This window comes from Xyrauchen texanus, chromosome 24 (assembly GCF_025860055.1).
Source record: "Xyrauchen texanus isolate HMW12.3.18 chromosome 24, RBS_HiC_50CHRs, whole genome shotgun sequence".
Lineage (NCBI taxonomy): Eukaryota > Metazoa > Chordata > Actinopteri > Cypriniformes > Catostomidae > Xyrauchen > Xyrauchen texanus.
The window spans coordinates 28,387,896-28,488,856 of record NC_068299.1 but is presented as its reverse complement, the minus strand read 5'-3'; the positions used below and the strand labels follow the sequence as shown (position 1 = coordinate 28,488,856).

At 39.7% G+C, this 100,961-nt stretch overlaps 4 protein-coding genes and 1 pseudogene across 6 annotated transcripts; 3 read left to right on the top strand and 2 right to left on the bottom strand.

Annotated features, from left to right (window-relative positions):
• Positions 1 to 2,494: 2,494 nt before the first annotated feature.
• zgc:154058 (Transmembrane protein 150A-like) lies at positions 2,495 to 60,568 on the top strand. Of its 2 annotated transcripts, none has more exons than XM_052090122.1 (9): positions 2,495 to 2,685; positions 2,979 to 3,010; positions 5,245 to 5,439; positions 17,747 to 17,794; positions 21,159 to 21,245; positions 24,108 to 24,175; positions 37,498 to 37,625; positions 55,639 to 55,816; positions 58,247 to 60,568. In XM_052090122.1, exons 3-9 carry the CDS (start codon positions 5,375 to 5,377, stop codon positions 58,489 to 58,491), a joined length of 819 nt encoding a protein of 272 aa, XP_051946082.1. In that variant the 5' UTR covers positions 2,495 to 2,685; positions 2,979 to 3,010; positions 5,245 to 5,374; the 3' UTR covers positions 58,492 to 60,568. The 2 variants fall into 2 exon arrangements, with proteins under 2 accessions (XP_051946082.1, XP_051946081.1); XM_052090121.1 differs by having other exon boundaries at positions 2,976 to 3,010.
• A 2,035-nt stretch (positions 60,569 to 62,603) lies between these two features.
• On the bottom strand, positions 62,604 to 70,717 carry mat1a (methionine adenosyltransferase I, alpha). The gene is made up of 9 exons (XM_052090118.1): positions 70,386 to 70,717; positions 68,991 to 69,068; positions 67,845 to 67,967; positions 67,625 to 67,737; positions 67,391 to 67,534; positions 65,863 to 66,081; positions 64,251 to 64,433; positions 63,922 to 64,055; positions 62,604 to 63,081 (listed from the first exon to the last, which is right to left on the bottom strand). The coding sequence occupies exons 1-9, from the start codon at positions 70,459 to 70,461 to the stop codon at positions 62,979 to 62,981; spliced, it is 1,173 nt and encodes a 390-aa protein (XP_051946078.1). The 5' UTR covers positions 70,462 to 70,717; the 3' UTR covers positions 62,604 to 62,978.
• Positions 70,718 to 79,856: 9,139 nt separating this feature from the next.
• Positions 79,857 to 82,673, top strand: LOC127617941 (peroxiredoxin-like 2A; annotated as a pseudogene).
• Positions 82,674 to 84,895: 2,222 nt separating this feature from the next.
• On the top strand, positions 84,896 to 90,232 carry LOC127617942 (peroxiredoxin-like 2A). The gene is made up of 6 exons (XM_052090123.1): positions 84,896 to 84,992; positions 86,865 to 87,044; positions 87,169 to 87,260; positions 87,383 to 87,523; positions 89,315 to 89,479; positions 89,630 to 90,232. The coding sequence occupies exons 2-6, from the start codon at positions 86,900 to 86,902 to the stop codon at positions 89,723 to 89,725; spliced, it is 639 nt and encodes a 212-aa protein (XP_051946083.1). The 5' UTR covers positions 84,896 to 84,992; positions 86,865 to 86,899; the 3' UTR covers positions 89,726 to 90,232.
• A 681-nt stretch (positions 90,233 to 90,913) lies between these two features.
• LOC127617939 (sideroflexin-1-like) lies at positions 90,914 to 99,669 on the bottom strand. 2 transcript variants are annotated; one of them, XM_052090120.1, is made up of 12 exons: positions 99,306 to 99,669; positions 97,652 to 97,827; positions 96,785 to 96,955; positions 96,112 to 96,210; positions 95,449 to 95,524; positions 94,814 to 94,899; positions 93,728 to 93,855; positions 93,497 to 93,546; positions 93,340 to 93,389; positions 93,204 to 93,251; positions 92,969 to 93,112; positions 90,914 to 92,861 (listed from the first exon to the last, which is right to left on the bottom strand). In XM_052090120.1, exons 2-11 carry the CDS (start codon positions 97,813 to 97,815, stop codon positions 93,016 to 93,018), a joined length of 969 nt encoding a protein of 322 aa, XP_051946080.1. In that variant the 5' UTR covers positions 97,816 to 97,827; positions 99,306 to 99,669; the 3' UTR covers positions 90,914 to 92,861; positions 92,969 to 93,015. The 2 variants fall into 2 exon arrangements, with proteins under 2 accessions (XP_051946080.1, XP_051946079.1); XM_052090119.1 differs by having other exon boundaries at positions 90,914 to 93,112.
• Between the last annotated feature and the right edge of the window lie 1,292 nt (positions 99,670 to 100,961).

Here is a 100,961-nt window from a genome sequence, read left to right as displayed (position 1 = left end):
CATGATTTTTTAACTGGGCCAAAAGTTACATATAGCTTTAATAACATCATAGCATCATAGTAAACAGCTGGGTCTAAAGTAGTCCATTGGTTTAATCTATTTAGAATTTTCTAATTTAATAAAATTGTTTTCATTAAAAAGTATATTATCAGCATAATATTTTGAGTGAAAATTTTAATTTAAAAATAGAATTTCTTTCCCACTGCTGTAAAGACAAATTTGTGTAAAATGTCATGATCCATGTTATCACAGCATGATTTGAAAATGTTCCAAATAGCATCGTGTGTGCTTCAGTGGAACAATGAAATCTGACTTTTTGCACAGAGTTAACACTATAAATATATATATATATGTGGAGCGGAGGAGGGTGGGGCCGGTCGGAATATCGCGCGCCCGGTCCCCAATCAGCCTGATGAGGCGCGCGAGGGATAAAGGCGGCCGGTGACGATGGTTCGAGAGAGAGAGAATTACGGACATGTCCGTCATGTGTGTTTGTTTATGTGTTTTTGAGTTTAAGTTTCTCATTAAAATATAATTTATGTTGACAAGCCGGTTCTCGCCTCCTCCTTGCCCATCCTTCAACTGTGTTACAATATATATATTACTTACAAATGATTAGTGACCTAGAAATAGAGCCAAATATTAAATATTTCTTCTTTATTGTAGATAATAAAACAAACCTTTATTTATGGACCTCACAATTAGGGGCCATTCACACCGAAATTGTCCATTCTGTATTTCAATTGATTTTGTATGTAAACAAGCTCGATGGATGTTTTTGACCATTGTGCCATGGCTTGCGTTTTATTTTTTCAGTGTCTCGCCAGACTGATCGCACAGTGAAACTGAAACAGTAGGTTGACTTTTCTTTAGCTATAAAATCAGTCTCCCCCAGTGGCCAAAGCAGTAAATGCTGTTGGGCGTATCGTCACATATGAAATAATTTTTTTTGGGTGTAATGTTCACGGAGTGGCGCCAAAAGCGAGTTTTTAGCTCTATAGGCAGCAATACAGTGAAAAGGAAAGCATATTTTAACCTATATGCATTCCTTACACTAAATGCAAAAATGCAACATCTGAATCACATTTGTCACAGATTATGCGAATGCGATTACTTCCTGGTTTCACTACGGCGTATGAACAACTGCTGACACAAAACTCTGTAAGTTGCACCACAGGAGAATGTAAACACACTGGAGCTGATGCAAAAATGTCTAAGAGATGGCACTTGTCAGTGACTTGGCATAATGTGGCCATACCTAGGGTACTGGAACTTTTGTAAACTACATGCCGAACCCACGTGTGATCATGTTGATCTTTCGCAGATGGGGCACCGCATTATTTAGACGTGTTGAGTTAAAAATAAGGCCTCTCAAGACACCCGTCTTGTTTTTTGTTTTGTTTTTTGCAGCAGGAATGTGTTTGGTCTGAGCAGCCCCTAACTATATATGTGTTCAATCTCAGATGATTACTAAAAACGAAACATTTTCTAGATCAACATTGATGTTGGCTTGACAAAATCATTTTAAAATCTTGAATTTAAAAGGTTTTTACTGGTCCAAAACAATAGGTTAGATTGACAGACAGACAAATACAGTAGATAAGTCAATTATGTACTACATCTATAGGATTTTTGGCCACTTTGAAAGTCAGATGCCAGACAACCAAAAGTCTGATCAGTTGAAAAGACAGCACACTATTCCAGACAAGTCAGAAGGTCTGTACCAATTTTGGTAGGTGAAGCTTGAAAGCTCTAGGAGGTGTTAGGTAGTAATGTTGGTCTTTGTTTAGGGAGTTTTGGAAAAAAACATAAAAAAGTCTGCAGAAACTGTAAGTTATAAAAACTGTATGTTTGGCCAACATAATTACAAACAGCCAAATGAATTATCAGCAACGTAAAGGTGCACACAGTCATTTTTCTTCATTAAACTAGTTTTATTCCTTCAGAAATTGAACAAAAGATGTAAGATGAAGATGAAGACTCCAGTCATATCAGTAACCGTATAAAAGCTGTTTAAACATGAAAAGGTCCCCTCCTGGGGGCTGCCATGTTAGGATCACATGACAAGACCCATACAATCTCAGTAACCACCCTGATATTGGACACCTTCAGTTATGAATTAAATGAATCATGGCTGACTGTGAATAGTACATTTCTACAGTGGTATTGGTAACTGAAAACTATTGATTTTGAATGATGTTGCATCCATGCCCCTAGGTGTTATTGTCCAAGACCACATGTTAAAACAATTACTGAGTGAACCTTTAATTCAAATAATTTTCAACAAGCACGTTTTGACATTACGTCAAACTACCTCTTCACGCTACCCCTTCTTACAAAATGTACAGTGCTATGTTATATAGTACACTTAAATGGGAGATTATGAGTATGTAGGTGTGTGTTAATGTGTTAAACTTAAACATGGAGGAAGGAGGCGGAGCAGTGCGAACAGCTGGACTGTTTTAAGTTCGCATTCAGTCCACACGGCGGGACACGAGACAGCGCTGATCTTCTGAACGGAGCGCTCGAGACCGGAGCAGAGGAAAACGACTCAGAGAAACATTCCGCTGGACGTTTGAGGAGAATGATAAACCTGTAGCGGTTACAAGATTGATGTAACCTGCCTCTGAACAGTCACAGTTGGAAGAGACGCGTCTGCTGCTGTCTCCTGTCCAAGGGAGTAAGGTGAGAGACACCGTGTCCACACGCTATTGTAAATATATGACTAGTTCACAAATCAGGGTACTCGCGGGACCTTAAAAAGTCTTTTTTATTTATTTATTCATTTTTATTTAAGGCCATACAAGTCTTAAATATCTTAAATAAATTACAAGTCTTAAATTTCACTTGCTGAGGTCTTACATTTTGGGGCGTGAATAGAGGAGACCCTTAAAACAGTTAAACTAATCTCTCTCTCTCTCTCTCTCTCTCTCTCTCTCTCTCTCTCTCTCTCTCTCTCTCATTCCATCATTTAGCAGCTGACATTTGAGTTTAGTTTGAGCGCGCACAGGTAAGCGCATTTTTACTGAATTTACGATGTTATACATGTATAAACCTTCATAAACATTCCTTATTTTACATTAGCTTTGACAATAATTGTAAAGCTAACAGAACTACTCAGCTGCAGAGTTACACCTGTTACATCTCACATCTCCATCTCTCTAGATCTGACATATGCAGTTATTTTCTCTGCCATCTGAATTCGTTTTTGTAGCTTACATTTTTGTAATAACATAAAACACAATAATCATATAATTATATTATATAAGTATTATAATATACATAATATGAAAATATATGATATATATATTTAATATTTAGTAGATAATCTGTTTTCAATATACATCATAATTAATTATGCAGCACTGTCTTGTCCATTTTAATTTAAAACCGCTGTGCCAGGTTACCGGGCTCTACGTCTGACTCACATGTTTAAATGATCAAAATATAAGGCTTGAGTCGCTTGTTTCCTTAGATTATTTATTTAAATCAAAACGAACAACAAAAAAGACTGTCAAACTAAACATGAGGTTGAAGACTGTGTCGGTCCTCTCTCATTACTGTCCGCCCGTAGGTTAAGACCCAAAGGACCTCTTCAGACACACCTCTTCCTCCTTCCACAGCTGACCGAAATCTAAATGAATCAGAACAGCTAAATACATAAACAATTAATAAATCCAAATGACTATTCTCAAAATAAATAAATCATCTAAATGATAAAATAATTAAACACAAAAAATTGGCTCCGACAAGCACAGTTCCCTTTCATAATTTAATCTGTTAACAATTTCAATATATATTGTCAACTTCAAACAGACATTTTTAAGGTAACTGATGAGTTTTGACTTTTACTTGAGATATTTCACACAAAAATTCAAATGTCATCACTTACCTTCATGGTGTTGCAAACCTGTATGACTTTCTTATTTCAGTGGATATCAAAAGGAGATATTAGGGAGTTTCAGTCACCATTCACTTTCATTGAATGAAAAAAAGATGCAGTGACAGTGAATGAGACTAAACATTTTGCTTAACGTCTCTATTTTTGTTCCATGCAGGGAAACATTTATACAGACTCAACGGTGAGCAGTGATGACAGAAATTTCATTTTTAAATGATCTACCCTTTAACTACCCGATAAAGTATTTGTTAAAGAAGAAATATAGAAATGTTATTCAGCAAATGCAGACTTTATTCAGCACCATTATTTATTTATAATGAGAATGACAACGATGCTGTGCAGGATAGACGTACAGTCTCTTCCATGAGCTGCACAGTGGTTTAAAGTGTTTTTGAAAAAAATATAACGGAGTTGTGGAAAATCATATGGGATCTTGGAGCTTTTTACAGTTTTATACCGTGCATGCCATTGAACAGATGGTAAGTCTATCCCTCACAGCCTTGTTTCCATTCCCATTAAATATCAAACATGGAGTTACTGTGAATAAAAATGTCAGCGCATGCACAGTAAGTGGTGGCAGAAAGCCTGCTGATTGTTGTGTTAGATTTGACAGATTAGATGATTAAACGAAAGTATGACACAAAACCATCATAAATACAAACATACGCTTAGCGATACAATTACTATAATGAAATTAGTTAATAACAAACATGTAATCATGTTTGCTATCATTTTTGCTGCAAAGATGTGAGTTGAAATGATCTCCGAAGTCCAGTCAGCTCTGTTTATGGCTTGATGCCACAGCAGTCAATGAGAGCCCTCAATATAATTTTTCAAAAACGTAATCCGATAAAAGTTTACTTTTTGCACACTAATTCCTTGTTTGATGTAAATGGTGACGTTGCTAAAGGATTGGTTTAGTGCATCACAGCTTGCTGGAAAGCAAGTGTCTAAAGAGAGGGGTCAGAATATAGGCTACATACTTTAAGCTACATAAAATTACAATACAATAACATTTAAAAAACATGTCCAGAGACATCCAAGTAGCCTCAGTGGTTTTGTATTTAACTGCTGATTAATTATTGAATGTTTTTTTTAATTGCGAAAGTGGATCTTAAATGTTTCTTTTATTTGGCCTTATAAAGTCTTACATTTCATTCCTTCGAAGCTGCAGATAGCCTGCAACTTCACTTCACTGGTTACTTGGTAACCATTCTGCCTGGTTACCAAAAAGATTCACTCTAGATGAATTTGAAATAGGATATCTTACAGTTTTAAGGAACAGTCCATACATTGGCATCAGTGTGTTTCTAATTGTAAAGCATATTCAATTTTCCTCACAGATATGTATAGGATGAGCCTGTTTGGGGTCGTGCAAAGAGTATAAATGCACATTGATGAGCAAAGAGAGACAGGCTGGCGAAGGCGAAAGAAGTGGATGTTTTGAGGGTCCCTGAGGATCTTGTGCTGGAGATGTCTCTGTGGATGTTCTTACCTGTCAGCCTCCCAGCTCTCACCATCACTGGAATATGGGTTGTGTGAGTCTATCTTTATTTCATATCAGATGGAATGATTATGATTGTAATAAGTGTGGATGAAGTGTCAAGGATGCTGTGATTTATGATTACATAACTCTGACTACTTAAGACTACTTACATTTTATAGATTCACAGCAATTTAACCATGTCCATTCAATGGACATCAGATGGACATATGCGACATGTCTTAGATTGAACATATAACATGTCAGTTTATATAATGTGTCAGTTTGGTGAATGTCAGCTAAATGGGTCTAGAAGTTGGTATTAAAAATGCCAAGACAGCCTTGTAGTTCTGTATGCCACAGATTATTTTAATGGTTTGATATAGCCAATATGTTGCAGTCAGTGCATTTTTATGCAGTTATCCCTATTTGTCACCAGCATATGATGCATTTTGAATAGTGGTCTACAACATACTCTATGCATGACTTCCAACAAGGCTTTTTGTCTAGCTCAACCAGCAAGATTTCCTTAAACCAGCATTACATGAAAATTCATACTGGTCGACCAGTTTCACCAGTTAAAACAATGATCAGTTAAATGTATACTTGGGCATTTATGACATAATATTGATTTCAACAAACAATAATTTCAACTTGTACTTCATTTATATAAAAAAGAAGCAAAAATCATGGACATGGTACAGTAAGGCACTTGCAATGGAAGTGAATGTTACTTGTCCATAAACTTTAAAATACACATTATGCGTGTTAACATGATTTAGTGTGATTAAATTGTGTACTAACGTTAGTAGTGGAAAGTTATGTTCAATTTTACAACTTTGTTGCCATGACGACACAACAAGTCAGATTAAAATCATGTGTAATAGATAATTTATCACACTAAAATCCTGTTTACATAATGTTTTTTTAATTCTTGTCGCTATACTTTTTAAATAGTGTGTGTTTTTATGTTTATGGATTGGCCACATTCACCCCCCATTTTATATAAACGAGGGATGAGTTTAAAATATTTTCTGTGGTAATCAACATTATGCTTCAAATGCTGTTGACTGAGCTTGTATTGAACTTGTATTGAACCAGAAACATTCATTTTCGTTTTGCTGGTGACAGCATGGCTCTGCTGGTCCACAGCTAAAACCAGAACAAAACAGTATAAACCATGGGAGTTGCACGCTGGTTAAGCTGGTCTTTTCAGCAGGGATATCGCTGTTCGGTTTAGACTGCATAAATGTTGCATAGTTTGAAATATTTATTATTGAATGCTTTGACCAAGATTTCCCTCTCCCTGGAGAAGGTTATTTTGTATCTATTTTGAGAAATCTCAAAGCTCTCTTGCAAACATTAATTTTTTTTCAATGTTACTTTTACATATTCCTATACCTAGTCTCTTGGGGGTGAGCTATTCATAAAACTGCCACAAACTTGCCCATAGCTGACTCATCTTAGCTTGCCTGAAAAATGCTGAGGACTTCGAGGTCATTATTAGCAACATTGTCATGGTACAGCAATGGAGAGAGAAGCTGTGATGTTCTGGAAGAACACCATGCATGATCAAGCATGTGAATGCTAAGAAAATTGTGATGAATGGTTCCGTGTAATAAATAAGGAAATCGGGATGAGGGACTTTGGCTCCAAGTATGTGATCAATGGTAAAAGACCCAGGGGATACAGAAAACCTTTTATTCTTTTTATTTGCTATAAGGTACAGTGCTGTGCACGCGTCTCTTTGCTTGTCCTCATTTCCTTCCCATGGAATGCTTGCAGGCTCCCTGTTTTGACAGGGAGTTCAAGGTCCCCTTCCTCTCCTGTAGAGCCTTGAGAGTGAACTGACTGAGGTGGTTACATAAACCCAATGCAGGGAGAGCAGCATCAGCGACTTCTAATTTACTATGCCAGAGAGAGAGGGAGAGAGGGAGGGAATGTTTTGTTTATTCTTTCCATGACTCCTGTAGTGACGGTCTGGAAGAAGTTCCCAGTACAACATGGACTAAACTTCTCCTGTTCCAGGAAGGTTATGAATAAGGATAACTCTGCTCACTCATCCCACAATGATGTACTGTTCTGTGCAGGGTTAAACATACTGTTTATGCAAACAACACTGTCCATTTATATTAACAACAAAAGCTTTAAAGGGATAGTTCACCCAAAAATTCTCTCATCATTTACGCACCCTCATGACATTTGTTTCATCTGCTGAACACAACAACATTTTTAGAAGAATATTTCTGTTGGTACATACAATGCAAGTGAAGGTCCAGAAATCACATATAGTAATCCAGACTCCAGTGGATAAATCAATGTGTTCAGAAGAGATATAATAGGCTGGGTGAGAAACAGATCAATATGTAAGTCAGTTTTCACTATAAATTCTCCTTCCTGCTCAGTAAATCTCCACTTTCACTTTCAGATTCTTCTTCTTGTGTTTGTGGAGATTCACATTTTTCATGCATATCGCACCCTACTGGGCAAGGAGTAAACAATTCTGTATAAAATGACTTAAATGTTGATCTGTTTCTCACCCACACCTATCATATTGCTTCTGAAGATATGGATTTAACCACTGGAGTCATATGGATTACTTTTATGATGCCTTTATGTGCTTTTTGGAGCTTGAAAATGTTGGCACCCATTCACTTGCATGGACCTACATAGCTCAAATAGTCTTTTAAAAATCATAATTTGTGTACTGCAGAAGAAACAAATTCATCCACATCTGGAATGAGGGTGAGTCAATTATGAGAGAATTTTCATTTCTGGGTGAACTGTTCCTTTAAGGTGTATATTTTTAAAGCTTTAGGCTGCTTGAGTGTGCAAGCTAAAAGCTGATAATACCAGGGTTACATTGTCCTCAGTTGTTGTGAAATAGATTTGGGAATAGTGCAGTCTGCGTCTCTGGCTGTTACCCATCAGATCACAGGTCTGGTTTGATCAGAGCTCCAGGTCATTAATTTCTCACACATACACAGGCTTGCTGTGAATGCACAGCACCAGGTCTTTGTGCGAGTCTTGTTGCAGGTCTTGTGACCCAAGTTTGTGATGCTGAAGGGAGGAGGTGTGGACATCGACAGAGTCAGCCATCCATCTCAGAGATTTAAAAAAAAGAACAAAAAAAAGCAATTAGTCTCCAGAAGGTTCATAAAGGTCATTAAAAATATGTGTTTTATCATCATTTTAGATCTATGAAGTATCACTCTCACTAGTTTCTCAAGTTTCATTTTCACAAAAAAAAAAAACACATTTATATTGTTCTCTTTAATAAAAAGCTGTATTTGAAAGAACAAAAAAATGTACATAAAAATAGTATCTTTATATACAGTATATACATTATACAGTATACAATAATACATATACAGCTGAAGTGAATAAAAAAGATCTGAAGCCATTTAGTCCAGATAGAAGTTGAAAAAATAATTGTAAAAGAGAAATATGCAATGTTGTGCCATGCTCAAAATAAAAAAGTTAAAGGGGATGACAAGTATCATAAACGTTTTACTATTTGCTCTGTTACAAGTTCCTCTATCTCTGTGATGTTGAGAGTGACCTGGTAACGGTCTGCATGGTTGTTCGTAACACTGGGCAGATGGTAGAATGTTTGTTTACCAAATTTAATTTCTCTCAGCATTGTGCTAAGTGTAGTATACAGCTCAGGTGGTCTGTCTCGCTGTGGGGACACGCACACACATTTATAAGAGATGAAAACAAAGGTAATTGCTGCTTAGCCCATTGCTGACCCTGCATGCTGTCAGTTGCAGTTACACTGGACAAATGCAAATGTGTTTGTGTGTGTTTGTCAACAGTTAGATTAGCATGAATGAAAGATGGGCTGAGATCGTATCCGATAGTAGGTGCTGTGGGTGTGTTTACCATCTGTTTAGTGCTCACCCTGCAGAAAAGACCAGCATTTTGTGTTTTCAATGCTGGTCTCCAGCATGGGATGTTGGGAGGCTTCTGAACTACTGTAGCTTAAAGGGATAGTTCACCCAAAAATTCTCTCATCATTTACTCACCCTCATGCCATCCCTGATACTGTATGTATGATATTCTTTCTTCTGCAGAACACAAATGAAGATTTTTAGAAGAATATCTCAGGCTCTCTGGGGAGGTTGTGGGGCAGTCCATCAGATTATTATTATTGTTTTATATATAATTTTTTTTTCTGTTGTTGCTGTGGTTGATTTCATTTTATACATATATATATATATATATATATTTCATACAGATATTTCATACAGATATTCTTATAACTGCACACACATACATGATCCTACACATGCACACATGCTCACACACGCACACATACACACCCTGAACCATCAACTACAGTAAGTTCCCACCTAATAAATACAGACAAACTACACATTAACACATTTTAACACCTATAATCATAACAAATTTCTTTCTTTTTGTCTCATCTTCTTGTCTCTTCTCTATTCCTCTATCTACTTCCTATCTCCCTCACTGTAACATGAGTACTTGGTATTTGTCGCATGTAAATGCTACAATCTTGCTTCCAATAAAAAAAAAAAAAAGAAGACTATCTCAGCTATCTAGGTCCATACAGTGCAAAGTGAAATGGTAGACAGAACTTTGAATCTTCAAAAATCATTTAAAAGCAGCATAAAAGTAATCATTACAACTCCAGTGGTTAAATCCATATCTTCGGAAGCTTTATGTTATGTATGGGTGAGAAACAGATCTATATTGAAGTCCTTTACTTTAAATCTCAACCTTTGACCAGCACCAGTTGGTGGCAATATGCATGAAGAATATGAATTGCCAAAAGAACAAAAGAAGAAGAATATGGAAGTGAAATTGAAAGTGGAGTTCCCCTTCTGTCGCTCTCTCCACGTTGTGTCAGAGAAGCGACACTAGGGGTCTCTCTTGAGCGCCGATATTCACCTCTGAACTATGAAAAAAGGCCAATGAGAGTTGGCAACCAGTATTTGCATGTCCCGCCCCCGGACATACGGGTATTTAAGCGGCGCAAATACGGGAATTCATTCAGAAAATTTCTTCGGAGCCGATGGTTGTGTCTGCAACTGCTGCATACTACACACCGAGTTCCTGTCATCCCTCTGCTGCATAACTGTTGGATTCCACGGCGCACAACAGCGGCTTTCTCCTGTTTGCACGGCTGTGCATTCCTGCCCCTGGGTGCATCGACAGTGCAGATTTAAAAACTCTCACGAGTTTTTTCCCTAAAAGAGTGATTTTATTTAAAAGAGTAATTTCCTCTAAAAGAGCAAAACACAGCGGCGTTGAACGTCCTTTTAAGGATGCGTCTTTATAAAGATGCCCTTCCGCCCCTGTGTTGTTTCTGGATGTGGTAGAGTGCTCTCCGCTTCCGACGGCCACAGGCGCTGTCTCGTGTGTCTGGGTAGCGATCACACCGAGGCTGCGTTTGTGGATGGTTCATGTTCTCACTGCGAGAACATGACCTTGACAACGTTGCGGTCGCGGCTTGCTTACAACCGTGAGCAAGCCACTCCAGCCGCCCCCCGTATTGCTCCTTCCTCCCACGGGATTGAGGACGATGCGGCTGGCGATGGAGGCGATTTGGGGATGGCTGCGGGTGCAGCTCCGCCGGTACGCCCCTCGGACCACCCGCGCCCCAGCACGCTCGTTGATTCCCGTCCGTGCTCGAGGCGGCGGCGACTCGCCTCACAGCCAGTCAGCCGACCCTCTTGCAATGGAAGCCGATGAGCTCGCCGCGACATCGGAGGGCACGGCATCTGATGCAGAGGAATCCCCTGGGCTGCCGCCTTCGGGCTTGCACACCCAGGCTGAGGCTGACGCACATATGTCCGACATGCTTTCCCGGGCAGCCAACAGCGTGGGCTTGGATTGGAACCCTCCATCCCCCCCACAGCCATCACGGCTGGATGACTGGTTCCTGGGGTCTGCGCGCCGCTCACAGCCTCGCCCCCCCCGGTTCCGTTTTTCCCGGAAGTGCATGACGAGCTGACGTCTTCGTGGAGAGCACCCCTCTCCACTCGTCACACCACCACAGGCTCGTCCGCCCTCACCACCCTCGACGGCGAAGCGCGCCACGGGTACGCGGCGATTTCCCCAGGTGGATAGGGCGGTTGCGATCCATCTATGCCCTGGTACCCCTACCACCTGGCGAGGTCGCCCCGTACTCCCTTCCCGGACCTGTAGAGCAACCTCCTCGCTGACAGCGAAGGCCTACAGCGCCACCGGACGCGCCGCTTCCGCCCTGCATGCCATGGCTCTCCTGCAGGTCCACCAAGCCAAGGCACTTCGCAACATGCACGGGGGTGGCCCTGATCCCGACATGCTGCAGGAACTGCGCTCAGCGACCGACCTCGCCCTGAGAGCGACGAAGGTCACAGCACAAGCGCTCGGGCAGGCGATGGCCACGCTAGTTGGTCCAGGAACGTCAACTGTGGCTGAACATGGTCGAGATGCGTGAAGCCGACAAGACTCGCTTCCTCAACGCCCCTGTCTCCCAGTCCGGCCTCTTCGGCGACACCGTCGAGGACTTTGCCCAGCAGTTCTCCACGGTAAAGAAGCAGACGGAGGCCATCTCTCACATCATGCCTCGCTGCAAGCCTGCCGCCACGGCCCATGCCCCGTCTGCTCGCCGAGGGCGTCCTCCCACGGCCAGAAGACAAGCTCCTGCTCCGCCTCAACCCGGGCCCAGCTCTCAGCCCCAGCGTCGAGCAAACTGCGGGAAGCGCACGCCCTCTGTCTCACGGACCCCCACGAGGACCCGGAAGGCTCCCAGGCGCTCCTGAGACAGCGCACCCAGAGTCCAAGAAGTTAGCTCCGGAGGTGGTAAGACCGCTCCGTCCCCCGGTGGAGGGCCGGGAGGAGAATCCTTTGTTTTTTCATTTGCCGCACCCCTTAACGGGGGCTGCGGTACCCAAATTCTCAATAAAAGAGCTATTTCCTTTGTCTCTGGGGCATATGGCCCGCAAATGCCGTTCTCACGGCACTCTGCTTTCAAGGCCTCAACAGCCCCGGCTCCATGGAGGCAGTGTCCCCGCCGTCAGCCCCACGACTGTTCCCCGGCCGGCCGGTTCAGACGAGTCCAGAGGACGCCAGCATCAGACCTCCTCCTCAGTCACGAACCCGCCCCCTGCCGGGTGCGCGGAGCAAGGTAAGTGCTTTGAGTTTATTCTCAGCACCAGAGCCTCGGGACGCCACGTTGCCTCCCGACGCCACGTTACCTGTTCCGCACCGCTGCGAAGCCCCGCCGGGTACGTCCAAAAAACCCGTCCCTTTGGTGCCCCTAGCACGGAGTTTAGAGGCTTGGCTTTCACTGCCCAACCCGTCACGCTGACTGCACCGGACCATTCGACTCGGTTACGCAATTCAGTTTGCCAGGTCTCCGCCCCCCTTCATGGGTGTACATTTTTCCGCAGTACACGGCCAACATGCCCATTCCCTGCGCGAAGAAATGGCCTCCCTTCTATTCTAACCGAAACGAAGAAGGGTTTCTACAGCCCTTTGTTGTACCCAAGAAAGGTGGCGGCTTACGACCGATCTTGGACCTGCGAGTTTTCAATCGGCCCTTGTCCATACTCCCGTTCAAAATGCTCACCCAGAAACAAATTCTATCTGGCGTCCGGCATCTAGATTGGTTCGCAGCGGTAGACCTGAAGGACGCGTACTTCCACGTCTCAATTTGCCCTCGACATCGACCCTTCCTACGGTTCGCATTCGACGGTCAGGCGTATCAGTACAAAGTCCTCCCCTTCGGCCTGTCTCTGTCCCCTGGCGTCTTCACGAAAGTCGCAGAGGCAGCTCTTGCCCCGCTCCGAGTAGCCGGCATACGCATACTCAATTACCTCGACGACTGGCTCATACTGGCTCACTCTCGAGAGTTACTATGCGCACACAGAGACCAGGTGCTCAGGCACCTCAGCCGTTTGGGGCTTCAGGTCAACTGGGAAAAGAGCAAGCTCTCCCCGGTCCAGAGCATCTCAATTCTTGGTCTGGAGTTAGACTCCGTCTCAATGACAGCACGTCTCTCCAACGAGCGTGCTCAGTCAGTGCTGAAATGCCTCGCTTCCTTCAAGCCAGGCGCCGTGGTCCCGCTAAAACGTTTCCAACAGCTCCTGGGGCATATGGCATCCTCCGCAGCGGCCGCGCCACTGGGGTTGATGCATATGAGACCACTTCAGCACTGGCTCCGGACTCGAGTCCCGAGATGAGCATGGCGCTGCGGCACGCACAACGTAAAAGTTACCTCTGCCTGCCGCCAGACCTTCAAACCCTGGACAGACCTTTGCTTTCTAAGGGCTGGAGTACCCTTGCAGCAGGTGTCCCGACGCGTTCTGGTCACGACCGACGCCTCCAAATTGGGTTGGGGCGCCGTGTGCAACGGGAGTGCAGCCGCAGGCTGGTGGAACCGAGGCCCGCTGAGCTGGCACATCAACTGCCTAGAGCTGCTGGCTGTTTTTCTGGCCCTGCAGAACTTTCTTCCGTTAATTCGGCACCAACACGTCTTAGTCAGGACAGACAGCACCACGGTCGTAGCCTACATAAAGCGCCAAGGCGGAGTACGCTCCCTCCACATGTCACAGCTCGCCCGTTGTCTCCTCCTATGGAGTCAGCAGCGACTGGAGTCACTGCCCGCCACTCACATCCCCGGCAACCTCAATGTGATGGCGGACGCGCTGTCAAGACAAAGCTTGCCCGGCGGCGGAGTGGAGACTCCACCCCCAGTCGGTCCAGCTGATTTGGGACCGGTTCGGCAAGGCCCAGGTAGACCTGTTTGCCTCCTAAGAAACCTCCCACTGCCCGCTCTGGTATGTCCGGACAGAGGCTCCCCTCGGGGCAGATGCGCTGGCACACAGCTGGCCCACAGGGCTGCGCAAGTACGCATTTCCCCCAGTGAGCCTTCTTGCACAGGTGCTATGCAAGGTCAGGGAGGACGAGGAGCAAGTCACTCTGGTAGCCCCTACTGGCCTACCCGGACTTGGTTTTCGGACCTCACGCTCCTCACGACAGCCCCTCCCTGGCGAATTCCCCTGAGGAAGGACCTTCTTTCTCAGGGACGGGGAATGCTCTGGCACCCGCACCCAGACCTCTGGAACCTCCACGTCTGGCCCCTGGACGGGATGCGGAAGATCTAGCCAGTCTACCATCTGCCGTTGTAGATATAATCAATCAAGCCAGAGCCTCCTCTACCAGGCATCTTTACGCCCTAAAGTGGCGTCTGTTCGCGGACTGGTGTTCTTCCCGAGCCGAAGACCCGCAGAAGTGCGCAGTTAGGTCAGTGCTCGTGTTTCTTCAGGAGAGGCTGGAGAGGAGGCTGTCCCCCTCCACCCTCAAGGTGTATGTCGCTGCTATCGCGGCCCACCACAACACGGTAAACGGAAAGTCTCTTGGTAAGCACGACTTAATCGTCAGGTTCCTAAAAGGTGCCCGGAGGATAGCTCCCTCCCGGCCTAACCTGTTCCCCTCCTGGGATCTCTCGGTCATCCTTACAGGACTCCAGAGACCCCCCTTCGAGCCGCTTGACTCAGTTGGACTCAGGGCCCTCTCTCTCAAGACCGCCTTGCTGATCGCGCTCGCTTCCATCAAGAGGGTCGGGGACCTGCATGCGTTCTCTGTTAGCGACACTTGCCTGGAGTTCGGTCCGGCAGACACGTTCGTGATCCTAAGACCGCGACCGGGCTATGTGCCCAAGGTTCCTACCACACCCTTCAGGGATCAGGTAGTGAACCTGCAAGCGCTGCCCCGGGAGGAGGCAGATCCAGCCCTTTCACTGCTGTGTCCAGTATGTGCCTTACGTATCTACCTGGACCGCACACAGAGCACTAGATGCTCTGAGCAGCTCTTCGTCTGCTTTGGGGGACAGCAGAAAGGGAACGCTGTCTCCAAGCAGAGACTCGCCCACTGGGTTGTCGACGCCATTTCCCTGGCTTATCACACCCAGGCCGTGCCCCCCCCCTTTGCGGGTCCGAGCCCACTCCACCAGGAGTGTTGCATCCTCATGGGCACTGGCTAGGCGCAATGCCCTAGCAGACATTTGTAGAGCAGCGGGCTGGGCGAGATTCTACAATCTCCGAGTTGAGTCAGTATCATCCCGTGTTCTCTCAGGTACCGAGCCCGTAGAACTCGGTGGCACGCCCACGATCTGACCGGGTGAATCGCTTGCATCTAGCACCCTTCCCCCTAACCAGGGGAAACAGTGCGCCTTCATTCCCAGGAGATCTCAGGTTTGGGACACTGGTTGATTCCTCCCTAGCCCTTGTGGGTCGCAGTTCAGCGGAGGAACTCGCCGACCCAAGCCACTGCGGGTACCGCAAGCTACCCTGCACTGGTATAGGTGCTCCACAGGTAAGGCCTCCTTTGGACTCCCCCTGTGTGTAATGCCACGGTTCTGTCCCCTCTGGCGAGTGGACTCCCGTGCTTCCCTTAGGCAGTCACGGCTGCCTCGGTTGCCGTGCTGTATGTTCCCCCCTCTATAGGCTGGATCCACCACCGCACCGACTTTTCCACATAGGCCCTAAGTCAGGCCTCTGATGGTTTTGCCACTTAAACTTGCCTCCCCTCTCGGGTAGGCGTGGCCTCCGCAGGGTCTTCTCCGTCCTGAATAAGGGCTAAGACCCCCTTCCCTCAATGCGTGTAAAGGTCCCGGCCTAAGTTGCTCTATGCAAGAAACATAGAGAGAAAAGAGGCCCGGCCAGGCTTGGCCCGTTCCCAGGTTGGCGGCCAGCACCTTGTTCCCCCCTCCAGGGTAACGATAAGGAATCCTGATGGCTTAAATTGGGCATTGGGGAAGGGTACGTGCAGCCTGATACAGTTGGTCGTCCTGCACATAAGAATACCTGCTCGCTCCTGTATCAGCAGTTCACGTACACGGCTCAGCGCGTGGCGCTTTTATAAGTGGACCCCTAGTGTCGCTTCTCTGACACAACGTGGAGAGAGCGACAGAAGGGGAACGTCTAGGTTACGTATGTAATTTAATTTATTTGACCAATTGTCACACATTATACATACATTTCTGCATATACATGGTGAAATTATTTATTTTTCACATATCCCAGCTAAGCTGGGGTCAGAGTGCAGGGTCAGCCATGATACGGCGCCCCTGGAGCAGATAGGTTCAAGGGCCTTGCTCAAGGGCCCAACAGTGGTGTCTTGGTGGTGTTGGGGCTTGAACCCACGACCTTCTGATCAGTAACCCAGAGCCTTAACCGCTGAGCCAAGTAACCTCCGTTCCCTGATGGAGGGAACGAGACGTTGTGTCTCCCCTGCCACGTCGCTGAGCCGAGCCACTGTTGTGGCCGGACCATTTCCGGCTCCTCAGAAAAATCCTGAATGAACTCCCGTATTTGCGCCGCTTAAATACCCGTATGTCCGGGGGCGGGACATGCAAATACTGGTTGCCAACTCTCATTGGCCTTTTTTCATAGTTCAGAGGTGAATATCGGCGCGCAAGAGAGACCCCTAGTGTCGCTTCTCTGACACAACGTCTCGTTCCCTCCATCAGGGAACGGAGGTTACATACGTAACCTAGACGATTTATAGTTAAATAAAAAAAAATATATATTGATCTGTTTCATATACACATCTAGAATGGCATGAGGGTGAATAAATTATAAGCAAATTTTTATTTTTGGGTGAACTATCCCAAATGTTTTTTGCGCCTCTGTCCCTGGGTTCGTTGACATCCTGAAGGTCAGTGCGACTGAATCAGGAGCTTGTTGCACTTGTTGCATCAGCGTGAGTAAAGAGTGACACTTAATACCAGCATGTATCTGATGAAGATGTTCTGGTCTTATCGACTACCATTCCAGAGCTGTCTGGTTGTTTGGTTTTATGTTACAAGCAGAAATCCACATCAAAGGAAATGCATCATTTCAGAGAAGACACCGTGTTGGAGGTTTCTACCGAATATTGCAGAAAGTTCTTTGTCTCTGTTCATAGGCCTCATCCCACAGTCATCCATAACAAAGAAATTGGAAGTATTCTATACATTTTAGTTCCTCTAACCTTTGAGCCCACACTGTATCTTTGAGTAATGTTAAATGGTTTACAATGTTCTTGTTGTTTTCTGACTTTTGTGATTTGAAACATTTCTTATTTTGAAAGATTCATGGCTGCATTCAGAGTTTTTTAGGATATTGAGTTTATTTTTGGCTTGTTCTTGTCTATTTTGTTTAAAAATGTGTTTAACATTAACATGTACAGATGCAACAATAAATGTTGTAGAATTACCGGTAGCATAATTTAAGGAAGACAAATATCTCCTTTTAAAATAGCAACTGCAATGAAATTCAAGTGCATTTTCCTCAATCCTTTCTTCAGGTTTGCATTGATGGCATTATGTGACTAATGTACTATCATTTCTGTCCATTCAGGTATGCTATGGCCTTGTACAACCAGCATGTCTGTCCTGTGGACAATTGGTAGGAATGTATACATACATTCACACACAGTATATATAATAATGTGTCAGTTTGTTTTTATTTTGTTATTATTTTGAAATGTAATTATTTTTATTGTTGAGATTTAATGAATTATTAATAATTTAATATTGTTTTTAATTATGTTAATAGAATTACATTTAAATATTAAATGTTTTAACATTATTAGTTTTTTAATCAGTAATATATAATAAATGTAAATATAAGGATAACAAATAACATCTTTAAAATAGTTACATTTAAATCATTCATATCTTTAAGTTTATTATTAATTTATTTAATTTTATGGTATCAAATATCAAAGTCCCTTTTAAAGCAAGTCAGGTCAGTCTATGGCCATGTTTGTAATGCCTACGGGACACTATTTTCAATGGAAAATTACAGTTTCAGAGCCGCCACATTTAGTATTATGATTTCTGCAATTTAAAGTATTCCAGTGAACCATCTCATTCTGTACAGTCCACTAATATTCAGATTCATATATATATGTGTACTTCTTTCAAGATGTAAATGTAGGTGAGTATAGCTTTCAATTTATTAATTTGTTCATAACTAAAATGTGAAAATTTGTTAAAAATGTGCTAATTTTTGGTACATGTGCACATAAGCTATTAAACATTAACTGATAGAACATAAGACTAACACCTTTGAAAATGCACACTATAGAGTGAGTGCCTCTGGTTTCCAACAATGTGTAATATATTATATGTGAGATGTTGAACGAGTGTCAGAATCCTTTCTCATTAACTTTATTTGGCTCAAGGATGCGTCAGCCAGTGAAGCTAGTCAAATATTAGTATATGAAGCGTAGCAGTGTCTAGGTAACTTAAATGTTAGCACTGCTGTTGGGCTTTGAGAGGTGGCACACAGTAACTTAATTATTTAAAACAGCAATAATGGCAGCTGTGTGGGGATCCATGAGCAATGGCAGTAGGATGGGATTGAAATGACTCGGCAATAAAATGACTGGTGAACAGTGTTATTAATGGAATATTCCAGGTTCAGTTCCAGTTAAGCTCAATCGACAGCATTTATGGCATAATATTGATTACCACAAAAATTTGTTTTGGCTTACACCTCCGTTTCTTTAGAAAAAGTCTAAATCTTGGTTCCAGTGAAGCACTTACAGTGGAAGTGAATGGGGGCCGAAATATTCCTTTAATTTGATACAACATTATTGTCCAGCCGTAAGCTTTGGCTGCCAGAGACGACGTACACTTAAAGGGCCTTCATGGGAGTCTTTTGCGATTCCGCCAGGTGGTGGCGTTTTTGGGCACAAGTGCACTGCAACCGCCTTATCCACCCGAAGAATCTCTTCATGCCCCGTGGGTGCCCCACTGTCAAGGGTAGTGAGAGTGGACGAACCCAGAAGTCGGGTCCGGGCAGTAAAGGGTAAAGGAAGAGTGGGACCAGGGCAGGGCGTGGCCGTGAGCTGCGTTCCGAACCCAGGAACCAAGCCGCGAAGGCTCAGGGCAGGTTGGAGGGTTCCACTCCAGCCCGACACTCACAGCAAGCATGGCGATCAGCTCCGCCTCAGACTGGGTGGCCACACATGAAGGTGGTCACCCTGAGGCGAGCTGCATGTCTCATCCCACAACTCGACCGGGGCAAACGAGCGTATTAGGGAATAGGAGGTACGTGGGGGATTACTTGGTGGAGCACTCCCATTGAAGTCCCCAAATCGCCCCCAGCGCTAACCGACTCGGCTTCTTACCCGTAGGTAGAAGGCCCGGGGCGGGGAGTGGCTGAAGTGGCTTTCCCTCGGAAGAAGGGAAAGCCACTTCTCGCAGTGAGAACACGAACCATTCACAAATGCTGCCTCAATGTGACTACGGCCCAGACACGTGAGACAGAGCTTGTAGCCGTCAGAGGCGGAGAGAAATTGACCGCAACCAGGAACTACACACAGACGGAAAGGCATCTTTAAAATTATGCTCCCCTTGAGTGCGCACTCTTTTAGAAGGACACTCTTTTACCCTTACTATTTTCTGCTAGAATATATGCTCTTTCAGCTGTTGAAGCGCCCATAGGCGTACTCTGCATCAATCGCGCAGAGGGGGAGAAAGCTGCTGAAATGCGCCGTATATACAACAGCATACGCTTCTTGTTGTGAGGTGGATGGAACGGCAGTGGAATTCGCTGCTCAACACCACTCGACTTTGAAGACAAAATCTGAATGAGTGGTTGCGAGCCAGCTCCTTTTATACACATATGTCTGGGGGAGTGGCATGCAAACTCCACTCTCCAATTCCCATTGGCCTTTTCTCAAAGATCAGAGGGGTTTGGGAATCAAAAGTATGACCCCTGGTGTCGACTACATCGACACAACATTGAGTGAGTGACAGATAGGGAACTAAACTAAAATATATTTTCATGACTCCAAAACTAGTTAATATAAAATACAAAACACAACAAATGTACTTTAGTTTACGTTTCTTGATACACAATATATTTTAATATTTAAAACCTTTACAACCTGCCTTAAATATTAATAAAACTAGACAGCCCTGAGAAATGTAACACTCTTAAACATATTTAAAAAATGTCAAGTAATGTTTAATGTTGGAAGAACTAAAATACTAAAACTTTAATTAAAAACTAAATATACTGAAGAATTAAAACTAAACAAACTAGAAAATGCAGACATTAAGTGAAAACTAACAAAAACTGAACTAAATTAAAAGGACATATTGAAAATACAAAGGAAATAAAAACTAAATATAAAACTACAATAACCCTGCTGGTGAATGAATCACACTGTCTCACAATATGGGTGAAAAATGCACTCTTTTTGTCTAGGTGCATGTGTAGACCAAAGAAAACATTTATTTTAAAGATATTAGCTAAGCAGTTCTGTTCAGTAAATGCTTTACACTGTAGATATATCTGTGGTCTTTCAGCATTTTTTTCTTCTTCTCACTTTTGGGGAGGAGCATTAGCCATATAGTGCAGGATGTGTTTGCTTTAGTAATAAAGTGTAGCTACATTATGTTTGTCTAAATATCAGTGTGGCAAAGTCTGAATAAAAAATTCTGACGCCTGTCAAAACATATTTATTTTAGAAATTAATTGAAACTGATCATATCATCCAGTGTTCAGTAGGAATGTGGCAGTGAATAACTTGACTGCTCTCCAAATTCACAGCCAGATGTGGCTTTCCTATTGAGTGCATTTAGACCTGTCTGGTATGATTGATTTATTATTTATGGCTAGCAAGCAAGATGTCGCGGGCCCTCAGGTTTGTGGGTTCTGAGCTTGATGATTTTATTTGGCTCTCTTACAACTCTATAATGCATGTGTTTGTATATATTCATGTGTGGGGCCTTGTGTATTTGTTTACTTTCAGGATGTATAACCAGTCATGTGAGATGGATCTGCCCTTGCAGAGGGGACCAACACTATGCTGTACTCTGGACAATGTTCCCCTCATAAGGTCTGTATGAAATTACAACAAGAGCTGTCATTTCATTTCATTGTATTCAATGTTAAAAAGTTACATATATGTATTGTATGTGACGATAAGTCAGTATTATATTAAAATAATATATTTTTTTAGAAGAGTGGGTTCCAAAAATTAACATTGTGAGTAAAACATGCACGATATCACAACTAAAGTGGACCAAAAAATAGGATGGGATCCACTTTCAAGTCCAGGTACGATGTGAACGCAAAGAGAAGTTGTTTTTCACTCGGTAGAATCTTGGGTTAACTGAAAGAGGTCCGAGTTTGGTCCTTTTTTTAAAGGAATAGTTCACTCAAAAATAAATGTTGTCATAATTTACTCGCCCTCATGTTGTTCCAAAACCAAAAAGAGAATTTTAAACCAATATCCAGTTTTATTTGTACCATATTCTAAGTGTTCTAAAGCCATAAGATAGGTACGTTGTAATGCTAAACAACACAAGTTCTCATGTGAACATGCAAGCCACTGTGAACAAGCTTTTCTCATAGCGCTCAGGAGCATGCAATGGACATCAATATTCTCACTGAAAATGACTTAATTTTGGGATGTTTCTCATCAAAACCTTTAGAAGACTTGGAATATTATGCCCAAGTCATACAGACTACTTTTAAGAAACATTTGCATCCTTGTTATTGCCATTTTATTGAAAAGACTGATCAAGATATTCATTCAAAAAATCTCCTTTTGTGTTCTGTAAAAGAAAGTCAATTAAAATGTTTGGGTGAACTATCCCTTTAAAAGGACTCAAGTGTGAACACCCTTAAAGAGAAGACTAACTATATTCCAAGTGTGGGCTAAACTTTATTTGGTGACAAACATATTGCTCGCTTGTTTGTAGTTTTTCTTATCCTGTGCCATATGATAAGCTATGGTTTTGAAAGGAGTTTTGTTTTTTCAGTTCAAATCGCAATATTTAACTAAATTATCACATTATGTCTTTTTGACCAAATCGTGCCGCCCTATTAGTTACCCTTCTCGACTTGCCTCCCCACCTTAGGCAGTGGTCTGTCAGCACATTCTTCATTTGACTGCCCCTTCCTTTCTTCTGCATGCCTCTCTTGTTTTTCTCCTGTGTGTCCTTTCTATCTTCCTCCATCTCAAAGCAGAGAGAGGGTCAGGGAGAAACAGGAATTTAGGAATATAGTTTGGTGTGACCTACCCTGTACCTTTGCAGAAAAGTTTAATTTGGAGATATTTTACTGCTAGGAGAAGAACTTGTTGCTCCCCTCTCTGGAACAGACTGGTCTACCAGACAAAAGAATTTATCAAATTACTGTAGAAGAAAAAAACAATAGGCGAAAAAGGACAAAAACTTTGTGGTTTTAGCAAAAACATTTTCTACATATGTTTGACATTCCTAGGCATTTTCATAATCGAAGAGAAATCCAACAATGCATATATTGTGGATTCTGGAATAACTTTTGGGATCTTTGGCCCAGAGTTGTTCAATAGATTTTCTGTCTTCTGTGCCTTCAATGCTGTGCTGTTTATGGAGTATGAGAACATGAGTTATATGTTGGGACTTATTTATGTGTGCCTTTGGGTGTGCCCACAATCTACAAGCAGTGTGTGTATGTTTGTGTGTGTTTGGGTTTATTTTGACTGCTACTCACCATAGTGTGCAGTTCTTAACCCAGAGGTGTACTGAAGTGGGTGAAAGGTCACACACACACACACACACACACACACACACACACACACACACACACACACACACACACACACACACACACACACACACACACACACACAAAGAGAGAGAGAGTTTGTAACTAGTAACATACATACTTATATCAAACTTATCTTGAACACTTTAGTGCAGTATGTATAGAAAGCATACTATGTGTAATATAGTATAGGTGTATTTGGCATGATTTAGGGCAGGTCACTTGGGTTCAGAACATTTTTAGAAATTAAGATTTCTTAAGATGTTTGAAGGAACATTTGTTCTTTGGTGCAAGTAATAATAATGATCATTGAAAGAAGTATTTTTGTGTTGTTTTCCAGTAAACATATCTTATATTCTTTGAAAAGAGATAAAGTAACTTGAGAGGCAAAATTGTGTACGATAATAAGACTTTTCAGGAAATATCTTTTGAATCTTTTATTTTCTTATCTCTTTGGCAAATTATTTTTTCTTGTTTTAAGAATAAACCTCACTAGATATTTTAGATATTGTTGATGCTTAAAACAAAAGTGGGGGAAATAAATATCTATTCTTTGAAAGTCTTGTTATCTTATACTTTTTTTGTAAATATATCTTGTTTTAAGGATGTTTAGATATTTTTACTGTAAATAAGACAAAACATAAAGATTTTGAGTATACAGCTGGGTTTACTGGTGTCATATAGGCAAGTGGGCACTTTTAGGTGAACTGCCCGTACATTTAGATATATTTACTCTATGTATTTACAACAGTATCTCCTTTAAAGGCTTCATGCCACAGTGACATGTAAGGCTGAATGATCTTCAGTAATCATTACCCGTGTGCTTACAAGGATGATTTCCTTTCATGGTTTGGTGCTTGCTTTGTATTTCTCTGTCTTTCATCACTGGTGGCCTTATCTTTTCTTATCTTTTGTCATTTCCAATACAGTGTGACAGCTGTGTGATAAATGCTAAGGGTCCTTGAGCCTTCTTCCAGCTCCGACCCCCTTTCTCTCAATAACAAACAGCTGTCAATGCACTCCCAAGGGCCAAACAGCCTATTTTAGTCATCTGTCAATGGGAGTTCATCCCTCAGGACCCATTGCTTTGAGATGTGTATGTACGCATATTCATGAGGAGAGAACCCTGGACATCTAACCTCTTCTCTGATGTTCTAATCTGCAGTAAATGTGGCACACTTCCTCCAGAGAGCTGCTTCTTCAGTCTCATCTGCAGCACCGGATCCTTCATTGGTGAGTTTATGATGTGTATCCCACAAATTACATATTTTAAAGCCTAATTTCCATTTATATTTGATTTACTTTTTATTTGTATGCATCTCTTATCTGTGAAAAATTCTCACAAGTGCAAAATGTCTAGGTTACTGTTGTAACCTCCGTTCCTTGATGGAGGGAACGAGACGTTTTGTCGAATGAAGCAACACTAGGGGACTTCTTTAAAGGCCTCGGTTACCTCTGAACTTGAGAAAAGGCCAATGAGAAATTGGCAGACAGAATTTGCATGTCCCTCCCCCAGACATACGGGTATAAAAGGAGGGAATCATGTGTCTGTCCATTCAGGTTTTGCACTGAGGAGCCGAGAGTAAGGTCCGGCCATAACAGTGACTCGGTTCAGCGTCGTGGCCGGGGGGGACACAAAGTCTCGTTACAACAGTAACCTAGACGTTCCCCGTCTGTCGCTCACTTCGACGTTGTGTCGAATGAAGCGATACTAGGGGTCCCTATTCAATCACGCCATGCACTGAACCATGTACGTGCGCTGCTGACGCAGGTGCAGCAGGCAGTTGCATGCCAAAGTGAGAGACTGCATCAGACTGCATGTACCCTTCCCCAACACCCATAAAAATTGTCATAAACTTTTTAGGTTCCCGGCACCCAGAAGGGGGGAACAATGCGACATGCCAAGCATGGGAGCAGGCCGGGCCTTTTCTCTTCTCTATGTTTCTCGCGTAGAGTAAAAGCCGCTGGGGCCATCTTATCGATATCACACGCATCGGGGAAGGCATTCTTTTCCAACTCCTATTCTTTCAGGGGGAAAAGAACCCGCGGCGTGCTAGGGACTAAGAACATCCAGGGAGCGCGAATCTAGTGGACTCTCCTGGGGGAAAGAGCGCACGTGATTACCTCAGTTGAGAAGAAAGGCGCTATGTGAAAGCCAAACACCCGGTCAGACGTTCCGCATTCTCGGAACTGAGAGACCACGGAACGAGACCGACTCAACCCTGAGATTGTAAAATCTTGTAAAAGTATTGGGTGTTGCCCAGCCCGCTGCTCTGCATATGTTTGCTAGGGAGGTCCCGTTGGCCAGTGCCCACGAGGATGCCACACTTCTTGTCGAGTGTGCTCTGCCGGGGGGCGGTGGTTCGTAGGGATCTACCTGGTGAAACCGAGCCCGCTGCCATCCCCAAATTGCCTCCATCGCCAGCCGGGTCGTCCTCAATCCCGTGGGAAGAAGGAGCGACGCAGGGGGCAGCTGGAGTGGCGTTCCTCCTTAAGCCGCGACCGCAACGTTGCCATGGTAAGGTTCTCGCAGTGAGAACACGAACCATCCACAAACGCCGCCTCTGTGTGATCGCTGCCCAGACACATGAGGCAGCGTCTGTGACCGCCAGGACCGGAGAGAAATCAACCGCATCCAGGAACTACACAGGGGCGGAAGGGCATCTTTATAAAGACGCGTTCTGAAAAGGACGTTCAACGCCTGCTGTGTATTGCTCTTTTAGAGAAAATAAACTCTTTTATAGAAAATATTCTCTTTTTAGAAGCGCTGTCGAAGCGCTCAGGGGCAAAGCTGCACTGCCGTGCAGAGAAGGAGAAAGCCACTGATATGTGCCGTAGATCCAACAGCATGCGCTCTACAGAGGTGAGTGGAACTGTAAGTGACTTCAGCTCGCTGATCGCACAACTGCTCGGCTCCGAAGAAGAAATCTGAATGGACAGACACATGATTCCCTCCTTTTATACCCATATGTCCAGGGGAGGGACATGCAAATTCTGTCTGTCAATTTCTCATTGGCCTTTTCTCAAGTTTAGAGTTAACCGAGGCCTTCAAAGATGTCCCCTAGTGTCGCTTGATTTGACACAACGTCGAAGTGAGTGACAGACGGGGAACCCGGTATACAAAGCGCAACTTTAAAAATGAAAATTCTGTCATTATTTACTCATCCTCTTGTTGTTGAAAACCTGTCTGTTGTTAGTATTTTAGAAGAATCATTAGGCAGTTCTTGACATACAACGATGGTTCATAGTGACCAGAGACTGTAAAGGTCCAAATATGATCAATCAACACATCAAAAACCATATTAAAGTTGTCCATTAAAGCTATTTTCCAAGTCTTCTGATGCCATCCAATAGTTTTGTGTGAGGAACAATCTGAAATACAAGTATACATTCACTGATAATCTTGCTTTCCTCCGAAGCTTGCAATTAGCCCTTGTCTGCATCCAGATAAAAAAAAAAAACGCATCTACGTTGTTGACGCCAAAGCAGCATTGGTTCTCGTGTGTGTAGTTACCGAATGCGGTGCACCATTTTTTTATTCTGGACATGAACATGGGCTAGACACAATGTTAGAGGAAGGGCAAGAAAATGTTGTACATTTTAATCTGTTCCTCACACAAACCTATCATAAGACTTGGAATATACAAGTTGTATGGATTGCTTTTATAATTCCTCTAAGGTACTTTAGTTGTGTGTTTTTTTTGTGCTTTTTAGAGACTGAAAGCCCCTGGTCATGAACTATCATTAAATGGTAATAGCTGTCTAAAGATTCTTAAAGAAATTCCTCCTAATGTGTTTCATGAAACTAAAATAACATCATAAGGGTTTAGAACGGGCAATGACAATATACATTTTTGGATTTACTATTCCTTTAAGACTTGCTCTCCAAACCTGACCTCATCCTGTCAGCAGTATTGAATAGTTAAATTTAGTTAAGCTTCAACTTACTTTTAACTCTAATTTAAAGGGTCCCTGAACTTATCTTGATTTTGGTATTTCAGATCAATCTGTAGTTGCCTCCCCAGTAAATGATTACCGTCTGTGCTCCAAAGTTTCACTGTCTGGGCAGTAATCAGCCCAGGGAACCATAGGCTTACTGTGTTTGTGTATGTGTATTATTCACTGCCACACCTTAATGAACTATACAAGGCCAACTATCTTCATTATAAATGTTTGGGCATGGGCACGTGTTATCATCTCAAAACTGATGATAAACACTGCTCATACCCAACATTTGTCCTAAAAAGTACTCTTTCAGCATTACTTTGATATTTCACTACTCGAAAAAGCTAGACATGTGCATTCAAGCTTTACAAAACTGAGTGGGTGATGAAGTCACTGTGTGTTACCAAACGTTTTCATCAGATAACAATTGAGTTGCTGTGCAAGAAGGATGAATCATCTTCAAATATTATCTGAATTTAATTTGAATTACATCACAGGAAAAATATAGACAAGAGAGTTATTTAAAAGTGGATAAACAAGAAGACATGTAAACAAACGTCCTTATGTTAACAATTAACATTTAGAAATTTGCACCATATCAAATATGAAACATATTTGTTTATGAAAAGAACAAATCAAGTGTGGTGAGTCATATTACAGAGCAGTGGTTTGCAACTGATTTTGCTTCAGCACCCACATTTTACTTTGGACATCAAGTGTTAACTCAATACAGTCTAAAAATTGTTTATTGTGTATATATATATATATATATATATATATATATATATATATATATATATATATATATAAAAATGGCCTTCAAAGAAAACATTGAATTGTGTTGATATTACTTTGCAATATGCAAAAATATTAACATAACTAAAGCCAAAACTATACCTCTGTCAGTGCAGGACGCGTGATGCAATTTTGACATCAGCAGAGTGCTCGAGATTTGAATGTGTGCAACCCAATTTTTCTAACCGCGTTATTGAACGTGCAGAATGCGCACGCGCCTGGAATTATTTGCACTAATTAGCATGTCCAAAAGGTAGCAACACTCACATCTGAGCCAATGTTGTCTTGAAGAAGTGCTAGAAGAAGATGTAAACACATTTGTAAGGAGGTCTGGAGATACCTGCAAGTGTTTACTGTAACTGGAGACTGAAGGAACATAAAGACACCTTTAAGGGTCTAAACTCGTTCAAATAAATAGTTTATTGTTTTATTGCAGTCATAGCCCACATGCACCAAACTCCTTTGTATGCACGCACAGTCAGATGGAGTATACTTTGACTGGCTTGCGTTCGACTGTACGCAGACTCTGAGCATTCACGTTAAAAATGGGAGTATTCTTTGGGGTTTAGTCTAAAAAGTGGGTTTCTTAATGTTTCTTCAATTAATTTATCCCAGCATGGGTCATATTATCTTTTTCCTTACATTTGTTTTGTTCATGGTTTATATTCGTAAAGGTCATGTCATACTGCATGTTGGCATCTGTCTTGTTTCGCTAATTTCTACCAATTAACAAATGAATTTACGCCAAGATGCTGTAGAGTGCGATTGTACGCACAGTCTTGGATGTCAAAAACAAAATATATGGTTATATGAGTAGTTATATTTTATTATTTGCATTTAGCATGGCCTTCCCCTGCTGTCTGTGACCCTTTCAGAAGTTCAGAACCACTGCAGGTCATCACAAAGTCTCACTCTCATGGCATTCGTGAGACTCATGAGAACAGTCAATCATAAATCCTACTGTATCCTGTATGCCCAACACCGCATCATGCTTAGATAATGTCAGTTACAGCCAAGTGCAAGGTATGCACTGCAGCAGGTCTGTGAGAAAAGAGACTTGTAAAGAATTATTGGTTCAGTGTGACCTTTGACCTGAGCATTTGGGCCCAGTGGCAGTGTCCATGCTGAGAGATGAAGGGCTGTCCAGCTCTTAAGTGAGAGTGTTAGCCTCCTGTGAGACTCGGTTTCTGCCTGTTTGCATTAGGAAATTACCGTTGTTCATCTAACAAAACAAATATGTTGCAGTTTTGAATACTGTTTGAAGAGGGTCTTATATGAAATACAAAAAAACTCTTCTTATGCTTCGTGATTTATTACATCGCCATTCCCGGACTGTGAAGTTGTTTATATTAAAATATTTTTTTTAAATGCATGGCAACTGTCCGATCAAGGGTAACCAGTGGTTCCCTAGGGTATGCATTGTTTTCTCACTGGCAGCTTATGTAATACTGTGTTCCTGAATCTGAGCTTTCAAGAGCCCTTTTTGAAATGAGCATGGTATTGGAGGAAACAGCTCACAACAGGGTAGCGCTTTAACAGAGGGGAAAAGGGTGGAGAAAGTGCACAGCAGGAACTGACCAAAGCTAGTTTAGGCTCCCAAAGACCTTGTGACAGGAAAATTGAGTACATTTTATCTGTTTTTCACATTTCACTCCTCACCAATTTGAACCTTCTTGGAGCAGAAATACACAGAAATTATATTGGAAAAAAATCAGAAGTATAATTTGATATTTAAAAATCCATTAACAAGAAAAGCAAAAAAAAAAAAAAAATAAGATATTATGATTTGTTTTCCAAGGATAGGCTATATATTCTTAATTTTCTTACCACAATGACAAATGCCTCTTTTTTTTTTTTTCTGTAAATCAAAATGAAATGTTCATGTAAATCTAACATAAAGGTTTTATTATGGGTTTTATGCTTAAAACAAGAACAAAAATATATTTTGCACTGGGGTAAGAAAAATAAACTAGATATTTTCTCTGAAAGCTTATTATCTTATACAATTTTACTTTTCTTGTATTAATAGATATTTGTTACTGGAAAAAATTACAAGAATGCTTAAAAATTCCAGAGATTGTGTGAGTGAGATATGACCACTGATTTGGAGTCTTTTGTGTCACGTTGATACAATATTTCTCACAAGTTATAGTAGTTCTTCACGCCTCACTGACCATCAGGGATTTTTATGGACTGTTGGTTGATGGGAAGATCTGTCCTGTCAGAGTCATTGCTATGTTATCTGCAATAGCCAAAGCGTATCTCATCAGTTTTAATAAGATTGTTCGCAAGCACCCTGTGTGACTGAAACTGGTCATTTCTGTCTGTGGTGTTCATAGGATTCTCACAGTGTGTACTAAACACTAAAAAGTGCTCTGATGGTCTAAAAACAAACATTATGATGCACTCAGTTGGAAGGCACTAGTTGTGACTGTACTACTAAACCTGCTGTTATATTGACATCAAACCAGTGACGTGCTCAAGGCCAATTTCTTGCCTTGGCCTTGTACAATCTTTAATATCTAGCAGAAGAGCAGAAATGTTTTTAATAAGTCAAACCATTGCCATTAATGTAGTGCATGTTTGGTTGGAGTGTAACGTAGTCTCTGAGGGGTGCTGTTAGTTAGTTACAAGGCAGAATAATAATGGACCTTGTCCAATAGACACCACGAGTCCCAGATTTTGTTTCCTGCATTCTGAGGTAGAGAGCTTATTTCCAGGAAACTGCACTTAAAGGCACACACACACACACACACACACACACACACACACACACACACACACACACACACACACACACACACACACACACACACACACACACACACAGACAGTTAGTTGGAAAAACTGACACTTCTGTTTGTGCTCAAGGAATGAGCGATACCTCTTATTTTCATTTCAATGCGATACCAAGGCCATTACAACCATTACTGATACTAATACTGCTACTCCTATTAAATAATTAAAATAAAAAAAAAAAAAAATGTGTGATTTTAAATATATTTCTAAATATATTTTCTATAATTAAGTTTTTTAAGCAAATTAATTACATAATTACAGTGCAGATTAATTAATAGAATGTATTTTTACTGAGAAAGATGCCCATATAAAGATTATTTCCTGTAGTTAATAATTAAAACAAACATAAATGTAATATATATAGTACATATTATAATTCTGATAATTCAAATATATTACATCATATACATACTGTATATTGTTGGACTGGGCAAAAGATTTTCTCGATATCGATTCATAAATCACTAGATATTTGTTTTCTTCTCAATGTGGCGGTTATCTACTGTGTGAGTAAATCACTTGCATATGCGACTAAAAATCTCTGTGATTAGCCACTGTCTGGTAAATTTTCAGATTTCACTCAATAGTGATTGTGTAGTATATTGGCAAAGTTGAACACCGGAATCCTGCATGATAAGAGTAAAAGTTTGGTTCCATGTAATGTATGTCCAAAGATGAGATCCACACAATCCATTTGTCATTGAATAATGTCTCTTTTAATTCCCTTTCTGTTGTTTATAGTCAATTGTTGATGGAAAACAAAAACAAAAATAATAAACATTTAATATACATTTTTATGATAAATATAATAAGTTATTAAGCTAAGACATTATTAAAGAAATACATTACTATTGAATAACAATAATAATAATAATTATTATTATACATTTCTTAAATTGCTGATGGCATTGCTATGCAGTCAGGTTAAACCTTCAAGTCTTAATTTTGACGGAAGCTTTTATTTTGGTAAAGAAGTGAAGATTCTATTTGTAACAGTTGATAACAGCCTTATTGACCCCATTTACACCAGGTATTAAGGGGTCACGTAAATCCACCTACTTAAGCCCCATTTTTTCACACCTCAGACTGAGAAACGACTCTCGAAATGTGCAGGAAATATGTTAATATGTGGGCTGGTATTGTGTGCGGGAAGAGGGAAAAATGGAAGGAGGTCAAGAAAATTTTAAAGAAAAGAGATTTTTTTTGTTTTTTATTTTTAATAAATTTGCAAAGATTTAAAACAAACTTCTTTCACATTGTCATTATGGGATATTGTTTGTAGAATTTTGAGGAAAATAATGAATTTAATCCATTATGGAATAAGGTTGTAACATAACAAAATGTGGAAAAAGTGAAGCGCTGTGAATACTTTCCGGATGCACTGTGCATAGCATTGGAAAAAATTAATAGACCACTGCAAAATTATCAGTTTCTCTTGATTTACAGGTAAGAGTTTGAGTAAAATAATTTTTTTTTTATTCTATAAAAGTACTGACAACATTTCTCCCAAATAAAAATATTGTCATTTAGAGCATTTACAACTAGTCAAAATAACAAAAAATATGCCGTGTTTTCAGATCTTGAATAATGCAGAGAAAACAAGTTCATATTCAAACCACACAATATTAATGTTTTAACTTAGGAAGACTTCAGAAATCAATATTTGTTGGAATAACCCTGATTTTCCATCACAGCTTTCATGTATCTTGGCATGCTCTCTACCAGTCTTTCACATTGCTGGTGGGTGACTTTATACCACTCCTGTCACAAAAATTCAAGCAGCATGTGGCCATCCATGTTCTTCTTGATCTCATTCCAGAGGTTTTCAATGGGGTTCAGGTCTGGAGATTGGGCTGGCCATGACAGGGTCTTCATCTGTTGGTCCTCCATCCACTCCTGGCTGTGTTGCTTGGAGCATTGTCCTGCTGGAAAAACTAATCCTCAGATTGGGGAACATTGTCAGAGCAGAAGGAAGTTTTCTTCTAGGATAACCTTGTACGTGGCTTGATTCATGCGTCCGAATCTGCCCGATTCTAGCCTTGCTGAAGCACCCTCAGGCGGAGCCATGGTAGGCGGAGCAGTCTCGGGCATGGGCGTGGAGTGGACTCGGGCGAGGCCGTGGCGTGGAGCCTCTCATGTGATTTATGGTCTCCAGTAATTCCCTCTACTGTCGAGCTGTGAGTCAAATACGGTATATGGATTTCAGGGTGGAATCATCATATCCTGTGTGGCTGGCAATGGTGGTGAAAAATTAGAGTATTCCTTTATAGAAAAATCAGCTTGGCTCAGTTGAACCAAGTATGCTGCTAGATCCATTTGTGCGGCGAGTTGTTCTGTAACGTATGAAGGAGGTCACAAGAGCAGAATCTAGGTGCAGCTTAATTTAATAGAAAAATAACCAAAGTACAAAACAGGGTGAAAACGGCGTGGGCGTGGGCGTGAAAACAAAATCACTGGGGCAAAACACAAGGCAAAACAACAGTGAATCATGACAGTATGATAGGCATACGGTGTCTTATTCGTTGTGAAACAAAGGCATGAATCACAATTAATTCCTAGACTTAAAATGCTGTGGCTGATTCCACCAAATTTTGATTTCTGAACCCTTCCTAAGTTAATACATTAATATTGTGTTAATATGAACTTTTCTTTGCATTATTCGAGGTCCTTTTATTGACATTTATGGACATTTTATTTAAACAAGAATTATATGAGTTCAGCAGGACACAGGCCTAATGGTTTAAGTAAGGTATAAAAATATCCATAGGTAAACGCTAGGTAGAACAGAAGTAGGATAGAACAGGAGGAACATTTTAAATTGTTTTTCACATAGATCATGGAAGATTCTAACCCTTCAAATTTCACTTGCCTATGAAAGTTTACCATTGTTCTGCCATTGTTTAACAATGGCATTTGTAATGACAAGGCCTTTAGGTAAGACCATGGGTGTCTTCACATTACTGTGGTTAGGCTAATGTTGATAATTTTTTCTAAAAAATAAACTGTAGCGTTTGTTTTACGAAAATCTAATAGCCTAAACACATTTAGAAACCTTTAACTACTTTCAAATTTTAAGCCTATTAAAAGTAAGTCTAATAGACTTGCCCTAATATATTTAATATGAATCATTCAAGTTACCAGTTAGTGTTACTGCATAAAAATTAAAAAAATAAAAATAAACAATTATTTTAAGAATATATCATCATATTATTTACAATACACATATTTTAATGATATTTTAGGGGGGGAGAACCCTCAGACAGGCAACCCTCCCACCACCCCCCAGCGATTTCCGCCTGTGGGCTCACATACGTTTTGTGTTTTCCACCGGCTGCCGCAATATCAAGTGAAGCGCGAATGATTCACGCAAGTTTCGCTCTGCGCTGTTCCAGAGGTCTAGCGATCCTATCTCTGGAGCGTGCTGGTGTGCGCTGCAGAGGTTCACGTGAAAGCTTGCATCATTCGCCCCGCACAGATGCGCGTGTAATTTATAAGAGGTATGAATACCATTAAATGTCCTTCGGCAACAGCAACAGGAAAAATAAAATTTACCTCAACAAGGCGGGATAATGAACGACTCTAGTCTCATTCGTGGAGGTGGAAAAACAAGTTCTTTGTGAAATGCAAGATTTATTGTATTAAAATTTAAATGCAAAAGAAAAGGTATGAGTCTGCTGTTTTTGTCAATTTTAAGTTTTAATTTAAAATGTTTGCGATTTTAATGTAAATACATGGTTAAATATTTTTCCACTTAATTGCTCGAGCAAATTAATTACATCTGTATAGAAGTAAAAAAAATAGTTTTCGTTTAGTTTCAAGGTTTGTAGTAAAACAATCATAACTGTTTAATTTTAATTATGCTACCTCATCTGTCAGCATGATGCCGGTGAATCACATTCAGTCTCTTTGTACATTACGTCATCATTTTGGCTGATGCTCCCTCGCTCAGGTCCCTATGGAGTGTGCGCACGAGCAGGAGCAACAGGCAGCTGGCTGCAGTTCACTTAACGGCCACATGTGTCATTAATAACAAGGGTTTCTGAACGTCACTCACGAGACACAACATGCTGTAAATGGATGAGGCTGAATCCAGCTTCCAAATCGCCAGTGCTATTTGCATTGTTATAGCAGCATCAGGAGTTTTCTAAGTGTAAATTAGTTTGCTTGAGCATATTGTTTTAAAGATTTTTAGATATTTTTACAGGAAAACATACAAATATTATTGTAAAGAATATGATTTTTGCCCTAATATCAAAGGCCCTAATTCCATGCCCGGAATGCCCTATTCCCAATGCACTTAAGTCCTCATGGTGGCGTAGTGACTCATCTCAATCCAGGTGGTTCTCGCCCCACAGAGAGTGAGAAAAACACATTATAGTGACCACGAGGAGGTTACCCCACATGACTGTAACCTCCCTAGTAACTGGGCCAAATTGATTGCGTAGAAGACCTGGCTGGAGTCACTCAGCATGCCCTGGATTCGAACTTGCGACTCCAGGAGTGGTAGTCAGCATAAATACTTGCTGAGCTACACAGGCCCCCCAAAATTTCCCACAATTAAAAGACTCTTAAAAGTAAATTTTCCCAAAAATTTACTCAAGTAACTTTAACAGAGTAAATTACTAGTGCATTACTACCCACCTCTGCATTTCAGTCAGTGATAAGCAGATACATTTAGATGTACACACAGATTGCTGTGTAAGCTGAATCCAAACTGTTTCCTTATTCATACAAGAAAAGTCAATGTGACCGTTCGAGATGCTTGGGGGAGAAGACTACAACTGACAGTTGTCTAAAGCAGTAAACAACCATTACATTCCACAATTTGTGTTGTTGTGGTGCCATTTCAAATGGATTTTATTTTCATGCCATTCATTTCCTTTGCCTTCAGACATGTTGTTTGTTTTTCAATGTTCTTACCTCTCCTAAACTGTGGATTTCAACAGAGCTTATTACTGTTTATGTAAAAATAGCTCCCTTTTACCATTTATCGTAGTTGGAGCTGTTAACTCCCCCCATTTAATGGCAGATAAGGTACAAAATTGTAGCCAGTTTAACACCAACCATAAGCCTCTGCTAACCAGTTGCATCTGCAGTGGACAACATGTTTACAAGCAGTAGGGGTAATCATACTATAGCTAGTGCTTAATAATGTCTGCCATTCAGCAAATCAGTTAAGACAACTGTGAAAATGACATGGCATGTTGATCAATACTGATAGGCAAAGCCCCCCTCCAAACACACACTTTTAAGATTGTTATCTTATAGTATAACAGGGAATGTTCTGCGAGGCAGATTGGGCCAGGATGACCCAAAGCCTTTGCCAATCTTCCAGGCTACATCTGCTCCAATCAGTTTTCATTAAGATTGAAGCAGAGAACAGTTGAATAGACTGGGACAACTTGGTTTCAGTCAGTTCAATCAGGACATATGGCACACACCTTTACTACCACAAATCCCTTCTCACATCCATTCTCTCCTCAGCTTACCTCTGCAGAGTTTCCAGCAAAACAATGGATATTTTCTGGTCCAGAAAATACTGGAATAGTGTTTTTTGTTCAACTAAGTTTGTACAGAGGCCAGCCTTTTTTGGAAATGAGAAAATGTGGACATATTGTTGCGTTCTGTTTGCGATATATTTTAGTTGTTAGTTTGTGTACACATGTCATTTGGATGTTTATAGCTGTTACTGCTAGAGGTCGAATTATTGTGGATTTTGCCGATACCAATAACTAATGTGGTTGAAAACGCAGGTAACCAATTAATCGGCCAATAATTTGTAAAATCGATTTATAGAATGTGCAACCAAAATCCTTTTAATAACCAGAAAAAATTAAGATTTGGAGAATATCACATGACAATGATCAAGCCCAAAATACACCTAATTATTTAATGAGTCTTATTTTGAAATGAAATAAACTTGTCGTTCTGTCACAATGTTCTCTTTTAAGTACCAAATTAGGCTTTATATTCACCAGATTAAGGATTTTGTACATACATTTTTTATTATATACAAGATATGAAGATACACAATGTATGTGCTGACAGTCAAAAAAAAAAAAATCTTCTAGATGGCAACTATAGTTATAGATTTGTGCCGATAACAATTTATTCCAAAAAGCAACTATTGGCACCGATTAATTAGTAAAACCGATATGTTGGCCTACCTCTAATTGCTGCCGATTTTAAAGACCATTTTTTAAAGTTAAAAATTGTTTTACTTTTAAAACTGTCTCAAGTCATGCTCCAGTCAATTGTGCTCTGTCTAACTGTTTCAGAATGGAAGAATCCAGATGCGATTCGAACGGCCCATAAGCCTTTCATGAGGTGGTACACACAGAGACTATCATGCTTTTGTCTGATTCTCATTTGTTGGCTTGTGTGTTGACTTCTAAGTGTAAAATAAAATTTTGACTTCCATGTGTACAAGCACATGATAACTGAAAAGTCCACCTTAAACCAGCATAACCAGGATGGTTAGTGCTGGTCTAGCTGTTGGTCCAGCATCTTTGATGGTCAAGCTGGTCAACCAGTATGGTCTCACTGTATTTGAGAAGCTTGTTGAACAAGGAAGTCTTGCTGGTTAAGCTAGTTAAGAAGCCTTGTGTAGACACCAGCATCCAAAACACAATATATGCTGGTTACCTGAAATGCTGTTTTTTTTTTTCAGCAGGGATGCAACTTCATGTTCTTGTACTTTTTAAGTCACTGAAAACAACTGCTGAATGCTATTAGCATTCCTGAGGGACATATTGCAGATGGAAAAATAACATTGTACAGATGAAAACTCACACATCACATTTCAGCGACATATGCATGCTGTCAGTGAAACGATTAGAAGACCTGTGATGCATGCCACAAACTGCTTAATATTTTTGGAATACATTATTTAAAAAAAAAATACCTTTCAATTATAATTTTTATTCCAATATTCAGTTTAATATTCAATACTTCACTTTTGTTTAAATGTGTGCTTGTCAATTGTTAGAGATTCTCCTGCTCTCTCTCTGTTTCAGTGATGGTGATTGTGTTCCTGCGTTATGCCCATGTGATAGAGAAACACCAAAACTGTGTGCTAAACACAGCAAGTCTCTCCACTGGCTGGATCTGTGCTGCTGGACTCATCATGGTGGGCAACTTCCAGGTACAACTTGCATAACCCTCATAGCACTGTCTTACTCATGTCCAAAAACAGCTTCAGATTTAGCAACTTCATGTTGAAGTGCCCTTCCATAGACCCCGGTTCTTTTTCACATACAGTGGCTTCCTGTTGAAATACTTTGGAACACCCTGGCTGACAGTACAATAGAAGATTGAGTATATCCTGATGAAATGTGTCCATTTTGTTCTGGGTATATTCAGGGGAAATGCACTCACCTAGGAGAAAAAAGTAATGGTCAATGATTGTTTCATTACTCATGGAACCTAAAGGTGGTTTTAGTTTTCTTTCATTTAAATATCAACTTTGTCCCTGATGTTCCTCTGATAATTTCTTAGGGGAGTTAAAATAGACTCAAATGAGCCAATTGTTGATATACAGCATAGATCATTTCAATTGGTATTGTAAGAATTTGATGAGAAATGCTAGAGTTCATGTTGAAATCTTTTGATGGAAGTCTTTGTTATCTTGGCAAAGCTGAGCACAGTTTTTGACATTATAGAGATCTCTTCTTAAACGTTAGAGGAGACACATGAACCAGCAAAATACATCATGAACCAGCCTTGACTGGGAAGTTTATGCTGGTCTAAGCTGGTGTTTTCTGTTAAATATTTCTTCAGAATACCTGTGTCATTCTGGTATGAGTTATATTCTACTCCTGTTCTACTACTGTTCTAATCCTCCTCCAGAGTGTTTAGAATGAGATGAATGTTGCTGTGGTAAGATTGGGAAGGAAGACTCTATAAACCCCCTCATGCGAAGCTGTACACTCCTCCGAGCCCTGTGAAACCTACATCCTTTACATTTATTTATAAATCAGCGTGAGCCCTTGGCGACAGCATTTTTGCAGGTTGAAATGTTTGGACGATTGGCTCAGTGCCCAGACTGCTAGCAATGTGGGGAGGTCGGCCAACGGGGGCATCACAGGTTTTTATGGGCCGGTTGCCATAGAGACTGAGAGGGGGAAGCAAACCTTTCTCCTAATGTAAGCGTCCACGTCTTACCTATGTACTCCTTCAAAAGCAATGCGGAGAGAGCACAGGTTCAGACATGTTAGTCCATGAACTTATCCATCCTTCTCTGAAGCGTGCTGTATTTATATCTTTTGAAATTTTATAAGCAGGTGTTACAGAGAGAGGATGAACTTTCACCCTTGCAGTGTTATGAAATTAATAATTCATCCATATTTACAATTTGCTAGTTTTACTATTAGTTCAGGGTTGTTTTGGTTCTTCCCCTCCTACTTATTTGAAATGTTTTGAAATCCAGCAAAATTACTCCCCTGTGTTTTTTCAAAGACCCCAATAAAACAAAATGAAAATGCAGTGTGGGCATTGTGAATATCACATGTGAGGGTGAGATAGACAAACCATATTAAGAAAACTTAGTTGCAGGCTAATATGTCTATTCACTTATCACAACATATTTTGTACCACCCACAATCTGTGACACTTCCTGTGTAAGTATTTATGAATGGTTTAAAATATGAGGTATATGAGTTCTATTAGTTTAATGATTAGAGTTTTAGTACAGAATTTGTTTGGTTTTGAGCCTGAATATTATAAACTAAAGCCAAGAAATTGGCTCAGGATGTCAACCACAATACTGTAATGCATCTGTAATGTCTTAAGGCTTTGCAGTGATGCAGGGGCCTCCCGCACTGTGTGTGGAGAGCAGCATTGTGTACCGAGCAGAGAAATCCATATTTGGTTGAACGTGAAGTCTGCAAAGTATTATGTCACATATGCAGTCCCCTCCCCATGATGGTTCTCTGTTTTCTTCCATCTGTAGCCTGGAGCTGGACAGAAAAAACAACAACAGTCTGTTCTTAAGCCCCTCCCTCCTCTCCTTTGCTCTGTTTTGATAAAGGGAACATGTTCGGAGCGACCCTGCCCACTGCCCGCCACTTTGTGCTAGAGTGTCAGGCCTTCATTAAAGCTAACTTTGGTGATAACGGAAATTATGTTTGCCAAATAAAACTCCCTTGACATCTAAAGTGTAAAAGCTGTATACAGGCTTTTTTTGCTAGTCTCTCAAGTGTATTGTTGAGAAGATGTGTTCAAGTCAACATGAATTGGCAGTCTTAATCCATTTAACGTCTGTAATGTGAAGCATTTCTGAGTGAAACGAGAAACAATTAGTAGCACAGGATTTTATCCGTTAGGAATTGATTAGATTGTGAAGTGGCCATTCCATACCAGAATGGAGCAAAGTAATGTCAGCAGAAAAGAAAAGTAATTTAAGAGGTGGAGCAAGTTACTACATTTTGATTAAAGATGACTAAAACCCCATCCATGTAAATCCAATATTTGTTAAAATCCCAGGATATATATATATATATCTCTGTATGTAAAACATGTGCTAAAATAATATTGTCTCTTTAAGAATAGCTACAGTTGTAATTGTATTTTTTTTTACGTTTTTTTGTACGTTTGTGCATTTAACAACAAACTGTTGTTAAATGCACAAACGTTTTTCAGTGACAAATGGATATGTGTTGCGGTATGGATGGAGAGATTTCCTAAAGCACTGATGGTTTGGATTCGATTTCCCCCCCCCCGTGGACAAAAACTGCATTTCCAGACATATAGATGTGGACAATGCAAATAGCACTTTTTTTATTTTTTATTTTGTGGAAAAATGAAACATTCATAAAACGACCTGAAATGTAAGTAAATATTGTTGATCTTTATTGCAGGTTGACTCTAAAGGTGCTGTAACCAGTTTATTATATGGAATGGTATGCAGAAAATGTCACTTCCTGAAATATATGTCCTGAGGTATCTCACTGGTCTCTGTGACAGCTCTAGACTCTGTTAAAGGCAAGCAAAACTGTGTCTTTGACTCTTGCTGCCTGTCAGTAAATTTGCATGATCTCACACGCGTAGATGAGTCGGATAATTGAGGCTAGATGCCATATTCAGATTCATTATAGTTGTCAGTTGAGGGTGTTATTTTGTTGCTATTTGACAAATGGGGGAATACACACTAATGCTGCTCTTCTGGGGGCAGATTCACAAAAATGTTCTTAAGAAAAAAATTAAGAAAGTTCTTAGGATAAATTATAAGAAGTTCATAAGAACGATCCTAAGTGCAATTCTTGAAAAATTCAGAGGAAGTTCTCAAATATTTTATATAGAACATCTTAATTTTTTTCTTAAGAATAAAAAGATAGGCTTTGACATTGTCTGATCAGCCTGATCATGGGCTTGCCTTTTCTAATAGATTACAACAAATTCAATCCTTCAACACTGGTAAATTGTACCGATATATTTATCTTAAAAATATATATATATTTTTTGTAAAGTGCATGAGAGGTGTTAGTTTAAGGAAAATGTACTTGGTGCTAACCATTTGATAACTTTTAATTTGACATGGAGGAAAAGAAAAGAAACAAAATCAACAAGAGCTGGATGTTCTTGTTGAGGAAATTACTGCAATGAAAAAGTTCTCCTTGGGAAGTGTTATGACTTGTGTGGGACAGGAGGAGGCAGACGAGTAGTTAGGATCCAAGTGCGGTTTTATTGAATAAGAACAAAAAATAAACAAACTCAGGAACAAAGTAAAAGGTCCACGATGGGAAAAGGAAACTAAAATACAGGCTGGAACACAGGAGGGGTGCAGGAGTGACTGGGCAGCGCACAGCCACAGAGGGTAGGGTAAACCTGAAACGACAGAAGGGTAACCTCGGAAGAACAGACAAACTGGCAGGGAACACGAACAGAGAGAGAGAGAGTCATAAACGACATAAGCGAAAACATGAAACGTCAACGCACGACAACGGGAAGGGAAAACAGCAGGGTTTAAATAAAGAGACATGGTAATGACAAAATGACAGACAGGTGCGGACAATAACATGCAGACAGGGCCGGAAACGACGGGAAGAAGGGAAGTGTTCCACTGTCTTTGACAGAGACAGTGGAACACGGGCGGACAACAAGGAAGACATGACAGGGAGCGTGAACGGTAAAACCGAAAACACGGGGCGGACAACAAGGGAGCGTGACATGGAAAGTGACTAGTGACAGGTGAAACAGAAAACACGGGGCAGACGACACGAAGCACTGTGCAGACGACACGAAACGGTGCAGACGACACGAAACACGGTGCAGGTGAGCGAGACCGTAACATAATCCCCCCTCAAAAGGACCGGATTCCAGACGGTCCTAAAATAAACAGGAGAAATAATAAAACGGAATGAAGAACCCAGGAGAGAGGGGGTAGACTGGGGGGAAAACAGACAGACCCGGGGGGAAACAAGAGGCACAAAGACAGTTCACGGGGGTGCAAGGGGTGCTGAGACAGGCCAAGGGGGCAATTAGGCAGTCCACGGGAGGCAGGCAGACCAGGGAGGTCGAGAGGATAGACAAGCAGACCAGGGAGTCCGAGAGGGCAGGCAAGCAGTCTATGGGAGTGTGCGAAGGGGACCGGGTCCGGTGGCCTGGGGGGCGTCAACTGGGCAGGGGCAGGTTCAGGAGGCCTGGAAGGCAGCCACAATGTGGGGATAGGCCTGGGGGGCTCGGGAGCTGGCCACGAGGTGAGCACCAGATTCAGATTAGGAGGTCTGGGAGCGGGCCATGGGGCAGGAGCTGGTTTGGGTGGCCTGGGAGCTGGTCTTTGGGCAGGGACCGGTACAGGAGACCTGGGAGGTGGCTACAGGACAGAGGCTGGCGGAGCCGTGTGAGGCGGAGCCAAGGAGGACTTCGGAGGCGGAGCCGTAGAAGACTTGGGAGGCAGCGCCGAAGGAGGCGTAGGCAGGGCCGAGGGGGGCTCAGGAGGCGGAGCCGAGGGAGGCTCAGGAGGCGGAGCCGTGGTAGGCGGGGCCAAGGAGGACTTCGAAGGCGCAGCCGTAGAGGACTTGTGAGGCGGTGCCAAGGAGTGCTCAGAGGGCGACGCCGAGGATGGCTCAGGAGGCGGAGCTGGGGAAGGCGCCGGAGGCGGAGCCGAGGGAGGCTTCGGAGGCCGAGCCGGGAGAGACGGAGCTGGGGAAGGCGCCGGAGGCGGAGCTGAGGGAGGCTTCGGAGGCGGAGCCGGGAGAGGCGGAGCCGGGAAGGACCTAGGAGGCGTCGGAGGTGAGGCTGAGGGAGTTTTTGGAGGCGGAGCCGGGAGGGGCGCCGGAGGCGAGGCTGAGGGAGGCTCCGGAGGTGGAGCCGAGGGTGGTGCCGTAGGAGGCTCTTCAGGCAGTGAGGTGGAAGGCTTCGAAGGCGGAGCCGAGGAAGGTGGCGCCGTAGGGGCCTCTAGAGGGGCCTCTGGAGGCCTGAGAGGCGGAGCCCTGGAAGGCTCGAGAGGCCTGAGAGGCAGAGCCCTGGAAGGCTCGAGAGACTTGAGAGGCGGAGTCCTGGAAGGCTCGAGAGACTTGAGAGCCGGAGCCCTGGAAGGCTCGGGAGGAGGAGCCCTGGGAGGCTCGAGAGACTTGAGAGGAGGAGCCCTGGGAGGCTCGAGAGTCGGAGTCCTGGGAGGCTCGTGGGGCGCTGGCTCTAGGATGGGCACGACCACTGGCGCTGGCTTTTGGACAGTCCTGGCTACAGGCGCTGGCTCTTGGACGGTCCTGACTACTGGCGCTGGCTCTTGGACGGCCCTGACTACTGGCGCTGGCTCTTGGACGGTCCTGGCTACTGGCGCTGGCTCTTGGACGGTCATGGCTACTGGCCCTGGGACAGGGACGGTCGAGGTTACGGGCGCTGGCTCAGGGACGGTCGAGGCTACAGGCGCTGGCTCTGGGACGGTCGAGGCTACAGGCGCTGGCTCACTGACCTCTGAGGCGACAGGCTCTGGCTGGTTGACCGTGGTATGCACTGGCTTGGGTTCGCTGGGCGCTGAGGGCAGGGCCACGAGAGGTTTGGGGCACGGGGCTGCGGCAGGCGGAGGCTGGAGAGCAGAGGCCTTTCCCCTTCTCCTCTTCCTCCGGGCTGATGCGACTGGCTTCAGGCTCGTTGGCCGTGGCTGACGAGGGCTCAGGCTCGCTGACCGGGGCAGGCGTGACAGGGAGAGCCCGGGACGGCTGAAGAGTCTCCACAGTGGGTGGAGAGGTAGGGTCCTTCTCAGCATGGCCCACAGTGAGCGATGAGCCGCACAACAGTAAGGGCACCTCCAGGAAGTCACGGAGAGTCCAGCCGCGTGATGCCGGCGGCAGCCGCTCCTTCAGCCAGCCACTCAGGTTGTCCCTGAAGAAGACCACAAGGGAGGAGTCCGGGAAGTCTGCGACAGTCGCAAGTCCAAGGAAGTCACGGACGTGGGCCTCAATCGGACGATCCTCTTGCTTCAGGCAGAGCAGGTGGTATCTGGTGCATAAAACCGCTGGTTCCATGGTGGGTCGTGCGTTCTGTTATGACTTGTGTGGGACAGGAGGAGGCAGACGAGTGGTTAGGATCCAAGTGCGGTTTTATTGAATAAGAACAAAAAATAAACAAACTCAGGAACAAAGTAAAAGGTCCACGATGGGAAAAGGAAACTAAAATACAGGCCGGAACACAGGAGGGGTGCAGGAGTGACTGGGCAGCGCACAGCCACAGAGGGTAGGGTAAACCTGAAACGACAGAAGGGTAACCTCGGAAGACCAGACAAACTGGCAGGGAACAAGAACAGAGAGAGAGAGAGAGTCATAAACGACATAAGCGAAAACATGAAACGTCAACGCACGACAACGGGAAGGGAAAACAGCGGGGTTTAAATAAAGAGACACGGTAATGACAAAATGACAGACAGGTGCGGACAATAACACGCAGACAGGGCCGGAAACGACGGGAAGAAGGGAAGTGTAGTTTTCACAGAGACAGTGGAACACGGGCGGACAACAAGGAAGACATGACAGGGAGCGTGAACGGTAAAACCGAAAACACGGGGCGGACAACAAGGGAGCGTGACATGGAAAGTGACTAGTGACGGGTGAAACAGAAAACACGGGGCAGACGACACGAAGCACTGTGCAGACGACACGAAACACGGTACAGACGACACGAAACACGGTGCAGACGACACGAAACACGGTGCAGGTGAGCGAGACCATAACAGGAAGCTTGATAATAATATCACGTCGTGAAGTAAGAGGCTGGTAAATGGTAAAGGGTTGTGGAGGCTCCCTCTGCTGTGCCCAACTTTCCAATGTTTCATTATTTTGTTTCTATGAACTCTAAAGATTGTGGAGAGACTGCTATATGAAGTGCATCCGTTTGAAAGCATGATTGGCCACCACATTATAAAGCTTCAAAACAACATTTATTATTTGAATTTGGTGAAAACATTTACATAGTTTACAAGCTAAAAATAAAAATATAATTAAACACAATGACAAAACAGTCAAAAAAGTTTTTTGGTAAATTCTACATTTCTACGTAAACAGCCCATTGCGACTTGAGACTCAACATGAAAAACCCAGTAAATTCATTAAACATCTTACCTTTTAGAATTTAAGACAACTGTGAGTTTATCCTAACTTTTAAGATGTTATTTACATCTATTTTTGCAACAAAAACAAATTCGAGAACATGAATGCTGCTTAAGTTTTTTCTTAAGAGCAATCTTAATAAAAAAGATAAGAACTTTCTTAAGGAGTTTTTTCAGGAATACAAAATACGCTTTTTTCTTAATTTAGAAATGGTAGTTAAGAAGACAATTCTTAAGAACATTTTGTGATTCCTGCCCCTGCTCGGGTTTCAGTCTCCATGATATTTTTGATGTGCGAGGTTTTTATAAAGAATGGCTAATTCAACAGCTCAGTCTTATGGTTAGTTAGAATGGCTAAAATCACTTACAGCACCTTTAAGTTCAAATTTAGATCCAACCCTGCTTACACCTGTCTGTAATTTTCAAGGCATCCTGAAAACCTTGATTAGCTTGTTCAGGTTTGTTTGATTACTGTTGGAGTTAAACTCTGCGGGGGCAGATTTAAATAGCCCTGGTGTACAATTTGAATCCTTTGACTGCAATACCATCCAGCCTGTCAGTAGTTTGTCTTTGAACTTCTTTATTAGTACATTTGAATCTAGACATACTTGTTCCATTCAAAACACTCAAATCCCTAAATGGGCATATTTTGAACGTAAATGGGATTGCTCCATCCCATCTTCCCATTTTCCATTAAACGAAGGAGAGTTTACTGGAAATCTGGGTGAATGAGTCATTGCGTAGTGTTCTGTATGGGTGTTTGGAGTACAGAGCTGCCATGATCTGTCAGGCGGAGAGGCGGGAATGAACACGTGGCCCAAACGGCACATCTGCACCTCATCAGTGGGCCTGCCTGCCCTTTTGGAGCCTTCCACCGCTGCGGTGTAGGATGACAAGAGGGCGCCATCAGACTCATTATTACAATCAGGTTATGTAACTGCTACACTTTTCCAGTATCCCAGATGTGATGAAGTTTGATAGTCCTGATGGCCCTGGAATTCAAGTTTTGTTTTTGAATGCTCTGGTGTGGTTCCAAGGAGGTAGATTGAAAATAACAGAGGATTGAAGAGGCATGGAATAAATTATGATGAAAGAAGGACCAGGTTGTAATATATTGTAAAAAACTATTTTGTTCGGAATAGATTACCTGCAAAATTAGGAGCCATGTTTGAACCCATTGGCTGTCCCAGATATTTGAAGCAAATATTCATTGCTGTACATAAAGTAATTGTATTTTATAACTATCTTTGCCAGTGAAAAAATGTACACTAGAGTAAGGCTTTTCGTCTCTTATGTTGAAGAAAATATACCAATGTCTCTAAACCCCCTACATATATGTGGTGTATTAGTGTATATGTCCAAACTGGTCCGTATATAATCTGTCTCTATCTTAATAATAATAATAAATATATATGTTTTTAGTTATTAAGAATAAAAAGACTTTAAAAGCTTTAACATTGTCTGATCATACTAGCCTGCTGGAGTTGCCTTGTCTAATAGCCAAACAACAAATTAAATTCTTCAACACAATCGTAATGATAAATGTATGTATTAACCTTTTTTATGTAGCAAGCACCTCATGATACTCTTTTTTTTATATTTTTTTTATATATAAAGTGTTTAAGATGTGTTAGTTAACGACACTGCCCGTCATAGGACAATTTACTTGCTGTAACCATTTCATAACTTTTAATTTGACATGGAAGAAAATAAACAAATACTTCATTGGACAATAGTTTCATGTTGAGGAAATTAATGCAAGGAAAATGTTTGGGAAGCTTGATAATTATAATTCTAAAGTACGAGGTGGGTAAATGCAAAAAGGTGACTGAAGCTGTTGCCGCTGTGCCCAACTCCGATAGGCATATGGATAGGGGGCGAAAAAGAAAGTCTCAGCTTACTAATATTATTATTATTATTTTTCTATGAACTCTAAAGGCCGTAACGAAGGCAGGTTGAAAATATGGTGCTTTTCAAACTGTTAAGATACCTGTTCCTTAAGAGTTCCATTCATTCAAAACAGCTGTCAGTTTAGCCAGTAACTGATTAGGCAGCAAGTCAATTGCCTACGTTTTCGGATGCAGTCCGGATGTGGTAGATGAGTCGATAGTTGATGAGTGGGGAGAGACACAGAGAAAAAACAAGTTTGTTTGAATGGACTGGTGGAAAAAAAAAGTCATCTATATTTTTTCAGAAAGATTCAACTCAAATTAATGCCATAGCAGTTGTTGATTGAAAGAAAGAAAAGTTGAAAATAAGAATTAAGAACGATCTTAAGAAGTTTATTCGGGAATACAAAATATGATTAACTTTTTTTGTTAGTCGAAATTAAGAAGAAAATTCTAGTAAAGAAGATTTTTCTTAAGTACATTTCATGAATCCTGCCCCAGGTGTGTGGATCTCAGTTGCAGCATACTTGTTTGAGCTTGCTAAAAAAAAAAAACCTGCCCCACCTTGCTCCTCTGCTGCCTTGTATTTCCTTGTGTATTACAGAGTTATTGAGAAACACTCACAAAGTTCCAATAAGCATATGTGCATTTTTTATACATGAGTGTGAATGTTTATGTTTATATGTGTGCTTGTGTGGTGCCCTATAAACATTTAACTACACTCATATCCTTCAGTGGAAAGAGTTTTTCTTGCTCATAATTTGACTGGATGAATCATAGATATATGAGGCTTGGTGCTCTTCCTATGTTAGAATGTTACCATATGTGTATATACACTTGACTCAAAAAGTTTGGAATAATATACAGATTTTGCCTTATGGAAAGAAATTGGTACTTTTATTCACCAAAGTTGCATTCAACTGATCACAATGTATAATCAGGACATTAATAATGTGAAAAATTACTATTACAATTTGGAAAAAAATAAAATAATTCTGAACTTCTTAAACTACTTCAAAGAATTCTCATCAAAAAATCCTCCATGTGCAGCAATGACAGCTTTGCAGGTCTTTGGCATTCTATCTGTCAGTCTGTGCAGATACTCTGGTGACATTTCACCCCACACTTCCTGCAGCACTTGCCATATACGTGGCTGTCTTGTCGGGCACTTCTAACGCACCTTACAGTCTAGCTCAAGGGTCTTCAACAGGGGGTCCGCGATTGCGGTGATACCGCTGGGCGTCCAAAAATTATTGTTTTATCCACCACTGGCACTCGTAACAATTACTCACACGCAAGTGAGAGACAGTACCACTGCTCCCTTTATACGGAGTTATATACGTGCCACAATTCTGCAAGCGCAAAATTATATTTTGAGTGCAAAAAAAAACCTAAACATTTCTGCACGTGCAAGATTATATTTTGAGCACCCCAAATATTTATTTTGCACATGCTTGAACTCAGTTTTGTAAAGCAATTTTGCTTTACAAATTGCTTTACTCTGCAAACTTTGCATGCAGAGTGGGTGAGAATGGATGAGAATGCAAAAGCAAAAGCAAAATTCACATCAAATTTATTCAAGCGCAAAAACATTAATCATTATCAAAATATATTTTGCACCCAGAAAATTTTTTGTGTGCTCAAAATATTATTGTTGTCAATGACTGATGAGTTTCTAGATAAAGCTGTTTCTTTTTTGCCATATTTGACCTAATATTGTCCTTAAGACATGCCAGACTATTGCATACGGTGGCAACTCAAAAACAAACACAAAGACGATGTTAAGCTTCATTTAACAAACCAAATAGCTTTCAACTGTGTTTACTATAATGGCAAGTGATTTTCTTGTACCAAATGAGCAATTTAGCATAATTACTCAAGGATAAGCTGTGGCTACTGGAAATGGGGCCCGTCTAGTTTTGATCAAAAATGACTTTTTTCAAATAGTGATGGTGCAGTTTTTTATTTCAGTAATGTCCTGACTATACTCTGTGATCAGTTGAATGCCACTTTGGTGAACTGAAGTACCAGTTTCCTTCCAAGACAGCAAAATCTGTACATTATTCCAAACTTTTGGCTGCCAGTGCATGTGTATATGTTTGTGTGCACAAAAGGTTCTCCCTCACTTGGGTTTAGTTCTGCAGGCTGGACAGTTACTGCCTGCTAAAGCAAACTGCAGATTTCTTGTGCCAGCCTGTGAAGGACTTTTCTCCTACATTCCCAGGACAGAGGATTTGGGGCCCAGATGGATCACGAGGGAAAAAGTTATGCATGGTCACGATGAACAAAATACCTTTGATGATTCAGTTTATCTAAAGCGGAAATGTATCATTTCTGCGCCACTAGCGTCACCAAACGGAATTGAAAACGCAAACTTAACCACATGCAGGTTTCCAAAACACTCCCATCTGCCACTGGTCGAAAAATACAGATAGTCTCACCTCAAACTCATGCTATTGAGCCATTGTGCTGTGTCATACAGAGTAATATTTGGAAAGCACCTCAGAGCCAGTGTTTACACTTTCTGGAGAAATCAACCAGATGCTTTAATTACAGTCATCTCTGCATATTGAAGTGATAGTTCACCCAAAAATGTATTTCATTTACTCACCCTCATGCCACCCCAGATGTGTATGACTTCCTTTCATCTGCTGAACACACATTGTATCGACCTAAAGAGCTGAGAAATTCTTCTAAAAATCTTAATTTAAGTGAATGGGTCCCAGAATTATGAGTCAGCATAAAAGTAATCCATATGACACTCCATTGGTTAAATCAATATATTGAAAAGCGATATGATAGGGGTGGGTGAGAAACAGATCAACATTTAAGTCATTTTTTGCTAGACATTCTTCTCCCTGTCCAGTGGGGGACTATAAATGCATGAATAATGTGAACCACCAAAAACACAAGAAGAATGTGACAGTGATCTGTTGGAGTTGAATGGATTACTTTTATGCTGACTCGTGTGATTTATTTATTTATTTTTTTTTTTTTTTGGAGCTTAAAAATTTTGGCACCCATTCACTTGCATTGTATCGACCTAAAGAGCAGATAAATTCTTCTAAAAAGATGTATTTGTGTTCAGCAGAAGAAAGAAAGTCATACACATCTGAGATGGCATGAGGATGAGTAAATGATGAGAGAAATTACATTTTTGGGTGAACTATCACCTTTTAAGCTAGGAATGAAAAAGTCACGTGATAAGATGCATGGGTTGACGATCTCAGATGTGGAGGAAGCTGGGATTCGTCCTCCGCCACCAGGATTGAGGCGAATCACTACGGGACCACGTGGACTTAAAAGTGCATTGGGAATTGGGCATTCAAAATTGGGTGAAAAAGGGTTCTTTATGCTCATCCACAGCATATACACTCACATGTGAAGTGAATAACATTGATCATCTCCAAACATGGGCACATATCAAGGTCTGGTTAGATTAGATGGTAAGCGAACAATCAGTTCTCATAGTCAGTGTGTTTAATGCAGGAGAAATGGGCAGGAGTATATGCCTGAGCGACTTTGGCGAAGGCCAAATTGTTAAGGCCAAATGACTGGGTCGCAGCATCTCTGAAACGGCAAGGCTTGTGGGGTGCTCATGGTCAGCGGTGGTGAATACCGACAGTGGTCTGAGGAGGGACAAACAACAAACAGGCAGCAGGGTGTTGGGCGCCCAAGGCTCATCGATGCACAAGGGCAACAAAGGCAGTCCCATCTGGCTGAACCTACAGAAGGTCTATTGTGGCACAAGTCACAGAAAATGTTAAGGATGGTTACAGGAGGAATGTGTCACAACAAACAGTGAATTGCACCCTGCTGCGTATAGGGCTGCGTAGACACAGACTGGTCAGAGTGCCCATGATGACCCCTGCCCACCATCGAAAGTGCCTACAATGGGCACGCAAGCATCAGTAGTGGACTTTGGAGTGGTAGAATAAGGTCTCCTGATCTGATAAGTCACGTTTTCTTTTACATCACATCGACAGCTATATACCTGTGCACTGTTTACCTGGTAAGTAATGCACCAGAATGCACTGTGGGAAGACGACCAAATGGTGGAAGGAGTGTGATGCGCTGGGCAATGTTCTGCTGGGAAACCCTGGGTTCAGCCATTCATGTGGATGTCAATTTGACACCTACCTAAACATTGGTGCAGACCAGGTGCGCCCCTTCATGGCAATGGTATTCACTGTTGGCAGTGGCCTCTTTCAGCAGGATAATGCGTCCTGCCACACAGCACACATTGTTCGGGAATGGCTTGAGTAACATGATGAAGAGTTCAAGGTGTTGACATGGCCTCCAAATTCCCTAGATCTCATCCGATTGATCATTTGTGGGATGTACTGGACCAACAAGTCTGATCCACGGCGGTTCCACTTCGCAACTTACAGGACTTGAAGGACCTGCTGCTAATGACTTGGTGCCAGAAACTACAGGACACCTTCAGGGGTCTTGTAGAGTCCATGCCTCGGTCAGTCGGCACTGGTTTGGCGGCTCGCGGAGGATCAACAGCATATTAGGCAAGTGGTCAAAATGTTATGGCTCATCAGTGTATCATGAAAAAAAACCTGATGACCATTAAACACTAATACTATTAAACCACACTTCACTGTTATGTATGTTTCTAATGAAGGCAACACTTTAATAAATGCTTCACATGTGGCCACTTTACATTTAAGTTAAAATTTCAAAGGTTACTATTGATATATAAGTGTTATTAACCATTTATAGTTTGTGAGGTGACATTTCTTACTATCTGGCAGGTATTGCATGAAAGTCACCCTTTTTATGCATGTTGTTATAACTGCCTATCATCAATTTATAATGCATTTGTAAATTAATTATTAGTTGTTAATTAACCACTTTATAATCCCTTAAAAAAGGGGATGTTATTGTAAAGTGTTACAAAGCATTGAAAAAAAAAAAACACACTTTAAAATCCGTTATTATATGAAGTCAAATTCTAGAATGTGCTTGTATTTTCATTGTTACTATTTCCTGCACAAGTGGAGAAAGACGCATATCTAAAAGCTTTTCTGTAAGGCAGGCATTGAACCACATGTTTAAGCAAGTCCATTTGAGTGAAGCTTTTTACTTCTGTCTCTAATTTGGAAGCCCAAGGCATGAGAAATACCCTGCACACATGGATAGACTTGTGTAAATGCGCAGAGCTGGGAGTCTGTGTGCTTGGATATCTGTCAGACTTCCCTGCTGGAAAGACAACCTGAAACCAGTCTTGTTTGCTGGTTTTAGTTGGTTTAAGCTTGTCTTCCAACCTGACCTCCTGCCAAGTGCCCAAAACCATTTAAAACCATCAATCTAGACCAGCCTGACTAGTGGAAACCAGCTTGATGGTCAGCTTAGGCTAGTTTAGGCTATTTTCTTTTTTTCAGCAGGGTTCAAACAAATAAGCTGAATGTTGATTGGTCATTGCTTTTTATCTGGGCTGGTTGATAAAACATTTTGTATGTTTCCATGGCATGGGTCATATGATCACTTTCTCCTCCATTGTGCATTGTGGCAGTGCTTGTTACCCAGATTATAAGGAAGCATTCTCTGGCTTTGGTCCCTGTCCTTAAGCATAAGATTCCTTACACATTACAGAGTTGAGAACATGTCCTTGTTCTAATGAGTGTTTAAGCACAGAGAACTGCAGCTGAATATTTAGATGTACACGTTAAGGGGAAGTCTTTGCCTTTGTGGAACAACAGGATATAATTTACAAAGATAATCAATGGTTTTCTGACAATCACAGGAGAAGATTTTCAAAGTTACTTTTGCAACGCTTGATATTTAGCTTTTGTTTTTGTGTGAAAAAAAGGAAGGGAGAGTAAATGCAGGAGTTGATGGAAGGAATAAATTGAACAAGTATGTGTAAAGGATATATTTAAAAGACAGTGCCTGCCCCCGAAATTGTGTTCTGTCACAGTATATACAGTGATGAAGTATGTACTTCTTGGATTGTTTTTAAATTATGTTCTTTAGGAATGCAAGTGAGTATATTAGGGCTGGGCGATATGGCCAAAATTGTTATCACGATAATCTTTTTCATATTGTTCGATATCGATATTTATCACGATATACATTTACACATTGCACTTTCTTTTTTTATTTCAAAGTTGATGGAAGAAAATAAGAAAAAATTAATTTTACACAGTTAAAATAGTCTCTACAAAACTGCACAGGGGGTCCAGAGTTGGCCAAAACAGTGGGGTCTGCGGGATCTTTTACCAATTTGACCGTTTATCAATTGAAAATGAATGTTAAAAGATCATCTGTTTGTTCTGAAGCACAGTGACAGCAGTCCAGTATTTGTTGGAATATTTTTACATTAAAATGAAATATTTTTTTATATTTCTTTAGATTCAGATATTCAAGTATGGGGGCATTGACTGCCCTTGTGACTGTGGAATGATGCTGAATGTGGGTTCAGGGGTGTCCTGAGAGAAAATTTAGAAAACTTTTGTATATTTTCCTTAAAGTGAGAGACTAGTCTACCAACTAGTAATTTTAGTAATTTCCAGACATTGAATACATTTTCACAAAATTAGATCAGAAATCGATTTGTTTATTATTAAAGGCTCGTAACATGCTGATTAATAAAGATACATTTAGAAGGGACAAACGTTTTGGTCTATAAAGTGCTTTGAAACCACATTAACTCATGCGGCGCTTCATGTCTACACACATGCAGGGAGAATAGACAACGCATGCAGAGCGGGACAGGGCAGAAATGATGCATGTTTGGTGCTAGAAAACAATATTCAAGATTACAGCGCAGAAAGATCAGAGCTGTTGTCCACATCAACACACGACACGCAGTAAATATCGAAAATTCCTCAAAAGCTTATCGTGGATTGTTTTTAACGTGATTTATATTGATATCGTTTTATCGCCCAGCCCTAGAGTATATACATTCCCAGACATACTTCACAGGGGAATGTGGCCATTGTCCTGTGACCCAAATATATAATAACAACCACAAAAATAGTTTACTCTGGTTATGTTAAACAACTACAATTTAACCACAAGGAACAACTTTATTGTTATCTATAGCACTTGCAGTAAGGGGTCAGTAAATTTTTGAAGCTTAGCCCAGACCCAGTGATGGGCAGTGCTTCGCAACAAATAGCGAAGCATTAGCTTAACTACATTTCTGAGTATGCTCTTATTGTACACTGCTCATTCTGGCAAAGACTGTAGGTCTTTCATGCATGAAGAACATTCAGACTTTGCACTGAAAACAGTGTGAGTACTATGAGACTGTGCCATTTAAAACATCAGCGTGGTTTAAGCTTATGATGTGCTGGAGTAGCTCACTGCAGCTTGTTCTGCTGCCCTCTGCTGGTGTTGTTTATAATCTGGCACAGGAGTTGGAAGTAATGTGGCATTGTGAGCTCATTTTCTTTTGCCTTCAGCTCTTTGATCATAAACATGTCACACAGTGTGTGGTGAGCACAGACATTCTTCAAGTTAAAAACGTGGAATATCTGCACAAACGGCAGTTTTCTCAAATGTCCCAATATGTTCCATGACATTTTTGTTACTGTGGTTTTGTAGCTGTCTTGATCCAGGACATACTGTAGTGTACTGAACACAATTTCCCATGATGACTGTTGTAACCAACCCTTCATTGTAGAAAAAAGCAGATGTTGAAAGTACTTGTTTATGATAAATATGTAAAAATATGTGAACTTGGAACTAAAATCAAGAAACATTGATTGCAGGGTGTGTCTATAAAAGATGCTCACTTGTGTCCCTAATTTGACTTCCTAGAGTTTGATTTGTTGCCATATGAATCATGTTTTGGATGGTTCTAATGAATCCTTTCTAAATGGATTATTCAAGTTTAAACTGAACTCTTTAAAGTGTATGACTATCTCTAAATGTGTTTTTTTCCATAGATACAGTTATCAATGAGACCACGCCCTCGTGGATTTATTTTTCATTTCTATGGGAAGAAATATCCTGTAGATTTAGCTTTCTTTTTTTAGAAAGGAAAACACTCCAAATAAAGCAAAAAAATACAGAACAGATTTTTTTTCATGAAGAATGACTATGAATACAAGAAATTCAGTGACACCATGACAAGAAATGATCACACATCTGCGCATATGCAGGTCTGCAGCAGACTTTACTGTGCATATTTTAAGTCAATTGTAAATAAATAAGTAAATGTCCAAAAAATTCTTTTTTTTTTTACTGAAATACAGAAAAATGCACTTGTAGCATCATCATATTTTAACTATTGAAACAAAAGTGCAAAAAAGCAACACACTTTTTGGAGTGATTTTCCTTTTAAAAACAGCCAAATTTATTATAGCTTTTTCTCTTAATTTTCTCTGTGGAAATTAATTGAATCTACAGTATGTGTGACAGGGCGGAGAACGGGACCGGGTCTTGATTCTACACACCCGGCCCCTTATCAGGCTAATCAAGCCTCTGAGAGGGATAAAGGCTGACTGTGGACGGTGATGCGGGAGAGAGAGAGAGAGCGTTTACGGGCAGCTGCCCCGTGTGTGTGTTTGTGTGTCTTTTTATTTAATTAAATGTTGTTTATATCGTCAAGCCGGTTCTCACCTCCTCATTCCCTTAATCCTTTTTACAGTATGTTAATTTAACCATGTTAAATCACACACCCAGTATGACACACTGTCATCTGTATATTTAGTTGTGATTGGCACGTATGCTGATAGTATGCACTGGTATATATCATTGTGTTACAGGTGGATAATGCTAAGGTTCTTCACTATGTTGGTGCAGGAGTGGCCTTCCCCACCAGTATGCTGTTTGTGTGTCTGCAGTCTGCGCTGACCTACCGCCTGGCCAAGACTCAGGGAGAATACAATATGGGTCACTTGCGCCTGTTTATGACCCTGCTGGCGTTTGTAGCCCTGGTGCTTAGTATCCTTGCAACTCCCACTCTTCCTCATGTTATCTTATGGTATTTATATTTTTTAATTGGTTCTGTTTAGGGATGGGTGGCATGACCGTATAAATGTACTGTATATAGTGTGTGTATATATACTGTGTGTGTGTGTGTGTGTGTGTGTGTGTGTGTGTGTGTGTGTGTTTATACACTCACCTAAAGGATTATTAGGAACACCTGTTCAATTTCTCATTAATGCAATTATCCAATCAACCAATCACATGGCAGTTGCTTCAATGCATTTAGGGGTGTGGTCCTGGTCAAGACAATCTCCTGAACTCCAAACTGAATGTCAGAATGGGAAAGAAAGGTGATTTAAGCAATTTTGAGCGTGGCATGGTTGTAGGTGCCAGACGGGCCGGTCTGAGTATTTCACAATCTGCTCAGTTACTGGGATTTTCACGCACAACCATTTCTAGGGTTTACAAAGAATGGTGTGAAAAGGAAAAACATCCAGTATCGCGGCAGTCATGTGGGCTGAAAATGCCTTGTTGATGCTAGACGTCAGAGGAGAATGGGCCGACTGATTCAAGCTGATAGAAGAGCAACTTTGCCTGAAATAACCACTCGTTACAACAGAGGTATGCAGCAAAGCATTTGTGAAGCCACAACACGCACAACCTTGAGGCGGATAGGCTACAACAGCAGAAGACCCCACCGGGTACCACTCATCTCCACTACAAATAGGAAAAAGAGGCTACAATTTGCAAGAGCTCACCAAAATTGGACAGTTGAAGACTGGAAAAATGTTGCCTGGTCTGATGAGTCTCGATTTCTGTTGAGACATTCAGACATTCAGATGGTAGAGTCAGAATTTGGCGTAAACAGAATGAGAACATGGATCCATCATGCCTTGTTACCACTGTGCAGGCTGGTGGTGGTGGTGTAATGGTGTGGGGGATGTTTTCTTGGCACACTTTAGGCCCCTTAGTGCCAATTGGACATCGTTTAAATGCCACGGCCTACCTGAGCATTGTTTCTGACCATGTCCATCCCTTTATGGCCACCATGTACCCATCCTCTGATGGCTACTTCCAGCAGGATAATGCGCCATGTCACAAAGCTTGAATCATTTCAAATTGGTTTCTTGAACATGACAATGAGTTCACTGTACTAAAATGGCCCCCACAGTCACCAGATCTCAACCCAATAGAGCATCTTTGGGATGTGGTGGAACAGGAGCTTCGTGGCCCTGGATGTGCATCCCACAAATCTCCATCAACTGCAAGATGCTATCCTATCAATATGGGCCAACATTTCTAAAGAATGCTTTCAGCACCTTGTTGAATCAATGCCACGTAGAATTAAGGCAGTTCTGAAGGCGAAAGGGGTCAAACACAGTATTAGTATGGTGTTCCTAATAATCCTTTAGGTGAGTGTGTATATGTGTATATATATATATATATATATATATATATATATATATATATATATATATAATTTATTTTTACATTTAAACCCTCCAAAAATTGTCCCCATTCACTTCTATTGTGACAGTGCCTCATTGTAAACCTTGATTTTTGCTTTTTTATAGTAAAGGAGGGCTGAGTCAAAATAATTTTTGTGGTAATCAACATTATGCCATAAATGCTGTCAATTGAGCTTAACTTGTATTGAACCCGGAACATTCTTTTAAAAGCTGAAACGATTGTAAAAATACATTTTGACATAAGTTTAGAATTTTATATTGCGAACAATAAGCAAAACTTTTTTAAATAATATAATTAATATTTTTGTTAGGCGGCTTGGCCAATATGCAGGTAGCCATTTGTTGTCGTGCGACATATGTTCAGGTCAAATGGAGTAATGGAAAAACTTCTTGATATTTGTGACTCAAAAATTCATAATATTTAAAATATATATATATTTTCTTGAAAAATCTGTTTGAAATCTTTTTGTGAAATGAGAAATTATGTTTGATTTAAGGTGCAAGGAAATTATAATAAACATTTGTACTTGATGGTTACACCACTTTACATTTTTAAAGTCATTAAATAATTTATTTTTAAAGATTAATATGAATTAATATTTATATTTATTTTTTGTTGGAAATGCTATAAATGTTTTTCAAAAATATATGAAACCAATTTGGACACAAGGATTGTATTTCTAATAACTTGACTTTTTTTTAAACTAGATTTTTAAAACGTATTTCAATTTTTTTTCACCTCGGATAAAAGGCTATTTTGGTTAACTGTACGCTCAAGTTCCAAATAAAGTAATAAGTAATCAAACAAGTTTAAAAACTTTTGATTTGCAAAGTGTTTCATTCAGTTAATGATCTAAAATAGACATTATCACATCTTTGAATTGCCTTTTATATTCAGCTGTGATGACAATGTTTTTTTCTGCTTTCTTCCTGTTTGTGGTGTCCACTATGATTCCTTGACTACATTTTCCTCCAGGCGGGGTATTTTTTGTCCAGGAGAGTTTTGTCCTGCAGCATGCATCAGCCATTTTTGAGTGGGTCTTCTGTGTCATTATCATGCTGTTCTATGGCACATTTGCTTTTGAATTCGCTGGAATATCCAGTGACACAATGATGGTGCTGGCCCGAGGACAATCTCTACACACCGGAAGCCGAGACCACAAAATGGAGTCGCTTAGTGGAACCAATCAGCACCAGCCCGAGAGCCTGTCCATACTCTAACCTCAGTGTCCAATATCTGCTAGTCTCTCTCCTTACACTAGAACTGCGGAGGGAACATAACAGAAAGTGGATCCTGGCACTCATACAACCAACTTACCCTTGCCAAAGAATCCAGCTCAGATTTGGCACATCATTTTTGAGAGACCAAATCTATGCCCTCTGTCCGTTTCTTTGTTATTTTCTGGGGACCTTTGAATCCAACAGCTTCCATGCTGAAAAAAGGGACGTGTATTGACTGGATGTGTTGGAGATTACATTAGGTCTCATCTGGATTTTGAAAGCATCTGTGTAACTTGGATAAAAGCAAATACAGATTGCTAGTTGGCAGCTACCCGTGTCCATAGGGAAAGCTGGAAGAGCAGGTTTGCGTCAATGACGATGTTTCAAAGCCTTCTGCAATCAACGTTATAGCATTTAAGCACAGTGCCTAAAAACAGTGCCAATTCCATACACTGCAAAACAATGAATATAAAATGCTGATTTTATCTTGCCTTTATCTTGCTTTTGTGTGTTTTTTCAAAGGCATTTTTCTTTTCACATATCTCTCTCTTCTAGTTAAATGATCAGGTTGTTTTTTTTTTTTTGCCTTAATTGCAGGATGGCTTCTAAAACTTCATTACCAGTGTGCCTTAAAATAAAGAACCAAATACAGCTATTTAATACAGCTAGACATATATGTTGAAAGTCATACATGTCAGAAAACTGTCCAATCATAAAATATGTATGTATTTTATTATATTCGGTTTATATTAATGCTGATTCTAAGCTGAATGATATCAGCAAAAACCTCAAGCAAAACAGGCCCATAAGCTTTTCACATCAAGTCGCCAGTAACTGGTGGCTTTCCAGGAATTATGTGCGTTGCAGTACAGAGAAGAGAGCTATTTTGTCCTGAGTAAAATGTGATTAGGGTTCCCTCTCGCTGTCCCTGTTGGAATTGTCACATGTTGTTGAGGTGAGAGAGTTCATGCGAGATGGTTCCAAGGAAGCATCTTCTGAATTTTCTCAAAAGCATCCCTTTAAGAGAAGAATAGATTGGCGCTGCCCCTGGTAAATAGTTTGATATGTGTTCACAATTTTAAAGTCTCTGTGGAATTTTTTTTTACTGGGTAAAAATGCAGCCGGACTGCAAGTTTGTAATTGATTAAGCATTTTTAGTTTGTTTTAAAAACAAGCTTGTTATACATTGGCTAAATTGTGATATCCAAAATGATATTGTTCCTCATTAGAAAAGGAGCTGTATGCTACTAGCGCCGTCCTGAAAACACATTCCATGTCATGTTAGTTTACTAGTTATTACTAATTCTCTGCACTCAGGAATGTCAGATTAGTCTTTCTCTTGTTGTCCCAAAACATTTTACAGTTATTCTAGAAATCTATATTGATAAACCTGATATGAGTGAACGTTTTACAATGCCTACAGTTCCTTTCCTTGCTGACATTCTGGCAGACCAACTTAAACCAGCAATTGAAATGTAGCATCAATAAAATGCTTAAATTGCAATATTAATTTTATTTTTTTGCTGAAGACTGTGTGAAACTTTTTCATTTCTTCTAATCTGTTTAAATGCATTGTGTGCCTCAGAAACGTTATTCTGGACTTAAATAATCAAATTGCTGCATTACCCTTTGCCTAGGTTTGTGCTCCTCTGTGTTTTATCTATCTGTTTACTTAAACCTCCATCAGAGCTGTTGCTCAAACCTGGACTCTGATGGTTTGTTCGTACTGCAAACAGAGAAATGACTAAATCAAACCCATGGTAAGTACAAATAGTTGAAGAACCTACCGCTGTACATACCTGCTGTAGTCATTCAACAAGGCTGTGCCACATGTCAGCATTTAATGACACTGCAAAAAGTACCTTCTTGTGCCTTTGTTTCAATTAAACCAAAGATTTAATCAGTTATTGGAGAAATGTTTTGTTTACTTGGCAGAATATGTCGTATTGTATTGTATATTTGCCTTAGCTAAAAACAGAAATAAAGCAGAATCAGACATTTCTCTCATTTACTTTCTGTCACAAATGTAACCTCACCTCATGTTGTTTGAAACCTTGGAAACCTCAAAACAAACAGGAAGGGTACAAGGGTAAATTGCATAATCTAAATAATGTGGAATAATTATACTTTTTTTCCTCAATGCAATTACAAAGATGGGGAGCTGGAGGATTTATGCTCAAACTACTCAAAAGCACAATAAAAGTATCATAAAAGTAGTCAGTTAAACCTCGATCTGTATGATTTGTGAAGGTATCATTCGAACTTCTCTTTCACACGTTCACAAATCGGACACTGTTAATACTCTCGTGAACTCTTATAAACGTAGAAACGTTTCTTCTTTTGTGTTCCAAAGTTTGGAATGACATGAGGTCAAGTAAATGATAACTGATCTAATTGCATGGTATGGAAAAGCAGCTTGGACATAAAACATCTGCTTTTTTGTTTGGAATGACATGAGGGTGAGTAAATTGTTATAGAATTGTCTTTTTTTTCCCCCAGTGAATTATTGCTTTAAATGTTGTTGCATCACTTCTCAAATTCAAGTCATTTCAGTTCCTGTAAGTGGACACCATGACCTTTTCATTTGGAGTTATGAGGCAAATACAACCACAATGAATTTGGGTATTCTTGTTTGACTTACTAGATAGTGTTCTAGTAAACTATGTGACCTATTGCAATGTGTGATTATTAATCTATTGTTTGCACATTATCACTTCAGTAAACAAATTGGTGGAATTAATGGTTAATATCCCTTCCTGAAAAATGCATACTGAAACCACACAAATATGAAGGAATTTCCATACTTTAATTATTCACAATTATTTACATGTCAGATCTTAAATTCTATAACAAAAGTTGACAATCTGAAAGGAAAGAGTAAGAATGGAAAGAATGAATGCCTCTGTAGAACACACAGAAGTCAAAAGAAAAAATAAGATTACACAGTGGGTTACACACACACACACACACACACACACATATTGGTGCAGCTATCATTATGAGGACTCTCCACAGACATAATGATTTTTATACTACAAAATAGTACGAACTATAGCTTCTATCCTCTAAACCTAACACAACCCCTAAACCCAACCCTCACAAAAACATTGTTTAGTATGTTTAAGCGGTTATAATTATAGGGACACTATAAATGTTCTTATAAACCACATTTATAGCATAATACCCTTGTAATTACCAGTTTTAACCTAAAACAATGTCCTCATAAACCACCCGAATAGGCCTTCACACACACACACACACATCTCAACAAAATCTGGCTTTGCTTAACTGAACTACACATACACTCACACACAAATACATGCCTACTCGCTAGTGGTGAAAAAATACTTTGAAAGATCAACGCAGGCGATCTGTACATGTAAACATGAAGGCATTGCTTACGCTCAGATTAAAATCCCTCTGCCATTTTCCAACATTTATGACATAAACAGCTCATAAAAAGCCAATGTACTTCTGATGCAAGACAATGAGGCACACAAATTAGAAAATTTTTAAGACTGTAATGTATATGATGTGGGAAATATGATCCACAGACAGCAGAATGTGTAAAACCTAAAGTTCACAATGGTCCACAATATGTTGCTTTTGTCTCTTCACAAATTGACTATGCATAGTTGCAACCATGCAAATTAACTATGCTGAATTAACCATGCATAGCTGGTTAATAATAATACATAAGTTACATTTGGCTATTAATGATTAAAAAAAAAGTAGAGAAAAAGAAATGACAATGCAGTCAAGACTGAGAAATAGGCAATATGTAACTATAATGCACTGCAAGATTTAAGGAATGATAGATGCTCACAGTGATTAGTGACTGAAGGTTTCCTATACAACAAATAGTTCCAGTCCTCGAATTTGATTGGACAAGCAGCATTCCAAGAGTGCTGATATTTACTATAACATCACTGCAAAGATGTACTGTTTGTATCACTCTGTTTGTCTGTGTCCATGGCATTCCAGACATGTTACATGTAATGTTGATTCTGCTTTGGCATAGTTTAGATTTATTATCACAATTAGTTTTTCTTGTATTAAAAACAATATCACATGCACAATGATGCTCTTGTCCTGAATATCAGTACAGCTGAATATCAATATATATATATATATATATATATATATATATATATATATATATATGTGTATATTTCAGTACACAGCAGTCTTGCTTGTATGATGATGGTGATCAACTTTAAAATAGTCTGGTCAACATTGTGAGGGGTCCTTTCATGACTGTCTTCTAATTGTAAAGCTGGATTGGATTTCTCAATTATGACATTTATACTTATACTGCTTCAATCTGCATGTAGTCTGTAGTAGCGTAGTATACACTACGTATGGGGGGAGAAAATGAAAATAAACTGGAATAGGTGCATTGAAGGAAAGAAAGATCAAGGGCGTGAGAACATATTCTTTTCAGAGTTGCAGTGGATGAATGATGACTAAAGGACAAGCCTGTCACTTTAAACCTTGAGACTCTTGGCCACCTCCCAGGGAAAATCTGATCTGCCAAAATGGCCATAGCAGGCGGTGCTCTGGTAGATTGGCCTCTTCAGGTTCAGGTCCCTGTCCGTGGAAATCAAGTCATTACTTTTTGCCATACAGCAGACAGTTTTAATCTAAACAGTGGCTAACTTTGATCTTAAGTGCTCTAGTGCAAGGCACCAGTCGGGCCCCATTGCACATTAACTACTATGTGACCATAGTGTACTAAGTATTCATCATTATCACATATCAATTACAGCCTACAACAAAAAGCCTACAGTTTATAAAGATGTAATTACTGTTACATATATTTTACGTAGATTGATAAGCTGTACCTCTGTAATTTTTTGCTAAATGTTATTTTTATTCTGTAATTTTACTACTTGTGTTGTTTATGTGTAACTATTAGAGAGGTATTAAATACACTGTGAATTGATTGCAGTTGTACTCCCACTGGAAGAAGTGGGGAAAAATGCCATGCTCACAAGTCACAATGGTGAGCAGGGTTTGTCTAGATTAATGTACATTTTAAAGATTTTATGTAATCCATTCTAGAGAGTAAACATTTGCATTAGCAGCTCATGTCCTAGAGTAGACCATTAAGCTTCCAACATCCCAGTATTTACATTTTGACTGGAATTTACCATCATTCACACTCTTTAACTGGACACTAATTGCTGGGAAGCACCTTTCTCACAGCTCTAATATTAGTGGACTTTCTACCCCTACTCTTTTTAAGATATTACACTTCATTCCATGTAAATTATGTTAATAATATACCTCAAATTTTTAAACCACCCCCACACAAAGCACACAGCTTGATAACCAATTGGTACTTAATGCTGAAAAATATAAAATGTTGTTTTGTCTTCCTGAAGCGGCTGAAAATAATAAGAACATATTATCTTATTCATTGTTTACCTAACAATGACGCCTGGTCGGAGGTCAAAGTTCTTGTTGACAATCTGTAGCAACTCCTTCTCTGTTTTTTCTGACGAGCCATAGGTGAAGAGGGAGATTGACAGAGGGTGGGCGACTCCAATGGCGTAAGACACCTACAGAACACAAGAATAAATGATACATGACCTCGCTTTTATCCAGACATCCAGCTTATCCATTCCAGTCATATCTACTACAAACACAAATTGGTCAATAATGTGTTGAGTTGTTTGTGACCTTTTTTCTAGACAAAATCTGATGGATCGTTTGCATTTTTTTATATTTTTTTTAAGTCTACACTTTTGTCCCACCTGCACCAAAACTCTTCTGCACAGTTTGGCCTTCACAAGAGACTTAGCCACCCAGCGTGCAGCATAGGCAGCAGAGCGATCCACCTTGGTGTAGTCCTTTCCAGAGAAAGCTCCACCACCGTGAGCCCCCCATCCACCATATGTGTCCACAATGATCTTCCTTCCTGTAACACCGGCGTCTCCCTGAAAAGAAAATATTATTTTGTGGTTAATACAAATTTCCTGATTTTATTTGATTCTGATTTGATTTGATTTAGTTCCAATTTTGAAATGATTGGCTTCTGATTCATTTGGGTATATTTCAGTTATTATGTCCATTTCGGATACAAATGAAAGAAATGCTTTTAGAAATGCTCTATTTGTACTTGGTACAAAAGACAACAGAAAAATTATTATGCAGCTCTCCATCGCCATCTCTGCTTAAATTTGTGTCTAGCTTGTGCCCACGTCCAGTCCACACACATCCGAAAATAAATGTAGTGATTTGTAGTGATAGACTGATTAATCGGTCGATATTTGGCCAGTTTGCAATTAGCGGCTGATAACCGTGTTCACTTGGCCAATTAAGAGAAGTGCTAACTTTCACTTGTGTCAGTTCTATAACCAATCAATAGATTTGTCATTGGATGGTCAACACGTTCTGTTTTCAAGGTTGTTCTCGTTTTAAGTTTATGCGCATTTTAGTAAATATTGTCTAAAATAAGAGTTTGTTGTATTTAAGAATTGCTGTGTACATCTGACTTGCTGTTGTTAAGTTGGATCATGTTAACTGGAATTTAAATCGGGCATCCTGCTTTCTAGATATCGGTATCGGCATAGGCCATTATAAAAACCTATATCGGTCAACCACTACTATATTACTACCAAAATACGAGCTACACATAAGAGGTGAAGATCATCAGTGAATAATGATATATATTGGTCTGTTCCTCCATATAAATTATTTATATTAAATATTTTTTTTACCTCACTTTACTCACTATAATATAACTCTTTTGTGATGACTTTATGGTAATGTACATGAAAATTCAAGAATCATGATAGATCTTAGGGCAATCCCACTGATCTGCACTTCCCAATACATTTTCTACAATTTACATTTACATTTATGCATTTGGCAGATGTTTTTATCCAAAGCGACTTACAGTGCACTTATTACAGGGACAATCCCCCTGGAGCAACCTGGAGTTAAGTGCCTTGCTCAAGGACACATTGGTGGTGGCTGTGGGTTTCCAACCAGTGTCCTTCTGATTACAAGATTTCCAGTTATGTGCTTAGACCACTACACCACCACCACTCCGCCAATTTGAACAGATATGTGCTGTATCTGTTCTTTTGCATCACAGATGATTCGGGGAGGAGAGAGAATGTGTTAGTCGTGGATAGTACTAGAGTGGAAGATTTAGGAACTGTAGAAACAGGCCCAGCGAGAGCAAAACTCAAAGAATACCCTCTCACCAGCTTTCTACAGAGAAGTGGTTGCTAGTGTGAAAATAAAATTGTCTGGGCTAAGCCCCGGATGTCCTTCAGTGCTGGAAACGCCTCTGTTTATGTACACTAGATAAAGCCATAGAACTCCAAAGAAATCCATAGACTTGCTGAAGGAACGCACCTGAGGCCCTCCAATGACAAAGCGGCCACTTGGCTGCACGTGGTAGACGGTTTTATCATCAAGATATTTTGCAGGAACCACAGCCTTGATGATCTTCTCCTTCAGAATGCGTTGCTGCTCTTCCAGTGAAATGTAGTCATCATGTTGGACAGAGATGACCACTGTGTGAACACGCAAAGGAATCACAGCACCATTCTCCTGCTTGTAGTGTACAGTGACCTGGAGTCATGAAAAACATACAGGAAATCTTTGAGGTCATTGTATCAATCTACATTTACAACATAGGGAACGTGAAGATCTTTTTGGACATGTCCTACTCTATGGTATGAAAATGCCAGAACTCTAAATAGACCAGAGGTTTCAGCTTCCTGAGAGCTGCCCAGCTTGGGTTGCTGGCATGTGCCTGAGATTGATGGGTGCACAGCCGTGTCCTCTGCCACACTGTGAAAAGTAAGGATCAGAGGCCCTGTATGTCACGGTGAGGGTAATTTTCTCATAAGCAATCAAAGAGACCGCCTCATGGTCACTGTCTTGCTCAATAGCTGTCAGACCTATTGGCCAATGTCCTGGATAAATGAACACTCAGACTGATAAGATAGCATGGTCAATGTCAGTCAGAGGCTTGGAAATAACATATTATGGCTCTTAAGACAAAAATTACAATTAAATCAACTGACCATTATGTGTGAAAAATCAGCTTCACATTTTAGTCTTTAAAATATATTTCAAATAAATTCTGTAAAAAATACTGTTCATTGTTAGTTACTAATGTTAAAAATAGAAGCTTATTGTAAAATGTTACCAAACTAAATCTTACTGTTAGGCACTGGTGAAAAATAAAAAAAATAATATTAATAAAAATATATATGTATATATATATATATATATATATATATATATATATATATATATATATATATATGATCATTTATAAAAAATACAATTGTTCATTGTTAGTTCATGTTAGTTCATAATGCATTAAGTAATGTTAACATACAGTATGCAACATTTAATACACATTTATTATTAGTCATTTCAAGTCATATAACTAGAAATTAAAATCAACCAATATTTATAAGTATTGTAAAAGTATTATTTATTGTTACTTCATGTTACTTCACCTAAAATAGTTCAATAATAGTTATTTTTTCAGCTGGCTTGTTCAGAATTATATGTCCTGCCAATATTTTCAATGGCTCATATAAATTTTAGCAACATTTTAATAAGTGTCAGAATAGTAATATTTTTCATTAAACACTTTTTAAAGAACACTATCTCAATCGCAATTTCTACAAAACGTCATCTGTGTCAGCCGGCATAATAATGTTACGCTAGTGACATATTTTACAAAATCAAAACTTCAGATGATGAATTCTACACAATTAATTAATATAAGATAATTGGAACATACTGTAAGAACAGATGTATTGGCCCGATATAGGGCAAGTCACAGTTCCGTCAAATGGCAGCAATTCTCTCACTCTGGCCCTTACTGTTAAACTCTACCTTGTACTGTTACATTACAAACCTGGGTTTTAGAATCTGGACGGAGCCATGGAATAGTCCCGTCCCGCCGCAGCTCAGCCATTTTGGCATTGAGTTTGTGAGCGAGGACGATGGTGAGCGGCATATACTCTTCTGTCTCATCTGTGGCGTAACCAAACATGAGTCCCTAAAACATAAGTGAAGGCAATATGAAGGGATGAAGATGTTTATCATGTGAGTTGTCACAAATGATGATGCTCTTCCTAAGTGTTCTGACCTGGTCTCCAGCTCCAATATCTTCCTCATGTCTGTCAATGTGGACGCCCTGTGCTATATCAGGAGATTGCTGCTCCAGAGCCACCAGCACATTGCAGGTGTTATAGTCGAAACCTAAACAGTGAGAAGAAAAAGAGCAGATATGTGGAAGCAAACCAAAAGAAGCAAATTAATTAGTAGAGATCTTTAATCACTGAAGCACAATATTTAGATGTCCTGACCTTTTTCAGAGTTGTCATAACCAATGTGTTTAATGGTATCACGCACAACCCTTTGGTAGTCCACGTTGGCCCGAGATGTGATCTCACCACACAGGAGTACCATGCCAGTCTTGCAAACTGTCTCTAATGATAAAAACAATAAAGTTATACAGATAGTTCACCCAAAAATGAAAATTCTCTCATAATTCACTCACCCTCATGCCATCCCAGATGTGCTGTTTGGTCAGGGCTGGTCAAAGGTGGAGATTAATAGGAATAAGACTTAAATATGCATCTGTTTCTCACCCACACCTATCATATCTCTTCTGAATCATGTATTTAAACTCTGGAGTCATATTAATTATTTATATGGTGACTTTTGTTTTTTGGTGATTCAAAATTTTGGTCAATATTGACTTGCATTTTGTAGACCTACAGAGCTTAAATATTCTGCATAAAATCTTCAATTGTGTTCAGCAAAGAACAGAAAGTCATACACATCTGGTATGGCATGAGGGTGAGTAAATTATGAGAGAATTTTCATTTTTGGGTCAACTATGCCTTTAATTTGTTACACGACACACATCAAATGGAAACGATCATCTCTGTAAATTAATACTGCATCATCTACTGCTATGTTAAGTTTAGACATGATGTTGTCCATTCAAATGCCATTTGAACTACCACACTAATATTATTCTGCTTTACACTATTAAAAATAAAGGTTCTTCAAATGTTCCTTGGCACCTTAGTTTCAGCAAAGGAACTTCTTTTCAAGAACAATTTTTCTCTGAAGGTTCTTTAAAGGGTTCTTGATTGGGCTTTCTGGTTCTTTGGAGATGTAACATAATAGGTGCTTCAGATCAGTATGTTGGTTGCTGGGTTCCTTATAGCACCAGTATAGGTGATTTTCTAAAAAACCTATAGAATAAAAAGGTCTTCCTATACATCAGGCTGTTAAACCCTTTCTAGTTCTAGCTGGAAATGTATTTTTTAAGAGTGTAAGGACAGAGAGAGTGCAGTGATCACTTTATAACAAAAGAAGAGGTAAATGACCAATCTTTGCACTATGCACTATGCACATTCAAATAATATACAGACATTTGTAATTTTCCCTGAGAGCTTTCCTATCTTTATTTGATTCCTGAATCAGGAATATCCACTCACCACAGGCCACCTTAGCATCAGGATCCTGCTTCAAGTGTGCATCAAGGACAGCATCACTGATTTGGTCACAAATTTTATCTATGCAAAAAAAAAAAAAAAAATGCAGCATAATGAAACAAAGTTATATAATGGTCCAGATAAAGGTTAAAGTATAAATTAATGTGCTAATACAGTTCAATGTAATGGGTACTCAATGATGAAGTGAGTTTAAGGGTTACACTGCCTTTCCTATTGTAAGACTTTAGAATGCTGTGCTTTACTATAGACAGAAATCCCAACAAAGCAAAGCCATAACTGAGCAGTTGGAGGACAATACCAGTGGTCCTCTCTTTTCAGAATCATTCACTCAGTCTATATTTGGGCCGCTAGCTGAGGCAACAGCTTAGGTGAGTTACATCAAAATCGACACTGTCAGAAACAACATCCCAAGTGATAACACAAGACGTTCAAACTAGACAAATCTATGAGATTGTTTATAGAACTTCACTGGATATGTTATGGAATAGATTTCATTGGTCTTGCACATGCATGTCTATTGATTGACCTGCTAAAATAGGTGCTGATAAAAGATGTTAAATGTTTAGATGAAATATCATAGAGACTGTTGTAAAGTATCCTATTGTTGCAAAATTTATAATAGAGGAATTATTCTGGCAATGGAACCAGACAAGATTTGATTATACATTTAGACTGGAGTTATTTCATGGTTACTCAATGAACCTGTCTTGACCACTTTGGCCTTGTAGCATAGCATGAGAGAACTGCAATAAGGTTGATAAGAAGTCTGAGGTCTGTCAAGTTCCCACAGCAGCCAGAATAAACTACCTAAGCAACATTTCTGGGTTGACTTTTGTGCCAATGATTGATTCCCACTTTTTTTCTACTGTACATGTGTCTTAAGGATAGTTCTTGGAGGGTGCTATAATAGAATGACTCATTGCATCAGATAATGTAACATTATCGTGAAATAAATTGCATAGTAAATATGTCACTGAGAAAACCCTTACAGTGGTACACTGAAATATAACACCCCCTGTAAAAGTCAAAACCCCGTAATTTACTATTTTTGTCTACTATATTTTCATTCAATGAAAAACCAATGGAGCACATGGTACAGTGGAAGTATTCTTACTCAACATGTGAATTACCTGTGCATGTCTGCTTCTGTTGCCAAATCACCTTACTTTATCACTTAAACATGTTCCAATGACTTGTTGAGGCAGGTAAAACAGTCTATAAGTAGGCACATGTCTTTGGGGGTTTTAAGTACAGATGAACAGAGAATTAAACTTCAATTAGAGTTACTTCAATTTACAATCGCACACTTCAGGAAAAAATGCTAAAGGAATGTTGATGATAAAGATCAACTTTTGTTTAGATGGAAAAAAAAATCACCTGGATGCCCTTCTCCCACAGACTCTGAAGTGAACATGAAGGAACCATCATCATGAATGTCATTCACTCCTTCCATGTTTGCCAGCAACTCAACAGAGTTTTAAAAAATCAACAGGAGAAAATATATCTATCAGAGTCTCTGTAATTTCCTCCAACTGTAGCTGCTGTAGGCCAAGAACGCAGAGCTCCTTAAAGTCCTGAGACTCTCCAGGACTTCATATAGAAGAAACACAGAAAGAAAGTGAAGTCTGCAGATAGATCACTGACTATAAAACAGACAAGCACATCTCGAAGCAAGTTTGTCCCTATATATGGCAGATAGAAAACACACACACAAAGCTTTACTCTCTCTCACTAACAAATACACACACACACACACACACACACACACACACACACACACACACACACACACACACACACGTGTCCTGTGAATGAGCGGGGCAGACCATTCCAGGGGGGGTTGTTTTGGGGGAGGAGATTCAAACTCCCAGAAACACTCTGTTAACCCTTTATGCTTTCAAATCTGCGTCAAAGAAAAGTTTCCTTTGAGGGGCAGGTCTGCTGGTCTTTGTCAGTGGACACAATGGGCACATTGATTTATTGCGTTGATGGGTGCAATTCATTTTTCTTCTGAAATCACCTGCCATTACATCATTCTACTAAACATTATCAGATCTGGAGTGTATGCAAAAAGACCTGAGAGTGCCTTACCTTTGATCAAAACTATGGTACCTGAGAGGTTATACTAAGTGATATCAAAACTAAAGGGAGAGTGAGGCCTAATCTAGAGTGAGTGGAAGAGACAGCACACCTCTTATTTGAAAAAGACATGTTTGGCAGAAAAACATTTTCTGGTTATGTAATAAATGCATTGCAATATCTTTTTTCAAACTTTTTGGATAAACATATAGCAGTAAAGTTCAATTTTCATTTGTCTTTGGACAAAATAGTGCATTTAATATATAACGTGTTTGTGTCTAGGTTTGGATTAGTTAGGACTTTTATTGTTTAATTAATTGTCAGGATGTAGCGTGATGAGGCTCAGAACTAAATCGCAAAGTTTAAAAATAAAGGCAAAAACCAACACAAATTCCCACATATGGGAATACTAACATAAAAAAATTAAGAAAAAGTTAATCCAGGCTGGGGCAGAGGGATGAGGGAAACAGGACCGACCGGACAGAGTGGATATAGTGAAATAAAAGACAAGACCAACTGACCAACAAACTGACTGACTGGAAACACACAAGACTGGAAACAAGATGAACTAGCACTGGACAGAAAACATGAGGAGACTAAAATAGGGATCAACTAATCAACAGGTAATCAGGATAGGGCAGTGTGACTAAAAACGAATAATGGGCAAACAATGAGGCGGGTATGACGCAAGACAGAGAGACACGTGGCCATACAGAAACAAAACGAAATCACGTGCTCTCGCAAGACAACAAATCACCCGAATGACATGGCCACACATCGCCAAGACAATGAGGCAATATACGTCCATGCCAACCAACAAACAAGATGAGAGAATGCGTAGCAATGCCAAACAAAGCAATGCCATGCATTCTCACACTAAACGAAACCTGAGCGTACGTCGTGAGGCAAACGCCATGTGATGCATGCAACAGGCAACAAAAACAAGACAGCACACCTGTGCGAGAGTTCGGCCACACACCCGACACCTTAGACCAAAGTGACCGAACCCCAGCACAACATGAAGACAGCTCGCGACTCAGGCGTGCAACGTGAGTGCGAGGTGTACCCGAATTCGCGAGACTGACAAACTATTGACACGAATGCATGCTGCCAAGATGACATAAGCACAATGCACCCACGTCAATAACAGACAGACATGGCGCAAGTGTGTCTGGATCCCAACAAAGACCGAAAACAAACCAGACAGGAAGTCAGGATCCAGACACCGTGCTCCCGACATGAAACAAGATGGACCGAAGAGCGCATGGCAGGGAATACAACCGAAACCACGCGCTCACACAAAGACAGTCAACGAAACACAAGACAGACATGGGGCGATGATACCACGGTCCTGTCACACCTGTCAGACAGATTAAACATGATGTTTACTGTTCCCACCCCCTCCCTGCCTGTCCTTTACCTCTTAGAGTGGTGCCGAAACCTGTCACATCCACCAGGGGAGCAGCCGCGGCTGTCTGCCTGGAGATGGATGGGTCGCTGCCGGCCACCGAGAGCCGGAGGAACCATGGCCATCTACAGAGAAGGGGAAGAGCAGTTCCATCCACCAGGGGCTGGAGGACTTGCTGCCGTCCACCGGGGGAGGAGCGAGCTGCAATCTGCCAGAGGGTGGTGGAGCGGTTGAGGACTGGGCGACAGCGCAATCGGGAGCCAGCGAGCAAGTTTTTCTCTCTCTCTCCTCTCTCTCTCTCTCTCTCTCTCTCCGTGTGTCTCCGCTTGCCCCACGCCTCCCCTCGTCTCTCCCTCAGGTTCGCAGAAGGCAGGGTGCACCACCTGCTGACAGAACGGCCGGAAGGGCAGCGTCTTCCATGCAGTGAGGGGGATGGAGTTTGTCAGACATAGTATATATTTAGATAAATGTGCTGTTTTAAAAGTTCAAGGCTGATTGTCACTGGCTACTGCATGGATTGTTTACCTAATAATGTTTCCATTTCCAAAAAGCCATTTTTGTTTCTGTGTTAATGATCCCTATTATTATTATTATTATTATTTTATTTTAACTAAACTGGCGTTCAAATTTTATAAAGTTAAATATGACTAACAATATCTTGCAAATATATTCCAATAATGCCACAATTTTGGGGCATTCAGTTTTTGTTCATGACCTACTCCAGTGTGCATTAGTCCTGTGTTTGGGATACATTTCCAGTTAAAAGATGAGCTTTTCCTCAAGCATAGTTTCCTTTATGCAACATCAGTTCTTGCCAGATTTGAACAATGTGCATAGTCCCGATTAAAAGAAAAGGACAGCATTGCACTACCTGTACCAAATTGCATGTGTTGGAGTGTGCGCAGTTTTTGACAAAAGTTTTACCATAAAAAGCTCTTGCAATGATATAACCAGTCCTGCACTGCTTATGGGTTTTTTGGAAAACTTTAGATAGATGGTCTTTTGTAGCATCTTTTGTTTCACCAGCTCACTCAACTCAATGTTATGGAGAGCTTTGATATGGATGACTGATGTACCATTACTCTTTTCTCAACTACCTGAACTCTGCGACTGCTTCAGAGGGATTTTTGGCTCGACATCTCTGTGGCTTCTCTAACAAGTGTTATTCTTATTTTTGCTGAGATTTTTGAGGAGTAAGATATTGCCTGTGTGGTTTGATGCTGCTGGGACCTCAAACCAAAATCTATTTGATTTACATTATCTCTCATTTCTTTAGAACACGCTCGAGTCTTCACTGCTATCCAGATTCACAAGCTCATCGTATGCCTTCAGAAGAGTTGGAATATGACGCATGAATAGCATAATCTACTTTTAGTATACTTTTAGGTCCCATTGCAAGTGAGTTCCTATCAACTGCAAAAATTTTGAAAGTGTCTTGTATTGAAAAGTATGGATTTGTTTTATGACTTCATGTTAAATAGCTCTGTAAAACTGGGGTGTAGCTAGTGGGGTGAAAGGTGGTAATTATTCTTGGCGCCCAAAGGTACAGGGAGACCCAAAACAAATTCAAAAATGTATTTCTTTAATTGGTAAGGGGCCCAGAGCAATATACAGTCAGGCGGCCCAGAATTCCTTGCTACAGCCCTGGTTATGATGTAATGAAATTGGGGCAGAATTATACTGAGTAAAATGTTGATGTTAGTTTAGGTGACAACCCTCTGTTTTTATTTTGGCACAATTCTATAGTATTGGTACAAAAGGTACGTGGCTGATGCCTGTTGGTCACATTTGGTAAACACAGCCCTGCCCTGCCCCTTTTCAACTGTGAGCTGCTTTGATAAGCTGCTGAGAGTATGGAGGAGTGAGATGCAATAGCCAATGGTTAACTGAGATTAGGATGTTTAGAAGGTGGGGTATGTAGACTTACTGCTGATTGGACCTTAAACGCAGACACTCAAACTCTTCATAGTGGTCCAGTGAGATGGACCTGGGTGAACTTTACAGCTGGTGCTGGGTGTGTAATGTAAGCTGCTTCTATGTGAGAGCTTGTATGAGACAGTTCACCTCAGAAATGGCAATTCAGTCATCGTTTACTCACCCTAATGTTGTTCCAAACCTGTACAACTTTCTTTTTAGGCCGAATGATATGGACTGACAGCCTTCCACATTCACTTTCACTGTATGGAAAAAAGAACAGAGTAAACATTCTTCAAAATGTCATCTCTCCTAGTCCACAGATGATAGAAGGTCATATGTGTTTTGAATGTTATGAGTGTGAGTAAAGAATTTTCATTTTAGGGTGAACTACAATATGCCCTCTAATTATGGCCTATCAAAATGATCTAATTCACAAGTCTGAAGTCATTGCTTCTCTTTCCCATGAGTAAAAGCTTACTTTTTTCCAAAATATTAAAGGGATAGTTCACCCAAATATGAAAATTCTCTCATCATTTACTCACCCTCATTCCATCCCAGATGTGAATGAATTTCTTATGCAGAAGCCACATGATGATTTTTAGAAGAATATCTCTGTATGTCCTTATAATGCAAGTGAATGGAACAAGAATATTGAATCTCCAAAAAGCACATTAAGGCATCATAAAAGTAATCCATAAGACTCCAGTGGTTAAATTCATGTCTTCAGAAGAGATATGATAGGTGTGGGTGACAAACAGATTACTTTTTAAGTCCTTTGTTCCTATAAGTATCCATCCTGCCCAGTAGGAGGTGATATGCACAAAGCATGCGAATCACCAAAAACAAAAGAAGAAGAATGTGAAAGTGAAAGTGGAGATGTATAGTAAAAACAAAGTCTTAAATATTTCTCACCCACACCTATCATATAGCTTCTGAAGTCATGAATTAAACCACTGGAGTCATATAGATTAATATTGGCTTTAGTTTGCTACCTTTTTTGTGCTTTTTTGAGCTTCGAAGTTCACTTGCTGTGAATGGACCTACAGAGCTGAAATATTCTTCTAAAACTCTGAGTTAAGTAGAAATAAAGTCATACACATCTGGGATATCCCTTTAATATTAATGTTCAATATGTCTGATTGTGTTATCAATTGTTTTTGTTTAAAAAACAAAAACAAACAAACAAACATGTCCTCTCCTTCATGATAATTGGCTGAAACTAAATGAAAAAAAAATAAAATAAAATAAAAAATCACAATGTTACTGCCAACACAGATTTAATGCTACTTCCACATCACAATCACCATCACCATGCATACTATAATCATTCAAAACCCCTGCAAGAATTATTGCAACCACATCTACACTAACAACAGACAATTGTGTAAATATCCAAGTTATCCTAGTCAAACATGCATACTCTCTCATTTAGCACTGATAAATGAAGAAGGTTTCCCTGTGCTTTCCAGCATATCTTCAGTAGTCCTCTCCTCTGGAATGCAGCAGGATTGGGTGGGATGTTGCCACAACCTTCATCTCAGCACATTCCAGCCTACAGCAGCCTCTGGCCCTCTGGCCCTCTCCCCTAAAAATAACTATTACCATCACAACAGAGTTGGCCCAGATCCACAAACCTAACTGTATCATCTTAAATAATCAAGCTCTTAACACTTGTAAGCATACACACAAACTATGTAATGTAATGGAAAAGAGCTTTTAAAAAATTCTGCAAATTCCACTGCGAAATTAACATTATTGGTCAAGTGAGTCGTAATTTTTTATTTGAATATTAAGCCCTTTTACACCACATATCACAAAGCAGCTTTACAGAAAATCATTCTTGTAAACAGCTTAATTGAAAATCATGTCTTAAATGTATTTGTCTTTACAAAGCTCAAAGACAAAAATAGCTTTTTACAAAAACTCTTCTCACTTCTAACTTACCAACTTCATTCAATCAGCTTGTGGGTGTTTTTTTTTTTTTTTTTTTAAGATGTCACCCAAAACATTTTGCATTCAAAATCTTTTTAATGTCATTCTTTTGATCACATATAAAATGTGAAAGTGTGATTTGCTATCAGGTGTATGCACATAACTGCCTTAGTCTGTAATTGGCACTGAGACCTGATGTTTGCTTTGAGGGCCACGGTGATAACCTAAATTTGTATTCGGAGTAGTAACAGTGTAACAATGCTGCTGGTAAGGACAAAGACATGAAGCGTAGAACCCAAGGGCAGTTTTATTCCAAACGTGTTATCCCCCCAAAAAAAAAAAACATGAACTGACTATACACGACCCTACACAACCAATACTCAAAGGTAAATATGAACAAGATAATTAAACAATAAACCAATGAAAACAAGACATAAAAAAAAAAAAAAAATGGAGGGAATAACAGGACAAGCGGAACACATGACATGAACAGTAAATAACTTTTCAAAATAAAAGACATGGAATCAAAACACATCTAAACATGATACCCCCCTCTAGGGGCTGCTCCAGACGCGGGCTTTGGCAATTTGATGTTGCAGTGTGTGGAGCATGGGATCAAGGCGGAGTCCGGGGGGGTGGGGTTATGAGAGGCTCGAGGGGTTGAGCCAATGGGGCTGAGGACCAAGGTGGAGTTGTAGGGATCAAGGTCCCCTGTGGAGCAGAGGCGGGTCTGGACTGTGGAGCAGAGGCGGGCCTGGACCGTGGAGCAGAGGCGGGCCTGGACCGTGGAGCAGAGGCGGGCCTGGACCGTGGAGCAGAGGCTTGCTTTTGATATGGCATGGATCAGTCTGGGTCTTGGCTGTGACATGGCATGGAGCAGGCGGAGGCGTGGCTGTGACATGGAGCTGTGGAAGGCTCGAAACTAAGTGTCCTAATTAACTGGGAAAAGACCTCAGTGGTCGTGAACATGAGCGGAGCCGTGGGAGCGACCTCTGTGGTCATGGGTATGGACAGTGTCTCAGGAACAACCTCTGTGGTCATGAACACAGGCTGAGACTCAGAGACAAAATCCCTCCTCCTCCTCCTCCTCCTCCTCCAGTAGGCCGCAGTTGACGGTGCAGGCTCTGCGACAGACGAGGCTGGCAATGTTGTCTCGTTGGCTGTGGCAGACATGGGCGTTGACTCGTTGGCCATGGCAGGCATGGGCTCATTGGCAATGACGTGGGAAGCTGGCTCGCCGGCGGCCACGACGTGGAACTCTGGTTCGGTATTCGTCTCCCCCACAGTGAACATGGAACCAATGATTTGCAGGGCGAGGTTGATATATTGGGCCAGATTGAGGGGACCGTGACCGCCAGGCATCAAGGATGAGATAGACTCAGTCAGTCCAAAGCAAAAAATGTCTTTGAGGGCAACCTCATTAAAGTCCACATGGCTGGCCAGAGAGCAGAAATCCATCACACAGATCTCCAGGGGATGATTTCCCTGACAGAGGAAGACAAACTGCTGGGTCCATTGTGAGGTCGAGTATTCTGTAACGATGCTGCTGGTAAGGACATGAAGTTTAGAACCCAAGTCCAGTTTTATTCCAAATGTGTTATCCCAAAAACCCTAAATACAAAAGTGAACAAAATACAATCTCATGAATTCATGTCAAACATGATGGCTTAAATACATGACATGGGGAACATAAACCAATGATAAAACAGAACTCTAAACAAGATAATTAAACAATAAACCAATGAAAACAAGACACATGAAAATGGAGGGAAAACAGGACATGAACAGGAACTAAACTTTTCAAAATAAAAGACATGGAATCAAGACATGAACTAAAACACATCTAAACATGACAAACAGTGTATAAAATAACATCTTATATAGATTATTTTATAATCCACATTTGGCTGAACAATCAAAAACTTTCAAACCATTTTTCTCAGTTTCAGTGTTTCTGTATAGGTTACTGTGCTTTGGTTTTCTCTAGGGTAGCATATGTTCTAAGAGACCCAAGGTCATTTTTGACAAAATACTATGTTTTGCCTTTGGCACAGTCTTGAGTCCCAAGGAGCCTTTCTGGCACAGATGAGTTTGATGTGCAAAATATTTAACAATATGTAAATGGCATACGTATTACAAGCTGGTTAAAATGCAGGGCAGTACATTTACCTGTAGAGGGTAGTTATGTACTGTGTCATTAATGCTTTTCTCAGCACCAGAGGTACAAAGATCAAATTAGAGGTGCTTTACTGCTGCTAAACCCATTATAAGGGATGAACAAAATCCCCACTGAATTCTATACCTTCAGTTCAGTGACATTTGTGTTCGGATCATTGAAGCAGAAATATTACAAGCATCGAAATAAAAGTAGCAAGGAATAACATTTTAGAAGGAATTTCACAGATGTCTTGTCAAGCGGCCTTGAGATTATCTTCAAGTATAATGTGGGTTAATGCCTTTCAACATTGATACACAACCAGCCTCATGCTTTTTTTTATAGACTGATATGCCTTGAATATACAAAATAACATTTATATTTTTTTGAATTGTGCTATTTGTTTCTCCAGAAATCTTCTTTTAATCTCATAAATGTACAAAAGATGCATTTTTAGGGTAGCAATGTCATGCATAGTTAGAACAAATGCACAGTGTATGTTAAGCTTTCCAAAGCTTCCCTCGACAAGCAAATTATGAAACTGCACCTTAATCTCCGTGAAAAAGATTAGGTTGAAATTGTGGTTCTGTATGGATCAGGTTTCTTTCTTGTGAATTTAAGTCATTTATCTAGTTCTCATTATTATAATTATTGAAATTCAAAAGCTGTTCAAGGTCCAGGTTATTTATTTTAAGATACTCAAAGTTCTGCTAAATAAAAAAGTATATTACATTGCATTAATGATAAATGAGTAATTCTGGGGCTATTACCATTGTGTCCTTGCACTAAACTAGGCATCTAATCTCAGACTGTAATAGGTCCAGTATAATATCTTACAATTTGAATAAAAGCAAGGACTGAATTACATCTTGCATTCATTGCCACTTTTGTATTTCTACTTGCATAATGCACATAAATGTTAACATGAATATGGTATTTATATATTTAATTGCATAACAGATGGCAAATGAAAACCAATGTACAATATTACAAGTAAAATCATAAAATATTGAAAAGAATATGAAAAAGTACATTGAAAACACATGTGGGTCATTTTTGGAATACCAGGAGTGTCAGATGACAAGACCATTTCATGTAAAAATCTTAATCTTTGATACACATATGCATTTTAGGGTTAAATAATTACAAAAGATTGATATTATACTCATTTATGGAAAACAATTGGACTGGTTGGTTTCTAATAGTGTCTTTATGTAGTTTTTATTTAGTGTTCTTTGATGTCGTCAATGTACAAATCTGTTTACAGTGTGCTGTGTGTTCTGCAGTACAGGTCACGTTAAATTCCACAGTATATACTTTGAAATGTGATTGGTCCATGTGACAATAAAGATTAGAGATTAGAAGTCTGCTGAAAACAGAGGATGAATTCTTAACAATATTAGAAGCACAGGGCTACAGTGAGGTAAGTTAAAATGGTAAAACTTTACAAAAGGTTTCATGCGTTAATATTAGTTAATGCATTAAATATTATGATCAAACAATGAACAAAGTATTTTTTTACAGCATTTATTATTCTTTGTTAATGTTAGTTAATAGAAAATACAAGTGTTCATTGTTAGTTCATGTGTTGTTAACACATGAATGTTGTTAACTAATGTTAACAAATACAACTTTTGATTTTAAAAATATATTAATATATGCACTCCAAAAAATATTTTTGCCTATTTTTAAGATGTATACATTTCAATTTAATAACAAATTTCCATCTAACTGAATTACCAAATCTTTAACCAAATAAAATACATCTTAAAAAATGCAAGTTTTATTAATTACGTTTTCTTCAAGACTGGTCAATTCAATTAGATGGAAATTTGTTATTAAATTGAAATGTATACATCTTAAAAATAGGCAAAAATATTTTTTTTTGAGTGTGTTGAAATTAATAAATTAATAAATGCTGTAAAAGTATTGTTTATTGTTAGTTCATGTTTACTAATGTAAAAAACTTGGAAGCTTATTGTAAAGTGTTACATTAAAATGCTTGACATGTATTTGGAGAATTTAATTCTCCTTTAATTTAAATATATTTTGAACAAATATGATTAATGTGGAACATACAGGTTTGACAGGGTTACTGTTGAAATATTTTGTCTGATGATTTCATCCTGTTAAATTATATTTGTGAATAGGGAAATGTTCTGATTAGTTTCCATTTGTAGATATCAAGTCTTTGTAAAATGGCAATTTCATTATTATGGAGCACTGATAACAGTGGTGATTCTTTAAAAATAACATGTTATTACATTTTACAATGTAATAAAAATAGTTTACAACGTACAGTGTTATGTGCATTAAAGAGAGTAATTATCATTATAATATCGCTAATATCTGAGAAAACAGCTTTAATAATTCCATATGTTATCAGGGAGTAATGCCAACTGTTAACACAAAAGCTAAGGAGAAGTTACAGAATAGTTGCTTGGCACTGCTGTGTGCAATAAGACCTGAATTTATACGTTTATATATTTGACAAGAGCGATGTATTGTGTTGTTTTAAAAAGGAGGGTCTCAAACATGGAGACTTTGACCCAGGGTCTGAGGGCAGTGGGCCTGTTCTTCGCTGGTCTGCTGTGCTCCTTCACAGACTTCTTCCTCATCAAGCCTTCATGGGCCAGTCTGGACATCCTGGAGAACACAGAAGTCCAAACAACAGGAGCTGGTGAGGCCACATTTAAAGCAAAACATATTAAATAATATATATTTGTGTTAATTTACATTTATGTTTTTTTTTTGTGTGTGTTTAAATTGTATAACTGCATTCAGGTCTCCATAATTAACTTATCTCTTTACACTTTTATATATATACTGTATATACTCAACTTTTGTGATGTCAATATAGCCTGCAGTATATTTTTTGTATTTGGTGCTGATTAAACACCTGTTCTTTTCAGCCACTTTGTCAGATGAGAAGATTATTAAAGCCAAAACACTGTGGGAGAGGACCGGTGCAGTGATCATGGCTGTGCGGAGGCCTGGATGATTACTGTGCAGAGAGGTAAAGAGAATCCATTTTCAGTATTACTCAGTGTATGTAACTGTTGTTCAGTTGCCGTATGATGCAGCATGCTTCATTGATTGTGTTGTACAGGAGGCCTCTGAGCTGTCCTCTCTGAAGCCCCAGCTAGATGAACTCAAGGTCCCTCTGTATGCTGTTGTAAATGAAGACACAGGCACAGAGATACAGGACTTCAAGAAGTTCTTTGCAGGGGAAATCTTTGTGGATGTGCAGGTACATGTTGACTCAGATTGCTGAAACAATGTACTTTAAAGTGTTTGACTTATATAATTTTGTGATTGTGTCTCACTTAGTTGTATACATATTCTACTCATGACATTGTGTTTTTAGTCCATAAGCTGGTTTCATATACAATGTGGTTTCCTTATTTTTGCTCTGTCACAAGCAGAAATCTTTCTACGGTCCTTGTCTGCGAAAGATGGGATTGTTAGGACTCCTGCGCATTGGGGTATGGGTAAATTGTCTCAGGGCCTTGCGAAGAAATTTCACAGGCAATTTCAGAGGAGAAGGCTACATTCTAGGAGGAGTGTTTGTTCTTGGCCCTGATTGGCAGGTATTAGTGTAAAAAAATGATATTTCTTATATTCCATATAAACATTATATACAGCATATAAACAACAGTCAAAATTTAAGGGAAATGTACATTATATTTGTGTTCTGTATTCTTCATCAGGGCATTCTGTTGGAGCATCGTGAAAAAGAGTTTGGGGATAAAGTTAACCTGTTGGCTGTTCTCAAGACTGCTCGCCAGATTCAGGGCAAATAGTCGATTGTGAAGCTTCACACTTTAGGAATATATTATTTTTGTTATGTGATGTTTTACAATGGAGTTATTTATTTGTTCTGAAAGTTTAAAGGATTGATACACACTTTTAAACATGAGTTTGAATAGTCTAAAGATGCTATATATATTTCCTAAATCTGACATATGTTTATGTATTTTCACAGTATAGGTCACTTCTGCTGCCATTTTCTTATGTCTGTGTGTCTGAAAGTGGGTTAATGAATGCTTGTGTTTAAACTCATTGAGAAAATCAGGCTTGATGCTTACACTTACAGATACTTTGTGAATCATAAGAATATCTCAGATGAGGTAGGCCATGTGAACATCTTAACAATAAACTACAAAACTTTGTCCAGCCAGTATTGTAGCTGCATTTTTATTTGCGTATTGATGTACAACAATGAAGCATAGACCTTATTTAGATTATCACCGTGTTTAATTTTTGATGGGAATGAAATCAAGGCTGTAAGGGATAACCTTATGGTCTCTTCGATGGGATGCATTTGAATAAAGCTGTATAATGGTCTTATTAAAAGGTCTGTATACATTTTCACAACTAGTGAAAACTAGGGAAAGATGTATTATTTCAGCAGCTGAACAATCAACATGTTGAAGTACAACCCATTGAAAAGACTATAAGTAGGCCTATATCACAAACTCTTTTGACATTTTATCACATGCCAGATATGAATGATAGATATCTAAAATTCAGCTCTTACTAGTTAAAATGCTATGTCGTAATGTCATTGCCTGCCTGGCAGATATCTCAGACAGGATGAAGGAACACCACCTGCAAATCAATCCATCTAAAACCAAACTCCTGGTCTTTCCATCCAACCGTGATGTTGAACACAACATTACAGTGCAGCTGGGTTCAACTACACTATCGCCTTCCACAACGGTCAGAAATCTAGGGGTAACCATCGATAACAATCTAAATTTCACGGACCACATCTCAAAGACAGCGCGATCATGTAGATTTACACTCTACAATATCAGGAAGATAAGACCCTTCCTAACTGAACATGCCACACAACTGCTTGTTCAGTCACTAGTCATAGCTCTCTCATTGCAGGCCTTCTTGCATGCCATTAGACCCCCGCAAATGATCCAGAATGCCGAGGCACATCTGGTCTTTAATGAACCAAAGAGAGCGCATGTTACACCACTCCTTGTATCTCTTTACTGGCTACTGGTTGATGCATGTATCAAATTCAAGGCTCTGATACTGGCATATAAAACAGTCACTGGGTCTGCTCCAGCATACCTAAAATAATTTCTGTAGAGCTACACGGCCACCAGAAGCCTGCGGTCGGCTAAGAAAATCTGTTTGTAGCAAGTCCCACAAAAATGGGCATGTAGTAGTGTATTTTGTAAATAGCAATCTATTTCCCATTGTGGTGACTGCCCTGAAGAAAACGGCTATGATGTATGATGTTCTCAGATATAAAGAGGATGCAATGGTTGCCATTGAGCATGCATGACCTCAGAAATTCCAGTTCTTTTCAGGGGGACACAGGAAGAGTTGGTGGCTGTGATGTATCAGAAAAGTTCTGATTGTAGAAAGTATAACAGCTACACCTGACACTTTCCCGGACTTACAGCTTCATCATACCACATTGGTGGGATGACCTTCCCACAATGAATTTACATGGCAGACTCACTCTCTGTCTTCAAAAAACTACTTAAAACGCATCTTTCCAAGAGCACTTAACCAGTCACTAAAAAAATAATACAAAAAATTAAATAATTCTTGTTGCACTTTAATCTGTTTTGAATAGTATTCTGATGCTAGTGAAACTTTGTAGTGTGGCACTTTTCGTACCACTGTCTCCTTAAGATGATTTGCTTATGTTTTCCTCTTTCGTAAGTCGCTTTGGATAAAAGCGTCTGCCAAATGAGTAAATGTAAATGTTAATGTCAGTTACTGTATGCACTTGTTATATATTAATGATTACATATCAGTATTACTAATACAAACATCCAATTCTGATATCAACAATTGAAATACAGTTAAAAATGTATATTAAAACCTTTCTTACTAGTTACAATAAAATATTAAAACTATATTAAAATTAATAAAATAGCATTCTTATTTTATTGATATCAGGAATGGTACATTTGCACTAGTAACAATGTAATTATTGATATCATAAATTTTTGCTAGCAAGATGTACATAGTTGATATGTGTATTTGGAGTTTCATATAGTAAGAAATGCATTATTTTTTATCTATAGTTGCATTTTGAAAAATAGTTTATGATAGAGCATTGTGAAATTCTACTAGTGAAAATGTAGTTACAAATGTCAAAAATATATTGTTAAGGTTATTATTATTGGCTTCAATTCCATTTTTGAAAACATTAATAGTTAAACCCACAAGTAATGAAGTCATTTATATATATAAAGAATTAGCATTTTTACAGTGCACACCTAACTACTGATTTCAAAAATTAGCAAAAATATGCATTTTAACTAGTGAAAATTTTATTATAGAGATCTAGGCTTATTATTATAATTCTTAGCCGAAAGGATTTGGCATAAATTGTGACGCCTGTCTCTTTAAGAAGTTTGACAGGCTGTGCTCCATTCAATGAACTGTCTGTACTCATGTAGTACTCGTCTGTCCCAGTAGTTTGACATCCTTAAAGCCAGCCGTTGATCTGCAAGCTGTGAGTGCTATATCATTGTGTTGTGAGACCCTTGGAATACCTTTTCATATTACTTAAGTATATTGTATTCTTTTACTGTCAATGTGTTGTTTAAATAGCTCACTGGCTAGGTAAACAAGCTAATCGGCAGGTGTTAGCTAGAGAAACTTTAGACTAATAGTCTCGTCATTTCCTCGAAATTACTTAATGCACTAGTTTGTCGATGACATTACTTTTCATAAAGATTTTGAAACCTGGAAGCATTTGCGTTAGTTAATTAACAGAACAGTATACCATTAAAGTCACCTTTAAATTAGCATTGTGCATGTTAGCCCTTTTGAGATGCAGTACACATTGCAATCTCAGCCAGTTCTCCCTCTCTTGACGTCATTGCAAGGACATTTGGCAGTCCCTTAAACATTTCTGCAGTACCTTTGAGCATTTAGCCCTTGTGTTTATTGTGCTATTTGCAGGTTGCAGATACAGTTTAATTATTGTGTGATCGGGTAACATTTGTGTTTAAATACAAAGAGCATTTGCTGCACACCCACTTGCCCAATCGTGTCGTTCATATTGCACTGCATTTCAAATGCACATAACACGGATTTTACTTTAAAATGACATTTATTGAAACATGAAAAAATTTAACCAAAAATATTTCAAAATTCAAATTACATTTCATGAAAATAATCACCTTCCCAAATCCAAAAATATTACCCTCTCCAACTTCTTCCACCGACCCCTTTTGCAGTGACTTATAAATCACTCTATGACAACAGGTTGAATAATATTAATACAAATTATGCCATAAATTCAAATGTTAATATAAACATAATAATAGTTGAAAAATATACTATGACCTCAGGAAAGTTAAACACAAATCTAATTTTGATTTATTAAATTGCCACAACTGTGATTGTCAAGAATATAATTTGGGAGTTTGGATATTAACTTTTTTACCACCTGCTGGTGGAATCTCCAAACTGAAAATGCAGGAACTTCTCAAGTGCTTCTCTTCTTAAACATCTTAGCACAATTACCTTTTGCTCAGGAAAATTGCAAATTGTGCTTTGCACCACTTCATTGACCTATAATTCACCCACAGTTTGCGTGCATACTCCCACAGATAGCACAAATACTCCCACCCGTGCCCACTTGTGCTTGCACGAAAATTGCACATATAATTAGCACTCTCACAGAAATTGGATAAGACACATGGTTGTTGTGCGTAGTGCTGCGCTAAGTGCACTCATGAAAATAGAGCCCCAAAAGAAGTCAAATTTTGATTTCACTGGTTCTTTATCAGCAAGCTGCAGAAATGAATACATCCAAATGGACTGTATTTGGATAAATTAAGTTATAAATTATATTTACATTCAACTACGCCCCATCAGCCTTTTGTTGCCAAGAGGACACTTTCCTCTTAATTTGAATAGTTCTCTCAAGTGCAGAGTCTCTCTAAACTCCAAGTCAACCTTTTACAATACAGTCGTAATACATAACCTCCAAACTAAGTCTGTTCCTTTAAATGCCATTCAGCATTCAAGACATTATTGCTTCCCACTCTTCTAACACTATATGCTTCCATCCTCTTTCAACAAATCTTCCGTTTTCAAGGGAGAGCCAGAACATCCAGTTTTCCTTAAGTAAGACACAATGTACTTACTGGTCTTGCCCCAGCATGTCTTGGTATAGTTGTGAATTACAGCAATTTTATGCATGCCTTTGGTAATTATATGAAGACTGAAATGTGAGGCACTTTGTTGCAGTGGTATTCTTGAATGATCAATTGAGTCATTAATGAAAAGAATGTTGAGAATATAGCTTCAACCTACAGATTATTATTGATTTTTTATACAATGTGTTATGTAACCTGACAAATCCTCACTGCAGTGTTGTCATCTGTCCTGGAGGGTGAGACACTTACCATGGGCATGTGGTCACTAGGCCTTGGCGCTGTGGGTGCCGCCATCGCTGGCATAATACTTGCAAACACTGACTTCTTGCTGACCAAGCCAGCACTTGCTACTCTAGATTACCTGGAGAATGCTGACCTCAAAGCCATTGACAATGGTAAAACGAATTTGAATTTAAAAGTTATATTTGTGGGATTATTGTAATAATTAAGAATAATAGTGAAGCAGTCATACATTAATAGCAATACTTATGTTAATGTTTCTCATTTGTATCCATTCAGATGAGAAGATTTTAAAAGCTAAAACTCTCTGGGAAAAATCTGGTGCGGTCATCATGGCTGTGCGGCGACCTGGGTGATTTTTGTGCAGAGAGGTAAAATAATCACATTCCTCATTAGCACAAGTCACAAGTAATCACAACATAATCACTAGTTGAGAGAAATGCTCTTGTTCATGCATTTGTATTGATTGGTTGGTTATATGGTGTATCTGCAGGAGGCCTCTGAGCTGTCCTCTCTGAAGCCCCAGCTGGATGAGTTTGGGGTCCCTCTGTATGCTGTTGTTAAAGAGAACATAGGTACAGAGATACAAGACTTCAAACCTCACTTTGCAGGGGAAATTTTCCTGGATGAAAAGGTAAGCAACTTGCTCTGTAAAGACCACATCAAAAATTGATGAAAATTAAAAATTGGAGTTTAGTAGCTTTTAGTGTATGCCTGTTAGATTTTAGGTCATCTGTAGGTCTAGTGTACTCCTAAAGATAACTCAATTATCTTTTAGAATAAATACATTTGTAAATTGTAAAAACTATCAGTACAAGTTAGGGCTGCAATGGTACAGTACCTGTATCCGCGTCAAAATGAAATGATACAGGTCCTTTGGTACAGTACACACAATCACACGAATGATTACATATCTTAGCGTGTGTGAAACCAATATTAAAACAACATATAACACAAAACCCCATAGAACTAAATGAAAAAAGAATGTGGAGCAACGCGGGACCGCACAGAACCAAAACTTAACAGAGCAGAGCACCACACGATACACTAGAAACTGCGGATCAGATAAATGAACTTGTTATTTTTCCCAACTGTGATGGAACTAAAGAAAATATAAATATGTCAAACTAAAATAAGCCAGAGATTGAAGACCCATCACCATTTCTAAAATCTGTTGTTTGGGAGCATTGTCGTTTCACAGTAAACTACAGTAATACTGGGCAACGAGTAGTGAACAGGACAAAGGCTGTTTGTCGTCTGTCTTTCACTTAAGTCGGGTATGTCTCACAAAGCACATCTTACATTATGACTCATTTGTGGAGACATCATCACATGTGTCTCTTGAGCTTACGGGAGCAAAGCATAAACAGCCTGTGCTAGTCTCGCCACTGCGTTCAAGCAGCCTCACGCTGCAAGCTCAGACAGAGTTAAAGAAATAAGGAGTGCCATAGGAGTATTTATTGCTGCAGATATGCATCCATACGCAGTCGAGGACACAGGATTTAAGCATCTGCTTAACGTGCTTGAGCCCGTTATAAAGTTCCTACAAGAATGCATTTTAGCAGTTCTGTAGTGCTCGTATGCGCTATATAAACATATGCACTGTAATTGTCCAGCAGGGGACATTGTCAATGCTAACAGAACAGCCCTTTTATCCTCTGATAATGTGGATATTTAGATTTTCCTGGAAATTAAAAAAATAAAAAAGTGATAACAACAATGCCGGCCAATGGGCTGCCATCTTGATTGTTTTGGGTTGAATGGATCACATGACTGCATCACAACAACAACAAAAAAATAAATCATCATAGTTCATTTTCCTAGCCCACACTACAATGCAAATGCAGCATTTTCAAATGTATCCACTTGAGCGAGTGTTTTATAAAGGTTAGTTTCCAATGGCCAAAATGTAGAGAAAAATATTTTTACATTTTTCTGAATTAATGTGGATGATGTAGTTCCAGATGGAGTACAAAGTAGTTCAGGCTCACCTTGTGCAGTTGTTGGATGTCATCAGGTAGTTAACGTAATCAACGTAACTAATCTTGGTCCATAGCTTCACATCATCTACCCATTCCTACATGCACTATCAAGCCACATGCTTTTTTTGACAACTTTTACAAATTGAATATGCTAAAAATCACATTATTTGCTTGGAACAAGCACCAATATGGGTGAAAACACTAGAGACCAAGCTTTCATCATGAATCGTGGACCATTTCTGCATTCAGGAAAAAGGTGGAAATAAAAGTATATAAAAGTCCTGCCCCAGCTTCCTATTTTAAAAGGATATTTGTCAACACATGAAAAGAAAATGGCACATGCCATTTCATGGTGTCTATAATCGGAACATTAAAACTGAAATTTCCACAATTTCTGAAAAGTATTACTTTGTTTTTTGGCTTATGCATCTATTTGTCCACAGCAAGCTTTTTATGGACCACAGCAGAGGAAGATGGGTGGGCTTGGATTCATCCGCCTGGGAGTTTGGCAAAACTTTATAAGGGCCTGGAAGTTGGGTTACCAGGGCAACATGAATGGAGAGGGTTTCATCTTGGGAGGGGTGTTTGTCATCGGATCTGGCAAACAGGTAATACTTTAGATATTTCATGAAAAAAAAAAAACATTACAGAAGTTAAAGCTTTCTATTTTCTACCTTAGAGCTTCAGCCACTTGCATCCAAATTCTTACATCCAAATTCCTCCTCCTCCCCCTTTTTTTTTTTTTTTGCTGTTTTCAGGGCATTCTTCTTGAGCACCGAGAAAAAGAGTTTGGAGATAAAGTCAGCAACGAGTCTGTTATGGAAGCGGCAAAGAAAATTGTGGTAGAAAAGTAGATGTTTCAAGTTTGTCAGTTGCAGCAAAGCTGCCAAGTTTGATCAAAATAGAAACACAATCCACTGACGTTATCCTCATCACACCTGATTTCTCTTACTAATGCTGTTAATAGAGAGAAAAGCTCAGGTTTGAGCACTGACTGGTACACTATATCAAAGTGACAAGATGCCACACATTTGCTTTTTTGTGTGGCTTTATTTGAATTTGGGTGCTTTAGTATGTGCAAACTAGTAATGTTGTGTAATTGAGTTATAAACATTAGAATTGTTTTTGGATTTTAGAAATGATTTCACCTCATTGGTTTCTTGGTTTGCCTGCTGCTATACTTACGGTTTTTGTTGGCATGTGTATTAATGATAGTCTGTCTTAAAACTCCATGTTGAGTGAGCAGATTTGAGGCAAACACATGCTTACATACCCCGCAGGTGTTTGGCCAGTGAGCAGACAAAGGTTCTGATGGAGATTTAGGATTCAATGAACAATAAACATGCCACTACTGAAATAAATCTGTCTTTTTGTTCTTCAGATGTGTTTTTAAAGATGTAGTATTTAGTAATAAGATTAACTGCATACTATGGTTAGAACAAGTTAGGTAAATTTGAAGACAAACTTTGGTGTTGACTTGACAAAGCCTTGTTTGAAAGTTAAAAAGTTTGATTCTTGTACCTACATTAAGACAAAGCCAGTTAGCTAGATAGTCAGACAGACTGCCACTTAAGTCAAATAAACTTTCAGATAGATTTTGACCATTTATATGGTTTACACAGACTGCAATTGTTCAGACCGTTTTAATTATTTTTTATATTAAGAGACATTTTATGATTCCTATACCACACTTACACGAGTGTTTTCCTCATGCTACAGGAAACTGCTGGTTGGTATTAACATTCTAGTCTCTCTTAATTTCTCCACAACACAACTTGTGTACTACACATGTGTAGCTACTAAGCTATTCAGTTTTAATGCCAGATTAGTATATGTGTACAACAGAGTGCTTATTGTCTGTCATCCACTCTGTTATGCTTAAGTGTGCCTTGTTTATATCAAATATAGACATTTGCTGTTAAAGGGGAGACAAGTTTTCTGGTTTAGAAAATCAAAATTAAGTTTATAGCTACAAGATAAAGTACATCTATACAAAACAGAAACACCATCTCTCACACACACGAGACAAAATGCCAGACATTTTAAAATAGCTTTATTACATAGTTCCACAAAATACACAAGGATGTAACAAAACAATACAAAATGCTGGGAAAAAAAGCATGCAATAAGCACCAACAATGACCAGACTAATTGTGCTCAAGTGGTGCATCAGATTTATATTTGTAGAGTTCAAAAAAATATTACGCTTGTTTCTCCAGGTCATGGGAGACCTATTAATAAATATGTGCTCTTTTACACATCAAGAAACTTTACATCAAAACAATCTCAAAACGAGGGCATTTGGTGTGACAAGAATCTTCATTGAATTTGTAATTTTGAAATCCATTTTGATCCAAATTTCTTTATTCTTGATGGACAACCCTAATATTATATTAATATACAGAGTCACATTAATGACCACTGTGAGTTCTGTTTTTTTCTCTTCCAAACAACAGCCTCTTTCTTTTACAGTTGTTTATCATTATCATCGTCTAGTGCAATTTACAATCATAAAACATTTCATGAACCCAAAACATCACCATCACAAACAATTTGGTGTGCTGCTAATAAAATTCATGTGCCAACAGTTCAGAAATTCTTAGTCATTAATCATTACACAAATGAATAATGAATCTAGACAGCATGTGGTTTAACTGGTCTGTGGTGTTTGATTTAACAGGGTACCAAGAGAGAACAAACTTTTACATGTAAAATCACAATCAAAGAGTCATATTTGCATAACATATCCAACAACTCTCTACATTAAGAATGTGTGTGTTTTTTGCACTAGATTATAATAGAAATAGGGGATTTGTGCATTAAATGTCAACTATTGTTTTGGTTACTTATTTTTTAGGATGCTTTCAACCGGGCTATAAAAAAAAAACATTTTTCCCAACGGAATACTTATCAAACGCTCATTGTGTAACATACAATGTTTTTCAGATATTAGTCCTAACAATATTTGCCTACATGGAAAGTTCAGGGCAAAAAGTAACAGAGCTCTACTGCCTCTCCGAGTACATGAAGAGAACAACAACATGAAAGTTTTTGGGTGGGAAGGGACTGATGGGGGAAATACTGTAAAGGTTTGTTAAGGTCATCAAGATTTCAAAAGCTACACACTGTAACATTACTACAAGTATTAAGGAAAACACATTTTTGTTCATATACGCTCAGGTTACAGAAGTAGGGGCCATTATTAAATATAATTCACAAAATTAGACACTGTGACTGACACATATATATATATATATATATATATATATATATATTATTGGTACAACACACAGATTTACCCATGGTAGTGATAAATATCTATGATTGTATGTTCCCATAATTGCTGGTGTCTGAGATGTGTTTCGTGATCCAAACAAAGCAGGGCATAAGATGCAACTCTTTCTCTATACTATTACATCTGCAGATCATGTGCATCCATCTTAATAACCTGCCAAAGATTTGTAGTGCCTTGTTAATAAACACCATGTCCCAGACACATTCTATCCCATTAGACTGGGGACATTTTTAATACTTCATACAATACCTAAATCTAATTAATATTTAAATTGATATTATTTTGACCATTTCACCTCTTCAATCGCAACAGTACACAAACCACAGTCTCCACACAACCAAATGTCAGTCTCTTCTCAGAGACATTTGCAATTTACAAAAAGGACTTCAAACCGCGCACACACACAAGGCCTAGAAGGCTTAAACAGAAAACATGATCGAGTATGGCATTGGAAGTATAGATGCATTAGTGATATTCAGCCAGAAGTTTGCATTTTTATGTTTTCATTAGGACTGTTAATACATCTTAGGGATTCTTTTGCAGTACAAATAGAAAAACAAACTGCATCCACAATCTAAGTGCACTTAACTGACAAATAATGGAGCAAGGTGGAAATATTCATTTGGCAGAATAAGGTGATTTTGGGCAGATGTTTGAGCCACAAACCTAGAAAAGCTCCAAGCCTCTAAGTGAAACTAAAGAAAAGTGACAATATGCAATAACATGGGTAAGTGACACAAAAATATAAATTAGAACAGCAAAACAAAAATAACTGTTCTCCCCTTCAATAGTATCCACTAACCTCTAGTGCAGTGGAGCACATCAGTATAGGCTGCGACCTAGAGGCCTCTACAGACCCTTGTTAAAATAAACAGTAGTGGTATGAGGATTGCTTTGTTGTATCCTCTCTTGAAGCTCAGGCTCCAGACTGCTCACCTTCATGGAACTTTGCAGGGACAGAAAAAGAACAGGGAATTATCTAATTCAATGTGCCAATCAAACCAGGGCAATAACAGGACTCCCATAAAGGCACTCACCTCTTCTGTGGGAACAGAGCACAGCATAGTGGAGTGGCAAACACCAGACTGTGGAGACAGATATTCAAATCGATTAATTCCTTTACCTCAAGTTATGATGTGCATGGTTTTAAAAATCAATGCTTTAAGAACTCACCAGAATCCAACAAGCCCAACTTGTACAGGGGCGTTGAGAACTGGGAACCGCTGAGAGAATGAAAGATTTCAGATGCAGTTAAACAATCATCCATAATGCTGCTAAAATTCTAAGGTTCAAAGAAAAGCTTGAAAGGAGTCTGGATATGGTTTCTTACTTTCATGAAGGCTTTCTTCTCTAAGGCATTCATGATAACTGGAGGAATAGCTGTTGGACAAAACAAATGCTTTAAATATAAATACGATGAGAACTCTTTCTGAAACACTCGATTTCACATCTTACTGCTTTATTTTGCTGTAAATAAGAGTTTTCAATATTTACAAGTTATATAACAAGAAATATAATTAAAAATATAAACAAAACTGATTTAACCATGCACTGTCCATACCCATGGCTGGTACTGCCATGCCGATACGAGACACCACCACCTGGACGATGGCTTGTTGAGCAGCTTTAGTTGATTCTCCAAGGCGTTTTCCCTCAGCATCAGTGACAGGAATACCATTCTTCAGCTCTCTGTAAGAATAAATAACTAATTTAAAAAAAAAAAATGAAACCGCAAAGGTTGAGTGTCACTTGAAGTTGATTTGTAGTGATTAGAACCATGGAATAACTTTTGAAGTAGTCCGTTTTATCGGTCAGCCTATATCATCTTTTTGGAGAAAACGGTGAGGTGGTGGATTATGTCCGTTGAGTGTTGATTTCATGCTACGTTGTTACCTTGTTGGTGAGACGCAATGCTGGAAAGTAAATAAAGTCCATCTTTTACTATCCGTGACAACGAGCTTAGAGCCAACTACGTAGCTATTTTCATTGCTTGTCAGCTAAGTGGAAGCTAATGTGTAAACCGGTTTTCACCAAACTGTTTTGTTCAGGATTCACAGTTTGGCACCTAATTCAACAAACAATTCCACTCGTTGCATTATAAAATGTAATATTTAGAAGTCGGTTTTCCACCGTTGAAAGTTTCCCCTGAACTTGTGTAGTAGAATACGGTGTAACACCGCTGCCACTGTATATCTCGTCTCGACAGGTGTACATGCTTCTTGTTTTACAACCTGCCAATAATTGACTGGCAGTATTAATATATAGTAAGCATTTGACTGATACTAAATAGTAATAGTTATGTTTATTTAGCTATTTATTTTATTTATTCTTTATTTTAATGGTCAGCATTTGACTGATGCCAAATAGTACTGATGATTATTTAGCTATTTACTTTATAGTTATTAATAATTTTCTCAGTGTTCATTTCTAGAATTTGTTGACAATGTATAATAATAATGTCAAATATTATTTTTATGAAAGCAGCCTTCAGAGTACCCTTGCATAGTCATATCGGTGAAAATCCACATAATTGTTTTTTTTGCTATATCGGCCACCATTTCGTAATTGGTGAATTTTCCCCCTCTAAAATCAGTCTCAAAAATCCCATATCAGTCAGGCTCTTATTTGAAGCATTTTTTTTGCTTACCTTTGTCTCATGAAGGGTATGTTGATACAGTTTGCTGCTGCTACTGCAGCAAATGGAACAAAACGGCCAATAATAGCTGGCAAGTGCTGGGGAAAGATAAGATATTAGATTAAACTCTGCTTTGGCAGTCACTACAGCTAAACATTGAAAAAAAAAAAAAAAAAAAAGTTTTTAACAGCACAGTTAAAAGTCCAGATAACAAAAAAACACATTGCGATAGCTTTTAGACAGATCTACTATATTTCTGCCCTGAAAAGACATAAAACAGTAACTATGCCAGCACTGAAACTGAGAAAAATTGCTTCAATTTACAAGGTTTTAGTATGGATTTTGTAGTTAATTTAGCAATTTTCACACTCCGTTTTCTCTGAATATGAGCATAGTTAAGCCAAACACTTCGGTCACAGGATAGATCACAGTCTTAAGAGAACCAATGTCAAATTGTGTAGTTACTGCGTTTTGTCTTTGCCCAGTAATATTGTTGTCCGATAGGTTTGTTTACATTTCTAAATATAGATTAAATATGTGAAAGCACCATTGAGAGTAGTGAGCCAAAATGTTATAAGTTCTGTCTGCTTCAATTCCCATTGTTGTTAACTATAAAAATAGCATGACAGTTTAGGGAAGGGACAGACCTTGGTCAGAGACTTCAGGCCCAGGGCTGTTATTACAGCTCCTGTGGTAGCACTAACGTAGGCTGCTCCAAGCTGACTGCAAAGTAAAAAAAAAATTTAAATACACAAACATATGGGGCAAATCAGTACCATTAATGTTTCTCGTGGAGCGCATAATTACATTACATAATGCACATCTCTCTATAAGACTTCAGTATAGAAAAGAGCAATGATATTGAGTAGTGCAACACGTGGGTCTATCTCCTGTGTGATACACTTTCAAGGCAGACGAAACAAACAATGCAAGCCTCACTGCATAATCACAAAGATCAACTACTTAAATTTATAGTGAAAGTATAGTGATAGACAAATCAGCAGATAGGAAACAAATACATGGACATGCTATCTGAATTTGTCTATATTCAGCATGTGTAGTGAGTGTGAAGCACATGACACTGATGCCTCTCCTCCATGAAGAGTTCATGGAGTACAAGCGGAGTGGATTCCATCATTATTATCATGGCAATGTGGCTCATGAGACAGCTTTCAGAACATTTAAGGGTATAATATACCAACAGGGTGTGGTCGAACACATCAACACACCATCAAGATGGGGTTGACCTGAGGCCTCTATACAGAAACCTGCAGCTAGTTTGTTTCTAGAAGTGATCTTAGCCTCCATACTTCACAGTGAGTGGTGCATCTCCACTGCGGTTAGTGTAGTTGACAACGGCGTTGAAAGACTGGTTAACCCACTGCCAAAAGACAACAGCTGGGGTTGTCCTGAAAAAAAGTAAATACATTTCCATTAATGGCTTAAAACAGTTTAATCAGAGGGATACTATCCTGGACTAATCTTTTTATTTTTAAACACAGTAGTCAAATTCAGAGACGTTTCCACAAAAAGCCTGTAATATGAGTCAGATGTTGGTCTTGTTCAAAGTGACTCATCTGCAGATGACACACTGAACTAAGTAACAATGAGTCAAAAAAATAAAAAAAGTGTTGAGGACTTAACTGCACATTTTTCAATCTATAAGTATTTCCTAAATGTTGTCTGAAGTTTTACAAGCAAAAATACAACAATAATTAACAGGCAACCTTCATTTATAAATAGTCATCATAAGAGGGCAGCACCCTGAATCAACCCACTAAACTTTTGGCAAGAGTGCTGTCTTTCCATGATGACTTGTTGGTGATGTATTCACTAAACTGAGCAGGATTCTGTCTCCCAGCCCTGAAAAGATTTAGGCTACTCTCATTTCTGGCTACAATGTGTAATGTTCCAGGCTTTAATACACTTTGTTCATATATGGGATCCAGAGAAGTGGGTGATCAAAACTGACAGTGTTCCAACCTGTAAAAGGTAAGCATGCAACCCGTAATGGTCATGTTCATGGGCACTTGTGCAGACATGCGTCCAATTAGCAGCATTTTCTCTCCTGTGTCAGGGTGGAAAGCAGAATCATAGATGTATTTGGCCCTCCATAGTTGATCCTCTGTTAGCCCGGGCTTCAAAACTCCCAACCTGCAATGGACAGCAGCAACAAAGCATTTTATTTAACAAGAATTTTACATAAACTGCTCCAATTATGATAGGCTGACATCGGCTTAGAGAGATTAAACAATATTTAAACAAGTAATGGGGGCCTGCTACAATTGGCAGGTCATCAGAGGTTGTAAAATAAAGGTAAATATATGTTCTATATTAATTCATCGAGTAAAGATACTGACTACCACCCCTGGAGTCACGAGTTTGAATCCAGGGAGTGCTGAGTGACTCCAGCCAGGTCTCCTAAGCAACCAAATTGGCCCGGTTGCTAGGGAGGGTATAATCACATGGGGTAACCTCCTCGTGGTCGCTATAATGTGATTCTCGCTCTCGGTGGGTCACGTGGCAAGTTGTGCATGATGCCATGGAGAATTGGGTGAAGTCTCCACACACGCTAGGTCTCCGCAGTAACGCGCTCAACAAGCCATGTGATAATATGCGCGGATTAAAGGTCTCAGATGCGGAGGCAACTGAGATTTGTCCTCCGCAACCTGGATTGATGTAAGTCAAGCCACCATGAGGACTTGGAGCGCAACTGAAAATTTTATATTTATTATATACTGCACTTAAAAGATTTCCAATAGTTTGTTATAACAGATATGTTTATAGCCTTAATGATCATAGCAACAGTATTAGGAACAATTCAGCCCTTTGTGGTCAAAGCTCTCATACCTGTAGTTTTCCACAGTAACTCTGGCATCCTCTAAAACTTCACTGGACATTAGGACGTTTCTCGGGTCCGTCACCATGAAGAAGTGCTGAGCCCGGCCCATAAATGTGCTCTGGTCCCATCGTGGTTCCTTAATGTTGATATTCAGAGGCAAATCTCCAGACATACTCTTCCACTTCTGTGAAGATCAAAGAAGTCTGGGTTATTATCTATCGACAACAATTACTGAGCAGCAGGAGATGATTTAGAATTTATTCAAGACTATGTTTCTCGAGGGTAAAAACAACAACAACAACAACAACAATAAATGCTATATTGTCATCTAACAGGGTAATTTTATCACTTCACAACAAAAGATTGAGATCAATGCATTCAGTGACGTTGACATGCCAAACCACAATGTGGACAACATTCCAGATGACAGAAAATAGATTCAAAGTTGAAAGTGAAAATAAGAAATTATTGAGGACTTCTCTACTAATATACATTTATTACTAAAAGGAATCAACCCTTTCTCTATATGTAGGTGCTTCATTAAAACACTTGTTGCAAACATGCCTGTTAACTCTAAAGATTGACAGATAAACTTGTGATATCAACTGCAATTCATGTCAAGTGGCCAATGACAGGTCGGGTCTTGTGAAAGGAAAAGTTCACCCAAAAAAATTCTCTCATCATTTACTCACCCTCATGCCATCCCAGATGTGTATGACTTTATTAATCGATACAACTCCAGTGGTTTAATCAATGTCTTCTGAATCAATTAAATCGGTTTCAGGTTAGAACAGACAAAAAACAAACAAACCAAAAATATTTTACACTATAAATCTTGACATCAGCAGTCTCAAGCTTGATTACATTTCCTAGTGCCATCTAGCACAAGGAAATTGCATCAAGCAATAGTAAGAAGAGACTGCAATGGCAAGATGTACATCAAAAAAGAAGTTGTATTTTGATATCTTCACGCCATTTCAAAAGACATTGATTTAACAAATGACATGGATTAGTTTTATGCTGCCTTTGTGCTTTTTGGGGCTTCAAAGTTCTGGGCACCATTCACTTGCACTGTATGGACCTACAGAGCTGAAATATTCTTCAGTAAATCTTCATTTGAGTTCTGCTGAAGAAAGTAAGTCAAACACATCTGTGATGACATGAGGGTGTGGAAATCATGAGACTTTTCATTTTTGAGTGAACTATCCCTTTAACATATACAGTTGAGGATAAAACATTTTATTTCAGAATGTATCGGTCGCTAGCCCGGTTAATAAATAAAAGAAAATTGTTTCGTTTATCTGCTGTACTTGGCAAGCAGGTGAGACGACCAGCCTGTTCACAGCTGTTGTAGCTAAAGCTAACAGCCTTGCTGGTGTGATGGAAACTCACATGCAAAATAAACACATACATTATGTAATACGGTTACATTTAAGTCTATACACAGTAGCAGAGTTGTAAAGCTGTTCTGTATGTGATATTAATATTTACAAAATAAGAAATGTCATTATCAACAGACCAATATCTCCTTAAACCGGCTACGCTAACGTTAGCTAGCTAATGTAATCTCGCTTTCATAAACAAAAAAATCATACCACAATAAACAAAGGTTATTTGCTTTCAAAAAGTTATTTAATTAAAAATTAAATTTCCGACACATACCTTGCTAAACGATCACAGGTAATGTCCAGGTATACCTTGTGACACCTTCAAGCAGATGACCTCGGCGCTAACTGTGTTTTCCTCTGTGAGAGATGACAGGATACTGCCTGCACTTCCGATCTAATTAGTTTGAAAGTCTGCACCACAGACATATAAATGCGTCTAAGGTCTGCACGAGATGCTTAAAGCGATGAACGTGCACTGTTTGAGTGAAAAGTCGGCGTTTAGAGCAGAAAGATCTTAAGTTGACTCGAGAGACTGGGCGTGGACGAGAGCTGCGTTATGATTGGTTATCGGCTTCTTGCACTGCTCAGAGGCAGGTCACAGGTGTTCTGAGACTTCTGAGAATGGGAAATGGTTTCGACTCGACACGTGTAATAATGGTGTTGTTAACTATTTCAACTATTTTGCTAGCTTCAGCTATATTTAGAAACTGAATGGACCGCCCCCATATTTTCAACGACACGCCTTCTCCCTCAAATCCCCTCCCTCCCCAGCAAACCCCGATGTCAGCAACCTCGAACATGATTGAAAGGCAGAGAGCGTTTTTGATTAGCTAAAAAGAGCTGTTAGCAGAGGGTTTACCAGGATATCATGTTTGGGGGGGCAACATAAACAATTGAAAAAATCGGTGCAAAAGTAAGCTATACTACACACAATCTGTTTTAGTGCATATCTTTTTCTAAGCCAGGAACCCAGAGATAGGCACAGGGCCCCTATTAGACTATAGGGCTTAAACTGGATTTTTGTTGTGTCAGACCTCACTCATCTGCTAGCGATGGGAAAATATGCACAAAACAATCCACTTTTAAATTGTAATTTATCATCAGATGCAGAGGCGTTTCCAGCATTGAAGGACATCCGGGGCTTAGCCCAGACAATTTTATTTTCACACTAGCAACCACTTCCCTGTAGTCCAACGCTGGTGAGAGGGTATTCTTTGAGTTTTGCTCTGGCTGGGCCTGTTTCTACAGTTCCTAAATCTTCCACTCTAGTACTATCCTCAACATCCTCTCTCCTCCCTGAATCATCTGTGATGCAAAAGAACAGATACAGGACATAACGCATTGCAAATCAGCTTCAAACAACTAATTCATCAAGTGCTACATATGTCAAATTGTAGACCTACCAAGCTGCGTCAATCTACATAAGGAGGTTAGAGGTTACAACTCATGAGGTTTAGCCTACTGTGGGTGAAAGCCAGCTAGACAATGATCTTAAGACTTTAAGGACAAAAACAAATGTGAATTTTTACCCACTGACTTCTTTCGGAAAAATCCCCAAAGCCTCATTTGCTTAATTTTTGCTGTCTTTCCTGCTAATTGTCGTTAACTTGCCACTAAGTAACGTTAGTTGATGTCAACGACTGTGCAAGCTCCTCCCCTACCTGCTGCATATTCAACAGAGAGGAAGAAACGGAGTTGCCCATAGGCTACCGACAGCAAAGGAACTTATTCTATAGGCTAGATTATGCCTATGTCTATTTTTACAGGCTGTATGCAGTATGTGCAAAGCCAAAGCACAATGAAATAAGGCAACTTATGATTTCGGGGGTTTACATAGGCTTTTGTCCGGTTTCATATTTGTCAGTCAACTATTCAAAATACATTCGGGGCTACACTCAAAACAACAGATGGACAGATTATTTCTCAAATT

Bases quoted from the DNA above. Each gene is read 5' to 3' on its own strand.
- LOC127617939 (XM_052090119.1), bottom strand. From the start codon at position 97,815: ATGTCTGGAGATTTGCCTCTGAATATCAACATTAAGGAACCACGATGG. The intron at 93,856-94,813 runs GTAAGCAAAAAA...TTATTCTTACAG, and splicing joins ATACCCTTCATGAGACAAAG to AGAGCTGAAGAATGGTATTC. The intron at 93,390-93,496 runs GTAAGAAACCAT...TCATTCTCTCAG, and splicing joins AGAAGAAAGCCTTCATGAAA to CGGTTCCCAGTTCTCAACGC.
- zgc:154058 (XM_052090122.1), top strand. From the start codon at position 5,375: ATGTCTCTGTGGATGTTCTTACCTGTCAGCCTCCCAGCTCTCACCATC. The intron at 17,795-21,158 runs GTAGGAATGTAT...GTTTACTTTCAG, and splicing joins GTCTGTCCTGTGGACAATTG to GATGTATAACCAGTCATGTG. The intron at 37,626-55,638 runs GTACAACTTGCA...ATTGTGTTACAG, and splicing joins TCATGGTGGGCAACTTCCAG to GTGGATAATGCTAAGGTTCT.
- mat1a (XM_052090118.1), bottom strand. From the start codon at position 70,461: ATGGAAGGAGTGAATGACATTCATGATGATGGTTCCTTCATGTTCACT. The intron at 67,738-67,844 runs GTCAGGACATCT...CTCACTGTTTAG, and splicing joins TTATGACAACTCTGAAAAAG to GTTTCGACTATAACACCTGC. The intron at 64,434-65,862 runs GTGCGTTCCTTC...TTTTCTTTTCAG, and splicing joins TTGTCATTGGAGGGCCTCAG to GGAGACGCCGGTGTTACAGG.